We start from the raw sequence: 144,179 nt of genomic DNA on the forward strand, positions 1-144,179 counted from the left end.
GCTAATATTGATTCTAGGACGTGTACATCTTCAAATACCAGTTAGCAGAGAGAATATAAATATGGATTTTTTTCGACTGAGGAGACAGCAAGAGCGATGGAAGCAAAGAGGGGAGGGGTAACGGAGAAAATAGAAGTGATGCATGACAGAGGATAACTGCTCGGAAGCTAGAAATAGCATCTTTATGAAAACACATCATGTAATTGATTGAAAAACCACACTTAAAAGAGAGGCGAGAGGAATTCAAATAACTGCCTATGCTGATAGCAGGTAAAAGTAATATTGCTGTCTGTATCTGGGAAGCCCAGATTAATTTACTGAATTTACCACTCTGATGCTTTGGCTTTGATCCCCCCTCCCCTTAGTTCCTTTGCCACCTTTGGTCTCCTTTTTGTTGTCAACTGCCATAAACAGGAAGCAGAATTAATATGTACACACGTGTCCACTTGGGGGGTGAGAAGTAATGAAAATGGAAAGAGAAGTTAGGAGATAGGTGGAGCAGTAAGGAAGAAGAGGCAGATGCAGTGGATGGCGGTAATGCACCTTGACGTTGGTGCCACCCACCAAGGAACTGAAAAAAAGAAAAGAAGAAGAATATGTACACATACACTTACACACACACACATACGGTGGAGATTATGCAGTGTTTGGACTGGGAGAAGGGACATAATGTAAAGCATCTATTTAGATCATTCGATATCTAGCAGGTATTTTAAGTTTCCTGTAGATGAACGGAAGAAAAAAATGCTGATCACCAGCAGATCCCCAATTTCCCCATGACAATTTTATTTCTCCGAAAAAAGAGATGTCAAACATCAATAACTGAATTTCAGTACTACTTGAGTATAAAGCTCCATAGATTTTTCTAGGAGCCAATATTAAGAAATTCTGATACCGATATGTCAGTCTACATGTTGAATTAAGAATAAAAGATGATTTTTATTCATGATATAAACAGATAATCTTTCCTGCTTGTTTATTCTATAAAATAAAACTTTTCATACCAGTGCATACTGGAAAACATAAACACAGATAGCAATCTGTGGAAGGCTCATGTCAGCCAAATAATTCATCTGCTGGGCTCTAGTTGAGTTTCTATATGAGACAGTATTTTCTTGCCACCATGGTTTGTGAAGCCATATTTGTGGAAATTGTCCATATTCTAGATGCTAACACTGCATGTTAAAACATTTTTCAAGAAGGATCAACAGGACAGCAAACGGAATAGACGGTCATGCAAAGGAAAACATATCCAACCTGCAGGCAGTCTTTTTATAGTTTGTGCTAATTTGTCGTGTGCATACCACATGCCAAGCTCTGCACAGAATAACAAATAGCCCTTTCAAAAGTGCTTTCGGGCACTATATCTTCTTGACACAATGCTAAACTGTAGATGTCAAAATTATGGTAATGATATTCCAGAAAATGTTCACTTTTATTCTGGTCTCTGTCACCCACACGTGTTCCACGTATTGAAAGATGTAAAATACATGCTTGTGTACTTTGCTATCTGTGACACACACACACACACACACACACACACACACACACACACACAAAGTTTAAATGTAACCTTTGAACATTCACTCAACTTATGCAAATGTTTCAACCTTTAAAAAGTTAAAGCTATCTGCAGCATCAGCTCCGATGCTCTTTTTGCCCCCTTTTCTCTTCCCTCCAAAAATATTCATGAGAATAATTCTCCTAAGAACTGAAGCATCATCACTACAAAACAGGATTTTTTTCCTTGGGATTCTACGCTCATTATGGACCAAATAAATCCCTGAGAGACTGCAGAAGGACACAGTGTGAGGGGTAATGTAAATTAAACAAGAGGCTCAGCCTTCTCTGTTTTTCCTGTTACAACCCCAAAAAAGACTTCTTCATTGATTTCTATTCAAAAATCTGTCTGTTTGTATCCTTCATCAACAAAATACTGATAAACTAGTTTACACAAATGCTGCAAAAAACAAACACAGCATGTAAAATAAAGAATAAGCACAAAGTGCGGTAAAATACAGCTTAAAAGTTCTCTGGCTAATTTGTGTGACCAAAACTGAATGAAGAAAAAGTTGTTAAATTTCTGTTTCCCCCACTGTTCTTTTGGTTTATTGGGTTGATTTTCAGCAGGATTATGCAAAATCTACTGAATAGACTTCCACAAAATTTGGTGGAGGGATGGGACATGGACCAAGAAAGGATTACATTTTACCGTGGATCCAAACAAAGGGCCAGATTCATGAATATTTGATCACTTTCTTAAACATTGCATTTTTGGACATTTTAAACGATGTTCCAGTGGATAACACACGGATCCGACTGTTGGACTCCCATTTTAATGAAGTTTGCATACTGCTGTTTATATTAACCAACTCTTCTGACTGCTTATTTTATATCTTAATCACAACATTGGGCAGTAATTGTGAAAAATTAAGTCTAAAACTATACAAAGAATTATTCTTCCAAAAATACACAGATTATCATACAGGCTATTCTGATCAGTGTAAGACTGTAGTTATTTCAAGTAAGCAGTAGTTTATGCTGTACTTCCAGATGGTAGTGTTCAAACAGCATCTGTGCACTGAGGTAGTTTAGCTTTGTTCTTGTGCTTCTCAACCCTACTATGCACCTGCTCGTAGAGTGGGAACTCTGGGCTACAACACTCTCACTCCACTGGTCTCTGTTGAAGCACTAAATAAATGTGTGGGGGAAAACATGTAGAAGCATTGTAGACCATTCAAAGTTTCAGGTGCAGCACCCAAGGTCTCAGACAGTGAAGTTATTGTCAACAGGGATAAAGGACATGAAAATCAAACATGGTTGGCTATGTTTTCCTAAGGAAGACATAATATTCAATGTTGTTTAAGATTAAGGTCTACATTTAATGGAACACTTTCTCCTGCCACTGTCCAAGGATGAAACCAGAACATAACCAAGGACAATGGGGTATATCTATATTACATCTCAGTAAGGCGCTGGAGTTAATACTTTTCTGTTGTCCACAACTTCCAAGTTTGAAGCTTGACAGCTGGAACAAATAGTCCTTTAAAAGTAAAGCTTGATGTATTCAGTCAACAGTTACCATTGACCTCTATCTACATATTTTACTCCTGGACAATCAAACCCACAATCTAATACGTTTTAACAGGCACACTGAAATGGCCACAGTTAATGGACATCCATTTTAGAATAGCAGGCTTTGGCATTCTTGGATATCTGCATGAACTTCCACACGCCACCAAGATGTGAAATGACCCTTCTCTCTGGAACAAATTCCATTTCTGCCTGCAGTCTAAATCCTGGTGTCAGGATGCTTTCATGAGTGTAAACCATTATTTACTTGATTGTGATAAAGAATTATGTGAAGCAAACATGCATTAAGCCAAAAAAAACCCTCAAATTATTAATAGTTGATGGATAAGACAGTTATACGGCATTCTCCTTTTCCCCCTTCATCAAACTCTATCTCTGTCATGTGGTTGGCCACATTAAAAACAAATCTGAAATGCAGTGTGTGACAATATTTTCAATGCATAGTAAAGGCTTACTTCTGGAGAAACTGGTGACAGCTGTATTTATTCCTACTTAATGTGGCTTTCACAGTGATCGGACAAAACATTTATCAAGATATTTATTTATCTTAGATTTAAAAAGAAATAACAGGAAATAGGTAATCATAGGTCCACAAGAAAAAACATCAGCATACCCAAATGAACTCTGTCTTTTGAAGTGTCGATATGGGTCCACACCACAGTGTTAATTTAACTCTTTTTGGAGAGTTAGAGCCATAACACTAATTTAGTATAATTATTGACTCTTTTTGGACTCTTTTTTTCCCAATCCAACCAGAGTTCGTTTTTCTCAACACTTGTATAGTTTTAAATACTGTAGGAGTAAAGATACTTCTTCCCAATTACTGAAATAAAGAGGCCACGTTCGGGTAAAACACATTTATTTTTGAAACATGCACCACACTGACGTTTTAAAACATCATTTAAAACATATAATATAAGGAACAATATATGCACGTATACATATATATGTATTTTTGGACTCCATACACTCCATCCTGACGCCATATTCCTCCTTTCCCAGCATCTTCTGTGAAGAAAGATGAGTGAGGGTAGCCTCCTGTACGATTTAATTGAAGTAAATGCTGGAGATAAACCTGCAGCTCCGCCGCCAAAAGACAACCGACACACAGCTGATCTGCGGCGCAACACAATGCTAACAGACAGTAGGTTCCTCATGTACTTACCGAACAGTGGGAAGTTCAATCCAAATCACTTTGTACGAGTCGTGGATGCTCTCTGACTCTGCTTCACTCTGTGTTTCTGAGTGTCCGATGATGTTGCCGGGGTTAATTTACTGGAATTCACTCCTGGGGTGTCACACAGCAAGTTCAGAGTTAATACAGTTACACTTAGAGACTTGATTTACAGACACAGAGTTATATATAAGAGTTTTGACTCTGTCCAGATTATAATTAACTCCACTTTTGCTCAAATTTGACCAACACAGAAAATATAACTTAAATCTTGAGTAAAACCTTCTTTGAGTTGAAAGAAGAAAGACAATGTGTAAGTTTGATATGTAACTATTATATTTGTGTTATTAAAAACAGATTAGCATTGTATTTGTGTTTGATTATAGCTGTAATAACATGCTGAGCCAGAATTCTCCTAATGGCTTCAGACCTGCCTGAAATAATATGCCTGTCAGTCAGTCATTTGCACTTCCATGTGCTGCTTAAAGTACTGCAACGCACTTATTATGCAAGTACGTGTGTCTGTGTGCACCTTTGTGTGTTCACTACACGCTGTCGAGCCAAATGCATATTTAATAGCTACAGTGAAACACACACAAGACTAACAAATGCCACTCTTGCAACTTCAGAGTCACATCTATTGATTGATGACAGTAGTAGTACAAATGATCCTCAACTTTAACATAAAAATGTCGAGTATTTTCTGTAGTTGGTTCTGTCTGTGTCTATGGACAGTATAAATTCCCAGTATAATGAAATGAATTCAACAACTAGAATGGCACTCAGTCCGAGTACATACCTCTGCCAAGGCCCAGCAGTCACCTTGTGACACCACATATAAATTCACTGGATCCAGATGTTTATTTGGATCTGCACCAAATTACACACACCCATTGATATCACCCACCTGAACCTGATCCGAGAGAGACTAATACAAATGTTGAAAAACACCCTTACTCTCAAAGTGTCAGAGAAACTGACAAGTAAATTCTGGATCCATCCCGTGATCTGGATCTACAGCAAATTGAACGGGTTCTGTCCTGACCCATACCACATGTTTTCCTGGTAATCCATCCAGTAGTTTTTGCGTAACCCTGCTAACTAACAGCCAGCCAGATAAACGAAGATGAAAACATAATCTCCTTGGTGGAGGCAAATATCAAGATCCGCAGACTTAGGACACTACACTTATTGCTCTATGGTCTTAAATGTGTATATTCATGGGGGTGGTTAGGAGACCGCAGGTAACCCTTGTAAACACTTAATGTTTGATGTAAAAATAATGTAAAAATGATGTGTGTGTCTTTGGCACCTTTCTCTTGTTCTTCTCTGTTCAGTCGACTGTGGAGAAGCTGCAGGGAAAAGTCTCGTGACACAGAGCTCAAGCCTTCCTCCTGCAGGATGGACAAGGATTCCAGTGGCAACTCCAGCAACTTACTGTCGGCCAGCAACACCACGCACTCCCCTGATTCTGTCGGTAGTTTAGCTGCATGTACACACATACACAGAAAAGCCAATGTATTTTCACATGTTGTGTATCTGTATATTGTGTAGCTATCATGTTCGCTCAAGCTATCATCTGTGTTAGTGAGCATTTAGAACATTAAAGCATATGGACAACATCAACATTGGCTTTAGACAGGATGAGCTGTGGCCTGCTTGAATAGAAACCTGCTGATGAGCAGCCAGAGTCACAGCGGATGTTGGAATAGTGGTTCATGTAATTCACTAAAAAGATAACGACTAAGACACTGACACATGCAAGCCCACGCCCACCATGCTCTTCCCTTACCTGAGCTCCTCTTTTCGTCTTTATCTTTGGATTGGTTCGTTTCAAGACATGAAGGCACTGATGCATCCTGGAGCCTGAGGCAGATAAGGACAGGTGAGGGTCAGTAGGACTATAATGCCTAATGTCTGACAAGAACACAAGATACAGCCAGATTGTGTAAGATGTGACTATGTGCAAGAAATGTAGACATCCAGCACTCGCTGTGTAAGCTTGCTGCATGTGGTTGTTGTGAATGTAGAGAGCAGGACACATTAATAAAACCAGTTTCACATGAACACGCACAGATGTTTGTCACAGTGGACATTTGTACCTGATAAAAAACAAGTGTAACTGTAGTCATTCATAATGGCTCTGCCCTATTTAGGTCTACCAGTAAAAGAGATAGAGTTATAGTTTATAATTACATTATATACAGTATTAAGATTTTATGAATATGTCTTAAGTATAATTCATCTGCAGTTGTCACTTTAGCAGAGTATTTCCTGATTGGTGTGATCTTATTGTTATGTAGTTGGTGTTGTCTACATGGAGACAGCTCACATTCAAAGTAAACGTTTCAGTTTAGGTTTTACCAAGGCTTTTTCTGTCCAACAGGCGGCAGAACAACATAAAATAGCTTACTGAATCCAGTGTTTGTGCCCACTGGCAATTTACTCACAATATGTTTTGGAAAGAGAGACAGTTATTAATCAGTTATTATATTCATGATTTGGGCTACCTGTTAATTTATTCAGTTAAGTTGCTCTAAAACTGACAAAACCTTTACCTTGAGGGTGAGCTGTCCCTGTTTCCCTCTCTCAATTTCCTGGTTCATTTTTCATTCGATAAGTTGGATAAATGGACAAGTTGTCTGCGTTGCACGGAATTGCATTATACGTCTGCAATCATTCGGTACAACAGACTATGAAATGGATGAATTATACTTCATCATGAGATTCAGACTAGTTAATTTGTTCATTATCTTAAGTTTCACCACTCAGAAAATGAAAGAAACCTTATTGAGTCTTTGCAGTGGACAAAAGGGGAATGTGAGTACTTCACCTTAAACAAGAATCAAACTGTGCGAGCAGTGGTTTCAAATAATCCTCCATATCTTGTAAAACTTTGCAGAAGTGAGGTGCCAACTTTTCGTCACTAGCAGTTTTCTATTAAAGGGGAAAAAACAGATGGAAAAATACTTTTCAATCACTGTCATGTATTAATAATTGTTTCTGGCCACTCATTACATTCACACACACATTTCTTTTGGCTACACAATGTCTGGATGTAATCGGCTGCTGACCTTTGTCTCCAGAGTAAGAAGAAACGTTGATTGAGTTGATAATGATTGCAGTGGAAAGAGCTTATCTATCAGGCTTACAGTAGATAATGTGTAAAAAAATAAATTACAGAAAAATAGCATGGATCTCAAAAAGACGTACCAGAGGAATGAGGTGATGCTTCTCAGAGGCCTCCCATCTGCCCTCAGCAGCGTGCCAACAGGCTTCCTTCAGGAGGGCATGTGTCGTCTCCTGACCTGAGGGCCGAACCTGCTCCCTCAGTGCCAGCAGAGCCTGTGGGCTGACTGAAACCTTTGCCACTCTAGAACACGCCAGGTTACCTTTAACATAGAACCGACACACATTAGACATGTATACATACAGACACATACAAGTCCTGTGATTAATGCCTGCCTCTTCAGCCGTCTCATCCTGTTCTTTTTTATATCGTATGAATTTGTCCTCATTATCAGGCAATGAGTCTAGATATGACCAAATGCGTATTTTCCACTATTTCTACAACTGCTTATGTCAGATTATTCCCAGGAAAGGTCATGTGAGCAGGTGATACAATATGCTAAAACCCTGTGATGACTTGTGGCAGCTGTTGTTCTGTGCCAGGCCGGTCGCACAGAGGTTTTTCTACATTTCACTGCTTTTTTCCCCCTCTCTTCACCTCTTCATGAAACCTGAATATTTTATCTGCCTCGCAGATAAATGTTACATGGGAATACTTAATTCATTTGGCTCCATTTATATTCGAACAACAATGCAGCAGTGTGTGTTTGTGTGTGAGATGAAGACCATATTTCCTGGAGTAATGAGACAAATTAGATGCAGTAAAAAAATACATAAAAGCAGTAAATGTCATGTTTGAAATGGCACACACATCTTATGTAACTAGGAGGCCTGACTGCACTTTTAATGGAAACAAAAAATGAACAAGCACCAAACCTGTAAAGTGTGTCTTCTTTCCTTTTTGATTTTCTGGAGCTTTGGTCATCTCATAGAAAGCCCCATAAAGTTCGGACCTAAAATTGAAACACAGCAACATAAAGAATTTAAAACCTTATGTGTGTACTCTGTGGATACAGATAGAAAACATCTAAGTTACTGAGTAACTTGAGAAGTATAACAAACACAAATACTGCTATTTCAATTATTGGCCCTCTAGTGGCAGGCAAACCACACAGCATTCCTCTTACTTCAGGTATGAGGGAAAGTAGACTGAACATAATGTGTGACTTGTGTGATCTTCGGTCATTTACTCATGTACCATGAAACTCTCAGAGACAGAGGCAGAACGTATGGACGGTAGTGAGAACAAACATAAATCTAAATGAGAAATTACCAATCTTCAGAGAGCTGAAGCAGCAGGATTTTCAGGTCGGATGGGAGCTCTGCGAGGATGTTTAGGTGGTCGGGATTAATGGTCAGATGTCCGAAGGCCTGCGAACCAGAAGGTCATTTCAAGATCAGTCACAACTTTAAGGAAAGCATAAAAATGGTCCCTGATTTTTGATGTCAGAATGGAAAAAAGCCTGTTGCACAAGAAAGGTGCTGCCAGAGATACAGCACATAAAGAGGAACAGATGGATTTAAACATTTAAAAAAAAAAAGGTAAGCAATTATAATGCATTAAAAAAAAGTCAGTCAAAATATCTCAAAAGCATCACACATAAAATAATGACTTTTTAGTCAAGATGATATTTTCACATCATGATGATCAATCATCTCATCTTTTCAGCTTAATACTGAAGACCTCAATGCAAATTTATAGCTAGAGAATGATAATTACAATCCTCATCATAAAAGATATCAGTTACATTTCCAAAGTCAGAATAATTGACCTACAATAATATTTGACATTTAAATGACATGAAACTCCTTCAGTTAATCTTCAATCTGAGTTAAACTCACCAGCACCAATGGCTCTTAGAAAAGCCCATAACAGTGCCAATATCATGCTGACTATCAAGGGAATTTACCAAGGTGGGTATGACAGCATCCATAAATCATGAGTTGGGAGGTTTGTGACCCTGTACCTTGGAGAGGCTGTTAAGGGAGTCCTCTGCTCCCTTCAGCATGCTGCTGGGCCTCTCCTCCTGAGAGCCGAGCAGGTTCCTGCGGAGGTTGAGCAGAGCTGAGAGCTGGGACACGCTAGTGTCAGTGCAGGCAGAATTCAGGACTTCAGCTATCACAGCAACCGCGGAGCAGCTCTTGGAAAAAGAAAAGAGAAGACGGATGAAGGAGATTGCATTAGAATGTAATAGATGGAAATAAAATGATCTTAAAGAATGCCATTATGTAAGCTGAGATGATTTGTGGGTATGAATGGACTGTGAAGCGCATAGAGCCACCTGTGCTATGCATGCAGGAAGCACCATATGCGGAACTTTCTGGGCATAACAGTGATAAGACTGACGGTGAAACATGTCTTAAACTTAAAGACGCACAAACTTTATGATCTAATCTATAATACCTGAAACAGGGCAAGATATTGACCCGTCACTGCAGGTTCAGATTGGCCGTGACACTCCAACATGTTGAGAGAGGCATCAGCCAGGATGGAAGATGGCAGGTTATGTTGGAGACACAGGCTGATGGCTTCAGTGAGTGCTTTAGTGGCCTGTGCCAACAGCTGCTGGGCTTTTTGCCTTCTCCGCTGCTCAAGTACGAGACAAACACACAAACACATGCAGACAGATTAGACAGTATGACATGGTAAGTAAATCCACATGATCACTCATACTGCACAGTGGTTGGGGCTTAACACAACTGTGGAGCTTTGTCCAAGTAAGACTGACGTCAGAAGATATCCTCTTAATGTGTATAACTTGGACAGCTGAAGCCTCATATTAGCATCATTTAATCTTTACAAAGCATTTTTTGCACATAATGAGGACTGTCAGCTCTGATCATTTCCACTGGAATTAACTGAGGAGAAGAATACCTTTACAGCCTGTATAGACAAGAGGAAAGACTCTAGTGAGCAGTTATTCTGGAAATGTATGTATGGGCATGTGAGTATTGTTTTAAAATGGGAACCTTAAAATTTAAATTCAGGAAATAATAACTTTTTATGATCTTGCCTTTAGTGTTTTTGTATTAAATTGGATGTAAAAGTCAGAACACATGTGGAGCATTCTTAATAGTTATTGTTTTTCTTTAACAGTGTTAACTATGACGCATTAGCGTCAACTAGATTGTTGCAATTATTCATTGTTCTTACCTCTTGCTGAGCTTCTATTTAGTTTAATCAGACTGAAAGGACACTTAAACTTTGTGTTGGCGTGTTTTGTTTAACCCCAAACAGGAATTCATGCCAAACTTTTCCAGCCTTCGCTCACAGCATCAGTGTGCTGTTCTGCCAGTTGTTCATTATTAAATGCTTTGCTTTTATACTTGATATTTCAGTTTAACATACACGTAAAAGTTTTCACATTTATAATTTAGGTCTTTAGATAACACAACAAACTTCAGCGCTATTTAAATGGATTTGTCTGGCAACAATCTGCTGATTCCCCCAATGACAGATTAAAACCGTCTGTGAAGGCATTCATCTCATTTTGATATGATTCAAATGGCATCGAGATATCAATAAAAACTTTGTCTTGTTACATTTAATCTCAACACAGACAGCCCAGACACAACTCAATTTCATATCCTTAATAACTCAATCTAAAAAGATGACACTAACAATAAAACATTGTTACTGTTCGATTCTGAGGTGGACATTGGATCTCTCTACATTGACTTTGACGATGAGAACAACGAGAACACCCAGGGATCTACCTCTGGGGGATTTGAGAGGTGAGATGAACCACAAGATAAAGAGCTCAGATTAGACATGACTAAGGAGTGATGGGGTCACTTGTCAGGAGGTATTCACCTGCTGCTCAGCACTTTTGGCAGAGATCTTCCTTTGCTCCCTTCTGCTTGATTCTCTGTCTTTCTCTTTCTCTGAATACTCCTCCTCGACAGAAATGGTTTTCGGGTCAGACCAGGCCTCCTCCTGCACAAAGTTATTTCAAGATCACAGAACAATGATCACGATTAGTATAAAATCCTCTCATGATCACAAACCATGAAGACTTAGTCTCTTAAATTAAATAAGCAGACATCCATCTCTCTAATCACTGTAAGCCTCTCACACTATGTGATCTTTGGTATACATGTGTGTGTTTGGATCCATATTCCCCAAAAATTCACTGACCTCCATGACCATAATTAAAAGAGAATGAATTGAAGACTTAAGTGATTTCCTCTCTTGTGTTGGTTTTGTGAGGCAGCATGTGTCGCAGTGGTTAGCACTGTCACTATGAGTGTGTTGTACAAGGAAGTAAATCATCAACTGCTGTTTCGTTTAAATAATGATTGACTGGTAAAGCCTCTCTGTTAATCAGCATTCTTTAAAGAATAAATTGGTAACAGTCACACTCTAGGAACTGGCCTCAACGTTTCACTATTAGTGAAAGACATGCAGATTGGGGTTAGGTTAACTGGAGACTCTACATTGTCGATAGGTGTGGGTGTTTGACTCTGTATGTTGAACCTGGGATACGCTGTAAAGGTTGTACCCCTTCTCTTGCCCCTTGGCAGCTGGGATTGGCTCCAGCGCCCCCCTGTGGCCCTCAAAGACTAAGCGGTGTAGATAACGGATTGGATGTCTCTTAAGTGTCTGGTTTCAATTGCTTACTTGTAGAGCCCTCTATGCATCAAACATACTGTATTTCAGTCAGACAATTTACCGCAGGGATTACATTAACATGATTACATTGATATACAATACTACGTTTATAGAACGGGCAATGATGAGCAAATGTCTTTAACCCCCTCTGTAACACCGACTCAGAGCAGCAGCGGCTTTGACAAGCAAAGGGAGATCTAGAAAATCTTTGCAGCTTTAATAGACCGCCAACTTGGGAGGGTGTGTATGACAGAGGATTTAGCAGAGTGAGGCTTATGATAAGAGCAGGGCAGCTCGAGTTGACTGTCTCAACTAGCTCGCAAGCATCATATACACAAACATTATGTTTGAATTTGTACATTAACATGTGTTGCCTACATGCTTGTGTTTGTCCCAGAGAGCACACAGATAAAGAGGGTCCTCCTGCACAGCCAGCAGTCTCAGGTACTTTCCCATCAGACTCAGGTAGCGAGCTCTGGTCTTTGCGTTGTCCGAGGAGTGAGAGCTGACTGCAGCCAGCTGGCCCAGAGCCACCTGCCCCAGAGAGTTGCCCGCATTCACCCATTGCTGCACAACAAAGAGAGAATTAAGGTGAAATTAGGAGTAGATCACAAGCCAGTACTCTAATTTTAAGTGCAAGTCCCTGTGATATGAGGCAGAGGACGACAGAGAAAGATGAAGAAAGGGAGAAAGCAAGAAAGAATGTACAAAAAATGCAAGCGAAAGACAAAGAATGAGGATAAACAATAGAATCTGACATATATCAACGTTATATAATTTATGGGACTGCATTTGTCATGTTCACAGCTCTGCAAGCCCATCTGACCCTAAACTATTAATATTAAATGAGCAATTTCAAATATAGAGTCCTGGCTGATGCAGCTGCAAACATCTCATTTGGTTTTCCAAACATGTGTTGACTGACAAAAAGCACAATAGGAGAAGAGGATATTGTTACATAGAGGAACTGTCAAGTGACTGATGTCTGTGTGGTCTAACTGATGCGTGTTATTATTTGGGAAATCAAATCTTTATTTCTGTATAAGGAGAAACACATGCTGTATTAAATGCCGAATGAGATGATATACAGAAACTCCAATACTCTGTTATTCAGCTCAGCAGCAGAGAATTACAGCAGCGTAGAGTGATTGTACACTGGCCCATGTACCTTGGCAACTTTTCAAACATCTTATATCTGCCTCTCCTAAATCTTACATAAATATTCTGAATGAAAACAAGAGGCTGTCACGTTAAAACCAGCGGTACAACGCCTGCATGCACTATGAACAGCTCAGGACGACTATGGTCTTATTTGTCAGGAAACTCTCTTCTTAATAACTCAGTTTTCTCCCAACACTATTTATTATTAAGACTTTGTTTTTTAATTTACAGGGGGAGAAACCTCAGCTAAAACTTAGGAGTGAAGTTACACTTAAAGCAAACTAAAGGCCCACTGCTCTTATCTGACCTATTCCTATTTTTTGTTGTTCAGATTTAATGACATTGACTGCAGCTATAAGAATTAATTTCATTCATATGTGTTGATACAGTCAATCGTTGCACTTAATTAGCAAAATTAGGAATATGTCATCTAATACATTGTCCGAACTGTAGTTGATTGTTAAGGAGTTCTATTGCACATATATATAAATATTACTTGTGAGTAGAATAAATTGTAGTATTGTTGCTATTGGTGTTTATGGGATTTGCTTATAATAAAAAGATATAATAAGGCTTATTTTAAGCAAGATGCTGTTCATATTGAATATGCCAGGTGAGTTTATACTTAAATAGATTTAGGATTTCTCATTAGGCCAAATTGTGAGCCTTACCTGTTCTACAGACCCCGGCTCAGATGTCAAGCGTGTGTACTCCTCCAGTGCTATCTCAGCAGACGTCTTCCTCTCACGAGACAGAGCTTGGCATTTCTTCTCAGCACAGTGCTCCTCCAGCACGGCCAGACAAAACTCTGCCAGGACCAGCCGCAGGTGCAGCAGCCTCTGCATAGCTGCCAGCCGAATTCCATGAGTCTGGGACAGAGAATAACAAAAATGCACAAAAGTATGAGCACACGCAGGTATTAGATCATTAAGTATATTGTTACATAGATGTACATTAGAATTATACATGTCACTATATATGAGCTATGGAACAAACTAATGTAAGTTAGTAATGAAGAAAACTCCACAGCAGTTTTCCTATGAGCTGCAAACACCTTCCTTTTAATATTAAGTTCCTATTAAAGGGTATGTGCTCTCAAGTTGCATGTTAGGGCACAGGAGTGGGCTGGGATGATGAATTCACAGACAAATAGTGACTTAAGTAAAAGGTCTGATCAGATGATGTGAATTAACCACTAATTTAGACCATATAGAATTGAATGATGAACAAAAGGTAGCCTGGCTCATAAAGATGAATTAATGAGCATGACTTCAGTGACTAGAGATGTGATCTCTCGTTCACAGGTTGCAGGTTGGATGTCAGGATTTACTAAGGCACCAGCACCATCTGCTGTGAGCTCACTGCTACGATCCAGCCTCCGACAGCGGAGGCAAAACATCCACAGGTGATTCAATCAAAAACTCCAATTGAAAGAGTTGTTCCATCAATCTTTCCCTCATGATTCCATCAACATGAAATCTAAAGCTGCAGTCAGTCCATCTCTGACACAGAAGCGCTCAGATAACCTCGTCTGTATGAGCGCTTGTATAGCGCCTAGATAAAATATGATTCTGACACCCATCTGCTCGTGACAAGTTGCAGTAATGGAGGTTTTATCTGTTTGTCTGAGGCCATTTTCAAACTGCAGATATAAACAGTGACATACACCCATACAGATAGATATGTAGCCACATTATCACAAAGCCGAAAACAGAATATGAAATGACACACGAATATGACACACAAAAGGACTCAATTACCTCAAATAGCTGCTTAATTGTGATTGAGTCAATACTGAGACAAGACTCAAGGAAAGGTTAGAAATCAAATATGGAATTAAAAAGATAAAGATGTCTTATTACAGATAAGATAACCAAAGCTTCTCTCTCTCTTATATTTTTCCGTATACAAAACATTTCAAAGCAAAACCCTTTTCCCCCTCAATACTAAAAAACCATGGTGAGATACTTAACCAAATAGGATTAGGAGACAAAACCATGCTATCTTTAACTGGGCAACAATTTTGGCCAAAATATAACAGGGAGAAACAAGTGTTTTTCCACAATTGAAGCAAATTAAGTGGCTGTTAAGAGCTTGAGAGTGTAGATCACAGACATCTTCTCAGATCATGTGTGAGATAAAATGCCCCCGATGGTTTTTGAGGACGCATCATCACAATAAAAGATGGATTTGTTAAAGGGACCACATAGATGCACGTTTACCTCTTCCTGTGGGGGGAGCAGGCTCTGAGCATTCAGCACCACATGTTCCTGCACTGTGACAGCTAGCTCCATTTGAGAGAGACCATCGAGCAGGAGGCGCTGTTTCTCCTCTTTATCTGTTGTATGGTCAGCTAAAATTCTGTTGCGGTACAATGTGTTATGAAGGTTGACGAAGACAGAGAACACAAAGTATGATTGTGTGAGAGAGACAGGAATCAGTCAAACACAGCACTAAGGCCAAAACTTGGATTTTAAAGAATTTAACTGTGAAAGCAAATCAAAAGGGATCTCAGTACACTAAAAACTGATCTTACAAATGGCCTAGTGTTTTATTTGCAGAAGATTCCAGGGCGCTACTGGTGACAAAAAGCATTACTAGTGGGCATTTTGTGGACTGCCGCACTTGCCCCATAAGATTATACTGTAGCCACTGCCACTGTGTTGCAACTGCTGGCAGAGGATCTTTTCCAAAAGTTTTTTTAACTACCATTCATTTACACACCTACATTTATAAATAAAGGGCCCAGGTTGAAAAATACAGGTCTGGAGTAACTCGACTGTCTTTACCTCACACCATGTGCGTACTCTGCATGTGCCTCTGCAGCCTGTTTTCTATAGTTGAGTTTAGTGAAACTCCTGGCACTCTCTCTGAGTGTATCACAGGCAGTCATGAGCATCTGGACAGCCTTGCTGCAGGGCGTCTCCCCAGGCTCACCACCAAAAGCACGTATACATTCCATGGCACCTCTGGAGCACAAAACATTACATTAGATCAAGATTATAATGTAGATTATTTGAGTTTGATTGGCAATTCTAGATGCTTTTAAAGATAGTTACATGCTGTATGATGTGAAGAGGAGGTTCCCCTTTGTGCAAAGTGGGGTTTATTAAAATGATGGATAATAGATCTTTATAGAAATGGTGTCTCTAAGCGTCAGTTTAGTCACTTTGTTTTTGCCATTTGTTTGTGTGGAGAAATCTAAAGCTGGTGTCAAATATTTGCTCTAAATAATTTTTACTAAAACTGTATAGTGCAGCTTAAATGTTCTTAAACATCTTAATAAAACACAACACAGCACTGAAGAAGAAAAGACACACAGGTTACCTCATCTCTAATGAAGTGATTAAGAATGTGAGCGCTGACACTCTGTTAACCTGCTGATCCAAGACCTGCTTCAGAGCTCCACAGCTTTGATTTATTATCTGATCAACCTGTGGATGAAATAGAGGCACAATGAGATGGGGATTCATTTAAAAAACCGGGTAACTGCAATGTAGGTGTGTTAGAAGGTGGTGATTTTATACCTTGGTTTGTGCATCCTGGTGTTTCTGCCCTACTACAGCTCTAATCTTGTTGAGGGTGAGTTGGTACCAGAACTCTTCATCCCCACCGAGGACTTGGGCTTTGTCCAGCAGGATCAGAGCTTGGGCATGGTTCTGCTCTTCACAAGCCAAAGAGGCCAGACTGAGCAAACTTCTTGCCATTGCTTTCTGATCCCCAAACTCCTAAACAGAGAATTTGAAATGCATAATAATAGCTAGAGCATCTGTATCAACAGTATATTGTAACAGTTCAATAACTAGCGTGTCATCATTGCAGATGTAATATTGTTTCAGACTTTCATGAAATTCAGTGTGAGCAAGATTAATTGGTCAGATTCTGTTTTACTGTCAGACCCTGGCACTGTGGTCTTATTCTATTTCAACTCACGCTTGCCATTGAGTGAGCCCCTGCCAGGAGCTGTCGGGCTGGTTGATAGAGCCCCATGTTGAGAAGAACCTCAGCTTTGTCCAGCCAAATGTCCTGAGCACACATGTTCATTCTCTGCTGCCCAGGACTGATGTTTTCATCCATCGTAGCTTTCTGAAAAATTGTTGTTGCATTAGATACACACAAGATATACACACACAAAATCCAGCATAAAGCTGTTAACACAAATGCAAACCAACAGCATGTGTTAAAAAGAGTAGAACAGAACGAATATCTTTCTTATGTTCTTTGATAAAATCTCGTAGTGTTGCAGTGTTAAAGTTTATGAGATGAGAGCTGTCGACTATGAAAATTCACACCGTTAAGTGATATCACTCATTCCAGGTTTATGAGACAAGTGATTAGACCATCATTAAAAAATGTATTAATCTGCCATCACTCATTATAAAAGTATAACTTAAGAGCATGCAGTAAATTTCCTTAGACAATATAAACTTCAGTTAGTCAAGTGTGGGCACTTGCCAATCATCTTAAGAAGTAATAAACTTAACTAGAGTTAATTAAATGTTGTAAATCCTTGTAAATGTGCAGCATTTGGTGCGAAATAAAAAGCTACATTTATTTTAAGAGCGTACACTGACCTGATAATGAGCTTTGAAATGGACTTTCCTCTCTTTTGAGACAGCAATCATTTTGTGGCACCTGAAAATAAAGAATATGATATAACATGATAATGGGTTATTAAAGAAAACTGTGCAGACATTAAATCTTTATAACAGAGTTGACTTACTCTATCTGCTCTTTTTCCTGGATTCTGCACAACTCTGGGAGCTTCTCCCAATATGGTGAATGTGTCTCAAAACCCAGCTGGCAACACATCCTCAGAATTCTGATTAAGGGAATAAATAACACCAGGAAGTTAACAAAGTCACTATGCAACAGGATTTCTGAACTTTAGTCAAATCATTGTCTCACAGTGCAACATAATTTAAATAAAATGCATTGGAAACAGTCTGACATATAAAGAATATATTTAGTTTTGCACTTTATACAGATTTTAAGACAGAGATAAGGAATGGACTACAGAAGTCTGGTAAGTTCACCCTCATTTTCAAACTTGTAGTCTTCAGCCCCTATCGACACTGACTCAAATAGCAAAGCAGTAAAACAGTATTTGAACAAATCCCTCACCAAAACCTGTAAACAGTTGTTTAATATTGACAGAGTTCCTGTTACATGTGTATCATTTGTTCACCTGAGTCGGTAAGCATCGGAAAGGCTCCTCTTATCCAGAAGGTCATGAGCTATGATCTCAGATAGATGCAGTATGGGCAGCGTCATGTGATCGAGTGAGAGTGAGTGAAGCTCTTTTTCCAGCAGGTTGAGATAAAACAAGCTTTGAGTCTGCAGACAATCAAACATAAGGAACATATATTGTTAATAGTCTGATCCTAATGGAGATATCCCCCCCCCACAAAAAAAGAACATATGTCAGTGTTCCATATTTTCAGTAAAAGGCCCATAATTGCTAAATGAAATCCACTCCCTGTACTTTCGTTCAATTTTCGAAAAGTATAGACACAAATATTAAATTAAAATATTCAATGAAGAATATTGGGGTTTCAAGCGTTTCCAGCATCTTAATGTGATCACCAAACATCAATTCCTGGGATTGACATTTATACCATGGCGATTTCTTGGTATGTTGAAAACAAGATGATATCACAGACAGAACCTTTGAAAGTAGATGGTTATGTCATACAGATATGTTAGGTTGAGGAAGTGCTCGCCTGCTTTGTGATGCAGTGTGCATTGATACAGTGCGGGCTACTGTTGGTTCTGAATATCTGCCTAGCCTGGTCCAGACAGATGTAGCGAGCCCAGTCCTTTGGCGAGGAAGGAAGTGCCTGATCCAGGACGACAGGTTTAGGTTTTTCTTCTGCAGGGGTATTCTGGTAAGACAGTGACACATAGAATTGCTTTAGATTTACTATTGTACAGTCAGCATTTAAAATCAAGCATATTTAATTTAGTTTAGTAAATACTTGTAATGCATCAAATATATTTTATTAAATAATACCCATAATTTCACATTTACAATGTTCTGTCATGTAGTATCAAGCACCCTGTGGGAATCTAAAACTGCATAACAGTGATTGTTATGGTCTGTCACAATTTCAGGACCTTCCTGATTGCCTAGCCCCTCCCACCTCATCGAAGAATTGGCCTCACCAGTTTGGAGCCTATATAACCTGTGTGGTTTCAAAATGGCCGTCTCTCTCTCCCCAGCTTTGCTTGATTAGGTCTGTGCATGTGTTAAGACCTTTGTTTATATTGTAGTTAATCTTCAGCAGCTTCTTAATTTTCCTCACACCCAACATTCACACTACACAAATGTTAACAGGTTCATTATGTCTCTGTTTTCTTGTGTTGAGTTATTGTTATAAGATAGATAGATGCTTTGTTGATCCTGAGGGAAATTTAGGATCAATACAAATATGATGACTAAGTTTATTTAAATGTTTACTTTGTGGACCTAACTTCTTTTTTTTGCCTATGCTCCTGAACAAGCTGGGCAAGTAATCTTCATGAATGTCATTTATAAAAAATGTAATATGATTTTTATCATAAAGACAGAGAGGGTAAACAATGGCTTACAACTAGAATCAACTAGCTGCATTATTCATCAAAAGTTACGACCTACTTTTGTATGTCACTTGCTCTGTGTGTAAAGTGTAAATCATCTGGATCTGAGCTGCGTGACCTACTTCTTTTACATCTGTCTTGCTCTTGCCCTTGTCTTTGCCCTTTTTGGATCCAATAGAGGGAGAAGGCTGGTGTGGCTGACTCTTTGCCATATCACTGGAAATCTCAGAAACCACAGCCATGGAAACCTGCAGTAAAATAAATGCAATGCACATTCAATACTCAACTCAAATAAAGCCTGCATTTCGAGACAGCTTCGCCCACATTGTCATATTTGATTGATAGGAGACTATACCTTCCATATCTGAAGCACAAAGGTGTAGGCTCTGAGCAGGTTAAGCTGGTGCTCAGGTGATGTCCTGTCTGTCATGACAGCAAGCAGAGTGTGTGCTTTCACCAAACCGTCCAGCCGTCGTACTTCCTTCAGATTGGACAGATTTTGCGTGAATGGGCCCTCAGCTTCAAACAGAGGCTCATGTTCCACTTTACTCAGAGCCTTTGTTTTGGACTTGTTGTCTAGAGGAAGGATGTACACATAACATTCAGAGCGACAAATGATTTAACAGGCAACAAGACTAATACAGACAACATGGATTGTTAAAAATACTTAGCAACTAGAAAGAAAGCCATTAAAACACAAACAGTATCTCTGTAATTCATTTTTATTTTTTGTTTAACGTGGATGTTAAATGTGTCTCGTAGAGGATTTTAATGAGCTCGTAGCACAAGACTGAAAACAGAGTGCTGTGCTATTTGTCCACTCTTTGTCTTGTTGACACAGGGAACAGTTTGAAATAAAAGAAACAACAATCACTGATATTCCCTTTTGACAAATACAGTGTAAACAAATCAAGGATTCTCTAAATTAAAGAGCAACCACAAAAAAGCTGAACCCATGTGGAGGAGGACACCTGAGTTTCTGTGTTTCAGGCCCACATGCATGCCTTGAGGGGAATCTCTTTCTTATAGTGCACATAATATCGTATACTTAACAAATCTAACTTCATGTTAAGCCATTCATGATACAGTGAACAAGATGAATCCTACCTGCTCCTTCTGCCTGTTCGGGTTCCAGGTGTAGCAGGATATCTATGGCCCACTCAACCTGGTGTTGGGCATTGGCTTTGGGAAAGTTGTGACAGTACAGCCACTCTCCAAACTCGAGTAAAAGGTTGACCTTCTGCCACTGAGTCTCTGAGCTCTGCATCAGAAACACAAAAATCTGTCAAAGTAGTTTTTAAGGTTTACCTTGTATGTAGTATTTTCGATAACTATTAGTTAGGGGCTCTGTATCCTGAAGCTTGGGGTGCTCTGAATCATGTCTCAGATGCCACCAAACCTAAACCTAACTTCTAATATTATAAAGCTCAAACCAAACATGACTTAGCCCCAGTTGAGGAGTTAACAAGGATTAGTATTTTCACTCTCATGCAATCATTTTGTTGTAATGACATTGTGGCTCCACAAGATGGTGCTTGAGCCTCATGTTCAGTCTTGTGTGTCCTTAAAGTGAAAAGGGCTTCACATAATCTGTCATAATCCATAAAATGATGGATTTAATTACCACAACTCTACTCCGATGACAGATTCCAACATGATCTATCTGCATTCATCTGCTGATGAAGCAGCTTTTGGCAGTGATATAAAAATGGTGGTAGAAAAGAGGCATTACCAGCAGACAAGCGATGGATTTCTGGTAGCAGGTCAGCTGCTGGGTTATATTGCCAGCACACAGTGCCACCTGATGCCACATAAATGAATGGCACTGCTCTCCTTCATCTTGAAGCTTCTGCATGTCCACCACAACACTTTTCCCAAGTCGTGCTTTCACCAGTATGCAACTTTTCAGCAGAGGTCTGGTAAGACACAAGAGGACATCATGATTTCCTTTTGTATTTCTGTCTTTCTACCTTTTACAGATCTTGTCATAGCTTTTCCTCTTGCTCACAGTCTCTGTTTGGTGTGAGGCATGTCTCTTTTAGCTTTGTCCAGCAGCTGCAGAGCACTTTTCCAGTCACGTTTATCAGCATGGATGTGGAGCAACAAACCGTAAATGGCTGCTCTCAGGGTTAGGTCCTCTTCATCTACTCATAGAGACACATATACAGAAAAATACAAATTAAAAGACTGAATTGTAATGTGAGCAATTTTACCATTATTTATGTATCAATGTAAATTGTAGAAATCCAATGATCAAATCTTAGGGCTTAAAGTTCCCAAGATAAAGGAGTGCTCAATATTTTTTTACTGTCCGTAATTTACAGTAGAAATAAAGACCAAACCCACTAAAGTGATTTAAAAGGAATTCAAACCAAACAGGAAGCCATTTCTAAAGGGTAAAGGTTCTTTTCTGTTCTTTCATAGCTCACCTATTCCTTCATGTTTAGATCTCCCAGGAGGCCGTGTTGTCAAGGTGAGCATGCCTTTCATTACGACCTGTTTCTGAAATGGAAGAGGGAAAAGATTTAAACTTGAGTGTCTCGCAGAGGGATAGAAAAGTGGTGGTGGTTGAAAAATGGTCGTACTCCAAGCTCACTGATCTACAAGACAAATTGCTTTCTGACCTTGCCCTGTATATGACCCTGCCCCCTGTAACTCCCCATCCACATCCAGAGCCTGCAACATTACTGCCTTCAATTATCTGGCTTAGGAAGTTCTTTCTAGTCTTTACACCCTTTTACACCCACACAGAAACAATTCACATCAAGTCTGTTAATACAAGACACCGCTGCATGTGATAGATTAGGTTTCTCCCCTGCTTACCGTGGATCACTGCACTGCTGGAGAAAAATGTCAAGTTAGAAGCATCATTCTGAAATCTCTCATAAGCTGCCTTTAATTATGGATTTCAAACTTATTTTTCAGCTGAACAACTGTTTATCCCCCTGGCTGTCTAAAGGCAGCGATGAGATATTTTTTCACTCTCTAGAGCACCTACAGTCTACCTCCTCTAGTACCCTCCAGAAGAATTTTAATCGATTTCATCATCAGCAAAAGATAACAGAGCATGTTTAATAACCCTGCCATATATATATTTTACTTTATGTGATAGCAACCAAACCGTGAAATATTAAAAATTGGAATAGGAAAAAAAGACATGTTCTGTCTGTCGATCAATTCTTTTTTTGCTCGCTCAAAAGTAGTTCATTTTGCTGCTAGTACTTTAGGCTGAATCTTTGTCCTGACAGTAGTTGGCATGGCTAAAAATCGTTTTTGGAAAGACTTGATACTGGGGCTCAAAAAAGGGCTGTGAAAGATTCTGTGTTTCTGTGGTTTCCTTTGTTTTACTGCGATCCTCTTATGTGTTAGGCTGCAACACTAACAATACTAAGTTGTTCAACGTCACAAAAATGCAAAACGGTATTTGTATACTCTCCTACAGTTGAGCCAGGTGCTTAAATGACAAATGCAGTGAAGGAAAAAATACCTAAACGGTGGATTATAACTCCCAAAACCTGTTGTGAAAATTGCTGTAATCCCAGTTTTAAATTAGGAAAATAATAATATATACATTTAAATATTATACAATCAAACATATCATTTCAGGTTTTGATGCTCTATCGGGAGGGACATTTCTGCCAGATCTCTTGGCTGACTACAACAGGATGTCATTGGTTTTGTCCCCTTATGACATACATGGAACTATGTCCTTTTCCATGGGATTATTTTTTTGATTAAGACCTGGGAGAATACAAACTATTTTTAAAGGATTTTTTTTCATCTGCTCACAGATGACAACAGCACAGGATTTATATGGATGAATGTGCCAGTAAAATTGTGGATATAAGAGATAATACTTTTGCATGTTTGGTGGAGGTATGGACCAGAGCATTCAGGATCTCCTCCAAGGGATCCTGGAGTTGCTGTCTTTCTTCAGGAGTCTGTGACAGGGGGACGCAAGAGTTCCAGTAATGTTTGGCGACTGTGACACACAATGTTGGATTCTCAGCCTTCTCTGCAAAGCTGTGGACAAGAGAAATGGCAGAAACAGATACAAAACTGCAATAAGAACAGATTATGTTTTTAAGGAATACATAAATGAACTAGAAAGTGCACCTGACACTGGAAAGAAGCCCCTTCATGGCGTCTCTGTAAGTGCGTAGATCTCCATTGGACTCATGGACTAAACTCAGACCCCTCAAACAGGCTGCAGTGCTCAGCATCTCATTCACTGAAGTCAGGTCATAACTATGGGTAAAATAATATTAATTAGCTGTCATTTACCTGTCAAGTTGATTAATGAATCAACCAAAATGTTAAACTGACATAGAGAAACATGAGACTTTGCTACTTCATTCAAACTTTGCAGTTTAAATTTTTATCAACTGCAGTACTCTTAAATATGCACAAGATGTCACCTGCCCCTCAGAGAGCTTTGGAAGCAAAATGTCAACTGCTTTTCACACACATCCATTTCAAATGCAGTCTCTCTCGTCCTTTCTTTTCACAAATTAGACAAAAAAGACTGATCTACCAAGGTACTTCTAAAACTGTCAGGTTGTTTTAAATGATCTGTACTCATCCAAACACACTTACAGAGCACAGGGCATAGTGTTGATGCCCTTTGCTGCGGCTTCCTCCAGCCGCAGAGCGCTCTTGGTGCAGCACAACACCAAGCTGTGGTCCTTGGCATAGTGACAGACGGCAGCCAGCTGGCACCACACCTGCAACTCAACCACTGCGTCCGTCCAGCTGCATTCTGACGCCATGCTCACCAGCTGGAGGTGAGGAGACAGGAGAAAGGGGAGGGGAGGAAAAATTTAGATGGTGAGGGAAAAGGAAGGAGGATGGGAGGGAGCACAAAAAGATGAGGAGATTGAGTGTGGGAAAAGAGAGGAGGAAATGGTGAGAGGAAAAAGATATGATGAGAGAGAGGGTGGGAAAAGATATGAAAAGAAGGATGGTGGGGGGAGAGAGGTGGGGATAGGGAGGGAGGGAAAAGTGAGAAAAATCAGGGGGAAGTTAAGTAATACATTCAGGGATGAGCGAACACAGGAAGTATGAATGAAGAGGAGAAAGGCAAGAGGTGATGAAACAAATGTGAAAAGATGAAGAAAGGATTGGCAAGGGAAAAGACAGAAGTGGAAGTAAATAGAGAAAAGAAAGCACAGGGGTAGGAGAGTAAGAAAAAAAGTGAAGGCAAGCAATGGGAAAACAAACAATGGGCAGGGAGGAAGGGAGTAGAGGAAAGAGTAGGGGGCAGAAGAACATGGCAGCAAAGAAGTGAAGAAAGAAACATTTGAAAAGGAAAAGGAAGGGATAAGACAGAAAGTAAAGTTTAGGGAGCGATGAAAAAAGGAGAAGTTAAAAGCAATGGACGGAGCGAATGAAAATGAGGAGAAAGAGAGGAGGGGGGGTCAAAGGGAGATGGATGGATGAGACAGAGTGAAAGATATAGGTGTGAAAAAGTGCCAAAGGGCCTTGAATGTCAGAGTGAGTAATTCTCAGCAAGAAGAAAATAAATCACATCACATATCATATCAAGGAAACGTCTGTCATCCCTTATCCGACCAAAACAAGCGATTCGAGGGAGCTATGGTTATATTTGAAGGTATTGACACATAATGAGATGCGGATGGGCTCGGAAAAGCTCATGGGTCATCTCGGCATCTGTGGCTACCATCTGGTCCACAGCTACAGTAGGAATACAGGAGTGGAGGAGTACATACTGTTTGGAGACTGGGAACGGAGAACTCCATATGCCCTGGGTTCCTATTGCACTGGAGCATCTCCACTCCGACCAGCACGCGCGTCATCGCCGACACTCCTTCATTCACACACTGCAAATGGGGGAGAGAACAATGAATACTGAGTATTTCAGTGCAGTAAATGGCTGAATATACGAATACAATACCTTAAGTTAAATTATAAAAAAGACATATACATGTATTACTATTTGCTTATAAATTATAAATAAACCTCTAGACTGATTATCAAATCGTGTGTCTCAAATATTGCAGGGCTAGCCTCGTTGATAATGTATGACTTCCCATTGTGTAGAAAATGAGTTGATGATTTATTGATTGCAGCTCGAGATAGACCCCATTCATATCAGCACGCTGCATTTCCTAATCTGCATGGCAAGAAACAAACCTCATTGGGTTGCGACTCAAAGCTCATCAGGCAAAAGGGACTAATGTAGGGCAGGAAACTCTTAGGTGACAAATGGTGATAGGATTAAGCCAACTAATCAAATGGTGTGTTTAACTGACAAACGGTATATATGCTTCCTCTCACTCTGAAGCAGTACAGTCAGGAGACATGATAGTGTAAGTAACACCTACAGCATAAAAAAGATTAATAAAAATGTCAGGCACCATAAGCCTACAATATCATAAGCACATTATACAAGAACTGTGAATAGACCACAACACAGGATGCATTATGACATGATGATGTTGTGACACTGAGCTGCACAGTTGTCGCAGCAAGCATCCCCCTACATCTCTCATTCTTTTAACTGCAATATAAAGATTCCCAAGTAGGCACTTTCATCGTAGATACAGAACACACAAGATGTCCGCCTCTTTAAGTGAAACAAGTTAATGCTTATAAACGTTTTGAAGAAGCTTTGGAGTATTTTGTAATATTGTAATTATTTTGTTGTCTTATTTGAAACCGATTTTGTTTCACTTTTTCATCAGTTTCACAGCAAATACAGCGATGCAATAATTTCAAGTGAGTACAGATATCAAACACTTCACCCACCCCTTCATCAGCATAGTGAACTTTAATTTTTGGGTAAACTATCCCTTTAAACTCAAAACATTCTTCTCTTCTTCCCAGTGGCAAAGGTTAGATTTAAAATAAAATACAATTCAAAAGTGAACATTCAGTGCCTCTGTGGTGTTGACTTATTAACGGAGTGAAAACGTGTATATGAAGGGAAACACCACACTGGTCTCCTCCTGAGAGGGTAGAGAAAACAGCTGTGTTATAGGAGTGTGAATGTAAGTTGGGAGAATTGTGGGAGGAGCACCATTGTTCAACTTTGTTACTGTCATAATTGACAATGTGAGGTTTCATCATTGTGTATGGCAACTCAGTGGAGCTTGCAAAAGTCAATCACAGTGGTGCCTCGCTTCAACACCTCGCTCACTGAGACCACGGATTTCATCTGTCACTGCTGTTGTACCAAGGATGGATATGTCAGTGAATTCTCAGGGAGAATATTGGACATAAGATAAATACTAATATACAGTAGATTTATGTCTTGTGTTAAAAACTGGAGAATAGTTTTAATTTCAATTCATTAACCAGTTCTCCAAAAGGATGTTTTGTTTTGAGGAAGTGCAGCAAAGCAATTAAAAACAACTTAAGTAAAAATTGTCCAAAGAGTACTTGGGGACCAGTAAACCACTACACACTACTATCATATATATACCTTGCTACATTACTTTTCAAATTTCGAATCGCCTAATGCATAGTGTGCCAGGGTAGTGACTTCCGTGCAATATCTTTCAAATGCTGATAAGGACCCTAAACAGTTTGAAGTTGGAGGCTGACGCAGAGAACGGTACCTGATCTTTGTCATCAACCTTTATACTAATCTGCTGTTGCAGCAACCACTTGATCTGCACCCATGTGGCCACCACCTGTTTCCTTGCTGCAATGGGAACCGTCTCTCCTGGGATGTTGCAGGTGGATATGTCAAGGGCGTAGTCACACAGCTAGAAGGAAGAGTAGAAAACAGCAATCAGATAGAAGTACTTGGCAGCTTGAGGGGTTGTAGAAGTATAACATGCCATTAACATTTCAGGTATGTCATGATTATTATCCATAATATTAAATCATATTTTTAAAAGTTTCTGTCCATTACTATACATTATGATACAAGTCTGTAAGACTGACTGCACATGCTACTTTCTCTTGCCCGAGGCCCTCTGCCAGCCTGTCTGTCGCAGACACGACAGACTTACACACAGAAGATTCATATTAAGTAAGACTTCAAGTCAGACACTGTATATGTGACCCTGCTGTATTGTAGACTAGTTATAAAAAATGTATCGGAGAGGCTCATATTTTATCTTCCCTTCAAAAAGGAAACAGATACGATGAAATTTAGTTAATAATTCACTGATAAAGTGCCTTTCATCTTAAGTAAGAGCTGATATTAATGGTGCAGCCTTTGAATGGAAGAGGAGACAGGAAGTAAGCTTTTAATTGGCAACTGCAGCAAAGAGAAGAGAGATATCAGACTCAAGAGAGTAGCATGTGAGTGTATATATATTCATAAATAAATATACATGAATGAGTAATGTGGATATAAGGATGTACCCTTCAACTTTTCACCTAGGATGCTTCAACGTGTGTCATGATATCATATTATTCCATTTTTTTCTATGAAACAGTACAACTGATAAATCCTGTTTCTTGATTGCAAAAGATAATATTTAGAAGCTTAATGTGGTTCAATAAGTTTCCAACTTTTAAAGAGCTGACAAGGTGGAAACTGTTTCATGCATGTTTCAGTGTGTCTGTATGAAGGATGGAAATGTGAGGATCTGATCTGATGTTAGGATTCTCCTTTAAGAGATCTTACACACACACACACACACACTTCTTTCAACTCCTATCTCTGCATGAGCTTTGTGGTTGGGATTTCAGACACTGTTCTCACAATGGGAAGATCAGACAGTGAAAGAAAGGAGCAATCAGTCTGGGAGTGAGGGTCAATCACGCCTGCATCAACGATTTACAACCAAACATGTTTTGATTACTTGGTAAAGTACATGTATTCCCCAGAAAAGCTGGTGACTGAGTTGCCATGATTGCATGTTATATGACCCTTGGAATTTTCTAAACCCCGGAGGAAGGTTTATAACGCTGACCTCATCAGCGCTTCTTGGAGACTGATTATTTCTTATCCTCTTGAGAAGTTTCGTAAAAAATCAGTGATTGCACAATCGTCCCTCAAGTCTTATCACATTAAGAGCTGTAGTCCCCAGTTAAGAGGTGTATTAATTTGTTCTGCAGATTAGTGATAATGGGTTTACCGTATGTACATTTCTTGTGACATTGGACATTTTATTCAATCTTGGTTCTGATTTTATTAAAATCAACATGTCCCTGTTGTACCCTGTTGTACCTCTTGCCTAAAATCAGCTGGGATTGTCTCCAACTCCCCTGCAACCCTTAAAAGGATAAGCGGGCTAGATAATGGATGGATGTATGGATTAATTTCATTTGAATGTATGGTGTCAGAGAATTGTATGCAAACATATGGTGATATAAGAAGGTTTTATGCACATGTTAATGACACAGGCACAAAGGCAGTGGTTCACATATGCAATTGCCAAAGTATGATCCACAATAATGTAACCAAATCTTCCACAACTGAAAGTCCCGACTCTTTATAAATATTTTTATGGGATTGTATGTATATCATGTATATTTTGTATCTTGCAAATGTGTATGACCCAGACATCACCTGCCACGTTCTCCATGTGTGAATCTCATAAAATGTCCAGCTATAGTTGGAACCCACAGCTTTATTGTCCCTAATTTGATCCCAGAATGCAACTTACATTATCCACCCCAAATGAGCAAAGTAGGTTTGTTTTAATATACGTCAACCGAGATTAGATCAAATCAGATCAAATTTTCCAGACATTTTCTTGGAATCATGTCTGGTGCTGATCACGCTCTTACATACACACAGTGACATACCTCCAATGCCTTGTGGACATCCTGCAGGGCAGCAGGATCTGAAAGAACCCCAGGAACAGAAGCTGCCTTCTCCATGCCCTTCTCAGCTTTGTTCTTGCCCTTGTCACCTGGCAAGGTTGGCACGACACTGTCTGGTCCACACAGAGGCTGGATCAAGCCCCGGGCCACAGCATTACACAGAAGCACAACCAGGGAACGATTCCTGAGATGCACAACACAGAGAAGGCTGAAAACTTACACTTTCTGGAAAAACAATACAAGGTTTCGCTTGATAGTAGTAAAGTATAAACCCTTCCAACAAATGTGGATATCTGTGTTTCCTCATATTGTCTCATATTCTGTGAATTAGGCACTGTGCCTAAATGATTTCCTAAAGACTAGTGCACATATTGCTGCTATTGCTGAAAGGGTAATGATTTTCACCTGAACTGAATGACGTAATATACAAAGTTCTTCACTGTGGGTTGAGAAAATGAGAAGCAGCCACACACCCAAATTATTCAGTCTTACAGAATGACAGTAATTTAGAGACCCAGCCTACCCAAGCAACTCCATCTTTTGGAGCATCTCCACCAGATTCTGGAAGGAGGGAAGCAGGTGCTGGTACTCTCCAGAGGCCAGCAAGTGTCTGCTGTAGTTCCACAGGTAAACGGCCGCATTAGCAACCACCCACGATTCCCCGATGGCCGATCCGATCTCTGCTGCCCGTAAGAAGTTAAAGGTGGCGTCGGTGGACAGAGCCTGGATCCAGTCTCTGGGTGAGAGAGGTAGAGAAGAACAATAGAGAGTGAGAGGGGGAGAGAAAGCTGTGTTTGTTTAGAAGAGACGAAGATGCAGCAGCAAAGTGGCCACATGGTATTGTCTGTATTGAACTTAAGATGAAAAAGTAATTGAATTAAAAAAAAATTATACTTACTATATTTCATAAGATTTTTTACATCAGTAATTGCATTTGCTAAAGTGGCACTCTGACAGATTCCTCTGCATGATGGAAATGGAAAACTGCAACCTCACCTTAACAGTGTCAGGCAGGTTATATTCAATGAGGCATTCGGGAGCAATTTGTTTGAGCTCCTGAGGGCAAATTTAAAGCCTGCCGCTGGCACAATGCGATGTGCTGGAGGTGCAGTTCATTTCAGATAAAGCACACTAGTGTGTGCCGCACTGCTGAATGTCATATGTCAGTTCTGACTGCAATCCAGGGAAATGAGTCACACATGTAAAGCATTGTTTAAAATGCATGAAGTAGGTTTTTTTGGTGCTGATAAAGAATATCCACATTTGAATCCTATAATAAATATGTGTGATAACCACCATGACTTATGATATGGAGAAGAAACAGTACAATACATGTAGTGTCTGATCTTGGAGTTCCATCTACAACATCTTGGTCTTTATCTTTAAAGATAATCACATCATTGATGATGTTCGAATGCTTGTTTTTTACCATATAAGTAGATGGTTTCAGATCTGCTCTGTATAATTATGATTTTAAGGCATGAAGACACAAGAGATTGTGTCATTACCATAACTGCCTATGATCATTTCTATTTACTTACGCACATGTACTCATTTTAGAAGCATAATTGTCTCCATACTCTGGCTCAATCCTCAGTTCTAAGGTAAGTTATAGTTAAGGCAGCAAGGAAAACCCTGCCTTAGACTTTTTACTACCTCATTAAAGGAGCAAATAGCACATATAAAATTATATTATACAGCCCCAAACACCCACAGCTGACAATGTAGAGGCATTAACTAGAAATTGAAAATAAACAAAATGTTTAAAAGTGGATAACTGAAAGTTAGTCCTTGTTCTGTCAGATTTCTGCATTCTTTCATCATTTTAAACAAAACAAAAAATAAATATATAACTGTTAAATACTGTCAAGTACAATGTGAAAGTATTTGATTTCCACTTTTGAGATAAAATACAAAACAATGCATTAAATGTTTGATATTCAAAGAATGCAGCAACATACAGCCCATTAACAAAATATTTACAAGAACAGACATATCATCTTTTATGGTTTATGATGTAAAAACGTGTGTTTGTTGGTGTGCATATTGTGTTTCACCTGTAAATAACCCAGTCTGGGTCCTCTTCAGACACATAAACCCCTCTTTCCTTTGGGGGAACAGCTGGGCTGTTGAGCTGCACACCCTCAGTTAACAGCTTTTGGACGGTGGCCTGGTAACACACAGTCATTCATAATTAAAGGTGCCTTTCTGTTTGACAACTTCATAAGGAGAAGAGAAGACCTCCCACTATGAGAACGACAGCTACTGTGGAGCTGCTGAAGATCAACGGTAGCAGATCAAAGCAAAAAGAAACAACTGGTGAGCATTTTAGTCACTTTGGCAGACAACTCAGGAACGACAAGAGGAACCTTTCTTCTTTTCAGACTGAGACATATAGGTATCGCACAGTCTTGTTAAAACCCTTACAATGAATGTTTACTGTAAGCAGTGTTTGTTTCTAATCTCATATTTCAGTAAGTAAAACTCGAAATTAATATTCCTATGATTGCGAATGGTTCAGACAGTTCGTTGTTATCATGTGCATCTCACTAGAAAAAACACAAGAAATAAAAAGCTGGTAAAGCAGAACATGTGCATGTTCACCTTAAAACATGTTGGGTTTAAAACTGCACAATCTGGAAATGTATGGACAACCAGCTTCACCTCCTGAAGCGTTTGAGACTACACTTATAACTGTTATTTAGATGCACTGATATAATGCATCCAACATTTAGCAATGACAATCATATCATCATCACTTTTAGACATGTTGAAAAATTGTTTTTCAAAAAACTTTCAAAGTATGCAGAACATCAATGAGTGCACAGTGGCTGGATAAGGTGCATGATCTCCTGTTATTGTGAAAGTGTCACTCTATGTATGTAGTAATACATCCATATATACAGTGTATACTTACACTGAAAAATAAATTTTAACTGAATATATCAGATTTATTTTTTGTTATATGGTCTGCTAATCCTGCACTGGATTAAATTGTTTTCACATGAAACAGTGCACCAGTGTAATTGCATCTTGTTGACAACAGTGGCTGTTTGGTTTTTGCTCTGCTGTGTGTCAGTGCTCTGCTCTGCTCTGCTCAGTAATTGCCAATGCAAATGATACATCCTAGCTTCACATTAAGAGTCCCATTGGAGTAACAGTTAGGCACGGCCACATTGAGCTACAGGCTGCTGTGCCCTTACTCTCTTAGTAAACACACACCTCAGCACTGATGAAGCAGATTTCAGCTAAAAGCCGCAAGTAGTCCTTCTCAGAGTTTTGGCTTTCACTGCAACCGTGACCAGATTCTGCACAGCTCTCCTCCTCCGAGCATCTGCAGTCTGGAGAGAAATGATAAAAGTCTGTGACAGTAAAAGAAATTCTCTCCCCCTGAATTTATCACTGGTACAACCATTACTACTTTCCAACCACCTATGTGACTTTTCACTAACTATGCTTACAACCAAAGTGTACCTCATGTAAATCAGATATCATATTACTTTGGATCTGAATTCCACATAAACAACGAGCTAAGATAATTTTATAATAATAATAATCCTACCAATAATCAAAAAGCAGTTAAACGAGCTGTTATATTTAAAAACTGTAATTTCTCTTTAAATCATTCCAATATAAAACACTCATTCACTCGTAGGAATATTTCTGGTACATTACCATCCGTCTTAGGATCATTTTTTATCTTACTGTCAGCCTTGGAATTCTTCCATCTCCCATCATCATAAAGCAAACAGAATCGACAAGCAGCTCGGCAGACATCCCAAATGTCCTCTTTCCTGGCTGTCTTCACCAGTGTTGCCCACAGCTTCATCCTTGAACAGCCAAGAAAAAAAAAAAAAACAGAGAAGAAATTATAGATGATTGCTTATTAAAATACAAGGTCGCTGCAAGAGCACAGCAGCATGCAGCATTACAGCATATGATCTCAGCTAGTTTGTTTGTGGCGACATGAATAATAAACTTTTCCTTTGGGGAATTGTAAAGATGTGATGACTCCGTTCTCTCCCAACCACTGAGCCTGCCATTTCTGATGTGCACACTTTTTAACTGTAAAGTAATAGGTCTTTGGCAAAGTCTGCCTTTTTTGATGCCTTCAACGTCTCAACAGACAATGCAGCTCCATACACCCTCAAAACATGCACAGTCCTACATCAGTGCAGGCCTTCAGAACAACAATCTTGGAGAACGGCCGCCCAAGCCTCTTCTCTCCTTACCAGAACAGCTTCCAAGTGAGGGACCAGTTCCATTCTCATGGCCAGCTATGAGAAAAGCATGGTTCTGGACAGGTTGTAGACATTGACTCAATGGTGAAATCTGTCTTTCACCACAGTGAAAATGACAAAAAGCACCTTCTCTTGAGGACCAAGCCTTCTAAAAGATCATGGAAAGATAATTCTACCAGGATGATTCGAGCAGCTCGGTAGCTCCACTTCCCTTCCGCTCACCAAGATGTCGCCTTCCCAATAAAAAAGGACAAGCATTCTCACGCCTAAACTCACTGTGTCACACACTAAGGAAACGCCCGAAATGAAAAAACACATGGATATCATGCAGGGGTTGTTCGATAAGGGTCATGCAGAGCCAGCTCCACCTTTAAAAGAGGGCGAGGAATGTTGGTATCTTCCCTTCTTTGGCGTATACCATGCTCAGAAGCCAGGCAAGATAAGAGTGGCATTCGACTCGAGCGCCAAATTCCAAGGGGTGTCTTTGAACGACATGCTGCTCACAGGCCCAAACATGAATAACAGCTTAGTTGGGGGACTTGTCTGCTTCAGGGAAGAGTCAGTGGCAGTGACATGCAGACATTCAACAAATGTTTCATTGCTTCCTGGTGTGACGGGACCACAGGAACTTCCTCCGCAGGACCCTGTTGAGGGAACTTACCAAGGGAATCTGTGAATGGGACGAACCACTTCCAGAAGTACAACTCAGAGAATGGCAGGAGTGGAGGGACTCTCTAAAGCACCTGGAACACATCAGAATCCCAACACCGTACACTACCTTCTCTCTTGCAGACACACAGCATAAGGAGGTCTGCATCTCCTGTGATGCTTCAACACAAGCCATAGCTGCTGTGGCTTATCTAAAAGCTACTGATAGTGAAGGCAAGGCAGAGGTTGCCTTTGTGATTGGGAAGGCCAAGCTTGAGCCAAAACCTGAACCAACCATCCCAAGGCTCAAGTTGTGTGCAGCGGTCCCTGCGGTTGGAATTGCAAGAATGATCAGAGAAGAAATGGACATTCAGTTCAGCAACATACGGTTCTTCTCTGACAGCAGAGTCGTCCTCGGCTACTTACACAATGAGTGGAGGAGATTCCATGTGTATGTGAGCAACCGAGATAGCTTATATTTAAACACACACACACATACCTCTCTATGCTGCCAGTGTCACCAGCTTGTCTGGCCAGGTATCCATCCACCTTCTGTAAACATGCAGAGTGATGCTGAGCCTTAGCAGAAAGCTGAGCCGCTGGTCCTGATGCAAGACTGCTGACAGGAACTAGAGAATAGATGAAGAAGTCACATTTCATTAATACTATTGGAGAAACTTCATTTTCATAGAAAATGTATCAATTCAGGTTTAAGGCTATCGTGCAACAGAATGACTATTTTTGTAATGCATAACTTCTCATTCCGAAATGATTGTTTATAATTTATAGAGCATGGTTGTAAAAAATGCACACTCTTATGCATAGTGAGAATGAATCTTGGGGAAGTTACGTAATGCACCCTTATGATGAACATGCATATGGAAATACAACTGAATAGATGCAATGGAACATTCCTACCTCTTTCAAACAAGAGTATTGACTACAGTGCAAGTTGAATAGACATTTAGGATAATAAAAAACAAACCCATATCCCATATTATTTTTCAGATCCATCTACAGAGTCTGAGATCAAACATTCTCCCCAAGCTCGGGAGCCCTCCTGCTCCATGATCCACTGCACACAGTGGATTGGAGCTTCAGAGACATCACACACAACCTTGCAACAAAGTGTAATTCCAACACAGAGAAACTTTACGTCCAGTCTTTGAGACCAAGGAACACATTTGCATATGGGACGGTGTACACCAATATAGCTTTGTAACATTCATTCAGTTTTCACTCATAATCTGCATGTAATCTGCTCTCCTGAGACACCAGCTCATGACTCAGTGCAGACGGCTGCCTTCCAGGTACATTATGTGAATGAAGGTCACCTATAAGCCAAAGAACACCTACGATACAATTTGAATATTCATTAATTTATAGTATCTCCTGATCTGCAGCCTTATGTGTCGTTTTTTACTGCTGCTGTGCAAAAGCTTCATGTGCAAGAGCTAACAAATTTTCACTATTGCTGTGCCTTTGGGGTCAGTTATTCACTTCAGAGACATTTGAGTTGAGGATGCCAGTTCTTTTGTAAGAGATTTTTTCATTGTTCCCTTAAGTATTGATGCATAAAGGAGAAATGTACACCTTATTGCAGGCAGAATTTATCTCACATCAGGTATCTGGGGTATATTCTTCCAGAAAAGTAAGAGAGAAGAGAAGTGCATGCAAATAAGAGATGAGTTAACAGAATTTCATTGTGTCTTTGTGAAATTTTAAAGTAAACGGGAGAAATCTTTACTTTTTGAGAAGTTCTCTCCGCCCAGCACAATGTGGAAATCATCATTGCCCAAAAGGAAACCAACAGCAACCAGAATGGGACGAATGTTTGTCTTATCTTGGGGTTGCTTGTACCTGGCCTGAGAAAGAAAGCGAAAGGACAGGATGTCAAAATCAATTTGTCACCCAGTTAACTTACACTCCTCTGCTGTACTCACTACTACAGCCCCAAGAACTGCAGGAGAACACAAGTTATAATCATCATTTTATGAGGCATAATATTCACACTTATATATGTCTCATTGAAATCAGCTATAGCATTTATAGTTGATTTCAACATCCACAAATCATGCAACAGTAGATTCCTCTTCTCCTTTGATTGTCCCTGTGATTTCAAATGCAGCTTGTTAAAATTTTACAATATCAAACTGTTTGAAGCAAAACGGTAAACCTGCTGCAGAAGCTTAGCGGCTTTATCCTCGGTCTGGGAGGGTGTTTGGTCGAGTGTCCCTGTGTGGTGCAAAGCCGACGACAGGCGTTGACTTTGGGTCCCGTTATCCAGCATAATGGTTTTCTGAAGGTGAGTCAAAGAGGCCTCAAGGCGTCCCTCCTCCTCTTCTATCACAGCAAGCTCTGAGTGGACTTGGCAGCGCATCTCCAGCAATGAACTGTGAAAGTAAAACAAAGATTCACTTTGACAATAGAGTAATATATCATGAAAGTAGGAAGATGTGAATTCTAAATTCATCTACTTATGTGGTTTTGAAAAATAACTAAATGTCATCATAAGAGCATTTATCGAGATCTAAATCATATAGACATTTAAATAAATATATGGTTTGTACACAAAGCATGAAAGTAATAACTGTAAAAACATGTATACAATATATGCAGGTGCTGCACCTTACAATATTTGCACTACTTTTGTATTTTTATATTCTATTTCATATTAAATTTTTATTGTCTGTCTAAAGGGGGGGCTGGAACTCAAGCATTTCATTGCCAGTAACTGCTTAATGTAATTGTTGTGCATATGACAATAAAAGCCTTGGACCTTAAAAACCCTTGAACCTTATGAAGATTTAACAATGTTGGAACAGTTCAAGAGCTCATTGCCTGCTCATTTGGCTACTTATGCCAATCAGACAAAGGTGAAGACAACATCAGCAGCTGCAGTGATGGTTGATGAGTGTGTATTAACACATGCTAGTGGCTCAGTAGTTGGCCATATCCACAGAGATAGACAGCAGAGGGAATCTTTCAGGTTTAGGTCTGATAAGTCTCTAGGTTGCACCTATTAGCCCACTCGTCCAGCTGTGAGGCATGTTCCAGGGACAGATGGAAGGTTTGATCCAGCCAGGATATGTCATGCCTGGAGACTAGTCCATCTAAAGATGTTGAGATGTGGGCACCCTTTGTCTCAGATTGGTTTGTGTCTCTAGATGGTAAGGATAAGAAACCTGTAAAGATTTTGCGGGACACTGGGTCTAATGAGAGTTTCATTGTGAGACATTACAATCCACACTGCTAGAGGTGGAACATCTTCTGTGCTGGGTGTTGGTCTGGTTCCCCTGTGGGTTCCCTCTCATCAATTGCACTTTTTCTCTGTTTTTATTTGTGGAGAAGTTGAAATGGCTGTCCATCCCCAGCTGCCAGTTAATGGTATAGATATTATTCTAGGGAATTACTTGGCTGGTTCAAGGGTTTGGAAACATTTTCCACCTCTTGTATGTGAATTCACCTTTGCATGTATCTAAGGAGCCAGATGAGTGTGCTAAGCAGCTCCCTAAAGTGTTTTCTTCCAGTGCAGTAACAAGAGCGAGGAGTAAGGCTAAGTTAGAACAGTCTGAAGTGTCTGAGCAGATCTCATTTTCCCAGGTAGAAGACCAGTCTGAGGGAAAGCAACAGTTAAAATTGTTCCCTATTCCATTGCCATCACTGTCTAGAGAAGGATGTATGAAAGAGCAAGTGGCAGATCTCACACTGAAACCCTTGTTTGAATTTATCTGTCCAGAGATTGAGCTCAAGACTGCTCCTAGTGGCTATTTTTTGAATAAATGGATTACTGTTAAGGAAGTGGGCTAGGATAGTTAATGGTGTGGAGGTACACAGTGTTGTTCAGGTTGTAGTGCCTTCTAAGTTTAGAGACCTTGTGTTGAGCACATCATATGATGGTGTGGCAGGCCATCTTGGGGTAAAGGAAACCTATGACAAAGTGCTGCGTCATTTCTTTTGGCCTCAACTTAAAAGAGATGTATTAAGGTATTGTAAAACTTGCAACACTTGTCAGTTGACTGGAAAGCCCAATCAACAGATTAATCCAGCTCCATTGTATCCAATACCAGTGGCTGAGAAGCCATTTGAATATTTGTTGCTTGATTGTGTTGGTCCTCTTCAAACTGGGAACAAGTACGTATTGACAATCATATGTAACAGTACTCGCTATCCTGCGGCTTTCCCGTTGCGCTTCATTAAGACTAAGCCTGTACTGAAAGCACTGACTTCTTTTATTACTACCTTTGGTGTAAAAGGCTATTGGCAGGTACCATTAACAGCAATAGCCAAAGATATTTCATCTTTTGTCACACCATGCGGGTTGTTCTTCTCTTCTGTCATGGCTGAGGAACACTCCAGCTACATTTCAGCGCCTTGTGAATAAGGATTTAGCTGGTATGACAGGGTGTGCAGCTTATTGGGATGATGCAGTGGTGTTCAGTGACACATGGACAGCCCATGTTCAGTGTCTTGAGTGCAGTGTTTGACCGGTTGGCAGATGCAAAGTTAACAATCAGTTTAGCAAAGTGTGAGTTTGCCAAAACGACTAACTTATCTGGGGAAGGTTGTAAGACAGGTTAAAGTTTGTCCTTTGCAGGCAAAGGTGGACGTCTTTGATAAATATCCAATGCTCTCATGCAGAAAGAAATGAATGTGGTTCCTAGGGTTAGTGGGGGATTACCGCAGTTTTTGCCACAACTTTTCAACAGTGGTTGCTCCACTGACTAACCTATTGGGTAAAAAGACTCCCTTTGTCTGGTCTCCCTACTGTCAGGCTGTGTTTGACAAGATGAGGTAAATGATTTGTTCTGCTCCTGATCCTGATTTTTAACAACCTTTTAAGATACAGGTGGATGCAAGCGAAATTGGTGCTAGGGCTGTCCTTTTGCAGGACAGGAAAGGGGGCACTGAACATCATGTCTGTTACTCTTCAAGTTTAATCATAACCAGTTAAACTATTCAGTTTTAAGAAGGAGACACTTGAATTGATGTGGCCCGATCAACGCCAGGGACTATTTCTACAGATCATAACCCCTTAACATTCATGTCAAGTATGCAGAATGGTAATCAGAGACTTAGGCTTTGCTTGCTGTTTCTTCAACCATATACACTTGATGTTCGCCATATTAAAGGTCAGGAAAATGTAATGGCAGACGCACTCTCTAGAGCACCATGTTGATGTCTGCGAAGACCCTATTAGTGGGGGTCTTTGTTTTATGGGGGGATGTGATGGCCTCTCAAATGAGCTGGGCATAACATACCTCCTCCATCATTAGTCCTATATATGTATGATAACATGTTTTTTCTTATATGTACATTATCTGTATAGCAACTCTGTTTCATTATCAGAAGTCTGAGGAAGAGCTTGTGATCTAAACGTCACTGGCAAATAAACAACACAACAGGAGCTTTATGTCTGCAGATCTTTTCTTTTTCAAACACTGTAAGATTAAGCCGTGACAATGAAGTAACATGAATTTGAAGAAGGGAACCTTTGTGTGTCTTCCAGTACTCGGGCGATATTGAGCAGTGGTGTTCTGATGTGTTTCCTGAGATTGTGCTGCAGGAGGGGCAGGCAAAATCTCCACAGGGTCGTGCAAACCACCTGCACAGCCTGAGCGTAGCCCTCTCTCACTGCACTCTGCAGCAACTGATCCAGCCTGTCTATCTCCTTCAGCCAGGCCTGTGGAGTAAGAACAACAGATAAGAACCAGCATCAGTGATAACACAACACTTCGATGTACTGGGAACTTCTATGTACTGGGCAGGTAAACTGGAGTTGGACTGGATAGTGTCAATTTGTAAATGTGACAGTTTTCATACCAAAATCTTTTATGGTATAAAATTTGATAATCCTGATCTTACATCCCTCCCCAAAAATCAAAAACATAAACTAACATTAGCATCTAGTAAGGTGATATTACGACAATTGAAATTCTGGAACTGATTGATAAAGTGCATCTTGTTTCTATGAGCAGGGACGCTTATCCAAGTATTTTTGAATTGACTGCCTTTAAATAATTAGATTACAGAAATATTATTGGACAATTAATCAAGCCTCTGCCATTGGGTTCACTGCCTGCATTATAACGTGGGGTGGAAACACATGGCTGATAATTCATGTATGATCAAGCACCTCCATGTTGGCTTTGGAATAGTCATTTATCTTCGCCTTTTTCTTTAGGAGGTTGATTTCACTGTTGATACATTCCATTATTACGCGTTGGCCAACACTCTGAAAGAGACAAACACATATGATTTCAGACGTCAGCATGAGGGCAGTACATGAAAAGAAAAACATGCTAGAAACTATTAATTCAGAATTTATGCCAAAACATCTTGCACATGCAAATTTGCCAATTATATTATCATTTCACCTTATTTCCCGAAGAGAAAAAGGGCAAAATCTTTGCAGAGGAAAATCTAAAAAATGCAGCAACCGCTTTAGGTCTTAGGCATGAGCTCAGCTAATTAATCCAATCTATTGTCAGGCGCCTACTTAAGAGGGATGTCAAAGTCCATGCATAAATTTGCAAGTGTTTATAGTATGTACAGTTATAGCAGTGAGCAATGCTACTGCCGGAGGTTTGAAGAGAATATCGGACACTCACAGCCTCTCTCGCCGACTTCAGCTCTTTCAAACAGTCGGCAGCTACTTTCTGATGCTTCACTTGCAAGGCCAGCAGAGCCAACTCCAGGAGGTAGGCAACTCTGCAAATCCCAGATAAAACATAATTTATACAATTCACAACACTTCAGTCCAGTAATCTGAGTCGGGTACTGCCCTTGTGATTTCCATATGTGGGTTTATGGTGTTGGGAGGTTTAGGAACAGAACAAGGGAAAGCTTGTTGGGTAGGTAATTTGATCAAGACACTTTGGGTCACAGACCTGTCAGCTGGTTGGATGGGGATTGCTCTCTGAAGAGCACTGAGGTTCTTGGGCGCAGAGGATGCTTTCGTACAATCCGCCAGGAGACGGAAAATGTCCTCAAGCTCGACAGAATCCTCGTTCGTCAGCTCGTCATCATTTATTTCTTTCAATCTGCTACAAACAAACAGCAAACATATGAGAGCATGCACGATTATGTATTTTCAAGTACCCACTAATAAGCTAAAACCTAACAGTGCAAAAATAACCTATATGATGCTGACGATGGCCGAGTCTGGCTGAGTCACGCTGTCAATGTTAATAGCTAAGCTGAGAAGGCATAAAGAGCTCTGACATGTTGTGTACATGCCTGGAGAAATATGGGGGCTGGGTTTGTTTTTAAGTAGCCATGGTGCAATTCTATTCATGTACACAGGTAGCTTAAAAAAAGTCTGTCCACTATGGGATGCCACAGGGGCTGAGAGCCAGTGGATCACTGGACTATTGACCCAGGCTTAATGTTTCAAAGCTCCCCAGTTAGCTGAAGGTATTAAAGCTTCACGATCAGAAAACACATCAATTTACCTCTGTTAAGTACAAAAGCTAGCTTTAGTACTTAACAGAGGGAAATTGATGTATATATATATATATATATATATATATGGATCCTGTCCTTGATCATTCAAGTCATTAGAGATTCATGTTATGGGTCAACTTGTATATATTATTAACTGGAAGAAGTAAAGAAAGTAAACATACAGTCAATCAATGTAGCACATGCTTTCAAACACAGTCTTGGCTCCTCAACTGTTAGAAAAGCAAACATCATTAAATCAGATCAAGAGCTCCTTTTATGAACAACTCAGGCTACAGTAATACTTGAATATCTTAGCTAGAGATGGAAGCACCTTTCATCATGACAACTAAAAGTAAAAAAATATATTTCTCAAGTATAATCCTGCAGAGCCAAAATCAAGAAAGTGGACTTACTTTTTAAATTCTTGTAATTTGTAAATGACTGCTAAGTTGATATCCTTCCTGCTCATCTCACTGATGACATCACCCTCTGTCAGTTTGTGTTGAACCTTGGAAAAGAATAGTAAGAGTAGATGCCACACTTAATTTATCACTCGAAAATGTTTAACTAAAATGTCTATTGTGTCTGAGATGAAACTTAATTAACTGCATGAAAATTCGTCCAAAGATTCATTTCTAGACTAGACTCTAGAAAAAGGGTAGATTTTAGAAATACTCTTAGGGAGAAGGTTAAAACACTGATTTCAGATACATTGAAATATTAAGTGCTCTTTTTCTGGGATAACACATTTTGTCTATGATTTATGAGATAGAAATATCACACCAAAAGTTAATTAACTGCATAAAAGGTTTATGTCACAGATGGGAATACTAAACTCTCTTTCTTGTTACTCACTGGCTCATAAAATGAACTTTGTAACTTTGTTGACAAGAAATTATGTTTACCATTAACATAAAGAGTCTTGGATAAAGATGTGGGGCTTGAGACTTGATCAATTCTTCTGTAGTTTTGGCAAGATCTGCAGCCTCCTCTACTTTCCCTGAGTCGACCAGACATTTAATCAGGTGCCTGAATAGAAACAGAGAGAAAAAGAAAAAAGAAACCTCCTAAAAGTCAGTCAAAACTGAAGAAGCCTCTTGGATGAGTGGTGAAACACAAACAAATCCAAAAGACTTGTGACAGTTGATTGTTAAAGACAATAAAAATATCTGCTGCATGTGGAAATATGGTGCCGCAAGTTTGATTATAGTCTCCACAGGTAACCTCACTTACCAGATGATTATTTTTGAGAAATCCAGCTTTTATAACTGTATGTACACCTCACTACTGTACATCCAGCATTGATTCAAATGTTTTTGTAGAAACTGAAAGGTATTTCTAATATTTTGGTAGCAAAGACAATGCACTGCATTATTGTAACAGCATGGTGAGATTTGAAAGGAAGTCATAATGTGGTGAGTCCCTCCCTTTCTTATTGTGCTCAGTTATACATTTAGGTCACGCAGATGTGCTGTCTCAAATCCAATTAATACCCCCTGCTGGCTGTAATACTGACATGATACTCTACATGACTGGTCGATAGAGTCTCTGAACAACAATAATAATAATATTTACTTTGTTTGCACTTTTCTTAGAACAAGTAACAAAGTGCTTTACAACAAACAATATGAAACAATCAGAGTAAAAAAATAAAATAAAGATACACATAAATACACACAAAAGTCATAGACATCTTGCAATAAAAAAAGAAAACATTTAGAGATGTATCTTAAGAAGAGGTATAAAACAATTCTGCTAGTCTAATCACAGATTGTTTCAGCGTGTAGGCATCACCACGGCACAGGCTCTAACACCTTTGATTTTCAGGCTAGATTTTGGAATGGCTAGCAACGCCTTACCAGAGGATCTCAGACTGGCTGGCTCATAGGACTGTGTTAAAAGCTGAGTGGCAGCATTCTGGACTAACTGTAGACGGGGGATTGATTTCTGTGTAAGACCACTGTAGGGAAAAGGCATGTGTGGGTGATTCCTGCCGACCTCTCCATTCTGTCAATGAGTATGTGGTGGCCTACAGTATTGAAAGCAGTGCTGAGATCCAAAAGAACAAGGATGGAGGATTTACCAGCATCTTCAACAGAAGGTAATTGCAGACTTTCAGAAGAGGGGTTTCTGTACTGTGGAGGGACGGAAAACCAGATTGGAATGTTTCAAATTAGTTATTGTCTGTCAGGTGTGCCACTACAAACAGCGAACAAAGATAAGACTAACATTTGGCCAGGAGCTTTCAGAGCAGATTATGATTAGACACTAAATTTAAATGAGGAAAAAGGCAGCCCATTAACTGTAGAGCCATAAAGCTGTGGTTATAAATTAACTGCTGCTTAATTAACCCCATGTCATGTCTGAATCCAGCATGACGTTAGACAGAATCAGGACTGGACTTATACATGAGAGGGAAATAAGAGAGCATTGTGGGGTCACTTGCATCATGAGTTCAGCCCTCCAGCTGCAGTCTTGGTCCGCCACCTCCTCCAGACTTTGCACCACCTGCCTAAGCGAGGGAACCAGGTGGTGGCACCGCCCTGGCTGCAGGAGAGGGTACACTGTCTGGAAATACAGCACTGAAGCATTGAACACCATGAAGTGGAATCTGCAAGACATGAAGCACATGAAGAAGGAATAAACACACAGAAAACTGAATTATTTAGATGATGCACATGCAAGCCATTTCATCCATTAAACTCAATTCAGAGCAAGTGTCAGAGCTGTGTGGAGCCACCCTGTGAATTGCAAATGTGTGTGGATTAACTATCATCCAATGAGCCACAGGAGAGCCCCCCGTATTAGCCCTTCTATGTAAAATAAGATATATTTATGAATTCAAGGCCCTATTTAAGAGAAAATTGTGCGAACAGACTGTTTGAGTGCTGCTAATTTATTCACCAGAGAATGTGTTGTGCTCTAGTCTGGGATGTATTAGATATGTATTCCCTCTGGTGGTAATTTGGATTGCTCATTCAGCCCTTTTATTGACAGCTTATGAGTTCATTAGCAACGAGATTCACAGCTGATTGCTCGCAAAGGCTAAGCCAGTATCTCTCTTGCAATTTCTATTATTACGTCAATATTAATCGCTACTTTTAACCTGCTCAAAGATACTTCCTGTGAGCTGTTAAGATTAAAAGGAATGTAGGCTAAATCATCACCACTTCTGAATGAAAGGTCAGAGCGAAGCATGAAGAATCATGTCTTATGTCAGCATGACCCAGAATGTTTCTGTGCAGCTACTGAACCTTCAGAGCTAAAAACATTTCACTTTTCTGTACTTTTTTCTGGTGCAATTGGCGAACAATATCAGAGATGCTGCATAGGGCATATATTGGTCAACCTCGTGACACTGTTAGAACAAAGCATACAAGCATACTTCTGAGAGATTACGTACCTTGGTTCGTGCTTTGAAATTTCAATTGCTTTAAGAAAATATGCCACAGCCTCCTCAAAGTCTTCCTAAAATAGAAAGAAATGCAGAGGGGAAGGGAGCAGTGTCACAGCATACAAACATAAATATCACAAAAACTTGCAAGTGCAACAACTGTGAAAATACAAAGGAAAACATGCCTTAAAGGCTGAAACCACAAGAGTCTGTTTACAAAGCTAAGATGTCTGCATCATTTCTAGTTCATATAAGTACAATGTATCTCTACAACAATTGTGTATATGTGTACACCTTATTGACACAGACACACAAAGACACTCAACCCCCTTGAGGTGATGTGTCCAATTTACTGTGCTCACCAAGCTCCCAGTGGTCGGCGGAGACTTCAGCTGGCCCTGGCAGAGGTAAGCTCGACACAGAAATTGATTAGCAGGCGGATTCTCTTCAAAGTACATCTTTAGACACGCTGTGCTTATCTCCAAACAACCCAGCTGAAAACACAGAGCAAGGGACACACAGAGACCAAACCAAATAAATATTTTAACCTCATGTCACCAGCATCTCTATGTTTGATGCATCCTTAAAACTATTTAAGGATGTAAAATGCATGTTTATGTTATGCATGACAAACTGAATTAAATGCAGGCTGCTGTCCCAGATTATGTCAGTGCTGTGTTATATAATGTCTCCTGCTCACAGTCTTATAAATTTACACAGCATCATTTTCATTCAGGAATTGCAGCGCTGCCATGGGAAGTAATCCTGTAACAGAAATTTTAACAGTAAACTGCAAGATTTTCGTTGTGTTGTGATCATTTTTTTTCTCCTACTCATAAAACAAGTCAAACAGAACAGTTCTGAACTTTGGATCATGTGTTAGGATGGTGGAGGCGTCTTTAAGCAACAGGAATATTCATGCTTCTCAAGAACACTGAAGAATAAGAGATGATTTGATGATTCGCCACCAAAACACAAGTTTGTTGTATACTGCGTTCAGATCCTGAGTTCGCAAGTGCTCAGGCCCGCACTGTGCTGCTTTGTAGCCCTACTTCAAATATTTTTCCCTTGCCCTAGGACACTTTCATTATTATTCCCTACTGGGAGAGTAGTTAAGACATAGCAAATTAAAGTGACTGCATGAAAACAGTGACATAATGACATCTGTCATCAAGCTCTCTGTAGAAGGGTTCTGCAGAGGTTTCATTTCCATGATTTTCTACAACAGTAACTGTATTGTCGAAAAAAACCTATAAATAAAGTAGTTTTATTTTGACAAACCCGATAAATTGTCTCCGCATGCCAGTAATGTCAAACATAATTCAGCACGTCACCTCAGTAGCAGCCATTTACTGAGACAAGCATTTTTCCACAATTTTCACAGTCAGATGCAAATCATCTTTTATTCTTGCGGGCTGCTTGAAGCATCATGTCTTGTGTGACATCTCAGCAGGTGTGAAATCCTCACAACATGAAAACACTCCTCACAGCAATTGGAGGGAAGGATTGTAGCCACACTCATAGCATATTAGTCATACAGAAAGTTTTAGCTTTAGAGTTTGTATTGTATTGTAATTTTATGGTTTGTATATTGCTATTTAATTATCTTTTGGGTGTGTATTAGCCATTACTGTTTCTACCACATACTTTTACATCTCACTCATTTAGTAGTTTGCATTTGTATGTTGTGTGAAATGAACAAATCTAAACTAAGCTGAACTGTACAAAACTCATGACATTGTGCCATTTAGATGTTATGCTGATATGCTAATAGTCATGACATTATCATCCATTTATTCATACAATATAGGTGTTCAGATGATTATGATTGATTTGATGAAAGCAACGTGTTTAAGGACAGACGTTATTAAGGAGGCTGCAATCACATTTCACATTCTTTGAGTGACTCAACCAACTGCAGGATAAGGTGATAGCAAAATATACCTCTCTACCTGACCCCCCTAGACCAGTTTGTACCAGCCAAGATCATAGATCAGTGTAAAAATGAGTTCCAGGTCGATGGTAAAGTTTATTATTTACCAAAAGTCTGTTTTAGCAAAATAAAATGTATAAATGTATTCTTTAAAAGTGTATAAAGACAATTGGCAATAACAAGAGCAAGAGTTGGATCTTAAACTTACTACACATATGTATATTGGAACAATAGTTAGAATCTCATAAGGCTGTGCATGACATTACTAGAACACTGTGACTTTAAATTTCCTAATTAAAAAAAAAAGATTGCTTGTATTTCTGAATATCTTTTTAAAGGAAACCACTGTCTCTTAAAATCCAGGCTGAAGTCATGAACTTTGTGGGGGGACCAAAATCTCACAACTCATTATTTAACACACAATATGATTTGTCATAAATTTTGTAATTTAAAACAGTGTTTCAACGGCGGTTACTTTTTTGCTTGTTGAGGTGCCCTTGAGCAAGGCACCGAACCCCCCAATTGCTCGCTTTCATGGCTGCCCACTGTTCCATGTGGGGTCACTGTGTGGATTGTGTTCCGTGTGTGCTCCGTTCACACGGATGGGTTAAATACAGAGGTCACATTTCCCCATGTTTGCATGTTGCATGTTGTGTGTGGGGCCATACAGAGGAATCTTAATAACAGTTTTATTATTATTACGCATCGGGCAGTTTACGATTCAGTTTATTGGGGGTGGGGGGCAATTTGCCCATGTTATGACACTACCCTGCTTAATATTAATAATAATAATATATCTACAACAGTGTCCTCAGCCACACACATTGCTGTGCTGATTCAGAACATATAAATCGTGGATACGGCCCTGCTGATCGTGAGGAACATCACCGCTGCCTGAATGTCTCACCTGTAGAGAAACCTCCGCACAAACCACGCACAACTCCGGGGCGATGCGTGGAGAGTGTCCGCTGGCTCCAGCTGCTGTCGCGTCCCTGATAAGACGGTAGGCCGACTGCAGAGCTCCAGAGTCTGTAAACACCACACACACAGTGAGCATGGCTTCCACCGCTCCGTACATCTGTCTCTACTCCTGAATCACGAACCTTGCTGCTCCTCTGCCTGGCTGAGATACTGTCGAATATCCAGCTCCATGTCTGTGAAGGTTCATTAGCTCGTCCGTGTGTCTCCGTACCTGTCAGCTAACGTTAGCAGGCAGGTTAGCTAAAGTTAGCGCTGTATACTCCCACTAAAACTGTACGTGTTTGAAACAACAAGTCAACACTCTGTCAAACGAGCACAACAACTATACGACAGTTCGTTAGGTTTGGTGTTGATGCATCAGTTTGTTGAATGAAGTAATGAGCTAAGAAAGAACTGACAGAAATGTTGTACTTAACTATTACACCATCCGCGTGTACTGTTAGGAAGCGTTACTAGGCAACCGGAGAACGGGCATGGACTACGGTAACTGTGAGGGACAAAGGGTCAACACTGTGACACTTTATTCATATAAATAAATACAGTCTAATGACACAATATCCACATTAAATAACACGAACCCTGACCACTTCATATATATATATATATATATATACACATATTATACTATATATACATATACAATATCTACATTTCACAACACAGTGCCTGATATTTAAATCTGAAACATCACATTGAAGATTACATATAAATGTAAAAATCTAATTCAATTTCGTTGACATTAATGTTTTTGTTGGAGCTACATTTTACATATATATTCATATTATTTTGAAAAGTTGTGAACTTAGATCTGAAGATTGAGTCGATTGTTTATTAGACCTCTGAAATATCGGACATGGTAAAGTAAACCATTCAAGTATATACAAACAACTGATGTCAAGAGATATAAAGCTAATTCAGTTTCATGTTATTGAAAAAACTGATGGTTGATCATAGCTGACTTACACAGTGTCAGAAAGAAAGCTGTGACCAGCATTACCACAGGCCAAGCAACCCGCTCATTCCAAAACAAGCAAGTTTAGAATGGACGCTGCACAAGCAAACAAATGACAGAGGACAGCTCTCTCTCTCTCTCTCTTTCTTTCTCTCTCTCCTTCTATCATACTCACACACACACGTACAAAATGCACCTCTCCATGCTTCTGGTCCCGGCGCTTCTTAACTTCAAAGTGCATCATTAGGAATCGGGCCAGTCAGTGTGCAAATATAATTTACTTGGTCAAACTAAAATGCGGATGCTGATGTGACAGGGGACAAAGTTGTCAAGCAAAGCAAACTGCAGAGGCTCTCTCTGCATAATGGAGTCAGTGGTTCCTAGATTGAGGTTTAATTGACAGGATACCTGCCAGTATTTCAAAGCATTATAGATAGCTCTTCACTGGCCCTCGAGCACATTTGTTAAGCAGTTCATTGTGGGATTTGTCTAAAAATACACATAAAGAGAATATTCACCCTTTGGAAGGCTTTAAATGTGGAATATATTTATTTATTTCCTGCAAGAGATTTTTTTTTCTCTCTGTCACTTGACCTACTTAATGGTTTGAGTTGTTGCTTTTATTTGTTGTTTAGAATTCCTGTCATATCATGCAGTACTTTGAAATATAGATGTGAATAAAAGATAAAAGAGGTAATTTAGAGAAAACTCTGCACTGGGCCTGGTGTGATTTGGTCCAGGGGTAGCTACTCATACAAATTCATGTTGAAGGAGTGTAAAATAAGCTCTTTGTGTCATACCTGCAGTGACACACTCTCACAACACACCCTCATTCAGTCAGTGAATATCTAACAAGACTCTGACCAAACATGCAATCTACTCTCTTAAACTAAAGCCCTGAATAAGTTGTATGTTTTCCTGTCAGTGATATAATCAATTCATAGCAAATTAGGCTGTGGCTGGCTTCACAGATCCTGTAGCCAGGCAATCTGGCCGACACAGATGGTGCTGTATGATGATGAATAGGCTCTTAAGATGCTGTGTTTGTTCAGCCAGTGCGTTACAACAATGCACCTGTCCTGCTCTATAGCTTACAGGAATCTTTAGTGACGTGTTACAATCCTCTGCCTAATTCTAATTGATGCATTGCTGTAATCTCAGTAAATTTCAATTAAAGACAAAAAAAACAAAGCTTCATTATGTGATGTCAAATGCGAAACCTCATTCGCAGTGGTAATGTTGAGATAAATGAGCTAATAAAAGGTTGTCCAATATCCCAGGTTAAAAAACTACCGAGTATATAATTTAATTCACTACAACTGGAGTTGCAAAAATGCCTCATATTCACAAAGAAAATACTTAACTACAGGATTACATGAATACCAAGTCTAGACAGTTTTCTTAGTTTATTTTAAATAACCGAAGATTGAGTTTAAGTACACTAAAATGAATAGACCTTAAGCTCCAGTTTGGACTCAGTAGCCGATTTTAGTTCCATTCAGCTTCTGTTTACAAACCGACACAAATACTATTTTGCTGAAATGCTGCAAGTCACAGTCTCTTATAAAAAGTAGAAAGGAAATTCAATTGCCATGAAGCGATGGCCCATATGTGCGAGTTATCTTGGCCTGTGTGCACAGACTCTGGCCACGTCTAATGAGAATACAAGCACATGACACCGTCTTGTAATCAGCACCGATGCACACAAAGGTGGAGAACAAAGATAAACAGTGTACCACCAGTAGTGAAATCACATTAAACATGAACCCAGCATTTTACTGAAGATTAATGGAAACAAAAGCCCTGAAGACACACTCATGTCGAGAGGCTCATTGTGAACATTATTTCTAATGATTATGATGTGTCAGAACTGATTTATTAGCTTGCGTTTTCTTAATTCATGGGCTTTAAAGTTACAATGAGGCTATTTTCTACGGATAATAATGATGAGAGGATAATCCTCAAACAATACAGATTATATTTACAGCAGCTAGTAGTTACTACACTCTCTACTCTAAACATTTCTGCCCAGTGTTTAGTGAAAAACGATATCCTATTTATGCATTTAAGTTATGATCGACTGGATTTCCCTTTCATTAAAAAATAAGCATTTACATATCAAAAAGTCTATAAAAGTATTTGTTTGCATCAAGCTCTGCACATGCACATTTCACCTCTCATCCATAATCCATCAAAGTCAATGTGTTGAGCAGACTTCTTTGCTTCATCTCCCCCCTGACGGGATAACTCTCTCGGACATGATCCCCACAATACCAGCATATCCTTAAGACGTGAAATCGGCAGGATCAAATCAATTATTCATCAATTCTCAAATTGATATCAATAATTCAATATTTTGCACATGTGAATTCCACATACTGAAGAATGGCAGCAGCCAAACAGTGATCACATCAGCTCAGATTTATCTCTGCACAAACATGCAATTCTCATCACTATATGGAAACATATAGAATTACTAAATGTTTTGCTTTTGTGTTCAGAGCCAAAACACTTCATTTATGATTAAAGACATTTTCTTCATGTATATGTTTATAGGAAAATGTACAATAAACATAACTGAGAAATAGCCTTTCATTAAGATTTAGACTACTTTGAACTGAGAACTTCTGTGTTAACTAACATTGCATTAATTTGATGTGAGGCACTTAAATTGGCTAAACAATGTGTACTGCTTCTAGTGCTGTGGTTTAAATTGGTTATAATTAACTCCAATCAAGTGAGTATTGCTTTTCTGCTAATCTCACATAATAAGATCTTTAAACAGAAATTTTAAATCAAATTTCCACTTATGTGAGTTGTATATCGCTATAAGTCTTCTTTGCACCTCTGTGACATCTGCAACAATAATAATAATAATTGTTTTATTTACTGCTTTTCCACACAAAGCATAAAGTGCAGCCCAACAGAAAACAAATGGTTGAAATACATAAATAATAACACTAATAATGATAATGATGAATAGAGATAAAAGACCAATAATAGCCTGGCTCCCAAGTGAATTCAGGAATATGCCTTCTGAGAAAAGAATGTTTTTAGCTGAGAATTAAAAGAAGACACAGACAGACAGCCTATATTTCCTCAGGCAATTCATTCCAGAGCCTTGGGGCCCTGATGACAAATGCTCTTTCCTCCTTACTTTTCAGCCTAGATGCAGGAAGTGACAGCAGAACCTTGCTAAAGGAAAAGTCTGACACAGCTCCTCCTGGACTGGATCTGCTGCCTGATGGGACCTGGCGATGTTAGACTCAAAGCACTGCTTCAAAACCCTTCATCGGACACCTGAGCCCAGAGGCGAGCAGCGCTGTAACCAAGGAAGGGAGCAGGAGGAGAGACCATGGCCTCTGCACAGACTGTTTAAACAGGTAGTTAGAACCGGCAGCAGCACCAGAGCTTCCATCATCTTCAGCTGCAGGTTAATACTCGTAAACAAATTCAGGAAGAACACAACACTGGCCTGCAATGAATCCGCACAACACGTATAAGCAGGAGTCAATCTGTGCAGACTTTTGAGCAGATGTTGGCGTCCAAAATTCACTGTGTTTTTGCTGAGAAAGCTCATGTTGAGCTGGGTTAAATTACTTTCTGAAGAGCTAAAGCCCCCTCTTTAAAAACAGACATACACTAACAACAGTCATTGATTGGTTAAGAAGCCCCAGGCTAAATTTTTAAAGCCCATCCCAAGAGTCCATTTCAAATCCTTTCACACAGTTAACAATTTATTAATGTGAAATTAACTGGCTGTCCAAACAAAAATATGTCAGACTATAATGTTCTCATCCTGACTGATTTCATTCACACTTCAGTATATATTAATATTAATTTCCTTTAAGGAATGAGGTTTTCTATTAGATGGGGTAATTAGTGTCGTGAGTCATGCTGTAGACCATTTGCATGCATTTGTTACACCTCATAGCAATTTTGGCGCAGATCACCCCCCTTCCTACATAACAATGAGTCATTATGAGCAATAAATCATTTCCAGGTTCTTCGCTTGGACATTTGATTCCCTCAAGATTTGTGTAATCCGATTTTGTAACAGTGAGTGGGTTAACGCAGCATCTCCTCCAAATGTGTACCCAGCAGTTTATCTGCAGCGTACTCATCGAGTGTCCTACTTTGTGCACAATACTCATACACACGTTGAGGAAGACTCGGTTTCCTGATCTGCCGGTTTAAAACAGTTTCACATTCGAAAAAATAATCTGGCGTGTCAGAGCTGGACCGTCAGACGAACAGTTTCTTATCTACGTGAGCATGTGTTCGAATGCCTAATTAGGGTATTGACTCACGGCTCACGCTCTCATTGGAGATGACGAGTGTCACTGATTTGTTTAAACATTACCAATGTGGGGATTGGATTTGATGGCACCCCGGATGCATGCTTAGCATTAACTGACACGATGCCCAATCCTTCCTAGCATGTATTTGCTGATTTGGTTGTACTCCAGAGATTAGTCATTTATATCAAGTCAAACCAAAGCACCACAGCAAGCTGTATTGCTTCATATATTTGACATCTACGCTGTAAATCATGCGTTCATGGAGATTTATAAACTGAATGCATGTTCTCTATAGGTGCTCTGAGCATTACAAAACAAGGCAATGGACGTGAATACATGCTTCTATCTCAGTTTTAATTTATGTTGATGCCTATTTGACTACTGTGTTTTACATTTCATAAACTCTGCACAAGAAACTAAAGTGGTGTACTGAGCTTGTCGCTTATCTTATGCTTTATGGTGTAATTATCTTGTACTCATGCAAACATAAAAACTCTGGCAAGGTCTTTGCTCACACACTTATATCATCACTAGACAGTTTTAGTGTTTAATTTTACTGCAGTTGCTGAACAGAGTGATTAAAAAGCCCCAATGTATCCGATAGAGATTGAGGAGCCATTGAGAAGTGATTGATAAGTTGCACAGTCAACCGCAGGGAAGATGAACTATGCTGTTTATTCACCACATGAGTTTGAGCCACAGCAAATATTTGACTCTGGAGTGCAGTTTTGATCAGTTTGCCATTCAGTCTACATTGGTCCAGAGTGATGAAGCTACATTGGATAGCTATTGGAGGATTGCCATCAAAGTCAAGTCGAGTTTATTTATATAGCACATTTGAAAGCAACCGCAACAGACAAGTGTTGTACAATAAAAGAAGACACAATACAAAATACAAGAAAAAAATAAAATGATGTGAAAATGATTTCAGGAGAACAGTCTTACCCCTAAGCCTCAACCAAGGCATAGCCAGGAGCAATTGATAAGTCGATCTGTGAGAGTTCGGGGGGAAATTGAGCAAAGTAGCTCAGATAGTGTATGTATTTAGGGGCCAGATCATTTAGTGCTTTAAAAAAGAATAAATAAAAACAAATAGATAAACTTTAAACTCAATCCTATATCTAACAGGAAGCCACTCAGGGATGCAAGTGTAGGTGAGATGCTGTCTCTCTTCCTGGTTCTATTTTTCAGTCAATTGCACCAGGGATGAATGGCTCAAACCCAAATAAAGAACATTAAAGTCATCCAGCCACAATGACATTTGATATATGGCATTTGAGAAAATCCTAATTGCACTACAATACTTTTTATTGGGTTTTAGAAGACAGCATATGTATACATTACAGTGGCCACATGCATTTAGAGGCAACCTTTGAAATGTCCCCATAGAGACTGAAGACTGATGTACTGGCAGTGTATTATTGTGTGTGATGGAAAAAAAGCAGCATATAGTAGTGATGTACGAAGATGTGTGAATGTGGCTTGTACTATAAAAGCGACTATGAGTGGTCAATAAGAAAACAATGCATTATAAATACAGTCCACTTACCACATTAGGTGTAGTTTCACTACACAGTACTTGGAGGGAAAGTTAAGCAGTGAGATGGATGCAGTCAATATTTTGGATTCAGTGTTATCCATGGCAACACAATACACCATTTCATCTTTAAACTTTTGCCCCTCTAATGGTTAAAACCTAAGAATAGCAGAGCTGCCTTCCCATTTTTCATCAATCCAACACTTCTCCTCCAACAACTTTTCTGATGCAGTGATCGTCAGAGCCTCACAGAGCTGCAGCAAGCCTAGAGACTCTGAGTCTTGTTTCCATTTTGATTGCTGGAAGGATAAGCCGGGCCGACTGATCTTGTTAAGAGGTTCCATCATCACCTTCTCAAAGCCATCCTCTCAGCACAGAGACAGGGTGTCGGTTGTGATTAGCTACACTTTGGTTCCCTGCTGACGGGCATCAATAAACCACTTAAAAGACATGCTGGCTGCACTTTTACCTCCCATCTCGCAACGCCTGACAATGCCGCAGCACAGCCTGACCCGAACATAAACCGCATCTTATATTTACTGGCATAACTGCACCCTGACTAACGTCACCCGTGGGATTATAATTCATGCTCATTGTTGTTCCGTATAAATATTATGTAGAGTGTGCATTTACTGCTCATAGAAAATAGCCTATTCTTATCCCAACTGACTATTTCTCCAGACTGTCGCCTCTCTACAGACCATTGCCTTCCTGATGGTAACATAAATGGTCCAGTGGCTGGGTTTGGTTATTGGAATATTTGAATTTCATTGTGATAATTGAGACACAAGGTATAAGGACCCTTAGCTGTTAAACTCGACTATCATTAGTCAAAAGTAGAAGACTGTTTGGATTTGGTTGAGCTCCGTCCATAGGTGAGAATATACAATGCAGACACATGAGAAAGAGAGCATTGCTGATACAAGGGTACACAGGGAATGTACTGTAACTCAATTCTGAGATCAAGTGAAACCACCCTGCTAGTGACAGATGCACAACCAAGATAATGAAAGTTACGTCTAAAGCACCTTGAACGTGACTGACTGTAACATGCTCACAGGTGAAGTGTTTATTTGCGTCTTCATTCCTGTTAGCATGATCGCTGTCCTGGTTTAGTTTGTTCCTCTCGTTCCTTGATCATCCACACCTTGTTGCAAATCACTCATCAGCCTCTGGAGCTACTGTGATACTGTCAAGTGGTGCGATGTAACAAAGTACATTTACTTCATCATTGTATTGCTTAATTTGAACTATTACTCCCCCTACATATATCAGCAAGTGTATGAATTAAATACACTATTAAGTATATGTAAAAGTAAATATTTACTCATTTTACTGAAGTAGAAACTTAATGTTGTACCTTTACATATTGTGGTACCTTGATACATTTTTGTCTATTTTTTTGTATTTTGACTTCTGGTATTATTTGGCAGTTTTGGCCCAATTATTTGTGTATCACCGTCAAACTATTCAGTGCAGACTTGAGCCCTGTCAACTGAATCTGCTCACTTGACTGATTGTGATTACCATCTTCAGCACAACATACATTCGATGTGTGTTTATACAACTTTGAAAATATGAAGCACGTAGTCAGTAGTGCCGCATGATGGTGAAGGTGTGACTTGACTTTTAGGATTTTATTATTGTTTCTGTATGATTTGATGCACCATATTCCAAGCAGATGTTTTCATATCACCTTTACATATTCATCCATTATGATGGCTTCCCAAGGGCTGTAGATGTAAATTCCTCACAGATGGAGATGTCAAACACATTCCCTGGTCTTTTTTATTGTAGAATTAATTATAAGCAATGACAACAAAAATATGTCTGCTCTCTATGTGTCAGGGATATGACAAATTCCATGAATTTCTGACTTGACATTACGAACTGTGACTAAATCTGACACTTTCCTTTCAAAGAAATAAAAATAATCTTTTTTCATGAATATTTCAGGAGGAACTTGTCAGTCACAGAATTGTAACCTGGCTAATGAGAGCACATATTTCAATCATGCTGTTGTATATAAAGATCTGTATGAATCTGTGAATGTGTGTGTGTGTGTGTGTGTGTGTCTTGCTTCTCGGGGGGCTGCTGTGCTTCTCCAGCCCGGTGCACATCCTGCCGGGGTGCTAAGGGGGAGCAGCCTGTGTCTGGAGGCGCTGGATCAAAAGCATAAGGACCCTCAGTGATATTCAATATTTCTGCAACATCACCAAACTCAGGTACCATGGTAACCAGTCACAGCAGCCACCACCCGCTCCCCTGCCTTTTATTACATTTTATCCAATTTTCTTCTACTTCGCTTCTGCGATTCTTTAAAAACAGATTTTGCTCTTTGGAAACACATCAACACGTGGCAGTAAGCAACTGACCATCAAGCGGCTTCACGCTTGTAATTTTACAGTGCATAGATTTGCGACAGAGCTGTTGTCGTGCGACGCTGATGACAAAGTTCACATCGCGGTCATGTTATGAAAGCAATTTCTGAAAGAGCAGCTCCTTCCCTTCCTCCCACCCCCTCACCCTTCACTCTGCCTCTTTTCTTCTCTTTGATGATAAGAAAAGCAACATTTGATTGACAGGAATTCCTGTCATGCAAACGTTTTATTGTTTCAGAAGAAAACTTTAAGAGAATCTAAAGTAAATTGAACAAGTCATTACAACATTTGCATATTTTAAGGGGAAATTTATTGTTGCATGGATTATGTAATACCACCTGGTGCTCCGTCTTTTCCCGGTTGCTCCTTCTGCCCAACAGACTGGCTTTAGCCTCAGGATGTGTCAAAATAAGGCTTCCCGCTGGCCCTATCTACATGGATTATTCAAAATAAGGCCACTCAAAATTTAATAATAGGACTGTTGGTCCTAATAAACTTAATCCTCTCCTGTGTTATTGTTTTTTCAAAAGTTTGGTTTATTATTAGTGTGGTCTGTCCATTCCATCAGTTATTTTATGTAAAATGAATGCTGGAGTGTAAGTGCTCTCTCTGAGCAAAGCCACAAATCACTGAATATATTTTAAAAATTGTTCCTTATTCAAGAATATTGTGTACTTTAAAAAAGTTTAGAAAATAAACATTCCTTATTCCATTATGCCTGTCAAACATTTCATTTTTGGACAGAATGTGTGTAGTTTACAATGATGAGAAAGTGGCTTTTAATCTCTTTTGTTGGATAAAATTCCAACATTTCAACTGGCTTAATTTGCAGCAAATCACAACATTGGCCAATCATTGGCCAACCAAATTGGCTTACCTACCTGGAATGTGAATAGAACATTTCTACCATTTACTTGCTGTGAATTGTAAAATCCTGACTGTGTGTATTTTAGATCATTGTCAAGTGTTTTTGTGTCTGATGAAGGCCTTGATCTGTTACTGTCACTCAAACTAAAATACTTGAGGCACCTAAGGAAAATGTCTGAGGCAAATTGTCAGCATCTGAAGTCTTTAAACATGTGAATATGCAGAATCTGTAGACAAGGGACACGATTTGGGATTGGAAGCATTTGAGCAGGCTCTGGTTGCCTGGTGGTAAACAGTCTGTGTGGACAGCAAAAGAGGTGAAATAGTGCGTGCATCAGCTATCAGCTTTTTAATTTGCATTCACATGCACATATCTGTAGCTGTTAGAGTGGGCTGAAAAGTCACCTGGACCTCGAACATCAACAAAAAGAATGTGTGGAGGATGTTTGACCCGTGTGGACGATAAACTGTGGACGGCAATTTGAAGATAGAGTCATGGCCCAGATATCTGCTGTTCACATGGGTAGCTTCAAAATATTTGCCGTTATTCGTCAGCAGATGATAACTGATGGGCTACAATATTGGTCTGCTATCCTGACTGGCTCATGATCCTTAAATAATTTTTATTTGGAAATAAAGTGCGATTCAGTTGCCTGAACACCCTCCCAACCCCATTGGAGCAGGTTGGAGCCGCTAACACACTGCTATAGCAGGAATGGATTGGGCCCACAAATGATGCCATTGCCCATTGCAGATGGTTGACAGTCACCCTCCTTTAATTATTACCAGCCAAAACAAGGATGTGGTGACAGCACCAGGTTATAATGAGAAACTGCCTGTGAATGTCTTCCACTCTGCATTCCTAATGCTAATGATTATAAGTTTTAAATAAACCTGCCCACCACGCCAGCCCATCAAATTGCCAAATCAGTACACATCACTGAACTCTAATCTCAGACTAGTTTGCACCCAGTGGTAAATCACAACAGTAGAAGTGCTACTTGTTTTTGTCATTTATCCAAAGCTATGAACTATGAAATGATTCTGGCCTTGATGATTATGCTTGGTTTGGTTACTGCTGAGTTTGGTGTGTTAGTAAGATTCTAACTTTTGCAGCAATTGCCTTAGAGCAGATAAACCCACCTGATCAACTTCAACATGTGGAGAAATCCAAAGCTTTGCACAAGGTCTGACTGTGTTACCTTGTGTTTACAGTAAATATTAAGACCTTTAAGGATGACAGCAAGGGATCTAAGAGAACAACGGCGTGGGAGGAGATGGAGGGAGGCGTGATACCCCTCTGTCATCACATGCCCTTTAGGATGGTCCCTGCTATTATTCCGGTTCAAATGGCTTTTCTTTCACCAGGCGGAATAGTGCAGATTAGGGCATTTCTTTCCCAATTCACAGCCCAACTGTGAGAAACACTTTACGTAAGGATACAGATGGGCTTTTACGCTCCTGAAAACCTCTCCCTTTTGAGCCAAGACTTCAAGTTCAGCCTAATGCAGGCTATCCCCATCTTTCTCCCCCTCACTCTCTCATACTGTCTCTCTCTCGTGTCCACATGACTCCATAACTGTGTTGCCTAATTGACTCTTTTGAGAAGCCTGCAGGGTGCGAGTGTTCTGAGCCATGCATGCTCCTATAAAAAGCCTACTCCCACTTATCCTCCCTCCTCCTCCGACACACTGACCTTGCTACCCAAGTGCTGACTGCCATTTCATCCGGTGACCCACGGCAGTTTTTATGTCTGAAGGTCATGCTGTCAACTCTGCTACTTCTTCATTCAGTGTTTCCTCGGATCAGAGTTGCTCTGGCCAAGCTGCCACCATGCTGTCATGTTGCCAGAGAAGACCAGTGACCCATGACCTGGGCGTCCAGTAGTTTCTTCTCAGTCTTTAGTCCGATCACACACAGGCTTGAAGGCAATATAAAATCTCACACAGAATAAAAAGACGTACAAAAGACAGACTCAAATGGTGGCTGGCGTCTGGGAGAATGAGTTATTTCTGCATCACATATTGTGATAAAGATGACGTTGTGACAGAATATTACAAAACCAACCCTGACAAACGAGAGCAACATTGCTTTGCCAGTTCAGACTGATTCAGCTTTTTCTTTTAAGGAAATTGTTCAGATCCTCTTCCGAATGTGAAACTTGCACCGAAGTTGAAACCCCCCAGATCCTGAGGGCTTAGATCCCAGCTTGATGTGTATGATGTTGTGTAAGGATACTGCAGACACCTCCTGTGAACAGACAGCTTGACTACTGTTTACAGCAGATGCAAAGACATCAACACTGAAAACACTGCTGGCTCTAGCCTATTAAACTTACATTGTGTACTTCTTTTTTAATGTTGTGCTAGGTGCCATCACAGATGTTCTCCGATTCAACTACTGACAGGGGGTGGATGCTCAGATTACTAACATAACAGGAATGCATCTCAGATTCAGTTTTTAAAAGGGCACTTTATTTTGTCTTTGCATCTGCTTATTCAATATCTTTTCCAATAAACGTGCATCGTGTTTGTCCTTGCATTTGTGATGTAGATGAATTATATCACCACATTACACCACTTTATATGTAGCAGTAACATGATGCTCCTGTCACCTAGTATTTACATCCGTGAATGTAAAAGCCTTGAAGTCATACAAGGTGTACAGCACAGATGGCTGAGTTATTGTGGAGGCTACTGATATCCATGTGGAGTTTAACATCACAAACACATCATACACGTAATACTGGAAAAGCTAGCAAGATCAGCCTATACTTTGAAAAACATGCAACAGATACATCACATCCCCTCCCAGCAGCCCTTTTGTCAAAGCTACATCCCTAAAACAAATGAATGTGCGCTGACTACAAGAAAACTTTTGGGGGACTTACTTGCTAACTTCTGTCTCTCCAGCTGAAGGGTTGGGTCATGTGTGTGCAGGCAGGCAAGTCGGTTGGTGACTGAAACGTACTCCAGCCAATAATTTCATTCAGTGGTGTTTATGACAGTCCAGAAGGGCTACAGTCACTGGCTGTATTCCTTTTTTTTCAGATGACTTTATTAATTGGAGGCTATCAGGACGTGAAGAGGATTTCAAAAAATAAGATAAAACCTCTTTCAGAAACAACCCTACTTTTAACAAGAGTTAAATCTGTACAAAAATTCAACATATCTTCAAGCAAAAGGCAACTGAATCTGTGTCCCTACACAAGGAGGCAGGATCTGGAAAGATAAGATATCCACATGGTTATATTGAGACCTTGATGAGGTGCAAGCACTAATATTTCACTGTAATGAGTTTGCTTCATGACAGTTTCTTCTTTTCCAGATTTCAACTTTATCAGCTGACAAATTGCGCTCACTTCAGCCAGTTGTACTTTGCCACAGCCTGTATGAGCCAGTCATGTCCTTGCATTAAGACTTTAAAATCTTTTCCTCTCTCCACTGCTGCCAACTTCTTTTTTCATTGTCATATCACTGGAGCCATCTCCACTGCTCGATGTCCATCTATTTTGATATCTAATCACAACCAATGTCTAGACGCCATTGAAATATCCATCCATCATCTATATTGCTTATCTTTTGTGGGTCGTGGGGTTGCTGGAGCCGTTCCCATGCGGGGAGATGAGAGCAACATCCTGTGCAGGTCACCAACGACAAACAAATATTCTCATTCACACCTATTGGCAATGTTATGCCCTGTCCCAATGCCCTACGCCTACATATGAAGTGCCCTTCACTCTCCAAACGGAGCCACAAGGGGTCTACAAAATCTTCCCTTATAGGAATTGGGACACAAACTCATTATGTCATCAGCAGCCAACCAATGTTATTACAATGACAAACAATATCAACTGACGTTATTATAGTAATAACCGTTATCAACCAACATTATAATAGTGACACATCTGACACTGCAAGTCAGACGGGACAGACTGATCTATTGATCAATACACAGTTGTGTTTACAACAGTTATTTTGAATGTAACGTTAGTCATGTCTATAGAAACTTCTGCCCCAAACTGAAAATCGTCATCTTCCCTTTACCACTCTCTCCGCTGCTCCACTGTGTGTGTGTGTGTGTGTGTGTCTGCTCTTGGTGAAGAGAGAGAGAGAGCGAGAGAGAAGCTAACGGGACCTGGGATGAAGATCTGTCACTTTTTCAAATGTCCAGCCAAAACACATGTCTAACATTATAGGTTTTAAATGGTAAACGGTGGTTGCTTGTTTATCAGTTAGTAAGATTAACAACATGCCTGTGTGAAGTTTGATGAGCTCAATCTGGTTTATTTTGGTAAAGTTTGAAGTTATCCAGTTGTTATTAGCCGCATTGATCTGAATCTGCTAACTATTACATTTTAAACTTTAAACTCCAATAATGCAAATTTTTTTCCATTAACTTGGCCATTTTGAATGCACTCTGTGTATGTTGTGTTATAATTACAAATATACTAATGTAAAAGAAGGATTTAACTTTTGTCTCTTAATATATTGTGCAAGCAAAAATCTTAATTATTCAAGTAACTAGCAACTATAGCTAGATAGAAAATGATAGTGGAGTAAAAAGTACAATATTGCCTCAGATCTAATGGAGTAGATAGTATAACATGAAATTGTAACACTCGAGTAATGTCTTCCTTTGAATTTGTATACAGTAAATGTACTAGATTAAATTCCATCACTGTTTACCCCACACCAGTACAAATAAACAATAACAGTATTAGAAATAAAATGCAAATTTATCGGACTATATGATGTCAGTTGTTTGTCTATATATAGTATGGGGGACTGAAGTTCATCCACCTTTTCAATAACGGCATGAGAGAGCTGCCCAAAAACTAAAGTTTATAATTATAGTTTTATGAGCATTTTAGCCGCATCAGTCGCCATCTTGCCATTTGCTTTAGTCGTTCGTAAAGCATTTGTGAATTTCCGTCCAACCCTTTGTATTTAGGGGGTTCTGAACACACTACTGTTGAAAGGGTGTTTGAATGCCACTCCCCCGACATTACCACCTCCAGGGCCAAGTGGTGGGCCTAAGGGGTGAATTAGGACAGGGCCTCAGAGTCTCCAATTAACCTAAGCTGCATGTCCTTGGGCTGTGGGAGGAACTCCACACACAAACTCAGAATCTTCAATTTGTCTTGTCATGTGTTTTTCTATCTTTTGCAAAGCCGTGTTACATCTTTTGTATGGAATGTGCTATATAAGGTTTATTATGAGGCCTATATTTCTAAGTTAGTATCAAGGGGATATTCATGTACAGTTATATGGTCACCCCCATAAAATGATGTTACATAATGTAGCTCTTGAAATGCAATAAGTTCCCATGGTGACAAGATTTTGATGGGGATGACTTAATAAGGAGCACAGCCACAGCTCCACTACCCATCTGTTTTCACAGTATGTTCCAAACAGTGACACATTTGCTAAGACGTGGCTAAATATGCAGCTTCTGTATCTTCCAGCTAATGAAGTATTGCTTGAAATGCAGAAGCCCAATGAAGGTAACATTCATTACATTTCATCACTATTGATTCTAGCTCAAAAACAGCAGCCTTGCTTCATTCACAGCTGGAGTATAAACATGCATTTATTTGTTATTCTGTCCTGACTCGATTCTGAAAAAGACAATGTCACATGTGAAATGAAGCATCCTTTAGCCAGGCTTGACTAACACGACCTCCCCCAGCCTCCCATCTTCATGACAGCTGCCATAACGCACTGGCAATCTCAGTGTTGGTCCCAAAGTGCTCCGCTTCTTTGAGTCATTCATGATGAAGCGGGACAACGATGTGTGACACAAACCTCAAGACACCAGTGTTGCATCAGCCCTGAGTTTGCCACCAGGAGCTAAGAGACATTTCAGCATCAACTCACAGCATCAAGAAAATTAACAAAATTACATTTACAAACTGCACAAAATTCCTGGATTTTTAAATATTGTACAAGTTTGTTGGTGATTAAAAAATGCCGAAGCCATAGAAACGGTTGCTGTGTATTGTTATGACACATTCACATTTGGAGCACGCTGGCGAGTGCAGCGAGAAGCCGCAGCAAATATTCCCACCAGCCTGTGTTTTTGTAAACATAGCAGAAAATATTCGCCACGCACCCCGAGCAAATTAGAATTTCTCGCTCTTATCCCCTCCACTCTCTCCACCCACCCTCTCCAGCAGATGCATCCTGAAATGATCAGTGAATCTCAGCTCCTGCTGGGGCCCGTTACACTCACATTTATTTACACACACATGCTCACACTGCCTCTTTGCTATCTCACAAATTTCCCACAGAAACACACACACACACATTACCTCTCAGGAATGTTGTGGTTGTATTCTCTTTTACAAGGGAGAGAGCTATAGGGGATAGGTGATATTAATGTATTCTGGTACTGGACAGGTGGAAGGTAGAACTCTCTCCTGTCTTTTTTCTCATGGATATGCAGTGTAGGTGTATTTTTACAGATGGTATTTAGCAATAAAATGGTTTGTGGTGTAGTTTTTGTATAAATTTACAGCTGCAATGTACATTTTCTCTAAAGGAGGCCATATATAGCATCTCTTCGTACTTCAGATAAATTAACCCTTATCAGATTAGGGCTCATGATTTGTCCTCAAACGGCTGTCATTCATTCTACTGCAGTCTGACAACTACATCGGCGAAGCACAACTTCAAAAGTAACCGTCTATTTTTTTATTTTTATTTGAATTGGTCAAAGTTTCTGTTTAATCTTATTTTCAGCAGCCCTCAGTTGAGTTTCATATCAGCGCTGCAACACTCTGCTCTCTGTATTCTGTCAATCATCAAAAACACACAGGAGGGAATGGAAAAAAAACAATTCCTCCAGAACATATAACATTTTCACACTCTGTCTCTGTTCTAATTGAAACATCTATCTTTGGTGGGATTGCATGCAATTTCAAGGTAGGCTTGACAATGTAAAGGCTCACAGAGCAGGGAAGACAGACATGCTACAGTCGAAGCCAGAAATATATAATAATAAATATTTGATTCTTCAGGCTCCGTTCTTCAGCACATTCATTTTGGATTAAAATGAGTGAAAATTCAATTAAATGTAAGTCAAACTAATAGTCTGACTTTAATTTGATTAGCCTCATACCAATAAAGATGTGTGTGATATAGCCTTCAAACACATAGTGGGTTTTAAAGTAATTTAAAAGTAATTAAAGAGATACACATTAAAGTCAAAGCCATTTATTTCATATCCTTTGGAAATATACTTTGTGCCCATGTCTGTCCGAAGTTCTCATCCCACAGACACTTTGTAACTTGAGCTGTGTATCATTCAGGGGCTGCATCCTTCTGAGGCTGTGGTCTACCTGGCTCACAGAGAAGGTGGTCTTGGTGGACATGTACACCGTGAAGAAAGAACCAAATTGAGAATGTCAGGTCTACAAAGACTGGGATCGGTGTCACCAGCTTGTCCCACCCTTATTGCTGTTGCCTAGTAACAGAGCTGAAGTTGGATACGACAAGAAAGTTTTAATGCCTCTTGGTTTTAACATGTCTACCGTTGTTTAGTTTAGCTGAAGTATGATACTCAAGCATTGGATGTCTTGTCACTTTCGCGTTGCCATCACCTCTTGGAAAACCAGTTCGTCCCCTAAGCGAAATTAATCCTGGGATAGGTTGGGCCAGGAAGAATCCATTTGCTGGAGCCTTCACTTCTTGGGGATGGATAAACAAATTGGTTGGCCGCATTTAAAAGTCATGGGACAGCCAAGTCGTGCCCCTGTAATGCAATTGGTCTTCAAATCCAGCCTTCTGAGAATGCAGCCCTTGAATTGAGATACAGCATTAGTGATGTATTCACTGCATCATCATTCAACTGTTGTTTATTGTAGTGCCTGTCTGCCAGTTCTATTAGCCATACCTGCCAGAGCCATAACAGCACCACTGCCATGTTTGACAGATGGGGTGGTGGCTATGGGTCATGAGCCCAACCCCCCCCCCCACACACACATATTCCTCTTTTCATCATTCTGACAGAATTAATTTTTGTTTCATCAGTCTACAGAACCTTTTCCCAGATCTCTACTAGTTTCATTTTGTAATAACTGCAGCCTGGTCTTTCTGTGTTTAAGGTTTATCAGGGATTTGCATCTTGTGGCAAATTCTCTAAGGTTCAGATTATTTACAAAGACACATGTGCACCTATATTTTGGAGAACATAATGAGAATGTCATCCACATCTGTCTGGGTGCTTTGTATGTCTTTGTGTCAACTTTTTGCAGGCAACGTGTGATGGATAGAATCATTTTCAGTATCAGATCATATCAAGCAGTGGAACAACATTTTATGGGCTTGTTGTCTGTATTGTTCACATTCTGACATTTGAGTATTTTCATGCATTATAAGGGTTCAGAGTCAGTTGCAGCTGATATACTATTTTGTGTTTTATGTGTAAAAAGCCATTCTAAGACTAACAGCACATTGAGTGTTCCAGCTGAGGGAGCATAGCGTTGGTGAGCAATGTAGGGGACACAGCGCTTTCTCCCAAGTAACAATATACGTGAGCAGAGAGATCATGTCTGTGCATTTTTCATACAACTACTCCCCTCAGGTAAAAGTCCAGCATGATAAGTATCAATGTTAACCAATGTGTTAGCTTCATGTACATCGTTGCTTGGGGGACGATCTGTGAAAAAGATTGTTCGAGTGTTGAGAAGTAATTAAGTGTTGACTTGATGACAGGTGAACTAGTCACATTAGCCCTGAGCTATGCTAACCAGGCTGCGGTTGTTGAGGAAGTGTTACCTTGTGGCCTAATGAACGAACTGTTACAGTGTGAAGGCTGTTTCATTTTTATGTCACTGAAATGTTTGCAGTCAGCGAAAGTACTGCTTTATCCTCTGTTACAAATGTCTAATGTGAGAATTGCAGAGTTTATTGTGAAAGTTGAGGTACGTTTATATCAACAAGTAAGTCGCAATACACGTGAGGACAGGAAGATCGTATTTGTGCATTTTTCATAAAACTGCTCCTCTTTTTGGGGCTTCTACAAACACACAGCTGTTTGTCCTAATGTTGCATCTCTCTGTGGTTATTTTCCAACATTTCAAATCTCTTTGTTCATTTGATTGACTTTCCTACAGAAATGTCAGCAGTCACTTCCGTCGCGGGGTTTGCTGGAAAGAGATAAATGTGAAGATCAATACCACTCATATTTGTGTGAGAAACATCCCAGCAGGTGGCTGAATTAGCTTAGCTTAGCACGAATAATGGAAACACAGGGGAATGGCTCTCTCCAGGAAATAAAATTCATCTTACAAAATGAAAAGTACAAGGTGTGGTTTTATAAAGGTTTATGTGATACAGCATAGTCTATATGAAGACAGTATTTACATATAGTTGCATATAATTCCTTACAGTTCCAGGACAATTTTCTGCAGTGCCAATTATAATATTGAAGTATAAGAATCTGAAAAATGATTTGATGATCATTGTTTGTTTAGTTTTTTACCTGAGAGACAGCACTGTCAATCAAGTTTGATCAACCTGCACCCACGCAGCCCTGACGAAGCAAATGTGTTTCCTACACTATTATCTATTTATTATTCTTACTTGGTTTTTCCTTCCGACTTCAACTTGTCACATTGAGGAAATAAAACTGCATTTAAAACAAAATTCACAACATCCTCAGCCAAGCTGCAGTTTGTCTCCAGACTCTCACCCATTATCATTAAACATTTGAGAGCGAGTGCTGTTTACTTTGCTGTTATAGATTGTGTGACCTCTGCCATTGTCTGGATCCCACTGTGATTACTAGGCATACGTTGAAAAGTGTTGGTTTGGCTCTGCAGTGTTTGTGGGGCCTCAGACACAATGAGTGGGTGGTTGTATTTGCACTGACAGAACTTGGTGCGTGGGTGACGGGGGAAGGCAGGGTGACTATTTCTAAGTGTCCGCTGGCGCCGTGCCTTCCTCCTCTCCTCTCCTCGGGCTGCGTTGTGTATTCCTCCTGGTGACAGAGACCACAGTCCCACTTGCCAAATGGCCAGGACTGCTTGTGTAATGCTGGAGGCGATGTGTGCTCATGGTTATGCTCTTGTGTTACACAGACACACACACTGGACTGATACCCTTGTACTCAGCCCATGGTATCATTAAGATAGGATTCAGCTGAAATATTGCCTGTTCATTTAAATCTGGATCTGTTATGTAAAAATTGTCACTTTCACAGGTGTTGAGTATCAGTTTAGGCCTTAGTCCAAAAAGTACTGGCGTCAGCCTCTAAACACGTACTCCTCAACCCACCAGACTGTCTCAGAAGACTGACATAAAGTTAGAGGAGGGCCAAAAGAGTGTGAGGTAAAATATCAGCTGGAACAGAGACTTCATGCCTTGTTAACTCAGAGACTTAAGGAGCCAAATGCTTTGTTGTGGTGGAGGTATAAGCTGTTTTTTTTTTTCCAGAGATAAAACTTGCACAAGTTGTTAAGCAGCTTTTCCTCCTGTTTCACACTAAAATTTGAAACTCCACTCAGACCTCATCATTATTTTATTATTTTTTATTTATGACATTTTTCCTCATTATCTGACAGTTAGTGGAGAGACAGGAGAGAAAGGAGAGAGAGAGAGGGGGATGTGCAGAAAAGAGACCCCAGCCAGTTTTAGATTCTTGACTGCTGTGTTGAGGATCAGCCTTGATATACATTCTATGGTATGTGCTTTACCAGGTGAGCCACCAGTCCATCCCCAGACCTCTTGTTGTCCTTGAGACCTTTTGGGGCTAGTGACAAAAATAGAGTTTATATGTAGAGAAAGAGAGAAGAGAGAAGGACAGGATGCTACAGAGATAGACAGAAAAGCTATTTATGCAGTCCTCGCAAGAACCCTTGAGTATCTTGAGCTGCACAACAGGAGCAGTATGGAGGCATTTTTGGTTGAACTATCCCTTTGACATAAACCTTAACCTAACCTCAATGCCTTCACCTTAGAATTTAATGATTCACAGGATGGGGACTTATGTTTTGTCCCCCTAAGAAAGAAAGTTTACATAATGTGACTGTGTAAACAGATTTAGGTCTGCACAACATGAGTAATACGCAGACCATACACATGCACATAATTTCCTTATGGCTGATTCATGTAGCAATTGTAAACAACATTCTGACGTGAATAAGAAAATATACTATATGGTGACTGATGGCTGCTGTCAGAAAACATTTGTATGTATAATGCTGGTGCACATGCAGTAAAATCTCATGAAAAGGATCTCAGTGAGATTGTATTTGGATATCAGCCTTTTGGACCAAGTCCCAGTCAAGTCTCAGGTCTTTAGAGGACCAGTCATGTCTGTATCATAACCCTGTACTTTACATAATGGGCACAATGTTTGAATTCATTTGACATACAGCTTTACTATTAGAATAACCCTGTCAAAAGAAATTACATATTTTAAAGGTACAGTGTGAAGAATTTTGTGATATCTAGTGTTGAAGTTGTAAAGAAAACTACAATTCATACAATTTAGATGAAATGAATTAGTGAAAACATCATGAGGATTATTCTACGTGAAATATCGGCCAATAGTTCCCTTTCACCTAAATCTTACACACTGGACCTTTAAGTCTCATGTTGGATTATAAGATAAAAATCCTATTATGTGCACTTTATGGGGAAATATAAGCTATATAGGATACAACAGCAAACAGACATGTGGTTACATAGATGATGATGATGAGGATGATGGAGACCATGAGGACCCAGAATTCTTCCTTCAGCAGCTTGAGGAGAACAAAACAGAGATACTAAGAGAGAAAACAAATGACTCATACTGCTAAAATATTTTAAAAGAGAAAAATAATAATGGAACTTTAAATGGTAAACCTCTAGCCATCAACACAAAATATTCTACTTCCATGTACAGTTATTTGTTTGTTCATTTTTTCAAACATCTACAATCATCAGTAGATGAAGGTGTCTGAGGTCCAAAAGACATTTTGATAAATTTTTGCCTCAATTCACTCAAAACTGTTTATTTTAAAATCTGCATTCAGCAATTAACCCCCTAATATAATTTGAATTTCCCTACAGGGGATAAAGTATTTCTGATTCTGTGTAGGAAATTAACAAATTAACAGCTACTGGTTGTTGTGAAATTAAAGCATTCTAAAAGCCACTACTTTCTAATACACTTATATAATACATTGATTAAAACTCACATTTTCTGTTAAGCCGTTACTCTGTCCAGTATCTGACATAAAGACAACATTTTATAATCCCCAGGTTATGTATTCATCGCTGCTTTTCTATCTCCTAGCAGGATTACGAAAAAAGAACCGAAGCGATTTTCTTGAAACCTGATGGAAGGGTGGGGTATGGGCCAAAGAGGAACTTGTTTACTTTGAGATTAGGTGGGCAGAATCCAAGACTTTCCTTTCACTTTATTTAACATTGTGAGATAGGACATTTTCCAACATTTTTGTGATATTCTCAAGAAATAATTCAGAGATCTTTTTGAAAAATCAGGCATATATGGAGAGCTATGCTATGAACAGGTTACATTTTTGGTGCGAATCTGGATTATGATCTGGATGAATCTGATCTTAATTCATGTATATCTAATACGACGATTAATTAACTAATCAGCCTGCATGGCAGAGTTATGCGCTCTCCAAGTGCCATTGTAATTATGTTATGTGGACTGCACTGTACTGTACCACACCTTTAACATTGGGTCTTTATGAAAAGAAATGCTCTTTTATTTCATTTAGAGACTCATACACAGAAACCACTTTCCCATCAAATTAAATTTGGTTCTGGGTGTTACACAGTAAAACGATGTTTCCGCCAGTTTTGAGCAGAACCATTGTAATCAACAGTGTTCTCATATGCTTTCTTTATCACCTTTTTCATCTTCTCTGTCCAATTGGCGGAATACTACACACCTACTGATATTGACAGTTGCTATTTTCTTGTGCTCTAAACTAATTTATTTTTCGGTTGACCTACTCCAAACCCTTTGAATTTAGGTCCAGGAACTGGAGCGGAACCGTATTCATGATCTTAGAAAAGGGTTAAGAGAGCCAAGCTGGTTAGTTGTTTTCAAGGGCTCTGACTCCATTAATCATGCCTGAGCAAGTGTTTAGTAGCAGATTGTTTTGAGTGTTGACAGTTTTTCTGCTCCCATGAATGTTCATGATCCGAGAAGTAATCCGTCATTGTCTTTGTGTCTGACGTGCTCATGTTGCTAATGGTTCTCGTGCCAGTAATTCAAAGTAGATACAAGATTTCAGAGACTAAAAATTATTCCGAACTCACGTCTTAATTCCTTTAACTTAAACTCTTCCTTTATGTTAGTTCTCTGTCCACATCTTTCCATTTGAATCAACAGCTTTAAGTAATTTAGTTAGTTTACGACATGTATTAATCATCAGTCAGAAAAGAATATTGAATTCCACACCGTCTTCGTACGAATGCCCAAACTTTGCTCTGTTATTTTCAGATTTCTTGTGTTTCTTGACCCACTTAAAAAAAGGATGCAAGTGGGAGACATAATATAATTGGGTGCACAAAAGTAGGTCACCCATTGAGCTTTGAAGAGTCACTACATGGTGTTTTGGAGCTGTGGGAACCAGCTTCTCATCATCGAGATCTTTCTAGATTTCCTCCCACACTCGTTTTGAAAGCTGAATCTGTTCCTGGTGTCAAATAAATATCCCAATCACAAAAATCTCCCTGGAAATGGACTCCCAGGAAAGACGAAGGCATGGTACTTGTGAGGAAATAGCTAACTGTTGTCCATGAGTGTTGATAATTTGCCTGCATTTCTTGCTTGGAGAAGAAAAAGAAAAATTATGCAATGCTGCAGTAGTCTAAACTAGATCTGTCCTCTCCTCCCACAGGAAGGATTTGTCTAATAACAGCTGCAGCTAAATGAGACTCAGAGACATTTGACTTTGTACTATTTGTTGTCTCCACTTGATATTCCCTTTTTCGGTCTAATGACTAATCCTTTGTAATCACTACCATAATATCTGCAGTTGCAGTTCACAGTATTGTCCATTGCTTGCGTCAAACCACACAAGTGAACCTAATTTTATCAAATCCTGTAGCAGAGACTGACCCTCATTTGTATTCTTTCTATATATAGCCCAGCACAAAACAAATCAGCTGCTGCATCCTGTGGTACATTTGTATTTATTTATTTATTTTACTGAGAGATTATACAGTTTGCCTCTCTGGCACTTGACAAGACTTTGTAGTCCACCACACATTTCTGGATATATGGCACGCCTGCTAATCTGACATGGTGTACTCCCCTGTCATCTGAACGCTGGCAGAATCCTGATTTCAGAAAGATAGCGTCCCAATGTGAGGGAAACAGATGGTGAAAGAGAGAAACAATACATATGAGGAGAGAGGAGGGAAAAAAATGGAATGAATCCCCCAGACAGATGGCGCATGCATGATAGATGAGCAGTGCAAGTAATGAATTTTGTACTGGGTGCAGGCTTAGACAGAAGTCGCCCATTGCATTGAAGTGATAATATAATATATGTAACTCCACTTACAAGTGCTCATAAACTTTGTGTACAGTATGTTTTACATGATAGACTTCAACACGTACAGACAAGAGTCTATTTTGAAGGGCCATGCTTGAGGACATGTTTGTGATGACAATGGATCACTGCAGATACTTACTGTATGAGCAAGAAGGTCTGAAAGCATGTGCATTCACTGGCTGGTTACGTCTGGCTATGGGTTAAGTGCTTGAACTCCACTTGAAGCCTTGTGGTTATGGCTATTGCCTTTTCTTTGGCCGTCCTGCTATGACTATGGCTATGCTATGTTATAGCCATTGCATGACTTTAGCTGTGTCTGGTCGATGCAGAGATGGTTTGGTCTTCGGAGGTTTTGCACAATTTGCGTCACCAGCTTGTCCTGCCCGTACTGCTGTCACCTAATAATAATAATAATAATTATTATTATAACTTATTATTTAGTATTTCAAGAGACCCAATGATGCTTTACATGTGTCATTAGGGACAAAAAGAAAAAAACAAAATCCACACAAAACAGGACAGAAATAAACTGAGCACTAATGGCAGGGTGGAGCGATAACTGAAGCCAAACGCCTCGGTGAACAGGTGGTGTTTGAGGAGTTTTTTTAAGATGTCCTAGCAACAGAGCTGCAGTTGGACACAGTGAGAAACCTTTAATCCCCTTTTTTTTTAGGTGTACTTTTAGCTGTTTGGTTGAGATGATACATTAGAAGTGTGAGCATCAATGTTTAGGACTTGCCGATTGCCACTCATTGGAAAACAGTTCATCACTGATGTGCAATGAATCCCAGGACAGGTTTTCCTGAGAAGGATCCACCTGATGGAGCCTTGGTTGCAGAGGGACAAAAAGACGCATTTGAAATGGTCTGGTCGCGCCTGTGTGACGCAATTGGTCTTCAAAAGCATTCTCCAAAGGGGGCAGCCCCTGAACTGGGGCACAGCTTGTGGCTACAGCAATAGCTGTGGCGATCCCTATATTGCTGTAGAGAGCAAGGTAATATAATATAATAGTTTGCCAGGAAAACAAAGTCCTATACACATTATAATTTATGTTTGACAGCCACTACAGTACAGAACAGTGTCAGTTCACTATAACTGAAACATCTACATATTATTAGAGCCCTGTCACAGTCCTAATAATCTTAAACAGCTACATAATTATGGTCCACCATAGCCATAATTACAGCAACACCAAGTAATCACAGTCATACAGCCTTAGCCAAGACCTTTCAGCAGCACCAGCAGCCAGTGTTAACACAGTGTGAACTTCTGCTACTTATATTAACTTGAGCTGCACGTACCAAGCAGAGGGCATATTCTTGATAATGGGCATCTTGTGAGGACCAGGAGGTGAAAACATACAGTATGTCTTTTTTTATGCCTGAAGTACTGTCCCGGTCACACTGAATACAGTACAGTAAGAGGTTTAGTAACATGGTTTTCCTTGATGCTAGTTTGCTCTGCTCTCCCAGATAATGATGTTATGCGTGGAGGACAGGGTGTTATTTAAACTGCAACACATAGCACAGGTCACAGGAAGGCCGCGCACTGCTTCTCCCCCCCCCCCTGCAATTCATATGCTTACAGATCTTTTTGCCTATTGCATGCTTTCCAGTTCATTAATTGTAAGTAAAGAAAGTAATGTGTACAGCACACAGAACACATCTTTATCTCAGAAGCCTCCTACATTCTATATTTGCCACAAGTAAAAATGCAGTTTGAAATTTGCATCATGCTTTTTATGCTCCACACACTGCAGTAATGATCTGCAATGTTTGTACTGAAGACAAGCTATAAGGTCTAAACATCTCATGATTGTGTTTTTAACTTGCACAAATTTAATGAAGGAGTAGCTAATTTATGTATATATACAGTATATTATAAAACATAAATCTTGCCCCATGTAAGGCAATCTTGTGTTTCCTCGACTGCATCTTAGCTGTTCCTGGGATTGCGCTCTTCTGGATCTGGAGATCTCAGATGTTGTTCCTGGAATCTGCTGGCGGTACACACTCAGTTTGGGGGTTACAGCCCAGAGTGCTCTGATTCTGACTGGCACTATTGTTGCCTTCTCTTTTCACATCTTCTCCAGCTCCACTTTCTTGGTATTTTTAAAGCTTCTCGTGTACCTGTGTCTCGACGTTGCTGTCACTATCACAGCTGCCTTCTTCTGCTGTTTGTCGACCACCATGATTCCGGTTGGTTAACCATCGCCATTTTATCTGAATGGCTCTGGAAGTCCCACAGGATCTTAGCTAGGTTTTCTCTTTCCACCTTGGGTCGTCCAGCTCATACTTGGCGCAGATGTTCCTGTACACTGTGCCAGCCAATTGGTCTTGGTCTTCCATGTAAACTGCACCTGCCTGCATCTTTCCCCTTGGTGTTTTGTGCTGGACTATCTCAGGGGCATCTTTGGACAGGCCATAAGTTAAAAAAAATGAATTCACACATTGTGTTTTCTATCACTCAATGGCACAGTAAAAATAACCTTGTGGGTCAATTAACCTTGTTAGAGTGGGCTTCCCAGTTCTAGTTTGTGAGTTAGGCAGACTTCTTCATGCTGAGAGGATCTTACAGTCGTAAATAGGAGATGGAGCCGGGTATAGGATGACCTCAGGTCTCACCACTGGAAGCCCAATCCAGGGGGAGCAGGCTTGCGAGGGAATTTATCCACCTAAAGAAGGCAAGAAAGGTCAGCATTAGATGGAAGTTGTGCAATTTAGTCTTCATGAAAAATAGTTTCTGTATTTGTGTGATATAGATTGTTACAATTTAATTCTATTTGTCATTTCCTTAGCAATTTGTTGCAGTTTTTTTATTTTATCTATATTTATATACTGAAATTGTTATCATTTGTACCTCACTTTTGGTATTTATTTTTGTATATAAGTTTGTTATGGTTGTTAAGAGATAAAAAATAATTCGACTGTAACCTTCCTCTTCTCTCCTCATAATAAATTGTGAAGCAAAGAGCAATTCAATATTTCTATCACATTTTCCACACAGTTTTCCACTGCTTGAGGCTTTATTGGTGTACTTTTGATTACATCATCTTGTTGTTCTGCAGTGGTTACTCAGCTGGAGAACTACACTCATTTTCTTAAAACAGGGTTTCTCCTACTGTTCACATAACACCAGCGGATGGAAATGTACATTCATTTTCTTTTATCAGCTTTCTGCAATTAGTTCTTAAATTGCATTAAGTTTGAATTGATTCTGAGCATGTGATTCATATTAGCCTGCGTGAGCATGACTGGAAACTTATTGCTGATAAAGAAAACACTGGGATATGTTATTGTGGGTGGTTTGTTTCCTTATGAAGTCAATTGAGGGTATGGAGGCAGCAGATGTTTGCTTATAAGCTGTATAATAACTGTGTGGGCACGGTGCATTTGAGCAACTTCAATAATTACATTTTTCATGTAGCCTGCTTAGGGGTAAAGAATAATACTGCATATTTATATGATTATGCTCTACAAATAATGTGGAGTCAGGCATGAGCTGCATTGTCAAGAACCGGAAGAGATGATTCACTTAGAGTTTAAGTCATTTAATCAGCATCACATTCTTAATCCCTCTCTAGTATATCTTAGGAAAAAGTGCTGAAAACAAGATCAAATTTGTCTCATTAAGTTGAGAATATAATTTGAGTTGTTTCTTCCTCTGTCCCGAGGCAGCCTCTCAGATATTAGCAATCACAAAATGAGAGAGACAGAAAATCTTTTCTTTCTATCTTACCCTTTCTTTCTTTCTTTCTTTGCTTGTTTTTAAAGGAGACAGTGCCATGACCTGCTATATAAATTCCCTCTTGATTAAATGTCATCATTTAACAGTGTAATTGGAATTAGTGCTGAGTTGAATTCATCATGTTTTTAATTAGAGCTGTCATTCAAAAAGTATAGGTGCTGGAGTCATTGGGTAAGTCCAGTGTGATAAAACTGTCCCAGGTTCATTTATCTTCCTGTGGCACTTTGTCTTTGTTGGGTTCACTTGAGAAGGTCAGTGCATTATTTGAACACAGTGTGTACGCAGCTCAGCTTCTATCTGCATATAAACCCACGCTGAACTGCTCCGAGTTCCAAAGCTCTGTAACAAAAAGCTTTATATTTTCACCAACCATGAATCAATATAGTGTCTTTATAATTGGTTGGTGGTGTTATGCTGGATTCTCATTTCCTGATAAAACAATCAACATCCTCTTACAGTGTGAGGAGTCGTAGAGAGGGCATTGTTGCTTGTTGTACAAGCTCTGTAATTACCTCCGAAGGCACAAAAATAGTCTACGCCCAACAAAGACTCTCATTCCAACAATGTGTGAGTTATTAATCTTACTTCACCGACATAAAGACGATTGCTTTTCTGTAAATGAATCCATGTGAGTTGCTCATATACCTTCTTGGCATTGAGTGTCCAAATTAAGAGACACACATCACAGAGAGCATGCTACTGCGCTTCGAGGACACTTTAATTGTTCAAGTTTGCTTTGAGCATATTTTTATCACAAACTATTTCAGGTAACTTTGAATATTTTTAGCCTCTTTGAAAAACGACTTCAAATGCATGGTGCCAGAAGACTGAGACTTCTCCTGGTGCACTTTGGAAAAGGAGGAAATTCAAGCTGTGAGTCATGAGGTGATCAGCTATTTATTTACTGTGTGTTAGTTAAATCTCAATGAGTCACTATTCAAATGCAGCATGCGAGTGTCCATGTCTTATCTGTAGATGCAAGTGCACATACAGCGTGTTTGAGATGCATTGCTGGGGTGCATTTACTAAATTTGGCGCATGTGTATGCATTGTCTATGCAACTGCCTCACACATGGTTTTATTAGCTCATATGTACCTATCTGAGTGTACTGTATCATACATTTATATATGTGTCTAGACTTTCCTGCTGTGTCGTGCTGTGTTGACAGCACACTGACAGAGACAGTGTGATGGATTGTCCCTCATTGTGACACTTCATGCAAAGCCTTGTCCTAATTACAGCCGTAAAAAAAAATGTGGAGCAGAAAGTCCCCTAACGCAGTCGAGACTGTGAGCAGGCATCTAAATAATTCTGGTGTAGCTGCAACAATTATCCATCATCATCCATCACCCATCAGTCACTGCCTGACAGCTTGTCCCTTACGTGCATGTTCTTGAATTCCTATTTGCGTCAATAGTATTGCTTTCTTGCTGTATTAGTTGAGCTGTCAGCAAATTTTCTTAGCGTCCTCCATGAAATATTCATAGCAAGTGTATCAACAGATAATTCAATATATTTGAGAATATTTGTTCTAATTATATTCATTAGCTAGCAGGGTGCTATGACATACATATTCTAATTTGTTTGATCTCTCACTGGGTGTTTTGCTCCTTTGCTGCATCGTATAACTTTGTGAAGCGCTATTTGATAAGTGCTGCCGTTGTTGTTTGTGCTGTCGTCCCTCAAATTTTTACTGTCCACACAGACGATCAGACCTCATAGTTTCAGCTACAGTTGTTTGGGCAGCTGCAAGTGGCATCCAATGGAGTTCGATCTCTAATGTGAGAACTTCTTTCCTGACCCATCCTCATCCCTCCACCAAGTTTCATGGTAATCCGATTAGTATAGGTTGATTTTGTAATCCTGATAAATAACGAACAAACAAAATTAAAAAAAACAACATTATAATAGTGACATCTGACAACTGCAGGACAGATGAACGTTACTTGTACTCTCACTCTGATTGTTTACGTGCTTGTTTTGACGGTGTGAATAGTGATTTTCCTGAAACACTTGTCACAGTGATTCAATTACAATTTCATTTCCTACTGGATTAAAATTAGATATTCTGTTGGATTTAAACATTTTTTAATGGTTATTTAGCAAGATGTCCTACAATTATGAGCATTTTACCTGCAGATTTGCTTCTTCCGGTCATAAAGTGTTCAGGAATATCTGTCTATCCCTTCATTTTGAGGGGGCTACTGCAGTTTGAAGGGCTAGATGGCCACCACCACTACATCACATAGGGAAATGGGACAACACCTGTGTGATCCATCCAGGAAACATTGTCAAGATATTTCAGTCAAAATCACAAATGCCAACTTCATTGTGCTGCTTCAAACAAGTCAGACAATCTTCAAAATCAGTGAACTTTATTGTTTGGTGACAATGTACAATGTTTTAAGGCAATCCATGAAAAATGTTGAGATATTTGTGTGTGGACCAAAGTGCTGGACTGACAGACTGACTTGTCAACATTCACGTTGATAGTCTCAAGATGCTGGCATGGTCGGAAGAAGGATTTATACAACGATATCCTGTAAACTTACACACATTTGTTTTATTGTCCTTAAATCCCCTTCAATATATCAACAACACCTTTCAAGATTTACTTCAGCATATCTTAACACATTAGGTCAGAAGATGACAGTGTGTGTGTTTGTGTGGCAGTTCTGTGTAAGTCGCTGCTGATTCCTAATTCATGAGGCAAAATCTCCTCCCAAGGTGAGGAGAGGAAAAGACAGAGTGTTCTGCACAGGTGTGATACCTGCACACTGGCCTGTACATGGCCCCAGGCAGAATAAATCAGCTCTTGTTGGGCAAAAAACAGAAAAACCACATCACTATATAATCCTTTGAATAATTTGAAGTTGTGCAACTTTTGTTCTATATATTTCTTTATACCAGACTGCATTATTGTGGACAGACACAAACACACACACGTTTGCACAGCTATAGCACACACACACTCTCACACATTGTCAAAGGTCACTTTTAAGGGATTTTACATAAACTTCCATCCATTTCCTGGAGGCCGACCCCAACCATAACCACTACTTTCCTAACTGTAACCGTAACATAACACTAAATTTAACCATTGACCATTCAGCTTTTGCCCAATCAGGGACTCACTCTCTAATTGGACAAGCAGTCCCTTTGTGACTGATTTTTGTCCCCAAAGGTAGAAGATGACAGAAGACATACACACACTAACTCTAACACTGTTCTTTCCCAGACAAACTGTGCAGCAGCTCCTTGTTAGTGTGACCTGCTGAGACCTTTCCATGTTCCCCTCCCAAAACACAGTATTTAGTGCATTGCCGGTGTTGTGTGGCTGACCCTTCAGCTACAACTGCCGGCTAAACATGTCTCATGGTACCAGACCCTTTATTTGCTGCAATCTCCCAGAGAACTGAGGCAGCAGCAAACAACTATGTGCTGGATACATGTCAGAGTGTTGTTGCTTCCTTGGAGATCGTTGATGCACCAAACTTTTCTTTGCTATCTAACAATGATAGAAAAACACAAATGAACAGAAACTCTCTGAACGTGTCGATTCAATTCAACTCTAACTTTTCAGAACACTAGGACCAGTTATTCCCCCTTTAGGTACCAAACATGCCTCTTGAGGTATTTTCTCTGGTTTTAAATATACATCGTCTTTACAGATATAGAACATAGTAACATGGGTTGTTTTTATTGTTGTATGCAACTTATACATTTTATGAGAACCTAACCTTCAGTCCAGCCTGGGATATGAGGTTAATTCAAACCTTTCTCTAAATAATGTAAGCAGGTCTTGTCTTTTTGAAACTTGTTTTTACTACCTAAAATATTCAGAGGGAGAGTGTGTGTGTAAAGAGATGAATGGGCACAGAGTTCTCTACCTAGTAAAGGCTAGTGTACAATTAAGGATGAGCGAGCCAATTTTCAACCATCATAGAGGCGTTCCTGGTTAGAGGCCAGTTGGAGGCATTTTTCTTCCCAAATAATCCTGAAGTGTGAGGGGTTTACACAATAATGCTTCCAATTGTGCTGGACCCTCCCCGATCTCTTATCAGAAATATCCAACATGTTTGATATTTTTAGATTTTGGGAGAGTTTCTGCAATCGCTAACTGTTTCCTATAAAAGTCTTATGTTCTGGCCGGGTCATCTAGTGTTTGAGTTTTGATAAAAGAGAACATTTTTAATATTAAAAATCTGTCATTATGTCTGTGGTCTCCCATGTTTTTAAAATCATTGTGTTGAAAGTCTAGTGTGCTCCAGGTACATTCCACAAACATCTTTCATTCTGCGCATGTGGAAAGAATATCTCTTGAACTTGTGTATTCCTCGTCAGAGGTGTTAAACAGTTCAGCTCTGTCACATGAATACTACCAAAATGTGCACAAATGTAAACGCTCGCCCAAACAATAGTGACGGTGCAGCTTAGTGAAACTGTTCTCTGGAACATCTCTTTGTAAGGCCAGAGCTCTGGGGTGTGTTGTTTCAAAGCATCTTCATATCCCACTTATCAGTATCCCTGCAGACATGGACCCACTGAATATCCAGAATGTTGCCATGGAAACAAAACATGCCCTACAAGGACCGGCAGTAATTGACCATTTGCCTCAGTACATTGGTTTATTTGTCAAGCAAAACAGGCACATTAGCAGTGCACTCGCTAAAACATTAATTTTCCTGTGAGCAGTGTGTGAGCTAATTGAGGATAATTATAGAATGTGTGGAAAAGTATGTCAACGCGTGTTGAAAATCCCAGAACAAAACATTATTCTTTCATATTCTCATGACCCAATACAGCTGAATGCGTAAAGATAATATATCAAATAAATATATAACGATGTATATTGCAAAGCAAGAGCCAATAAGGAAATTACTCAGGCTTAATAGAATATAAATCTTATTTTGTCCAGTAAGGGTGGTTTTAATTAGTTATTTGATGGCCTAAAAAACAAGGGGAAAAAATCGGATTGACAGTTGAGACTGGCTCTTGATTGGTTGAGCATGTGCATTGGTGGGATGTTGATACTGCATATTATCTGGCTCCAAACTATATCACTAGCGCAAGATGGCAGTATCCTTATATACAGCAGAAGATTCAAACCTTTCATCAAAAGGATTTTCTTCTGATATCGCCTCAAATCTCATGTAAAGTGCATATAAAGCGATATGTTATTACCTAGAGTAAGAGTGAAACTTTAGTGTTGCTATAAAGCAAACCTCTTGATGTACAAGTGCGTTGATATAAGACAAATGCCTTTTAAACAGCCCTTGTGATTCCCAGTGTTCCCAGTCGATACTGTGATTGGTTTTGGTCTGGTGCTCACACAAGGCTGATGTTGTTAACATCAAATTATCTTTTATTTAATTGTATATACAATTATAACAAAACTTGAGTTGACATGTAGTTAAATTATCTGTTTTTGCGCTTTTCTTGTCTTGTCTCAACCACTCACGGGCTTTGATCAAGTTCTATCAATAGCAACACAGACATTAGGCAAATCTTGTTTAATCTGATTAAAGTAAATTACTACTTCAATGTCAACATTATCAAGGTCATTTAAAACTGAAGAGATTTACCAGACTGCCTGAGGGAGGAAATTTGTCCTGAGTGTGCCTTTGAGGCTGCAGCCGCACTCTTTCTCTTCTGAAGTGATGAAGAATTAAATAGAGTTTGCTTAAAGTCTAAAACATGTGTGATGTTAATAGATTTGTGGTGTGTGTGAGTTTTGTGAACTGTTAAGGTTTCTTTTTCTCCATGTGTTGAAGTACTCCAGTATGAGTTATACATGGGCAGGGTCAGGGCCGTATTATATTGTTACTAACCCTGCTCTTTATGTTGTCACCCCTGTCTGTTGGTTTGTCTGTTAGTAAACAGGATAACATTAAATTATTGGATGAATTACCACCAAACTTGGCAGATGCGATATCAGATGCGGTTTGGAAAGGAACCCATACAATTTTGTTGCAGAACCAGATCCAGGATTTTTGTCTACTTTTTTTGACATTGTGAGATACGGCTTTTTTCTTTTCTTTTTTATGTTTTCAACAATTGGGTTTAATCCATGGATCTTGATGTGAAAAATCAGGCATATTTATGGGACTGATATCTATGAGTTTATGCAATTTGGCGTGGAGTATTTTTTTAGTAATTTATTAGAAGATACTCATCTCATTATGAAGCTACACCGTTAAGGTTGTGGAACTTGGTAATGCTTAGGACAGATTGTAGATTGTTGTATTTAAAGATGGATGACATGGTAGTTCCCTAAAATTGAAGCCAAGACATCTTAATTGCCCTCTTGTGGCTGGCTACAGTATTGGTCACAAACACCACCTTCTCCATAGTAGTGGATGGGACATGAACCAAACTAAAAAGTCAAAGTAAATCATTTTTTTAAGATGGTTTCTGTCATTTTAGGTAGTTCTTATTTGATATTTTTTGCCATCTGCAACGTACTGCTCATCCCTTCCAAGAGAAAGCATGTTGCAGGATGAAGCAAACCAAATGCAGCGGAGTTGATGCGGATAAAGTAGTTATTATAGCATAAGGTTTAAGCTGAGCATGAGAAAAATGAAACATGGGCAAAGCACAGCCTGAGCTGAAGATCATGCTCAGCCATTTTCAATGCATTCTTAACCAATGTCAACACCAGAGCCCAGAGAGGAGAATAATCCTCTGATGGGATCGCATCAAACAGAATTACATTTGCTCCGTCATGTCCACAGAGATGAAATCTCTAACCTTGAGGGATAACGGAGCTGCTATCACTCAGCCAACTGAGGACACACTAGTTGAGAGCCCTGCATCATTTGTATCTGTGCATCTTGTGGCGAAACTAAATTTTCTGTAGTTTTTGAGCAAAGAAAACAAGCTAAAGGTGTGAGTATTCTAGTGGAGTCCCACACATTGTGATGTAATGTCATCACCACGGGTTGTACTGTAGATCTGAGAGTTCTTGTCTTTTACAGGTTTTTGTTCAAAAATATTGTTGTTATGAGTTGATGGATTTTATATTTGTGGCACTTGTAGAGAAAATCTAGTCTGTCAAACACAAGCTATATAATATGAAGACTATGTTAAAATATATATATACAAAAATTACATGAAACTTGGATATAAAAAATAGTCATTAGCCAGATTTGAATAGCACCAACAAAGTCGCAAAGTGCCTCACAAAAGGATAACATACAATAAACAATAAAGCAATATTATTACATCAATTATTTTATTAAAATTCACACATGGATGAAAGTTTTTAAGAACATTTTCAGAAGGGATTTAAAAGCAGTAACAGATGTAGCATGTCTAATCGGCTAGAGAGTCATTTAGAGTTCGGGGGCTCTTACTGTAAAAGCATGATGGTCTTTAGTCACCAATCCGGCTCTGGCGAAAAATAAAAGAGAGTCCTCTGTGTAGATGGATCTATTTATAGGAAATATTTATATTTGTCGATGCCTGGAATCTCTCTCTGTCCAATAAGAATTGCCAGTATTTCCTGGTTATGTGTGGCCGTTAATGTGATCAAAAAAGATTAAGATGCATGAGCGAGGGATCAAATAGTTAAAGTTTCTTAGAAAAGTCAAAGACAAAGGATGTCAAAGGAAACAATTATCCTTGGTGGGCTTCTACCTGCTTCATCAATTTAAATTGGTTGGTATTGAGTAACTTTTACAGAATTTCTTTTACTTACCTCCCTGTTAAAAACTTCCTTTCCTTCGAGTCATGAGCAAGTAAAACACCAGGCCCTACTCTTAATGATCCAAGATCCCTTCCAGCTATTCAAAATAAATTGCATGCGTAGGGATATTATTATTTATCAGAATATTGACACCATTGTTAGCTCAGTAATTACGTCCTCAGCTAATAACACGCCGCTGCAACATGCATGGTTTGATTTATTTATTAACTCAGCACAGCTATTTTGTGACACATGATTCCGTCTTGTAGGCAACGTTACTCCACTCATCACGGCACCAGTTTCAGGGAACACTCGACACAAAAACAATTTAATATAAATAAGCCAGAAAATGAAAGGATGGAAACCTCAGGTGGAATGACGAGACGTGGAATGGTCTCTCTCCCTTTGACAACTATTCTTGTGAAGTTAAAGCAAGGACGCCACTAACAGTTTACCCCAGATACCACAGTCCCCTCTGGCTACAGCATCTGTCTAATGAGCGAGCACAGTGACTCCTGTGAAGCCAGACATAACGCAGCTTTGATATCGTGAGGTTTCCAAGTCTTCAAGAAGCTGCTATGTAACAAGGTTGAAAAAGACATCACAGAGGCTATGTCTTAAAATCTAACTCCTCCAATCTGTACACAGATGCTTTACTTTTATTGCACTTACACAAATCTGGGTATTTGCACAGAGAACATCTTCACTGCATGCTTTAAGATTGGACTTTTTGTCTAGTGGCCAAGATACACACGAAGCAGTGGGCATAAAATGAATTGGACACAGTTAAAATTTAATGTGGGAGGAATTTTACTCACTTGCAGTTTGAGGCTCCAACCTGATCCAGATGCTCGTGTACCCAGGTCTGATCAACCTGCGGTGGGCCTACATATGCTTACCTGGTTTTTAATATGTAATTGTAATGCAATGTAATTTACTATTACTATTTATTTAACACATCTAATGAACAGTTGATCATATTTATTATATATGTATCTGTTTTCACACTGAGAGAAGTTGAGGGACTTGATGTGGACTGTTACCACCTTGAATATTACAGATGAGGTAGAAAGACATTTTATATTTTTGTACACTGTTTATTTCTTTCAGTACATCAGTTTTGGCTGAAACCTGTGGTGCTTCCACCTGCTGAAACAGAATAAACTGTACCAGTCTTGGCTGCTTAACACAGTTGATATTGCATGTGTCAAAAGTATTGTAATTAGTATTGTATTGTAAAGTATCTGTAAAAGGTATTTACAGACTGACTTGTTCTGTTATATAAATTACCTTAGGTGTATAGCTGAAACTCTTATTTGTGAAACAATAAAAAAAAAAACTATTCATTTTTATGAAATATTAGTATTATTATCATCATTAGTTGTAAAGGTCCAGTGTGTAAGATTTAGGTGAAAGGAATCTTTTGGCAGAAATTGGATATAAACAAATCATAGTTATGTTTTCACTGGTGTGTTTCATCTAAATTGTTGTTTTCTTCCCCTTTATATTTAAATACTTTATATTTACATAGGGAGAGGGTCCTCCCTGTGGAACACCTGAAACTGTAACATCAAGCTTTTCAATTTCAAATGTAATTGATTCACCTGCATTAGCATAGATGTTATTTGGATGTTATAGGTTTGTCACTTCGGTAACTGCAAAACATAGCATTGGTTTGTTTAAGATCTCAACAATGTTATTACAATGGCATCCCCAATAAAAACCTTTTGTCTTTCGCCATGACTACTGACAATCTAACAGCTTCTTGAAGGGCTGTCCCAATCCGTAGGGGAAGATTTCAACCACTAACCCCTTGTGAGTCCATTTCAAGGGGGAGGATAACCCAAGAAAACAAGCGAGAAGAGGTGAAATGGGATTGGGCCTTACACTTGAGTACCCTCAGTCTGTTTCTCGCTGCAACAGCAACAACAACCCACTCATTAGACTTGTTCCCCTTTAATAAATCATATTGTCAGGATTGGCCCATTCCTTTAGATATGCTGCCATAGTGCAAGATATATAATACCAGTTGCAATCATTATTATAAAATTGATGAATTATGGTTAATGTGAATAATACAATTTTATAACCTAATGACTTGAGGTTCAATACTGTTTTCAAATGTTTCAGAAATAGTTGATAAATCTTTATATTTTATTAAATGTATCCCTGTGATTATTTATCTTATTTTAATCTCAAGGCCTCCATACAGCTCCAGTCTGTGCTATTCTCACTAGAATGTCCATGGCTCTAAATTATTTCCAAACCTGCGATCAAAAATTACACTATTTTATTTACATCAACACAAACACTGTTGCAATACAGATCTAGATCTTTTTCATCTTTCCAAGTTAAAGGCATTAGATTCCATGGTTGATAAAGCCCACGCTCTTGTGCTAGTGCAATAAATTGTGGATGAGTGAGGCTTTTCACTGAGATCCATCACATAGATGGAGAGAGCAAGGTCACCTTAAAACTGATCGAAACCTCTTTTTTTTAATGGATAGAACAGTTTTCATGCCAAGATCATGAAAATGCTGCACACAGAAATACCATGCTATTATCCCAGAAAGCCCCATGGGCACTGGGGTAAAATGTTAAATCACTGGACCAGATGGAGACAACTGAACCACTCTGACTGTCAAAGACAAAATTGACTGCCAAGCTTGCATAAATAAAACATTGTAATACTTTCATCAGATGTACATATAGTTGCTTGTAACTCATTGAATATGAGTCATATGTCAAACAACCGACCCTTTGTGACCTTAAGAGATAACTGGACACATGAATGAGCACTTTGGTTCCTGGATGAACCTTTAATCTGGTCTCCTGGTGATCCAGGGCTAAGTGATGGAACATGGAGAACACATCACACTCATATCATACATAAAACATTGACATGGCCATGTAACCCTGGGTGAAATGTCCCAGTGAAAGCAACAGCAGCGAAAGTAGCAGCAGCAGATGAATGAGGGTACAGGTAGACGACGTAAAATATCCCCGCAAGATTTAAATCGGACAGGGAGAGATTGAGAGGGATATTCATCACAAATGGGCTTGTCATTGGAGGAGGAGGTTTAGAGCTGGATGGCCTTCGAGTTCTTATCAATCCCCCCACTCTCACATGCACAAAGAATTACAGGGGGAGGAGCCCCTGTAGGAACTTCAAGGATATTCAGATGACAAGGTCAGCAAGACATGACAAGTGGCACTAATCTTTGCACAGTGGGATAAGAGGCTAAACAGCACAAGCAGCTTTAATGCAGGAAGAAGAAAGTCACATTTGAACATAATTGGAGGTCATTGTCCACACTTTCTTAAATTACGTTTTATTCATGTTGCATTGTATGCTATGTGTATTATGTTGGCTCGTGACCTCTTTTAAGTGTTTAGAGTGTGTGTGTGGTTAAATTATGAAATGATGCACACAAAACTCCAGAAAAAGTCACATGAGATTTATTGCAGAAATTAGTTTTGGCTTTTTCCCCACATTACTCAATTTGTTGACCCCTAACATTTATCCTGTGACCTTTTGAAGGCCCCAGACCCTCATGTTGGGAACCACTTTCTTATATTATCATTGCGCAGTTTTTTCCCTTTACCAATGTCTGCATTATTTTCATCATTTGCATTTAATGTAATTTAAAATGGAGAGAGGAGACACTGATTATGTTAACATGGACACCACATGAAGACTATTAACTTATTCAGAAAAATAAACACATTAATATTGATCATGGTGTTTACATGAGTTCTTAATAGAATATTCCATTCATATTCCTGTTTACATGTTACAGAGCTAGATGCTGCATTATACAATTTTGGGTGTTTTATTTTAAATATAGCAAAGTATGCAACTCCTTTTTATTTTTCCATCTTGTTTACACCGAGGGCATGTGTCATCTAGCTCATGGTAATGGGCGTTATTTGATTAAGACATATACATGTCTACATAATGCAACTAGGGTCAGACTACTCAATTTGATTATTCTTTATTCTGAGTATGAGCTTCGGGTTAAGTTAATTAAACAATGCTGTTTACATGACAGGGTCTTATTTAGACTATTGTGTGTATCAGGTTAATATCAGAATAGTGGTGTCCATGCTAACATATGGCATGTCGCATGAGTGCAAGGCTGAATTCAAACCAAAGACGTCACATTCACACACTATGAGTTTCATGAGTCTTTTCATTTCATCAGGTTTTCTCTTTTCCTTTCGTAGGTATTGTCACTGCCCTCTCCAATCAGCCAATCACATGCTTCCTGCACCTTACGCAAGCAAGTTCAATTGCGGCTTCCGTAAATGACCCTTAGATTTTTGAGCAATACCTGCCACATTCTGGATTTTAACAGATCTTTGAAAATCTCATTTAACTTGTACATTTTATCGATATAAAATAGATTTGCTCCATTGAATGGCTCTGCCTCTTTAACATGCACAGTGTGGAGAGTATGAAGCTCCATTCTTTTTTTCTTTCCTCTACCACACTGGGGTTAGGGTCAGCTACAGAGCAGCCTACCCTGAGGTGGAAGCTAATACATCCACGTGTGGAAGAGATTCATTGTGCTGCTTAGACATGGTTCAGCTGAATGGCTGTTGGCCAACAGAAGGCCTTTAACTGCCCTCTCCCGCTTGAATGGATCATGTCTCTGTTTCTAGCTGTCTCCTGCCCTACCATACAGTGTGGGGGGGCAACAGTTATGGCACACATGTTTGCTGAGATCGGATCAGCTGCTGCCTGACTGACTGCCCTTCACTGCCCTCCAGGCGTTTTGGATGCAAGTGTTGCGGTATGCCCACGCAGAGGGAAGAGGTGAGGCCCCAGGAAGGTTGTCGACCTGCATCCATCAGACACCAACACCTTGGCACAAGGTCCTCCATCCTAACTTGCGGGCAGGCCCTTAGTCTCCTGTCCTGTATTTTTTTAGAGTCGCCTGTTCCCTCGAGAAGCTGAATAGAAAGTGTGACACTTTCAAGTGCTGCTGTCAAACATTAAACCTGCACTGAGAGGATCATTGTCACTTGACTTTATTTAACAAGTAATATATGATGACTTTATCCCACTATGGTACGTTCGATGTGAAAAATGAGCTTTGAAACAAATTAATCCTGCTTGAGGTAACTGTTTCATGAGAAGGAGACGATAAAAGACACACAAAAAAAATGGCATCGTAACACACAGCAGACACCATCATGATAGATATTCTGGGCATTCATCTTTTGAGAGTCTAAAGCAGCTGCGAGACCGCGGCGTGCGTCATTGCGCAGCGACGCATGCAGCCCACAGTGGATAATGGGAATCTGCTGACAACCAGTTGTTTGTCCGGTCATGTGTGCGCGCGGACCGGCGGGTACTCTCTTTTGAAGATAAACCTGGATGGAAGTCTCGATCACAGCAGCAGCGGTCTGACGGAGAACTCGTAACGGCACCGGACTCTGTCTTTCCCGGGATGCGCCGACGTATGTGACAGGCTCTCGGCGATCTGCGGTTCCAGGTAAAAGTTCGCGTTTAAACTTTATCACTGTGGGGGATTTTTTTTGCTTTTTAGAAAACGTTGTGGCAGATGTTGTTGTTTGCTGCGCCTGGAATGAGGACGCACGTTATGTTTCCGTGCGCTTTTTTCACCATGCGCCTCTGAATGGAGCGTGTTATCTAATGCAAGCTGGATGTTGCAACTTTGAAGTGTGGACTCATATTTTATTTTTTATTAAAGTCCGACAATCGGTGCAAGTCTTGATACAGTAATCAACCATTTCTGGCATCCCTTACGTGCATGGACTGTGCGTTCGTGCGTGTGTGCGCATCTCCTAAATTCTGCTGCTTTGAATTAATTGCGCCTGTGGAGGCTGCTGGAGCACCGGTGCGCGGATGATGTCCTTTCTTCATGTGCACGGGGTTAAGGAGGTTAACAAGTTTTTGCTTAATCATGCAAACTGCTTAAATCGTTGATAGATTTCCCCGTCAGGACCATTTTCTTTAGACATTTTAAAACGTAGGAGCGTTGATGCCTCCAAACTGAGGTCAAGCTAATAAAGCAAGCTGCAACCTTTAATTGAGCACAGAGGCGGTTTTTACTGTGATGGTTCTCAAAGTGACAAGAAGGTGAAGGTCAGGCATGAATTTAATAGTGACCCTCAGGGTGATGTGCAGCTCATAGGAAGTGGCTGTTAGTGGGATGTTTTAATTTTAACCACTACAGTCTGTGGACATTTACAAGCTGGTCTAACACTGTGTGTTTCATGGGCTACTTCTTATCAGAGGTTATGCCTCCTTTTATATGTGTTATGTAACTATACTTCTGTTGAGATAAATGAAATGTTTCAGCCCTAACATCCAGAATATTGGCATTAACTTTCATTTCCCTCACTTTCTTGATAGAAATCTGTAAATACTTAATTATGGTCATTTGTACAGGCAAGAAAAACAAAGTAAAAACAGTTGTTAGAACATAAACATTTAGAATTATCCTTTAGTAAACTCACAACTGTGCTTTTCAAGGCAACTTTAAGTGTAGAGCCAGCATAGATTTGTCAAAAAATCCTCAACCACCTGCACAACAAATATTGTATGTATATTATACAGTGCCAGTGTAGTTTAGTCTACGTACTATAGTGAGGAAATATGTTCTCTTAAAGTTCCTACCAGATCCTAGGTGCTCTATTCAGACGAATGATGCAACTACTCCTGTTGAATTGAAATGTATCATTTCATCTATGATTTTATGGGCATAGCAGTGATTAATCCTATAGCTAAAGAGGTAGTAATGTCCATTTCCTCTGAAAAATAGAGAGAAGCACTTTGGGAGCTTGAAAGAGGACTTTTCAATTAAGGGGTTTAATTGTGCTTTAGTGAGTTCCCCAATATTTCCAAATCCCTTATTTGTCTTTGTCTTTCCCTTGTGTCACTGTTGGTTCTCTTTCTATTTTAATTATGTATTATCGCATATGACACTTAGGAAAGTTTGCATGCTGTGTTTGGAAATTATGCCCCCCCCCCCAATATACTTTGACATTGCCTTTTTGTTCACACGTCTGCTTGTGTTATTTGAAAAAGCAAGAAAAATAAATGTTAAATTGTAAGAATCCGGAAAACTTTGAACGGACCCCCTGGCAGTGCCAAAGGGTTTGTGGACACCCATTTGAGAACCATTGGCCTTTATGATTGACATTCAATATCTTGCCCAAAGACACTTTGACAGGCAGTCTGGAGATGCCACGGGATCAAAATATACCCACCTTCTGCTTAGTGGGCGACCCGCTCTCCCCCCTGAGTCACAGCTGCCCCCGTCAAGTCAACAGACAAAAGCTCCCAGCAATGCTGCGGTTCTGCTGTGATTTAAAAACGGTAATTAAAATCACGCTAATGCTCGGCGAAGCCTTATGGTGTGTTTGCCCGAGTCCGCCTCTAATTTCTCAAACTATATTTACCTCAGTGATAATGCCTGTAATCAGTGGAATAAGCACAGATTGTTAGGCTTGCTTAATTTGTGCAGATTTCTTTTTTTTTGTTGTTCACTCGTTGTGTATAAACTGCCAGCTGCTTTTCAGATGCAGCTCCCACAGTGCAGGCCAGCCCTCACAAGAAGGCACAGGGAGGGAGGATGAGATTTACATAAGTAGAGTTGAGTAGAGATAATTGAAAGCCTCTATGTTATCATCAAAACACCAGAGCTGTGAGTGGTATTTTATTTCTCGCTCAAATGGACAACATGAAAAAAAAAGAAGCTACAGTCTTGAAGAGGAGATTGAAGTACTGGAGTGGGTGTGTTATTGGACGTGTGGTGCTATTGTCTTGGTTTTCAGTTCAGCTCTGTCCGTATTGATTTCCCCCCCCTCCGCTTTCTGTGCTCTGGCAAGGTAAATGGAAGCGTTGCCCTGTGTCAGTGCAACAGGAGGCTGTAATTAATCTCAGCGGTTTGTGTCAGATTTTCTAGAGCGTACCTTTTATACCAGGTGCAGAACTTACGACCCCATGCAATGATATTTTTTTTATCTTTAGTTAAAAACAACAATATATCAGGTTTGTGCGCAGACCAGGTGTGTCCTAGCAACAGCTGTGTGCATTTCTGGCTCGTTTCTAGTGGGACCTTGCTTTGACTAATGGGACCTTGCCTTGACACAGTGTCATGTGTCATCAGTAATATAATCTGATGGCTCAAGCCCTCCTGGTATTGTCTCCTCTCGAGCCATCACAATGTCCAGATGCATCTTCAGATCAACTGGTTTCCTTCAGGCTTTACGTTTCAAGGATTAGATGTGATAGAAATGTGGACAAAGCCTAGAGGTCTGGTGCTATTGGACCATGGAAGCTTTCAAGAAGTCACATACGTTATGTCTCATGGGATATTTAGGACAGGAGTCCAATGCATTAAAATGCCTCAAATTGAATCCATACTCGTCCACTGACTTCAATGTGCAAGATACAAATTATAAACAAGATACAGACCAAGTGGTATATAATACATATCTTATAGCCTGCAGTGAAAAATATAAGGCACTATATTCCACATTCTGCCCTAACATCCAGCAAATCATTGCCATAAACTTTAATCCTTCTGCCCTTCTGGATAGAAATGTGTAAAGATGAGCTGTGGTCACTATAAAAAAGAAGAAATACTTAAAACTTTTGTTAGAGCATAAACATCATCATCAGTAAACTCACTCTTGATCTTCTTCAAGGCCTTTTCTAATGTAGAGCCTGTATAAATTGCCAGTCTGTCAAAATCCTTAATCACCCTGCCAATTTGATGACTATCACTATTGAAACCTTTTTTCCCTTGACAACAAAATCTATATAATACAGTGCCCATGTATTTAATATACATACTATAGTGAGGAAGTATGTGCTCTGAAAGATAGTATCAGAGAACATACTGTCGGTGCTCTATCAAGACTAATTATATCACTACTCCTCTAAATCAAACATCTTATTTCATCCATGATTTTATAGGTATAACAGTAATTAATCCCGGCTAAAGAGGTAGTGTTAATTTCCTCTGAGAATAATAGAGAGAAGCACTTAACAATTAATGGGTTTATTAATGCTTCAGTGAGTTCTCCAATATTTTCAAATCCCTTATTTTTTGTAGCTTTCCTTAATTATGTCACTGTTGTTGCTTCTTGTATTTTATGTGATCCTAGTGTTATAAAAAAATGTGTGTGTGTGTGTATTTATGTTTGTTTTACTTTGTTATCATTACTCTATTTCCCTCTTACCTAACACGGCACGCTTTACCATAGTGGGACTATCTTATCTTATCTTTTACCCACAATCAAGTCACAGTCTATATTTATGACTTATTCATCTCTTCTGACTTCTCTTCACCCTGTGATCACTGGGAGCCAGTGCATCTTTCCCAAAGTATGTTTGAGCAGCTAAATTTCTAGCTCGTCCCAATGATAATGCAGAGTGATGGACACTAGAGACCTGTCTGGGATGATGAGAAATAGAAGTCACTCACAGGCTCAATTGAAGCTTCTAAACCCGCAGATGAAATAAGGGGGTGGGGGGAGGACTTCGCTTAGATGAAATCCGTAGGGTCCTTAATGTTTCTTAGAGACGTCGCCACAGTGCGCTTGAAAGAGAAAGTGAGGGTGTCTGTCGGGTGGTGAGCTGAGGAGTACACAGAGTTAAATCACTGTTATATAATAGAAAATGTTTTTTGACTTTGGCAAAAACCTTTACAACCCTGCAACGACAGCATCACTAAGAGACTTTGATAACAAAGACGAATCTGTTGAGACACAGTGAAATGACCCATCACTCTTACATTCATAATTCTCTTTTCTCCACTCTATTTCAGTTCTAGTGTATTTGCGGACTCTAAAGTAAAGTAAAACTAAAAGGACCTGGGCTGCAGACCGAGCACGAATGCTTTACTTACCATTCACATTTATTCTTGATTATATCATTCCTATAAACGCAGATAAGCACTTTTGTCTTTGCATGTTCTCTCCTTTTTCTTCTTCTGTCCTCTCAGTACATAGTTGTAATGTATTGTTTGTACAATAGATTGTATATAAAGATGGTATTTGTTTCGCAAAATAGTGCAAAAATATCCCATGAAATCATTTGGAAGCAGAGTCTGAGCAGTAGGGCCTGCTACTTCAAGGTCCTGCCGATACACATGGTTGACCAACCACCACTCATTCTTATCATTGCATTTCCCACGATTTTATAGCATAAAATAACAAATTAAAACCCAACTTTACTGGAAAAATGGAGAACTTGGAGAATGTGATAAGAACTACCGAAAGTGCAGTAACCATCCCTGGGGGAAAATATGTTTAATTTACATTTGTCTATGTCCTATTCACTAACATGGAAGAGAAAGGGCTTATGATCTATACTGCAACAAGCCACAAGGGGGCGATCAGGATTGGTTGGCTTCACTTTTTGGGGGCTATTATAAAGTCTATGGTCTCTACACCATGACGCTTTATAAGTGCCCAGGTCACTTAGATTATAAGGACGTGACAGCAGACAGTATCTTGTCAGTTACGTTTTCATTCTCTCTGTATATTCCTCTTTATTTCACCATACCAGATGTGTAAAACTACAACTATCATAAAGTCCTGTCTCACAAACTGTTGAAAAAAACAAATCAATCTGGCTGAGCTAAAGCTGTCTGATGATCCAGGCTCTTGACGGGAGCTGACGGTTTATGGTCTAATGCAGTTAAAATCACTAGACGAGACAGGATGATGATCTGCTCCTTTAAGCGGAACACCTGCCGAAGCAGAGGCAGAGCTGGTCCCTCGGTGAAACACATGCAGCCACAGCTGATGAAGCCTGCACAGCCGGCTAATTATGAACCAAGCAGAGTATAATGCTCAAAGACAGTAACATGGAGATGTGTTGGGATGCACTGACAGTGGATTGGTATGTGATAATGACCCTAACCACATATTCTTCTATTACTGACAATACATCTTCATCTCTTCTCTGTCAGACGTTGTCTTTTGTTTAAATACTTTACACTTTGATACACATTTCCATTTACACTGTCTTTTGTCATGCATGTTTTACATCTTATTTTGCTGACATGCTCTGTTAGAAACATTATCTATTGTACTACTGTCCGTCCTGGGAGAGGGATCCCTAACTTGTGGCTTTCTTTTTTTTGCCCCTAGTAAACATTATTTATGTTTTCTTTGGGTAGTTTTTCCTCTCTCTATTCAAATCTTAAGGGCAGAGGATCTTGCCCTGATCAAGCCCTACAGGAAAACTGTGATTTGTAAAAATGAGCTTTACAAATAAAATTTCAATCGATTGACCCGATTGAGGTACCCTCAGTCAATGCATTAAAGGTTCAGTGTGTAAGATTTAGGTGAAAGGGATCAATTGGCAATTGGCAGTAATTGAATGGAGAATAATCCTCATGATATTTTCACTAGTTTGTTTCATCTAAATTGTATGAATTGCAGTTTTCTTGACCCCAGAAAAGGTCATTTATATTTAAATACTTTATATTTACATCGAGGGGACCCTCTCTACGGAGGTCGCCATGTTTTTTACATTAGTCCAGACTGGACACACTAAACACCTTTTGAGTTTTTATGACAATTAAAGGCTACCACAGGTTCTTTTCATGTTTGGAAGGAGAGGGTGAGGTGAGGGGTGTTCAGCTGCAACATGCAATTTCATCACTAAATATCACACAATTCTACACACTGTACCTTTAAGTCAGTATCTGTAAAGAAAACTTTCAGTTTTTCCATAGTGAAACCCCATGTCGAAGAGGACTAAAGCATGTAGCCCAGCACTCCAGACTCTCAAAACCCTCTTCATGCAGAATTTTGACTCCTGCCATCATGAGGTTACCCCGGGAGGGTTAATCAAAGAGACATTTGAGATAATTTGTCCCCTCAACTGTTGGACTCTTAAACAAGCTGTAGGCCTTAGTGATATTTTTGCTCTTTTCTTTATATCAATGATGACTGCATGTTCATTTTATGTATTTATGTATTTCATGTACTCTTGTGCTGTGTGTGGGTTGTGTGTTGGATGTGTGACTACTGTTTGCAAACCAACCTGCCACTCTGGGACTATGAAGAATACCTTCACCTTAACCCAGCATCGTAGTTGTACTTCTTGTAGTATAGTGAGTGTAAGTGTACAATATATTTGCTATAAACTTCTATGTAATGCAAAACAACATGGTTAGAGAATGTCCAGAGCATTTACCCTTGATAGATGTGTTAACTGGCCCTTTTCTCAGTAAAACCAATTGTGTGTCAGAGCAAGAAGGAACAGGATTACCTATAAGACTAATGGTGTTCCTGTTAGCTACTGTACAGTGAGACAGCATGTACTGCAGCTGAGACCTGCCTTAATGAGAAGCAGCTATAATTAATGTTATTAATTATACCTGAGCATTTTCAGGTCTCACCTGTCAATGTCTGCAGTGAAAAAAAGGTTAATTACAGTTATGGAGCGCTACTGCTGCTGCTGCTGCTGCTGCTGCTGCTATTACTTCTCAGGAGTAAACTTAGTGTTTATTTTGTTGGCACAGTAATGCAGAACTTGTGAGCAAGGAAGACATTTTGTTCACAGCTGTGGTTTGGGTGTTCGCCTAATTTGTAAGCCTGAAAAACATTTTTTTTAGCATTGATAGCTAGATAAATCACTAGCTAAGAGGCGAATGTCGCTTGTCAAATATATTCTGCTTCATTTTTATTTATGGAATGCTAACATATCCTTAATAGTTCATAGCTTGTATCAGATTATAGACTGTATTTAGGGATGTACTTCTTCCCAGAAATGAAGCCAAAATATACTGGCAAACAAGTAAGAGGAGTAAGAGGTTGTGCAGTAGTGATCAGGGGATGGAACTGTGGTCATGAGGTCCCACCGAAACACAATTTGACTAATCGTAAATCAGTCTTGGCTGTCAGTCATGATGGAAACATCATGATTGACAGCCTGTTTTTATGTCATTAAATAACTGATTAAAACCAAAAAGACGACCAGACAAATGAGCACTTGAACATATACCATTGTGATAAAAACTAGAGGAAGATCTATAGTGATAAAAAAAAAAAAAACATCTTAAAGTTACTATAGGTGTTCTTGGTTTGGTTTATGTCCCATCCACGACCATGGAGGAGGCCAGATTTATGACCCATACTGCTGCCAGCCACAAGGTGGCAATCGAGAAACTTTGGCTTCACTTTTAATGAACAGTTATGCTGTCCATTTTTATATAAAAGCTATATACCAGATGTGTGCATATAAATGCATTGATATCTCTGTTGCAGCAGCCTTGGTGCTCACCTGTGAACTTAATGCAGGAAAGTTTCAATCTTATTCTGTACGTGGTTTTATGAAGAACTAGTTAAATTACTTAAAAATGTTGCCATTCAGTACGTCATGGCTCTGAGGAAAAGAAAAAGGGAGTGACCAGGAGCAGGGCTGAATTCGGATACTAGCTTGGTGGTCACAAAGGTTGACATTCTTTTGTGACTCATCCATGATGCCTGTAATAAGTACTTTGAAGAGCAATATTGGAGAGAAAAGCCGGAGAATTAGATGAAGTGACTCACATCTGCCTGATATATCTTTTTTATATTTGCCGATGCCCTTTTCAAGTCGGCTTAAAATCAAATTGTCAGTAGTTAGAGTCACTGTTGAGGGACAGGGTTCACTTTGGAGGACTAAAACCATTCCTCTCATGTTGGAGTTTTCTTCATCAGGATGGTCACTGAGCTCGGGCGCATGCCAGGAGAGACTTAAGAAACATGGGCTGAAGAGTGAACATGTATAACCTAGTTGCATAACCTGGGGCATAAAATTATGATCTCATATCCTAAAATAACATAACAAATATGTGGTACTTTGAAAACCTGGGTTAAAATAGTAAACACTCATTTCCCTGTGTTTCTGTGTGTCTGCAGTAAAGCCACAAAGGCTTATCTGAGAGCTGTGTGTAATTTATTTACTGCTGATCAAAACCTTATCCACAGACAGTGACAGATGAAGCCAAAAAATATTATTTACTGTCTGATCCTCTCACTAAAGACTTTTTTCTGTTAATTCCTCTATTTTTTCTTCTTAGTGAGTCTGTTTGATTTGAAGCCAGGTTTATAGTGTTTTGGCAAAACATAAATCAGCATCAGTCCAAAACTAATGCTACCATTTTGCTTTATAACATTGAGCTTAAATCACTCTAAAGTGGTGCTCTCTGGTGTACACGTGTGGAGCTCATTCATTCAGTCTTCTGTAACTGACGGGTCAGTGAAGAGGGACGCAGTTGTTTTCTTGGCAATAACACTGCGGAAATCTTAGCAGCAGCTCTGGATTTAAAATTCATTTTAAATTTCATATCATGGTAATGTCCCTGTTTCAGGGCGAAATGTACTGGCTCGCCTATTAAATGCTTGTCCAGCAGTTTACTTGTAGCTAGGGTTGCAAAATTTCGGGAATTTTCAAAGTTGGAAACTTTCTATGGGAATTAACGGGAATAAATCTGAAATGTACAAAATTGGAAGTTGGCCCTCAACAGGGAACTTAAATATAGTTGGGGAAATTATATTGTAGCATAATCTTAGCCAAAACAACCATATTTACTTCAGGTACACTCAATCACATGCACACAGCACACTGCTTACTGCAGGGCTATTGAGGCCACACCCCCTACATGCACTGTGCACTCCTCCATCACATGCACATCTGATTTCAACACTATTGAAGCCACACATTTGAGCCCGAGGACTATCTGAAGTCAAGTAAGTTTTGATAATGTTATGGGGTAAATATATTCGATCTATAATAGTATTGATGTTTAACTTGGAAATATTAAATAAAAATAGGTGCTAAATGTAAGCTACTTTTCATTTCATTGACCATTTAAGAGGCTACTCAACATTCATGTTTGTGTTGTTTGTTAAAGAATTGTTCATACAAGAAATAAAACTAAAGTTCGACTCAAATAAATCTGTTGAAATGTCATGTTTTTTAATTGTATTATTTTGCATGGATGTCTGCTTATGACAAAACAAAAATACTTACATTTATATTTGGATATGATCCAGTTTGTTTAAACTACCCCCAATTTACAGTTAATTCCCATAAATTCCCATAATTCTCATGGAAAGTTTCCAATTTGGAATATTTCCAAAATTCCCTACCTTAACTTCCCATGGAAAGTTTCCCGAAATTTACCGGAAATTTTCCGCTCCTTTGCAACCCTACTTGTAGCGTATGCCTCACTGACCCATGTGTAGGCAAACCAACTGTCCAGGCAGGTTAAGGATTACTTTTCAGCCAAATTTACATATGTCTTGGACCAGGGGGCTTGTGAACCATAGTGCGTTGGGCGTCCCCTTCGGCCACGCCAGGCTCCGAGCTCAGCCAACTCAGATGCTGTTGTATAGTTTTAGTTCATGCATAGTGAATAAGTGTTGCGAAAAAAAATCCATGCCGTGGGTCAGTGACTTTCTCCAGAGTCATCTTAGACGGAGGTTTGTTGGGTGTCCACCTGTCTGCTGCAGCGCACTCCGTGGTCTCTCAGAATTGTGTGTCACCGCTAGGTGTGTTGAGTCGGGAGTGAAGGGAGTAAACCCTATGACCTCTGACTTCACCTAAACCCAAATTAAATAAATAAATAAAACAACCTCCTTATGGATTTCAACAGGTCCCCATTACTCATTAAGCAGTTTTTTATTTATTTATTTGATTAGGACAATGCACATTTATCAACATATCAGCAAAAAGCATCAATATAAATATGCTGGAGTTAGCACAATTGCTAAATTTCATCCGTTGTCCTAAAGCAGGTATCATAAAAAAAACATACAGACAATACAAATGGATTAACATGTAGAAATCTTACACAAAGAAATAAGTTCTGATTCCTCACATGAGCAATACATGTTTATAAATATTAGCACAAGGGATAGGGAAAAATAGTCTTGTATAAATTAACTGTACAGTAAAACTAAAGGACCATAAGAGTGTTATTAAGAGATAGCCAGAAAGAGGGATAACTACAGGAACAACACAGTATGACCCATATAGTGCTCATGTATTCCAGCTTTTTACTGTTTGATATCTTTTAAATTTTTATTATACGAGTCTGTGAAATACAGCTTTTTCAATAATTGTTTTGTCTGCAACTAAAATATTTGGGAACTGTACCACATATAAGTAGTTTTCTTTCTGAAAAAAATGGACCCTGATGTCAGAGCACGTGTTTTTATGAATTTTCTTTTACATTAACTGTGTTACTCATGACTCATGATGCATGACAGCTGAATGAGCAGGACATCAGCAGTGAGTGTAAACTTTACATATTGCTGCAGTTGTGTCAGCATCACTCATGTCATCCTTTGCTGCTTGTTTGTGACAACATTGGCAGCAGTAACACCAACAGTGAGTGGGGCCCTACTGCATCTTTCCAATGCTTTCCCCAAATATAATCAAAGTCGATCAGTATGTAGACAATTCCTCATAGTAGTGTACAATGTACTCTGCTTAATACAGGCCATGGCTACAAATATGTCACTGGTTCACAGTTGTAGCATTGAAACATGTAAACATTGTCAGAAATATAAAATCCCCCTTGTCAGGGACCGTTCAAAAAGGCACAAGGACTAGGTGTAAAATAGGATATTTTCTTCTTAAATATTGGAAATGTTGTCAACTAAGCAATACAGAACACAAGTTTAATTCAACCAAACACAACCAAACTGAGCTGCTCAGGGAGCTGATAAAGACATGGACTAGTCCTGGACAAACACAAAGGGAGACTGTACTAACTACTTACATTAATTAACTAACAATTTAAGATATGCAAAGATAAATAACCTATCCAAAGAAACCTGTCTAAGAAGAAATGTTAGTGTTAAGCATATGATAAAAAACAGTTATTAAATTTATTAAATTATTAAATTTGAGAAATCTTAAGTCAAAGTCCCCCCCCTTTGTCAGTCTCTGATGGCCTCTTCCACTTCCTGTAGGAAGTCTTCAAAAGGCCATCTTTTCCAGGCTTCAGGTCTTTTACCAGGGGAGCTCAGTGAGACAAACAAAAAGGTAAGTGTTAGCAACAACTCAAAAGACCATGTGACAGAATGTCACGTGAAGAATTGTCAATTGTGTGAAAACAAATTAGAAAACAAACTATCACACTGAATAAAGAGTGTTACAATTGAACAAACAGGACTTTGTGTTTTGTTTTTTTGTAAATGTTTGGGTGTGAAATATGATCAAATCCAAATAAACACTAACCCTGGTGGGCAGTTGCTGATGTGGCTGCCACACCCCCACTGTCTCTCTGTATGTGGAACACATATCTTGCAAAACGTTCAACTAATCTTCCTCCCACTTGGCGTTTGTATTGTTAATGGCCCAGGGAAGTGCAAGGCCAGGTTTGGTGAGATTTAGATTTGCAATACCCTCAATATAAGGTAATACAAATTGAACAAACAGGCGACCAGAGCTCTGTAATACCAGACTGAGGCAGACAATGGTGAACTGAACGATGACGGGTGTGGCTTTCTGTCAAGGCAACAACATTCACTGAATCCAATCCCCTGCTGTTTGGCAATTTGTCTTAAAAGGAAAACATGTTTGTTTTGTGTGTGTGTGTATGTATATATATATATATATATATATATAAATATATCTATTGTAAAACAGCAGTCTAGTTAGACTACTATACGTTCAGTACAGGCCTGGTGGTATTATATATTTCTTTAGCTCAGCTTACCTTCCGCAGTGATGGGGTCTCTGTGGTTAAGTCATTCTGGTCTCTGAAGGTTTTCTGTCTGCTTTCATCTGAAGAGAGGCAGAGGGTGAGAGTGCAGCATGATATAGGAAACGAGGTCTCTCTGCTACTGCAACATGCTTTATTACTCTTCGTTCAAGTCTGGAGATCTGTGCCAGACTAACAGTTAGGCTTAAGTCCTTAACAAGAGGTCATTATGCTGCTAAAAGCCTCTCTGTCAGAGGTGTCAGTACTTGAACTGACTACTGGAAATATGTCTAGATTGTCCTTGATTACCAAGTAGCACGGAGAAACCATCGTTACCTGAGTGATAGATACTTCAGTGCAAAGAAATGTGGGACTGGAGACTTTAAAGATTAAACAATAGGAAAGTGGTCACAGACCATCTATATTACCTGCCAGCAGAAGAACGAATATTTAGAAGTCACGTTCTGCACATGCACAATGTTGCCTCCTTGTTCCAATTGCTTAAAGAGTTTTGCTTTCAAGGGGAATAGAATATTTTCTGAATCTTCTCCAAAGCTGGATCCATCTAATTGCATGTTATTGTCCTCTGTGCTCTTATTCCAGATAAACTCCTCTTAGTGTCTCCACTCCTTCAGCAGCCATGGCTGTCTCTGCATCAGGATGGGCCGTGTTCACCGTTCTCCTCATTAGCAGGTAAGAGCGCTAACAGGAGGAGAAATACAACCGCTGGGGTCTGGAGTCACACAGCTCTCTTAACCGGCAGGAAGCATAATCAAGCCATGTCAGATTTTAATGTGTAACAACACCACTGCTCTGTATGCAGTGTGCTGAAGAGGAGATAGAAAGGTTCTCAGTGGTACCATTTTCTTGTGAGCCATCAATACTCAGTAACAACTTCCCATGCATCACACACGAAGCGCTGAAATTCCATTGCCATGATCATGGCAGTGCTAAGCAGAAGCAATGAGGCAGGATCCAGCACCACATGCATCCGTCATTGCATACAATTGGTGTTAAAATCCCAGCAGAGGCCACATGGAGAGAATGATAGAATGTTTTGGTGCACAATTGTCTGTTGCCGTAAAGAGAAGCCTCTCCTCTTCTTGCAGTTCATTTTCCAAGCGCAGAATGCACTTTGCACATATTAGATAAGGCAAACACTCACTGAGTCCTGCTATAAGATATTCTCTGTATAGTGCAAACCTGTCTTTGCACAATCAGCTGTGGAATTAATGTGCTGGAGCTGGTTGCCTGCTGTACTTATGTATTGCCAAATGCATCTGCTTTCAGTGGAGATGCCATATGCCAGAGTTTGTCCGTTCAAGTATGAAATTAGTTAATTTCATGAATCTGGGAGCTTCCAAAGAACCATGTTGATTACCTCTGCATTGATCATTGTTGTGATTGAGTTGCCTATGTCATTGCAGCTATTGCGCTCTGGATATCAAATCACTGATTCATGTCAACCAAGGCTGGAGAAGCAACAATACCAATCTGTTATAAATCAGAAATGTGGATTTATTGTTGTAGAATGATTTTAAAGTGTCAGTTTAGCAGCCTTTAGTTCCTGCTCTGTTTTTAAGGAATACTGAATACAATTCTGCTGCCTATAAACATGTTGTCCTCCCTATAGCTCGACAGGAAACAGACCACTACATTTTTGAGTGAATTACATGATTTTTATTAGTAGCTTCTGAAAAGTAAATACCCAGGAAGAAATTAAAAGTAGACATTTTGGGTCCAAATTATCTTCAGTCTCATGAGCTTGGGGAGGTTAGCATGTGTCAACGTAATATTAATATACCAATTTGACAAGGATTGCTATCTGCACTGATGAATGTCTAATATTTGCATGAAAAGGTATTTTTGTGTGCTGCAAAAAAATATACAGGACAACTATCATTTATCGCTGCTCATTAATAGCTGGTGCATCAGTCTGCTGCCAGTGATGGGTTTTATGTGGGTCTGTTTGGGTCATTCTGGATTGGGCCTAATTTTCCTCTGTTTGCCTGTCTGGGAAAATGAGCCCCATCATACCTAGTCTGTGTCCATCTCCTTAGTCCAGACTGAAATCACTCAAAAGCTTGTATTGCCCTGAAATTTAGTAGAGATTTTCTTGAATGAATGGAATAACTTCGATCCCCTGCGTTTCCTCACATTATCTATACATTGAAGATTCCCTTGCTGTGCCTGCACTTCAAATTGCAAGTGAGAGCATCAGAGGATATGATTTCTGTGTGTCACAACTGTCTTCTGGAATTTATTTTCTCTACAACCACTCATCCAATCATATTCAAACTCCAAATGAGTACTGAGTACTAAGCACCCAATGCCCTTTCTTCAGTGGTTGAGTGGTTTACAAGAACATATACAGATGGAGGTTCCTTAATTTTATAGTAAAGAACTCCTGACATCGGGAATCTCACAGATTGTTGAGATGCCAAACATAATGCACCATTTATTTAGAATTACTCTCGCCGTGCACATTTGTGTAAACATCAGTAACGCCACAGAAAGTTGCTTTGAGAGTTTTTAGTTTAGTTTTTGAGTAGAAACCATTAACCCTGTTTTTGTGTAACTAGCACTGTTCTGAATGGCACATTTTTAACGTACAAAAAGCTACTTATATCATTTGGTTAAGATCCATCAGCAGGTTAAAAGTCTTCAGTTCATGCTGACAAAACATAAAGTAATCCTGATATTCAGCAATGGACATTCAGTGATTGGAAATGGTAACAATCTGCACAGTTTGCAATTGGCATATGACCTCCATGCCATTGTATATGAAGAACCGGGAATGTTACCACGCTCTGATGCTCACCAGCAAACCCTCTTTGTATAAGGTGCTAAGCTCAGAAGCTTTGATGGCTTTATTCTGATTAGGAAAGACTGCTTGGCCTTAACCTGCTGAATAAAATGTCTGAAAAGCAGTTTCTCCAACATACATGGCAAAATTGTTGACCCAGCTTTTTGAACCCATGACCTCTGCAGTGCTGAAACTGCTAAGACCCTCACCTCTGAGCAAACAAGTACCTTGTTAGAGGTCACAAGTTGCTATAATGTCACACATTCAATCTCGCAGAAAGAGCTCACAGGGACATTAATGTCTGTTTGAATTCTAGAAAGATTAATGTCCTGCTTCATCTTGAGGATACAGTATACCACCAATGTAGATGAATTCCATGATTACAGCTTGAGTGTGCATCCAGGCTGAGATTGATCATGTTCCTGTGGTTGATAGCATTCAAGGATTTTCCTGCACGAGTCAAAAGAACAAAGCAAGAGACTGAAGAGGAGGCTGATGATCGTAGCTGAGCTGGTTGTTAAAGAAAAAGCAGTTGCTTGAAAAAAAGAAAAAGACTAACCTGAATCTGTGCTGTGTGAGGCAGTGCCTTAAGTTGTATTAAAGTATTGAATCTGCGGGTCTTAAATGAGCATTTTTATGGCTCCATAAATGATATCTACCTGCTTTTTCCACAAATGTCTGTCTTTCTGTCTTTTAATTGAACACACATCTTGTGAAATTGTTCGATTTATCGGCTTCACAATTGGATTGTATATTGCAAAATGCTGGAGGAAGTGCACTACCTAGTTTGGGTTTATTTGCATAAGCGATACTATCACTTTTAATAAAAAAGGATTAAACAGAAGACCAGCGTTCTGAAGAAATCACTAGGGTGTGCCTTCGGTCTGAGGAATGAGCTGAACGTGTGTTTTTCTAAGTCCTCACATAAACTCCAACAGTGGTCTGCATCTGGGAGCCTGCAGCCAGTCATATCTGGCCCACCATTTTATTTCTGATTTGTTTAATCTCACTGTATCATACTCACATAGACATTCATAGGTGTCACATGCTGATCATTTCAACAACATTTATAGAACCACTTCCATATCCCTGGCAAAGACATATAAATACTGACCATTAACATTTTCTTGGATGGGGAAACTTCTCCTTACTCCCGTAAATAAGTTGAAAGCCAGTTCGCATGCTAACTAGAGTAAACGTTAGAGTTAGCAAAAGACACTATTTAATCCATTCTTTATTTTTATTGTTAATCTGTTTGTAGAATGGTTTAAAGTTACTGGGCTATAATCCACAATAAAGTTTAAATACCTTTGATTCCATATAGCCCTCAATTATTTTAAGACCAATTTTATTTTGTTAAAATAGCTGTAGAGTAGAAGGGCATATTTATTTGTCATTTACTTTGAAGTAACTGTTATGTAGAAACCCACAATTATAAACACCGGCTGCAGCATCAAAGCAGTCAGACTTGATTTCTCATTTAATCTCTCAATAGGTGCTTAGTGGTATAAAGTAGCACACTATAACACTGTATATAGGCAGCAGTGGTTTCACAGCACTGGCTACAGAAAGCATGAATACAATTTTACAGAAGCCTATTACGGACAGATTAAAGGCTTATGTTATGCGTTCCTTGCTTTTACTGGAAAGACATGACTTACTCCTGTTTACAAATCCATCATGTTAGCTGTCTTTATTGATTGTCCCAGGAGAGATTAGTGTACCCCTATGATCAGATAATTAAATGATTGGATTGTTTCAAACCTGAGGTACGTGAAATGGTTTAAGAGAAAATTGTGCTGTGTACTTTGTTTTTTGATTGTTGAAAATAGCTTAATTAGATAGTTAATTATATGCATTTATATTTATGTAATTATAAATCAGAATCAGACACAGTCTCTGCATGTAGTTTGATGGTTTGTTCAAATGTGATTTTTCCATGGGAGGATGATATTAGACTTCAACAAGTGCTTTGACACATTGATTTAGAAGAATGATCCTCAATTTTACTGTTTCTGACAAGTTAATGCTTGAAGCTGCTCTGTGATGTCAGGTCACCAAAATATAACACCACTGACGTTTCAGAGCTGATGCCTCTGCCCATTTAAAGCAACAAAAAACTCACAAGGCCAGATTTTAGCTTTTATACAAAGTGGTTTATAACTGCAACCAGAGATGTTGCACTTACTGCAATGGTAACCATGGAAACACATGACAACCTGTGTTACTAAATCCATTAATTTGTTAGTGATATAATAAAAAGCTTCCAAATTTTTGTGACTAAGTGTTGGGAAATAAAATAGGTGTACTGTTACTGACAGCTGCCGTAACATCCTATTTAACCAACTGCATTTTCACATGGTCAAAGTTTACAGTTCTGCATTTAGCGCCACTGAAGTGATAGTACATTCATTGATACATCTCAAATCATCTAACAGGAAGGTCAAGGAAGATGTCTTTAAAATAGCAACAATAGCACTTACTTCCGCTAAGGCTAACTGGGTACATAAATCATGTACACAGAAAGTTTTTAGGTAATTTATAGCTGTATTAGTAATAGGATGAAAAATATGCAGTACTGTATTGTTTCTGAAGAAATTTACACAAGTTTTGAACTACGCCAGATCAGATGTTTAAAACAGTGGAAATAAATACCTTGATCCTACCCTTATGCTAGACTCACATTAATGCATTCACATTGGATGAATGAATAAATGAACTGTTCCCTTGGATCGTGTTGCTTGCGCTGCGGTAGAGGTATAGTCAACTTTTCATTCAGCAGAGGAGGCAACAGCCAATCAAATTAGGGATAAACATATCACAATACAGCAAAATAGGTGGCATATGCAGTTGGTGTTGATCTGGTTGTGGATTTTATTGTACTCTCAAGTATGAAACCATGATTGTTGTCAACGTGATGATCGCGGCAATACAAGGCATCGTGCATGCCCACCATCAAGGGTTAATGCAGCACATGCATGTGAGACCAGCAAGAAAAATTCCAACACTGGAATTGTTCTTCCTTAGTTCATATCCTGCTCTTCTGTCAAGAGCCAATAAAATCAGTGTAGTCGTTTTTTTCATAATCCTGCTAACAGACAAAAAGCAATGAAACCATTACCTCCTCTGTGGAGGCTATGAATGAGAATGTGATCATAGCGCTTATAGTAAGACATGAAAACCCTCTGTCACACCTGTATTCAAGAAGGGTTACAATCGTAGCTGCTGTGAGAGGTGGCAAGTTGCAATATTTACTCCAATTTTGCTCTCCATGTCAAGTTCATCTTATCAATTAAACTTTTCTCCCCTGTCCAAAACAACTAGCAGCAAGAAAAAAACTCTCAGACTTTTTTATGCTACCTGTATATGGCATATAGTATCCGTAAAATGTCCAATAAAGTTTTGTGTCTCTCACATTGACATTTTGAGTCTCAACATTAACTGTTATTAAATCAAAGTTCAATATCATACCATACCATGGGGTGTTATGTTATTGAGACAGAATACATAATAGGGTACCTCTGGTTTGAACAAAAGTTCAAACAATTAAAATTCACCTATTAAAATACATTGTCTATTGAACTTCTGAATCAACCATTCTAACCATAGCTACCCTATTGTTTATTGTGTTTTGTCTTGACTTTATGACAAATATTAATGTCACATAACATTTATGAGAACTGTCTCGTAAGCTTTGAGGTTAAGACAGGTTCATTCTGGATCCCAATGTAAGCTTTTTCCTTTCAAACCTACAACACACCTCTTGCTGTTTACCTCATTGTGACGTGATCATTTGAAGAAACATGCCTGGGGAGGACAACAACGTGGTTCCAGGAAGCTTGCTTACTTCTGGGTCCTCCATCTACCTGGTGCAGTCTATTCTTGGACAGGGCACTTTTGGAAAAGTTGTTATGTGCAGGAGACTGAACGACATGAAGACTGTGTCCATCAAAATGATCCAAAAGCTGGGCTGTTATCAAACGATGGCAAATCGAGAGGTAAGAAAGAAATCTGAATGCTTATCCCAGTTTGAATTATGCCATCTGCCATCCATATCCACACATATGTACTAGCTTGTTTAAGTTTGTTTAATGTGTCAAGCTCATATACAATCTTTCTGTGACCTGCTATGTATCTCCAGGTGGCTACTCTGAAGAAACTGAGATTGCTGGAACTGAACAAATGCAACGTTGTTCAGTGGTACGAGTACTTCGTTGACAGAGGACACATTTGCCTGGAGTTTGAGCACCTGGACAAAAGTCTTTTGGATTTCATGAAGGAACAATCTATGAAATCTTTCCCTCTGAAAGAGATTAGACCAATTGTACAGCAGGTTTATCCACCTGTTTCTGTGCTTATTGGCCACTTTCTTTCTGTGAGCATCATCTCTGTTGAGGAATTTTCTTATATATCCTCACACATTACTGTATATGTCACTATAAACTGTATCATTACAAGTAGAGGAAGATATATGGGGATGCTGTGGGAGACATCTTCAGACTTGCGGATGACAATTGCTGATGTTACTCTGTTAGCGTTTGAATATTGTCGCACCTTCTGGTCTCCTTGATGCATCAAGTCTCCATTAAAATCTTCTGCATAAGACATTAGCTGCTGCGTGAGTTCTCCTTTCACCAGCCTTCAGAAAACTTCCATAACAATCTCATACCCAATTGGGAACCAACAGAAAAACTTACCATCACTGATTTGATGTGTGAATTTATTTTGTTTACTGTTTTGACTGTCTTTCATAAGGGACTAAGAACTAGAATTTGGTTTCTCTTTGTGACAGGGATTAACATTCTTCTTTGACAAATGATTGATATTAAATTTTTGTGAGAAGCAGATTTCCCTCCCTGCGTGTAAGAAGATAGCGGTGCATGCAGACGCACTTTACTCAAAAAATGTGACTGTGCTAAACTCAAACACAGATGGAAACTCACTCAACAAAATTATTACTTGTCAACTTAAAACTTAAGTTCCCCGATTATATATGATGCAAACAGTGCAAATTGTTCAGGGAGGTAGATGAGGCAATGTAGCATTATTTACTCTATAACCCTTCTTGACCGAGCCTGCACGTCTATGGATATTCACTCAGAAACTTTGGTCCCAAGGAAATTAAAATGGCATCATTCGTTAACAGAACTCAAAAATGTATTGTTAGGTTTACTTGATTGCTAGTTTTGATTGCTGTACCCATAATACGTGTGAGTTTGTAGTACTATTCAGGTTTGTAGTGTGTCTTTCGATGAGTGGCTCAGTATCCAATGATAACAAAGATTTAAGCCTCTGCTGTATGTACAGTCTCTGTTCACAGGCTTCTCCAAAGCTCCAAGGTCCGTTTCACATTACAAGACTACAAAGCTGAAGCCATGGATAAAACTCTTATTACCACGATAACACTTTGTAGTGTCATTTTAATTAATACTAAGCAGAGATCTTATTTTGGCCTTCCTTTGAGCTGCTAAAATCTCAGAGCTTATGTGAGAGAAGATTTAATAAAGGAGCACATGCTTGCCTTAAGAGGGATGTTACTGTAGCTGATAGCTTATCCCATCGGACAGGGACTCTGTACACTCAAGATCTTAGACGTTTACTTTGTCTCTCCCTCGCCAGTGAAACTGCTCTCTCAAGGTTAACAAGCCACTTGCAAACTGATTGTCTTGCATCTCATTGACTCACACAGCACAGCTTTGCATACTTAATTTCTGGATCATCCAAAGATAACGCTCAAGACGATCACTGTAATTGAATCATCCTCTGAGGGCGCTGAGAGTTCAAGCTGAGAGAGTTTTCAAAACTACCAGTTGGTAATTTCCATTACAGTTACTTTTTCCTCTCAACGTTTAAGATGGTGTCACATGAAAACCTCAATCAATAAGTCGAACTTTGATAAAGAATCATTACATAATTGAAACAATGTCATATTCAGTACTGAACAGGTGAAGAAAGATAACGGAAAACAGTTTACCAAGCAGCCTCACTACAATTTGCAAGAATTGACTGACTGTTACCAGCCAACTAAAAATTCCTACAAGGAAATTTTTATTTTCAGAGATTTTGGCGCCTCTGTTGACAAAAGCGACCATGTTTCCACCGGCTCCTGTTGTAAAAACCTTGGTCTGGTCTGCATCTGCATTTATTTTGGAAGTAATACATATAGCGATGAGGTAATAATTTGCAATTCACCGATCAATTGAACATAAGACATAACTGTTTAAGAAAAATAAGAAATGCAATTCAGAATACAGAAAGATTACAGAATTCTCTGAATCTGTTGATTGACAAAGTTTGACTCTTGATGTAGCTCGTGCTTTATCACATTGATTTGGACTCCTTGGATAATACCAGATCATACAGTCGAAACAACTTTGTGTTGATACAAGTTTTGATAAATGCAATTGCCCTTTAGCAGGAAAACCAAATAGACAGATGGGATACAAGTGATAATAATGATTCAGACTATACAGCTCATTTACCAAAATAAAGTGTTGCATGTGCCTGGTGTGCTCTTTCAGTGTTTGGAGTGAAGAATGACTCCTGCAACATATTGTCACTGAACATGTTTCAGCTCCCAGGAAAATTTCCTACCTTCAAAGTTACTTCCTCACAAAATGAATGCTGCACAGTCACCTGAGGTTGTGTGTGGGTGCTTTGTGGTTACATAATGCAGTGTGTAACAGTGATATATTTTTCTTAATGTTTTCATCGAAATTCAAAACATAATCAAACACAGTTATGCATTTCCAAAAATCCTGCCCAAGAAGTTAATCAGCAGAATAAAAAGTGTTGGGTTGTTTGTTGGATAATCAAACCCCATCTCTTCTAAAACTGCTGAGGCCAATCACAACCATTCATCTGAAATGGGGCGGGTTTGACATGATATCTGTGAAGGGAGTGCCGCTGAAGCATTTGTGTTTACGTCCAAGATGGCTGCTGCTGTTGAATCCACAATTGTGACAGAATTGAAGCTTGGGTTGGTATTCCTAGAAAAGCATAGGCTACACTTTTCAGTGACTCTCAACAACCATTAATAGCGCCCCCTGGTAACTGAAAATGAACTGATCGAGGCTGGAGAATAAACTGACAGCCAGAAAAATGGTGGTTTGGCAAAGTATAAAATCTAATTAGACTCTTATTTTACCTGCCCCGCTGATATCACATATCTCCTTAATGTTGCAGCTCCTCAAAATTTCAAAGAACTCTCAGTGGTGCCTGGAATCACCTGTGGATCTGATTCAATGTGCTGTCGTATAAATGTGACAAAACATCTGCTGACTTAATCTCACGTTCTCCTTCTGCAGCAAGATTCCGTTTTTTAAAGCCTGTAATATAAAAGCTGGGGACGGTGGTGGAGGAGGTGTTGTTAACCTTGACGACTGTGAGGATAATTAAAACTCTGCTTGTGGTTGATTTTTAAATTCCGGCTCAACAATAGTAATTTAAACCATGTTTCACATTGATAAGTTTGGAAATTTACCCTCATTATCCCAAAGTTCAGTCTGCAGTGCAGCGCTCGTGTATTGTGCATCCTAATTTTGGCACAGTTGTTCTTATTAGCAGTCAGTTTTTTTTTTGTTTACCCGCATCCAAACATATTCTGAGACTTGTATAAATCAACATTGACTTACTGTTTTTTTCTTTATAAGTTTGGAGAACCTCAATATTCCAGGTCACACTATTGTCAGCACAAAAACATAGTTGTTTACTGCACGATGACTCTGAAGTCTGAATGAATTTGCATGACTCTTCCTTCACTGATGTGTGATAGAGGAATATATTAACGTGCTTGTTACACTGTTTGATCTGGTGTCAAATAGAAAACACAGCTAATTATCCCGCTGATAAAAATGTTCTGGATGGTTACATTTTCTTCATAACGTTTTTCTCTCTTCTCAATAATAGCATTATACTGTAATGGACTGATAAAGTGCTTAAATATTTACTAACCATAAAGGCATAACATTTATCTTTGAGGATTTCCCATAATGACAAGTATGTACAATGGAGTCTTGGTAAGATGAGTCCATAGTTGTTGTCGCTTCAGTGTATTCTTTCATTTAGATTCTTGACGTGATGAAGTTTCAAATTCTGCACACAGTTCAGTCGGAGTTAAAAGAATGACTCTTAGATGACAAACTGAAAATCTTCAATGACAAACCTCGGATTGAAATCGATTTTAACCAGTTCTTACATTTCATATTGATTCAGTTGGCTTTTAAATCTCAAATCAATGCATCAAGATGTATCTGTGTTTCTTTTTACTATCCTGAGTTATTATTGGGCAGCCCTTCCTCCATGTTTGAAACAAAGTAAAACTGCTTCTTTAATTTCCACGTACTGTAGCTTCCTTGACACTATTTGTTTTTGAGTTCTGTAGAATAAGATTAGAAGATACTAACGCCCATCAATTCAACATATGTGACACAAGAATAGTTCAAATTTGTGTCTTGGTGCAGAGCAGCTGAAGGCTCTGGCCCCCATAGAGCTGGAATTGAATGTATGGACAGAGAGAGGAGCAGTCGAGAAAGAGCACAGCATACATTTGTATGTATTCTCAGTTGGACTGGAAGCAGGTGAAAATGGATGAGGGGTTTGGAAAATCATAATTTATTTGTTGCACCAGTGAGAATGGTGAACAATGCAGACCGGATTCTACATATTGATACACATACAGTACATATTGCACATACCTACCTGCACCAAGTTTGTTAACTACTGTTTAGGACATGCAATATTAAACAGTATAAGTGAAAATGTTGATCATCAGTAACAGGACCAACAAAGTTACATCTGCTGAGCTTCGTTGATATCCGTACCAACTAATTCCTGGCAGTCCATCCCATAGTGATGGGACATTTCATTTTATACCAGAGAGGTGGACATTGCTATCCCAAGAGCCATCCCTCTAGCATCATAAATAAAGTAAGAAGTTGTGCGACAGCCACTGACACCAATACAATCATACAGCATATCCAGACCTTCCTTATTTTTGGACATACAAAAGATGTGGAAACCCATCAGGTCAATGTGAAGCTGTCTCTTATTAAAACAGATCAAATTCAGCCCTCATTTGTTGGCATGATTAAACTTACATGCATACAGTAGTCTGAGGCTCCTGAAAGTCTGAATCACTTAAAACCTGTTCCACAGAGGCATTTGCATCAGTGTTGTACAGTCGATGGAAATTACATTATCCTGCAGCAGCGAACATCATTTTCTTAAGCATTGAGGAAAGGAGTCAGGGACTGAGTCCACTCAGGAGGCTGTGCACACATTCAGCCAATTACTCATGGCTGACTCTCAGACCAATATCTCGCTATAATTGCATAAAAGAGAGGTGAGCGAGAGTTTGGATCCATAAACCTCAGAGTGAAAGCCGGCCATCAGCGCTCCCCACTGCCTCTGGATTTGTCTCACAGCAGGTTCACAAAAGCTGTGTTTAATCACTCTGGAAAAACTCCCCTGAAGAATAACAACATTGTGTTGAATTGCACTTGTCAAATTCTGCACTGTTTATTGCTCAGAAAGCCACATGTGTCTTTTCTCTTTTGTAAAGAGGCAGTTTTCCAGTGCAATGATTTACCCCTGTATTAACACGCACAAAAACTACACTGTTACACTTGTGGAGAGCAGTGGAAGCTTTTACTGTGCATTGGCAGCACAATTAACTCACACACATGCTGCAAGGCTCACATGAAAACCCAGTTCATTTACTGCATGATCCAGGATACGGCTTAATTTGTGATTGTGCCGGTGCTGTGATTGATTGAACTCTGCGCAGATATTAGAGGGCATGACAAGTTGATAGTGCAAAGTGAGCTATACTTCAGTTTAATTGGCTGGGGGTGATGGATAGAGCAATTCATTGACAAATCTCGCTTTGCCCCTTCAATAATCTGCAGAGGTTTCTAGGCCTGCATGTTTTAGTAATGAAAATGAGGTCAGAATATTATAATGCAATGAGTGCAGTGCTAGATATCTATATCAGAAATGATTAGGAAATGCAATTTTAATTGAACACAAGCAGACCTTTTGGTATTGTTAAGGAAACAGTATGGTATTAAAATGAATGATATGCAAAACATATTATAGAAATTTTACATCGTCTGGTTAATTACAACTCACTTTCCAAGATGATTTTACTTTACGCGTTTTGTTCTCAGGGTTTGAGGCTACTGAAGTCGCTAAAACCATATAAACGTGAACACATAATACTTGCAAATTTTCCAGAAGTAGAGTCACACATTTTTCATGTCACAAGTCACAAGTCACATTTTTGTCAAAGATTCCAACTTCAGTGAGCTTAGAAAAGACACTAAATGTTCTGCGTTTGGCAGGAGGGAGTGCTTCTATTCTCCTATGTGGAGGGGCTTAGGGAGCTGCCTGGGATAGCATGAAAGGGAGAAACAGCTGCTTTCATCCACAAAAGCCTGCAACAGGAACTATGGAGTACTTTTTCCTTTTTTTTCTTTTTTATCACGCCGCCTGGTTGCTTTCCTCTACATCTCGAAGCCTGGAGTGGCTGAGGGGTCTGAGGAGGCCTCGCAAGTCCCTGATGAGGCAGAGATTAATCTCAGTGTATGAGAGCAGCAGCGACTTTCTCCAAATCCCATTTCACAGTGGCAAGAAATGAATATTCTCCGCAACAAGGAGAAAAGAAGACGTTTAATTCAACTTGACAGGCGAAGCATCCAACGTTTTTTCGCACACCTTGAGGATCGGGCGACAATGCAGAATGTTTTACCTGCTCTCCCCGGCAGCCTGCCACGATACAATGAATGGCTCATATGTGTTTGAGCCTACTGTACCAAAGAGGACACTGCTCCATGCAGTGAGTTACTGTAATTTCAGCCCTGTATGGAGAGAAAATGGACCTATTTCTATGGGTTTCCATTTGATCTTGGGCTGTAAATAAAAATGTAAATGTCATTAGTCCTCCTCATTTAAATATGAAATAGCCACTTAATTCTCTTTCCTTGAAGGTCAGCTGAGGATCTGCCGTATTCCCTATAACTAATCTTCTTACGGCCATGACCTCATTTAATCAGGTCCCTTCTACTATTTAACATATCAAGCTTGATTAAATGCATTATAATATTGAATTGATTAATTGTGTAAGGAAGGAAACTACATTTCTCTGTGACTCAGCAACTTAAGTGATAGTTTGGGGGGATGTAGGACAAAAAAATGATTTGATCAAAATCCCACAATGCTCAGCTGATTTGTACGTGCTCCTGAACCTGAAATATACAGTCAAATTGCTCCCTGTGCGTACACAGAGCACATGTTATATTCCTCTGTGAGGCCGGAGTGTCATCACAATGACTGCAGGGATTTCTGCAGCAGAGACGAGGCCTGCTGAGGGAGTTTGGAGCACGAGGGTTGACACAAATCAATGAGAAGAGAGAGAAGTGTGTTGGAGTGGAGCGTAGTGCTGAGTGGGAGGAAGACTGGGAGGGGGGGGGGTCCGCAGAGAGTGTTACTCAGCTCTCTGCAGGGGTTATGTTCAACTGAATTAATCTGTTGTGAAATGTGCGAATGCTGCCTGGACTGATGCCTTGTGTGCATTGGAGATTGGTAAGAAGAGTAAAGGGGTTGGAGGGTGTGTGTGGAGGATATCTGTGGGGATGCGATGTAATGAAACAGAATCTGAAAAGGCAAATTCCCCCACAGGGTTTGAATCCCTCATTGCCTGTCACCTCCTGATTAGTCTGTCTGAACCTGTTCCTCCACCCACGTATCTAACATCAAAACACAAGAACATATTAGCATAGCCTATAGGTCACAGAATGTATATAGACATAGAGGCCACCCACTGTTCAGGGAGGTTGCTCATTGCTGTGTTGGATTACAGCTGGCCAGATGTTCTGTATGTGCTGTGTTGTGCTCAGGTATACAGTAAAGATCAGTTACCAGGGAACATGGGTAATTACTAAATGATGAAAGTTTCAAAATAGCTGAGTAAAAATAAATCAAATTATGAGTTCCATTCTTCTCTTTTGGGAACATCCAATGAAATGTATTGTTGCTGAGTTTTATGTTATACTGGATGTACTGGATATAACACTGTATAGCCACAAAGTGATTCGGTTTTAATCGCAACTATTATATATAAAACAAGATATAACATAAAATATTTCATTTACATTTTGTTGCATTTGAAGTCATGCACCATTAATGAATGTCATCCAAACATCCACTATTTATCATTAATGGTAAAGTCCACTCAATAATATTATATATTTCTTTCTTTTTGAATGTGTGTTAAAGAATAAATATCAGTCTATGTTTGGTCACATTGGTGCACTTTGGTGCTATGTGAGTTAGTCTAGCTGAGCATGAAGTAGCAGCAAGCTTGGCTCTTTTCACAGATAAAAAGCAGATTCACTCCTGATGCCCTCCACTTTGTTTCACGGAGAGGGTCACGTAGACATTTTGTGCTGAAACTAATATCATGTTAGTTTCATATAGGTTATTTTGTCACCTTTAGATGTATTGATAGGCTTATTGAACTTGGTAAGCTGCTCCCTCCGGACTCCGGTCTTTATGCTGAGCTAAGCTAATCACTTCAGCTTCTTGTACAGGCAGACATGAGAGTGATTTTTCTCATCTATCGCTCAAAAAGCAATTGAAGATATTTCTCCAAATGTTCAACTGTTATGTACCTCAACACCTGATTAGTGTCCGTCTGGCACAACTTGTTGGGGGTTCAATACTGGAATAAAATTTTTGACTTCTTCCTCACTCATTAGTTGATGATAATTGAGTCTTCAATGTACAACACCATTTGTTTTTGCCGATTCCTCACCATCGACACGTAGCTAGAGATCATATGATGGTTGTGTTATTAAGGCTAATTAGCATCAATATGGTGCATTGTGAATGAACTGTTGATACTGTGAGCAATAGATTGGAAGAGAGATGTGACACTGGGAGCAAAACAAAAAATCAAAGTATGCGACTGAGACAAGAGATAAGAGGAGCAGAATAAACAAATCAAAGAGCTCATTACAGAGAACAGCAGAAGATTGTGATCATGGAAAATGGGGACAGACGGATCTTTGCTTCCTGCTGGCACTTGCTTTTGCACCACATTCACAGAGCTTATAGGCAATTATTTGTGACTGGCCAATTAGCACATTAGAATGTGTTGTTTAGATGCACAGTGTCGTGTGTCTGTGCTGATGATGTTGCTGCAACAAGTGCCATGACGGATCAGGCCCCCAGAAATATTCTGAGCCATGCAACGGATGTCGACAGCCAACTGTTGAGCGAGTAGTTGAAGCGGTAATCTGCTGGATGTGTTTGTAGTGACTGTGTGAGTGTCCGTTGGTGCGGTGTTGTACTGTACTTCTCAAAAAGCATTAGTGCTGCCCTTTTAGATTTCCATTTAGACCACAAGCTTATGTTTTGTGAGGATTTTGATGAACAAATTTGAAATTTTCCATGGTGGAAGCTCTTACAGTAATAATAATCTGTTTTATTTATATAGCACTTATCTAAACAAGGTAACAAAGTGATTCATAAATGCATGGCAAAAAATGTATGAACTAAAATAAAAGGTATGTAATTCACTTAAATTTAAGGGCCAAATTATAACATATTAAGGTTGAGACCTTAAAATCGATAGAGAAACCCAACAGTTCCCTCTTATTCATGCTAGCTCATTCACACCAATTGCTAACTTGCGAATTACTGAGACGTTTGCTATAAACTTTTAATTCAGCAAATCCGAAACACTGGGTACCAGAAACTTTGTGTTGAAAACTAAGCGTCCATCTTTTTAAACAAGGCTTGTCAGAATCGGTATATTGCGGTGGAGCTTATCCCAGCATGCAATGGGTCAGAGGCAGGGGTACTTGTCCATCCATCCATCATTGGGCCAAGACTTTTAGTAAGGAAAACACTTTGACACCCACAGGGAGTTCAGGTCTAACCTGAATTTGTTAAGTTGGAGTGTGGAGGCTCAGCTGGTGGGTTCACATGATAAGATGTGAGTTGACAGCACTATAGTGACATTTTATGCTAAACCACCATCTTTTTATCTACTCTTAATGTTTTTACTAAGAGTATGCATTCTGTTGGACAGTGCCAGAAATTAATACTTTTCAACACCTGGAAATATACATTTGCCCCCGCAGTTAATATACATACATTTTTTAAAAATACAATTGTGTTGAAGCCAAACAGTAGCTTAAGACTTAGTATGGCAGAGGTTCTCTTCAGCTCAGTCGTGGGCATTCAGTGTGTCATGCTGTTATTGTTGATAGGCAGCATGGTGGGCAGGTGTGTCAGGTCTGTCAGGGAGCATACTTGGAAAATGTGCCCTCCGCACACCATGCTCTCATCTGGAGAGAGAGATTCTACAGTACATAAACATGAGTGATGTGTGTTTGTGTGTGTGTGCATGCAAGTATGTATGCGTGTGTGTGTTTAGTTTGAGCTTGTGTTTGTGGTTATCACTGCAACAATAGCACCTTGTCCTCATTATGATGCTACCATGCACGTAAATAAACATATGTATTTACATTAGTATCTTTTGTGATTTTTGGATGTATGTTTTTTTTTCCATTGTCAGGGCTCAGTGCATAGCAACTATTCTGCATGCTGGGGAACCGAGGTCTCATCCTCGTCTGCAGGGGAAGGTTTAGACAGCCAAAAGTTAGAGTGTCTGGGGATTTGGGGAGATGGATGGAGTGAGAGGAGATGGAGGCTCTTTTTCTGGTCATTGTCAGACTGTAAAACATCTGTGAACATCATAGACAAATAGGTCTGTGGCTTTCCTTAAGTGCCATGTTATAGGAAATCAATTCCATGATGTATGGCACCTGCAGTTTTGTTTTGTTTTATGTCTGCCTTGAATTGAAGTATTTTTCTTCATCACATTCCCCTCTTAAATATCTTTTGTTTGTATTTATCTTGTTGCTTGTACCACCTTGTATCACCTGCCTTAAAATGAGGAATCTGAGCATATTGAGAAGTTATGCTTTAGTTTAGGATTTACAAATAACACAATTCTTAATATTTTGTCACATTAGTGCCTCATTGTCATAAGTTTCACTTTGACAAGATTGTGAAGGAAACTGTCTTTTCCGAAGAGAAAACCACACGGACATGCAGAAAATTACTTCTTTTTTAGAGGAGGAAATGTTTGTTAGTCGTTGATGGCAAGAATGTTAGTAACATTTGTGTGAAATCAAGAAATATGGTCATCAAGATTTTGGATCCAGAGGTAAAACTCCTGCTTAAACTATGACGAGACTATATTAAAAAAAAAAAAGTTTTCTTAAATATGGCCCCATATACTCCAAATCCTCATCAAACAACAGATGTTTATTTTGATGCCTTGCAGAAACACACACGCATATCCCTCATAGTCACACATTTGAATGGTCTCGCAGGGCGACCTAGATTGATAATGCAGCCCGCCAGAGGCAGGGTGCTGTCACTCCCATCACTAACATGGCTTTCCCATCCAAGGCCACTGCCTGCTCAAAAACACGCTGCCCTGTGAGGGAGACTTTATGTAGCATAGCAACAGAGTTACTCAGTGTATAAGCTGATTTGACACCGTCAGGTGAAACAAGTTTTAAGATTTATTTTCTCTGCTTGTCTTTGTCTGGTCCGGAGATTCAGCTCTCAGGCCATGTGGTGCATTCACCAGTGGAACTGCCTGTTCTCTCATGAGGAGGAGATGGAAAGAAATATGATTATTGCAAGGGCACACGGGGACAGTCATTGAGAAGTGATTTAATGAAGATCTTCATAATTGTCTGTATTATTCAAATCACACTTCCTCATTTTTCAAATAAGTTTAGTTTGATTCGTTATTTGATGCAATTGAAAATGGGGTGAAATCTCATTGACAGCTGAGACAGACTCATGACTGGTCAAGTGTGTGTTTACAGACGGGACCTCACAAACACACAGCTCCATCCCCTGATCACTGCTGCACAGACTCTGGCTGCAAATGTGCAAGACGGCTATTTTAGCTTCATTTGTGGATAGTGGGAGGAAGTAGAAACGTCTCATCCATCTTCATATTCAGTCTTTGATGAAGACTCACAGAGCTGCCATCCGGACCCCGCCTTTGTCTCTTGTTTCATGACATGATGTGCATATGGGTGTGTCTCCCTACAGCAAACAAAGCTATAATGGGTTACATGTAGATTTTATCATCAATAAATCATCATGTTCATCATCATGTTTCTATATTTAACATATAAGAACAGGGTCATCATACAGTGGCCCTGAGAGCTCAACACTACGGCAAGTTAAAAAAGCAAGGAGCATATGCTATAGACAAAATGTGAGCAAATTCAGAAAGCATCAAACTAGAAATTAGCTGTAAATACACACAAGGCAACCACATAACACACTGCAAATACACAACACAACCACATAATGTCCTGAAATTCAGACAATACAACCACATCATGTGCTGAAAATACACAAATACCATCAAATAACAGACTGCAAATACACAGTATAATACACTGCAAATACAAACAACACAGTCAAATAATGTTTTACAAATTCCCATAACTCAGCCAAATAAGATGCTGCAAATACACACAACACAACCTAAGAAACAAAAATACTGTAAAATGCACAGGACGCGGCAAAGTGTCTGCAAGTGTTCGCAGCACATTGGGTGTTAATTTGATGAAGACGTTTTCAGAATCTGCTTGTGTTTTGTCTATTTGCGCGTGTTGCAAATAAGTTGGAGTGCATTGAGCTCTCTGGGCCACTGTATCATCACCAAAAGAAACCGTCTCCCACAACAGAAATCTACTGGATCACTGCCGAGCATGAGGAGAAATTGCTTTTTGACACTCGACAGAAAGAGGATGTTGTTTTTCCTGCTCCAGTGCAGCATGTATCATTTTGACAGAGAGCTACAGGGTTTCTGGAAGACACCGGCGTGAACACTGGCAAGAGTTCAAAATGAATTTGCAATAACATACTGATGTTTGGAAACGGCTTCATCCCAACAATAAACGATATGGAAATTTGATGATAGCGTACGATAATAAAAGCAGCTCATCTCGTTTTCTTATTCTTCCTCTCTTTAACATTTGACTACAGCAGCGTACAAGTGACAGAGGGGAGTCTGAAATCCTGCCAATGTATGGAGATGAATGTTTTCTGCCTCTGCACATGGCTTGATCTGTCTTGCTTCAGCCCCTCTTACATCATAGCACGTGCCGCGGGGCTTTCTCTCTGCAGAGCAGGCGTTCTGTATTTAGAGCCTGATTTATACACAAACACACTTACCACTGGGGAAGGCGAAATGAGTATTCCTTTTCCCTACTGCAATTGCCAGCAATATAATCATCTTCCCACACTTCCGTGTGCCTTTAAGGATAGCATTCAGAAAGTACGAGGGGGATAACGTCATGAAAGCAAATGGTAGTTTAAAAGATAAACGAAAAGGATGAATGGTATAAAATATTCTGCATCCAGTCAATTCAAGGTAATCCAATATTTAAAAGGAGAAATGCAAAGCATGCCTTTTTCTTCTTCTTGCTCTTCGGTTGCAAGTTGCAATTAGAATCGTCTGCCATTTCTTTGGCTCAGTGAGGATTGACAGATTTGCGGTAGAGATCGACCCGCGGGGAGGAATTCACCAGGTAAACGCACAGCTGGAGAAAAAATAATTCTCATTTCTGCTCTTCTTTGCTCTTTCTCCCTCTGTCTTTGTTCTCAGGTTGTTAGAGAGCTCATTGATCAACGCAGAAGTGAAGGAAGGAGAGATTCTGCCTCCTACCATTCAAAAGCTGATGAAAGGATACAACAAGTACCTAAGGCCTTTCTTTGACAGTAAGGAGACTGCAGACACATCCAGCAATGGAAATGACAGAACACTCTGGGGAAATTTGAATGTGACCGAGAAGGGGTTCATATTACATTTTGTGCTTGCGTGTCCCTGCTGAGTAATCTGGGCTGACATGCATACATTTGAATTTACTGCACGTGTGTTACAAGATCCGAAGAAGTCAAATGTATCTTTTGTAATATTGTCACAAGGAAATACTGTGTATGCAAATCAACATTGATTTAAAGGTACAGTGTGTAGAGTTTTGTGACATCTAGTGTTGGAATTTCATGTTGCAGCTGAACAACCCTCACCTCTCCCTCTCCCTCCAAACATGAAGAAGATCCTGTGGTAGCTTCAGTTGTCATAAAAACTCAAAAGGTGTTTAGTTCGAACAGTCTGGACTAATGTAAAAAACATGGCAGCCTCCGTAGAGAGGGTCCCCTCAATGTAAATATAAAGTATTTGAATATAAAGGGCCTTTTTTGGGATAAAGAAAACTACAATTCATACAATTTAGATGAAATGAACTAGTGAAAACATCATGAGGATTATTCTACATTCAATGTCTGCCAATAGTTCCCTTTCACCTAAATCTCACACACAGCTTTAAGGCCAGTACATAAATATAAATACTTTTCTTTTTTGTAATTTAAATCCATTTTTCACCAGCTAACTCATTCACCTGCGAATAAAGACCCAAGTCTATCTTAGTATTCATGCTCACAGGAGCAATGTTATATCATCCCCTGTAAATCCCTTGCTACTGTTATTGGTCCAGGCTGCAGAAATCCATCACAATGTGATTATGGTTTGTTTACTTGTCGTTTGATCTGTAATAACAGCCCGGACTTTACCAAGACAAATGCTATTCAGCGTTATCACTAGTCCGGCTGCCAAGGAACACAGCACGTATACTGATACAAACACATATTCATATACACATGTATTTACATCGCTATCTGTGAACACTTTCATGGATTTTATTCAATCTCTAACCCATAAGTACTAGATTCATCTAAAACTTGAGACACCATTATTTTTGTGACATCTTTGGCCTCACATACATTTGAGGTAAAACAATTCTCAACATTTTGGTGCACGACAATGTCACAATGTTTTTTTGTCAATGTCACCATTCTGCCAGACATCCTCCAGCACAGCTAGGTCTTCTCAGTCTGACTAGACCTTGTGACACAGCATGCCCCCTCACTCCAGACTTAATATTTATGTCTAAATTTCAAGTAACCTTAAAGTAATAGGTCAACATGCCGGGTAATCCACTTATTTGCTTTGTTGCTAAGAGTTAAATGAGAAGATACAATCTGTGAACGTCTGTGAGCTACGGCCAGCAGGCAGTTATTTTAGCATTAAGTCTGGAAACTAGAGGGGAACAGCGAGGTTAACTCTGTCCGGTAGACAGTAAAAAGCCCCCCCCCCGTTTCCAGTCTTGCAAATGTTAGCTTCATATTTACTGTGCTGACATTTAACTTCTCCAAGACTGTTCTTTAAAGACTGGAAAGGGAAGGGAAACATCTAGGCTAGTTCTGTCCAGACTGCTTCACAAAGTCATCAAAATTGTTATTGTTTTGATTGAGGACCCCTAGTGGCCCAAGTTACTTATTGTAAGTTTAAATGTAAACTCCAGTACAAGTATGAACCAATTGTTATCTTTTAAAGATTTGGTTTGAATTGCGTAACCTTTTGTGGAGGTGGCCTGTGAAAACACACAAACACCTTCAAACAACTACTCCACATGTCTGCAGGAGGAAAACAGACGTGTACAGTATCTGCAGTATGACAGCAGGCTCATTGCTCTCTCTTGCACAGAAATGAAGATGGAATAAGTGCGAGAGAAAAGAGAATGGGGAGATGAAACAGAAGAGAAGTCAGAAGTTACTCCTCTTTGATGGTGAATCAGGGAGAACTAATTCCCTCATGGAGGTTCACACTTGACAGACTGCAGCTGTGTGGGGGTCTTTAGAATTTTAAATATCCTGTCCTTCCATAACCTTTCATTCTACAACACTGTATCCCATGCCTTCTCACTATACCCTACTCTGTTACATTTCTTAAACCGCAGTCATATACAGTTTGCATTAACACATTAGGAAAATGTGTGGATAGTGTTCTGTATAAAGAGCAAATGCCAAATACTGCAGTTAATCACTGGTTTCTTCTTTGTTTCTAGATGGTCCAGTCACAGTGGGCATGAGCTTGGATATTGCCAGCATTGATACTATCTCAGAGATCAACATGGTGAGACATACCTACAGTACTGTCACTCCAGGCCTAACTATGTTGTGCTGAGATGCTCTTATTCATTTCAGATGTGGATTTAACTAGAGCTGTTTGAAGATATAAACCTTTAATTCAAAATGTTTTCGTCATTGTTTGCTGTTAAATAAACATATACAAAATCCATTCATTAGAATCATGTCTAATGTAATAAATTATTACTCAGTAATCAAAAAATAATGACCAACTAATTTGTCCACTGCTGAAATTCAATTGCATCCAAACAGTGTATAAAATAAATCTTAATATTAAATCTCTGAGGTACAGTATCTCATTTAAGACAATCAATTAATGAGTCTCATTCAGTCTTGATGTTAACAATGAAAACTTATTTTATCATTGATTCGCAATTATTTTTAAGGAAAACCTCTGACATCTTTTTCAGTTGTAGTTTTGTTTGATTGCTAAAGATATTGACAGATAATCAATTGTGATTTTTCCACTGGCATGTAGTAAGGCTATTATTGAAATGTAATTACTGACTGGAGATTGACTAGGTTCTCAAACTCTGAAGGTCTTAAACATAATTAACTACAGAACAGAAATCCAATTTATCAGTGTAATGTGTGATGTTTCTGTTGTAACTGTTGGCAAGTACAGTTCAACAACATCCCCATAACAAATAAAACTTCCCAAGCAAGTTAAACAAAGATCATCTTTACTCAAGTTTTCCTCAAATCAAACCATGTCACTGACCAAACAGTAGCAATGACACGTATATGTAAGTACACAATGACACTGTCACAAAATACTTATGAGCTTAATAAAGACAGATGTTATGGCAGGGCTATTGTGTTGAATTAGATTTTATAAGTGTTCCTAATTAAGTGCCCCCCTGAGTGTATTCGTCTTCAAGAAGGCTGAGTCTTTATCCAGTAGGAGCTCGCCACATAGATGGGCAGTCAAAAAGCTGCTGCACTTTTAACTGAGAAACTTTTAATTGAGAAACAGTTTTGTTGTCTACTTTTAGTAGACAACAAAACCAGACTGAAAATTTGTATTATAGATGCAATTTACTATCACAAAAACAATAATACATTTTAAAGATATAACCTCAAAGAATAACTTTTGTGCCCTGTCCCAATTCCTCTCCCTTGACACGAACCTTAATCATTACACTCAGACTGTTTACATCTTTTTGTGTGTGAATAGCAATTTTTCTTGATATTCTTGTCACAGTGATTCAATGTTCATTGTGAAAGGCAAACTCTGGAGAAAGACTGCCTCCAATTAGGCGGATGTTCTCTCGAGATAATGTCTGAAAACGACTTGAGAAAATACACATAGGCCTCTGAGATTGGATCTCTTTACAGTAACATTGAAGCGGAGATGACAGCCACACTTAATAGCTAATTTTGTCCCTTAGAAACTGGACTATTGGTGTTGATTGACACCAGTCAGGTCTTGTGTAACCTCACTCAAACAGTGGACTCTGGCTTTCCTCCGGGACTGACATGGTTATTTCCTGTCATGCTGAATATGCTCGGTCAGAAAATTACACTCATAGCTTGTTGTCAGACAATAGGAGAAAGTGATTAAGTGGCTACACGTGATGTAACATCAGGACTATACAGAGTGACTTACAAAAAAATATCTTCAGTGTACTTAAAACCAGAACAGACTTGCTGACTTTACAATGCTGGAGATTATTTTGTCGCTTTAGGCACAGAAGGGCTGAGGGACCTGACGCCATCAACACCTAACAGTACAAAGAGAAGCCGAGAGCTGACTAATGAAATACATGTGCGAAAGAAGAAGCTTTGTTTGCAAAAACCTCACGTGTCCGTCAGCATATTATTGACATGCTTGTTAAAGCAGTGTAGTAGCTCTATTGTGACCTTTGGGTCTGAATCCTGCAGGACTACACCGCCACCATCTTCCTCCGCCAGCGCTGGACAGACGAGCGCTTGGTATTCGATGGTAACAAGAGCCTCAGTCTGGACGGCCGGCTCGTGGAGCTCCTTTGGGTCCCTGACACCTTTATCGTGGACTCCAAAAAGTCCTTCCTCCATGACATCACAGTCGAGAACAGACTGATCCGCATCTTCCCCAATGGAACAGTTCTGTACGCGCTAAGGTAGGATGGAGAATGAGACAGTTTGTTTATTGGTTGTTGTTGTGTTTCTCTTTTTTTCTGCTCCGACAGACAATGACAAGTAGGCCAGGGAATGGAGAATAAATTGGCTATGGGAGGAAGCGTGGGTTGAGTTTGAGATAATGTGATTGCAAAACAGGGAGTTGTGTCAATTCTATTGCTTGACTATTGGATTGTATGAGTACAGGGGAATGTCATCTGTCAATACAAGGAGCTGTGGTCTATCAAAGGTCCCTGCAACTGAAGGACCCCTCCTACAGATATTGCACTGTGTGCAAGGGCTTAACATGTGACAAGCTTTTGTCAGATGATAGATGAAACATTGGTTTGATTAGATAGGCCAAGCAGAATGGTTCGTGAAAGAAAGGCTATAGATGATCCAGCAATTTGATCACCTCTCTAAAAGCTGGTGATGATGGGATTTAAATGTTTTTATGCCACATTCTTTAACCTCAGCTCAAATATGCATTGTATAAGAGCTGCCCTTGATGATTTCACTTCCCTCGCTCGGTCCTGTAAATCAGTGTTAATCAACTTCTTTTCATGCTGTACAGTCATAGTCAAGCATGACCTGGTTACACAATGAAAGGGGAAAAGTGTCACATGGAAGAGGTCCTAACTGTTCTAATGGCAAATCTGTAACTATCATGGGGGAAAATGTGCAGTACGTGGGTGTCATGTTATAAATTGAGTAGGGTATCCAGGCTCAGTTCAGCATGGCTTCACAGTAAGTCATGTCTCTGTACAATAAAAATTGTCAGGAAGGCACTGTACTGCTCAGAGGGGGTCTGGCATGTGAGGAAGCTTGTCAGAGAATTGCTATTTATGTTTTTATTTTTAAGTGCCCAACATTATCATGTAGACTGTGACTCCAGTTGTTGATTGTAGGGTTTTGCTTGTTGATTTGTACTTGGATCTTAGTGAGGACCATTTTTAGCATAGACCTTACAGAGTGAAGATATTTCGGCTGGTCCTCATATTTTGAAGGTAAAAATGTGCTTTAATACTTAGGGTCAGGCGTAGTTGTGATGTAGATTAGGGTTAGGGGCTAAGGGTCGCATTATGCCAATGAGTGTCCTCACACAGAAATTGAAGTGTTTGTGTGTCTGTGTGTAATATGAAGCCTCCATACTGTCAACTGTACTGTTTCTGGGCTTGACAGATGAAATGAGGAGGATGGTTGCACTTCACAGTCAGAGAGCATGACTAGTGAGAGTCAGGAGAGAGAAGGCCACCTCTGGGACTTGGGGCTGTGAAACAGGACAGAGTAAAGTGAGAAATGTGAGGTGTTGGAGGGAAGGGACAGCTGTGGTAAATGTTTCAGTGCTGTGCCACGGGGGAACATGAGAAAGCACTGAGGTGGTCGGAGCCAGTGTTTGGGCAGTTAAGAGAGGAGATTTAATATGAATTACTGTATGTTACTTTTATGGTTGAAAGGGCTGAAGCTGAAATGTAATTTAAAAATGAAAATGAAACCAGTCATCCAAATTTTGCAGACTAAAGGCTTGTGTTAAATTGCTGTAGCAGCTGGGATAGATGTCCTGGTGAACAGGAGTCCTCCATTTTTAGGTCAAACTGGTGCATACAAATGAAATAAAACATTTCATATCATGACAGATTCAGTGTCTCTAAATGACATATGAATCAACATCATGGCTGCTTTGTAAAGGACTAATAAGAAACTTCCTTGAAAATTCTCTCACTACAAATTATTTGTAAAAAGTAAACAAAGTTTGTAGACGGTAAAAGTAAGTATATTAAACTTTGTCACAGAAGAGCCACATATATACAACAACTTTCTCTTTTATTTTCTATATATTTAGTATGATTTGCTTGTTACATATGTTTATTATTAATGAATTTCAAACAGATCAGATAGCATATATTTTACAGGGACATTTGAACATTTGATTGCATCCATGCTACTTGCTTCATGTCATGAACTTTTTGACTTTGCAATCAGGGACAGGCCTTGTGTCTTTTATCAACTCTTCATCAGGCATTTCCAAAACATATAAGTAAATAGAAAATCCCTCGGCTGGTCTCTTTAAATAGACACAAACTGGAAACATAAATCAAACAGTGTCAAAGCACGATTATGCAGCACACTTAATGTTAATTCTAAGGGAATTACATTGCATCATATTAACATTTTGATCTACTTAAGGCCAAAACATTATGCAGGAGGAGGCATAATAGTCCACATTTACAACGTGGCATCAATGTAAAGTGAAGACTATCTCCATTACAAGTGATCTCAATGTGACTTAGAAGCTTAATTCATGCATAATTTAAACCAAGCCATCTGATTCCTTAGAACAGCACAACGACAACCAGACAGCTGGAAATAATTCACAAATCTCTCATTGTTTGTTTGGATGAATGGTGGGTAAGTTGCAACCACCAATCACCGTTGGTTTCCTCGTTCGTGTTTATGTTCTTTTAATAAACAACAATATTCCTTCCATTCATTTTTTTAGGATTACGACCACTGTGGCTTGCAACATGGATCTGACCAAGTATCCGATGGACAAGCAGACCTGCACGTTACAACTGGAGAGCTGTAAGGACACCTCATACTTGAATATCAGAAGTCTGCAGCTTGAAGCTGTGGCAGAGAGTCAGTGGGTGGGCGTATTTTCAAATGAATCTGATCAAACCAAAGGATCAAACACATCACTTTCTCTCATCTTCTAAACTGTGTGTGTGAGTGCATGTGTGCGTTGATGCATGCATACATTTGTGGATGTGTGTGTGTGCGTGTTTGTGCACGATTGATACTTAGGTCACGCAGCAGACAGAAATTGCAAGGGCAGTTCAGGTCATGAAGAATTTTACATCGTAATTTCTCTTTACTAGGATGTATGCAAATCTTAAATGACTTGATTGTTGTCATGGAAACAGAGATGTAGCTGTACTGTACATTAACCTTTGCAAATGATCAACCCCTGAAATGGACAAATAAAGTTACAGACTCCAAAACGAAATCATCCACCTGCTACCACCTCAAAATCTTACACATTGAATCCTGCCTTTTTAATCTATACAATAAAACATAAAAACATTTACTCAAAGATTTTCTTTGAACATGTCATAACATTTTTATTCTTGAATACATTAAACAAACCTATTTTTGTGATGATTTGGTTTGAATGATGCAAACTGCTGTTTTTTTTTTTTTGCCTCACAAGGCTTCTGAATGCTCAGGCGTGAGATTATCACTGATCTCTTCTAACTATGCAAAACATCAAGGCTATTTCCTGAAATGTTAAATTATTAATGTTTGTCCTTGACTTATCCAAATGTGCTCATTATAGCAGCCCTTTTCCCCTAAATAAATTACAATATTAATAAATAATTACAACTTTATTCATAGAGCACCTTTCAAAAGAGGTTACAAAGTGCCACACAGATGACAAATAAAAACACGAAGACAAAACATCAAAGACAAAAGCAAATTAATACAATATGATTAAAAATCAAAGACAGACAATTATGTAATACAAAATCTAACGACAAATATAATACATCATCATTTAAAAGTAATTGCAAAATAAATAAATAAAAGGAGCAAAAGTAATAGCAAAACAAATAACTAAAATCAAGCCGTGGCGTAAAAGTATGTTTTAAGGGGTGATTTCTCAGGTCAACTAATCCAGAGGGTTGGGCCCTTGGGCACCATGTTGTAGCGTCAGCCTTTCCCCAATACCAAGCCCACCCCATCTAACAAATCCCTTAAACTCCTCTTAAATCATCCTAAGAATCATCCTCTGCCAGGAGCCTTAAAAATCCTTCTCAGGTTAGCAATTAGGAGATTTTTTGAAATAGGTGTCAGTTTAACTTGATCTTATCTTCAGTTGTTTCACCGAAGTATGTTTATAATTAAAGCAAATCATTAAGATTGAATTATGATGGATGTTTTTGGCTGTTAAAGTGATAGAAGGAAGAGAAGGTCCCCTCGCCCCCAGCCTCCCTCGTTCAACTGCCATCTTTTCATTCCCACTCACGTTTTGCTCCATGTAAGTAAATGGCAGCCAGTCAGGCTGAGCTCAGTATGATCCCTGCCAGCAGCCTTCCAGGACCCAGGTGCCAAATAAAACATTTAACTGCTGCTCCGGTCCCTGTAGCAGACAAAAAGACATCTGGAGGTTAAAGTTAGGTAACTGAGAAGATGATGGAATCCTTTTCTCTGTTGCTTCAATAATTCCAGGCTGAATATCTGCGTCTCTCTCTCTCGCTACGTCTGTCTTTCAATCTCTGACTCCCTCTTGCTCCGTCTCTTTATGAAGATGTTTATTCTAGGATTTGCTTATTTTAATGCCGTGCCAAAAGGAGCGAGATTTAAAGACCATGTTGTTGTGTGGCAATGCGGCACATCAATAAGATACAATTCAATACCATACAATACCATATGACATGATAGGACAGACTGAGTAAATCCCAAAGGAAATCCTCGGGCCAGCTTGCTTCAGAATTACAATACACAATAGATTACAGTAGAATAAATCAATAGAGTATTAAGTCTAAAAAATATTAAGTGAAAATAAAATAAAAATATAATGTATAAGGGGAATTTTAAATATAAAGTGTAAATGCTATAAATGCAGTGCCTAACAGAAATAATACAATGAATATGTTCTAGGTAAGACAGGGAAACTAATACTAAACTAAAGTGCCAGTAAGTAGTAATGATATTAGTAAGTAATATTGCACATAATACTGAACATAATATGAAGAAAAATTGTAATATTGCAGATGAGCGATACTATTGTACAAGAATAAACAGTAATACTGCACATATTGTTTGTTTTCCCCCATAGTTTTCTCTCTAATTTTCTCCATTGGGGTTGATATTTATAAAGAAAATCAAAACGAGATGATTTTCAGCTTTAATTTAACAATGAATGGCCCTGTTAACTTTTTTTCTTTGTGAGTGTACGGTTTACAAGGGTCCACAGGGCACTGGAAGGTTGATCATACCCCCATGGAACTCTTTCCATGCTATTGCACTTCATGTCACTACTCATTTGTGTCTCTAATTTGTAAATATAATGTCAGGGCTTAAGGTCAGGAAAAATAATGAGTTCTTCTAGTAAGAGAAGGAGAGAAAAGGGTGAATTTACAGGACCTCTCAGCATCAAACTCACCACTGCCCTTTATTAGAGGCTCTCACTCCCAGCATCCTTCATGCGTCATCCTGGTCAATAATACATGACTCTATGTGGATTCAAATAGGGAGTGTGATGGCAAATTAATGAGCGTTTAGATTACAGCAGATTAAAGAGGTGTGATAAATCCTAAACCAACACCACTTCTCACTTTTCTTAATCTCTTGCTCCCTCTGCAGATATATTAAGAGAATACACCAAGGAGGTTAAGCTTTGCTAATCACATCTTTACATGCTTAACACATTTTATGATTAAACCCCTCCTCCTCTTATTTATTAATACTATTATAGCTACATTGTTCTAATCAAAGGCATATTTGACTGTTAATTTTGCATGCAGTCTTATTTCTAGTTTCAGTTGGGTGATACTGTATATGTATGCTCTCTGGGGCCTGGTGCAAAATGTATGATTAGTCTGTTCTGGTAAGAGGGAAGAGTTAAGCTCTTTGTCGTTTTTATTTTTTATTTTTACTACCCACTTTGAAGAATTGAATGAACACAACAAATGCATTTCCATTAGCAGCTCCTGTTGGATCTCTCTGTCAAACTGTGTTACGGTGAACAATGGGGAAATCCAGTGCGACTGCAACTACAAACATGAAACATTAACACTGTATTCTGAAGGTGCATACTACCAAATTCATGTGTTGTTTTAATGGCAGATATTCTGTATCAGCATCACCACACTGTGTGCACACATACCCATTTGCTTCTCTAATGAAATACGATGTCTTCATCTAGCTCCTCAAAGGAGATTTTTTTTCCCCATTCCCTTTGGTTCTTGCCAAACATCTCTCTTGTGCTGATGTTTAGCATTAGAGGGAATTTACCACCCACTACGGGCTGCAATCCCAAACAACCCAACCATGAGAGAATAACACTCGCACATAGCAAGTGTGCTTTTGCAATTAACATTCCCAGCTGCTCGCACCATTGCTACTTTGGGGTTTAATCTGAAAAAAAGAAAAAGAAAACTCATGTAGTGATATTTAAATGTTTTTTATCAGCATCATCATTATTATTGTAAACATTGTATATTTGATTAAATAAGGTAGTTTCTAGGTGATTTCTAATGTGCTGGTAAAAGGCAACCAGCTCAAGGGTACATTTCAATGTTTGTTGGTCATTTCAAGGTAATAATGATCGAGCTTCCCAATGCACTCAACCACTAAGTATTTTGGAATTAAAATAAATAATAAGCCATGAATTGTATCCATTGTATAACATAGTTTAATGGTTTTAGTATTAGCAAATGTTGGTGTTCAAGTGGAGTTGTTTTTCTGGCCTTCTAAATGTAAGCTATGGCTGACGTGACACCATCCTTTTGGACATGTGTGTCTCTTTAGCTGCGTATGTCATTTAACCTTAAAATATTTGTACTATTTCATTATATTTTCAGATGCTGATCAGTCAGGAAGCAGTGAAATTTTCTGTATTATAAACCTGGATAACAGTAGTACAACATTATTGTGTTCATTTCAATTTCAAAACAAATTTATTTGTCCCTAGGGGGCAATTCTATTAGCATTTGAGCATCCCACCCTGTGTGTGCTAACCGCTGTGTGGAAATGATGGTGATGTGCAGGTTCATGGGTTTAACACTTTTTGTTGAAAATGACTGCTGCAGCTACGAATAAGGTTAATGAGGATAGTGACTGTGAACTGAAACAATCAAGTTGTCGGCTGTAAAACCAAAACACTGAGTTGAAAGACACTTAATGACTGACAGATTAAAAAGCTGCATAGAGATGAAATGAACTGAAGAATTCTCTGATAATTCTCTAGAACTAACGCATATATTGAATAATGAGATGATCTTACAAAAACAATACGATTCATCTTTTTATTTTTCTTACAGGGGGTTATAACATTAATGATGTCATGTTCTACTGGACGAGAGGAAATGCGTCTGTCAGTGGTTTGGACACGCTGCAGCTGGCTCAGTACACAGTAGAGGATTACTACACATCCGTCTCAGAAGCCATCTATGAAACCGGTAACAAAAACATTCAAAATCTCTGCATGTTACTCCCACGCTTAAGTTTAGACTTCAATGTGGTATTGTTAAACTATTGAGCCCCCTGTGGGTAGAACTTCTCATTCATGCCATGTTTGCTATTATCCTTCTTCTCAAAGGCCAGTACCCCAAGTTGGTCTTCCACTTTGAGCTAAAGAGGAGCATTCTGTACTTCATCCTGGAGACCTACGTCCCCTCCAGCCTGCTGGTGGTCCTCTCATGGGTTTCATTTTGGATCTCTCTGTCCTCCGTTCCAGCAAGGATTTGTATCGGTAAAGGGCAAAATTATTTTTTTTCACTCAAATGTTAAAATGAACTTGCTAAATGTCATTTACTTTCGCATTGCATCGAAGCTTATCTACAGAACATATTGGGTGTCACTGCAGATGCACTGTTTTTATAAGACAAACAATCTGAACATTTGCTCTTTTTCATCAGCGTTTGTTTACTATTACAAAGATAGTAGAGGCGTTATCTCCTCTCCTCTGAGCATAAATATGAGTTTGAACTGATTTTTATAGGGATACAGTTTGAAGAGAGCATGTGAAACTGGAGTTATCTCATCCAAACATCCAAACTACAGAAATCAACAATAGGTTTTCAAAACACAGTGACTGCACACTAAGGTCACCAACAGGAAACCAGTCCAGACTGGTTATGAAAACAGGATGGGCACCACAGTGCTGAGTATCTCTAGTTGCAAGGAAAAGCCAGGTGATACCATCTTATTGTGTGCAGTCGACTGTGTGCTCCCCTTTAGGCATAATTGCAAATAGCAGAATGTATTGCAGGTACCTTCTGTCTTCTTGATTCACAAGCATCGATCTACTTATTCCAGAAATCTCAAGCTGTCTGTCTTTCTGTAGAACGCATATCTCAAGAATCATTAATTGTATTGACTTCACATTTAGTGTGTGTATTGTTGATGGCCCAAAGAAGTGCGGTGCCAAATGTGCTGTGTTTTAGACACTTCAGTAATAATACTGATGTGATAAACAGGAAGGGTAGTGTGCTTTAATAGTCATTGTGTGGACCAAGTTGAAACTTTCTTCTTCTGTGTCTTCGGACAATTACAGAAGTGGTCGGGAGCTTAACCTGGCCCATCAGATTTTTGATCATTGATGATTTGAATATTTTGATTTGAAAATATTTGACAGACACAGACATTCACAGGTGTGGGTGCTGATCTCCTTCATGGCAACAACATTCATAGAATCACTTCCTCTTTTGCAAGTTGTCTTCAAAGTAAAAGCACAACATTTGTTTTGTTGCTGCAATGCTTCATACGGAGCTGAATTGCAGAGCTTTTATTTGAGAAGTTGTGAACTTGGGCATGGAGATTGTGTCAGTTGTGTAACACACCTCTAGGAAGAAAAGAAAGAAAGAAAACTACAACCAGCATCACCACAGACCAAGCACACAGCCCAAACCAAACAGCCGGGTTCAGAACTGACACTGCACTAGTTCTTATAAAGAAGGATTTTGGGCAATTGTCCACAGATACAGTGGTTGAACAGATAACCTGTAGTTTACCAATATATCTGCGTGTGTTCAAGGAGTGACCACAGTGCTGACCATGACCACTCTGATGATGGGAGCCCGGACGTCACTGCCCAATGCCAACTGCTTCATCAAGGCCATCGATGTTTACTTGGGAATCTGCTTCAGCTTTATCTTTGGCGCGCTCATTGAGTATGCCGTTGCCCACTTCTGCACCCTCTCACACATGGACCCACACATGCTCATGGTGAGAGCCTCCTGACAGTACTTTCTTTGTTGGTCATGTTTGTGGTCATTGCTGTTGTTGTGGTCAGAGTCATTGTCCTCATGATGGTGGTCATTATCATTGTCGTCACTATCATCATCATCATCACCATGTCATCATGAGCACTTTGGGGTAAGTTGAAAAGTGCTGCACGCTTTTAAATTTAAAAGCCTCATGTCTTTGTTTCCACTTAAAACTAAGTCTACTTTTCCTCACCCTCCAACAGTACCGCCACCAAATGCATGACTTCGATGATGAAATGAACGGCATCGTCACCACCATCTCCACGCATGCCAGCAGAGCTAAGAGACGCAAGGAGCCTGCCGCGACAGCCTCCTCAGCTCCTTCCTCCACAGAACTCACTGTCAGACCCTCCAGCCCCTCGGGCAGCGAGCCAAAGCCTGAGGCGTCGCCACCGGAGCCCGTCAACTGGTGCCTCACTGCTCTGGCCACCCTTCGTAAAGTGCTCCGCTCCATAAACTGCTGTCATGTGGAGAACCCCCACCACATAGACAACTACTCGAGAGTCACTTTCCCCCTGTCTTTCGTCATGGTCAACTTGCTCTACTGGACATATTATCTGTACTTCTAGCATTTGCTCGAGTGCAGCATGTGTCCAAGAGAGCGTCAGACAGAGAGCGTATGTAGACATGAAGTGTTCTTTACTCTAGTTTCATTAAGATGAGTGTGTATTATTTGGCAAATGAGCATTCTCATATGGGGTTGTTTTATGGACAAAATAATGCTTCTGATTGAAGCTACATTTTTATAATAACGTACTCAAAATTACTATTTGGTTTAAATTTCTTACACGTGGATTCATTAACAACAGGGGACCTATCTGGTAATGACTGGCAAGATTTCATCAATTCTGATACACCTTGAGATTTCAAAAAATTGCATGGCCAGTCTGCATCCCTCCTGTGATAGTACACTTATTGTGCAGGTTGTTACCATCTGGGACAGAGAGAAAGGAGCAGTAATTCAAAGCTCTGTGACCAAATTTGCTAGCATTGTCGAGTGAGAACAAATGCCTGTCTCATTTTTACTGTTTATTGTGTGATGGATGGGATGTTACTTAACTTAATTTTCCATTTCTGCCACCAGGTACAGCATTCAAAGTGGAAAAGGAAAAATAATGGGTTGCAGAAGTGATGTAAAAAATGTTGTTATCTTAAATGTAGGGGCCTTTGATCCCTTTACTTATGTTCTAGAAACTTTGCCACTATGATTAATATTATGGAACTTGTCATCACACAAATCTGCTCAGCTCTTTCACAAGGAATGCAACTTGCACACCTTACTGTGGGACTCCAAAATGATAAACATTTATACATCATGAAATTAGAGGGATCTATGATTACATTTGTTATTAATTAGAGTGTAAAGGTGACCGCCCACTTTTAGAACAACTGTAGTTCCAGAAGTAAATTTCCCATTTATTTTCTCCATTTGAGTTTTAAGCCTGGAACCAGGTCGACCTGCTACGAGATAAATGACCATAAAATGAGCATTAAACATTTAAATCGGCGCCAAAGGTTTGCTGAAAAAAGCAAAGGTAGAAGACTGTACATAATTATTTTAGGTCTCATAAAACTACTGATGGTGTCCAAAGACTTCCAGTGCGCTTTTTCTTGAATTTAACCTCACAGTGATTGACAGCACATTGGACACTTTTCCTCATCTCCAAAAAAAATGCAGCATGTTAGAAAGATTAATCGTGGTTGCCCTGTGGCAAAAATAATGTCACATGGAACCATCTGATCATAAGTGACTAGTTGATTTTTGCAGTAAATACTTCCAAGGAAACAGCGAGCTCTACCAATCAGACATGTCACGATTACCCCTGAAGATTGTGACGAGTGTTGTAATTCTCCTTGACATCATACATAAAACATGTATATCCTAAAACACAGTTGATGTTATACAAACTAAGTATTTGTACAGGAGTCTGCATACTTTTTTTTGGTCAAACTCACAGCTAATATTAATCTCAGAAATGAACAGGATGTTTTCTACCAGAGCCACTTCTCTATTTCAGTGATGTTAAGACATTGGAGTTGTCACCAGTGCAGAACATTGAACAACTAGCTCGAGCTCGTTAGCTCGAGCACCATTAATGCAAAATGTATTCTTAAACTAGACTTTGAGGTTCCACGGCAGCTAGGCAGGTGCAATAGATGCATTTTATAGTGGAATACAGTGTATGAGTTTCTCTCTCTTGAGGTGCGAGTCGTGTTTCTCACTGTGCTTTTGTAACACATAAAGCAGTAGCCAGACCTAGACGTGTTAGACATTGTAGAGTGATTTGAATATGAATGAAATGGCCAAACTATTTCAGCAGTGTGTCGTCATCTGTGCATTATCGAAATGGTAAAATGTCTGGTTACGCTACAACTGAGTGGCATATAACTCTTTCCCTCAGTATTTGGATGTGAATGTCTGTGAGTGAGTACATGAGTGAGTTGTGATCACGATCAAGTGACACCATTGTTTGGCCAGCCGTGTTATTGGAGTTTACCAATTGGCTGCTTACAAGCACCTAAATAACATAACATATCTAGTAAGTTTTTGCAATTGCTACATAGCGTTAACATAACAGCTGTGTTGTCTCCAACAGTGAAAGCAATACCAATTTTAACTCTTGGTTTTGTTTCTGTTTCTGTCACTTGTAATAGTTGTTTCTACTGATGTTAGCATGCTAATTAGCGAGCCCCATCTGGCCCGTCTTGTCTCTTTCTGATAGTGAGTCAAAGTGCAGGCCAGCCGGTGCAGGCCTACGATATCTTGTCCTGTAAACACAACATTGGGTGAAGCTCTTTACAAGTATATATCATAAACTACTCGCCACATTCAGTGGAGGACAAAGCTTATATATCCATTTTTAACGTTCAGGTGATTGAGTATGTTTGTTGCTAGTGACTTGAGCCAAAGAACCAAAGATTCCAGTTTAATCTCACCAATCCTCTTGGTTTCCCTTCAGTTCTTCAACGAGGACATTTTGATTGCATTACCGATAGCATGCAGTCAACGAGCACATGAAGATGACAATATATTTTCAGATGGACAACAGGGTTCAGTTGAAAAACAGAGATGCATGTTTATTTATTGCTGTATTCAATATTGCTGTGACATAATCTCACTAATTTAAATGGAAACTGAACTGAACAGTCCATTTAGGCATAAAGCAAATCTTCATTTTCAAGTATTTTGATCATGATTCAAGTTGCTATCTAATTATGCTCCATTGCCTTTTAAATTCTTCTAGTCATATTTTAGCTGCATTGATTTTAATGTTTGAATCTGTTTTCAAATACGCCATCATTTACCAAACGTTTTGACTGTTCTCTTCGCCTGCCGATATTAGAAAAGTAGAATTTTGTTTCTGTTCTTCCTGCATGATTATTGAGTGTAACTTTTGTTTCTTCTGCTTTATTTGCTTTTCATTTGGTTCAACATGATAAGGAAAAATCATAAAAAGCTTAGCCGAGGCTATAGAAAAGAAAAACGTGTACTTTGATTGCTAATGATGCCACTTTGATTTGGGGTCTCATCTGGGTCCAAGAGTGCAGGATGTTCAAACATCTGTTCTTATTTTCAGTTATTTGAACTTTATTCTTTGAAAGGATGTGTGTTTTTTGACGGTTCTTCATTTGCCACCGACTGAGCTGTGTCTGCTCTGATGGTGTCGGTGAGCACTGACCTGCTGAAAATGCAAATGTGATAAAACACTGACTGTCAGGTTTTTTACAATATTGTACCACCATTGTAGTTTTGATAGTTAATCTGCTCAGTAAATATTACAAGACACGAATGCCGTTATGGAGCCAAAGAATCACAAGTTCCAATTCCCCCTACGGCTCCACAGTCACAACTACATTATGAGGGCTGGTTTGCTCTAAGTGGACAGCATTTTGGATGGCTATTAATAACCCAAGGATTGTGCGAACATTACAGAAATAAAGCTATGAAATGGAACATTATGGGCAACATTGCCTGGACATATTTGAAGCAACTTTGCAGCAACTTTGAGCAAACAGATAATAGCAGGAAATGATGGACTGCCCTTTTCTTTTCCTGTTGTGTAAAGTAATGCCTCAAGGTGACGTTGGCTACCAACCTCACAGTTCCTTGGACTTCATCTTTATGTGAAATGTATTTATATACTGTAATACCATGTTAATATAGGCATCAGTTTGCTCAACCTGTTGTAAATAAATAGTAACACTTTGCATGTTTATGTGGTGTATGAATATGAATGGTAGCAATAAAAGAGGTTTAACGTGTGTGTTGTCCACATTGAACTTACTGGTGATGTGGCATTAGCTTATAAAGGTGAAATCATAATTCAGCAAAGCAGTAGAAAAATGTGTTAAATGTTCAAATGTTGAATTGCAGGTGCAGCAGATTAGACTAGCCAGCCTGCAGACATGCATGTATGTGCGTGTGGCAGATGTCAGGGCAGCAGTGTCGCAGTGGGAGTGATGGAGAATGTGAGTCTTAATTCCCTGCAGCACAATCTGAGTCAGTAGAATGTTGAGTCAGGAGATTATCTCAGATCATCCTATAGCCCGCAAACACACACACACACACACACTCAAGCATGTTTTATGGTTAAAATGTAATTTTCTGTCATTTCCTTCAGAGATGCACCACCTTGCAATATTTTAAACCACTTAATTACCAAGAATTATGTAGTATTTATAGTATTTATATTTGGTTGGTTGAAAAAAAAATCCTTTTACCACTGATTCCAGCTCTGTATTAGGACGAACTATTTCTACTTTGTGTTTATAGACTGATATTAAGTGTTGATACTGAATACAGCGTGCATATCCTGTTGATAGACAGACTGTGTACACTGCATTCTGTAGGCTATACATTTATAAACAACAATTGTGTATAATATCCACATCACTAACTCAGCTTGCATAATATATAATGATTTAATAAATAAGATCCTCACAAGAACTGAGTATCTATGAGACATAGATACACTTACCTCAGCAGTTGCAGTACAGTATAACATAAACTGAATCAATCTTTGTAAATTCAAAAACCCCTGATCATCTGTGACGTGTGGTCCGTTTGACCTTCCTCCCTGACCTTCTCAACAAAACTCTGGTACAAATACGTAATGCTTGTTTTCTTTATCATAAAATGGAGTGTCCAGCAGTCAGTCAGGCTTTAATGGTTTGATTTCAGACTCTCTCTGTGTGGTGCTGAAGTGACCTTTCAGTTTTATTGATAAGGGCTTGATCCATGAACCCTCAACTCCTAAACCACCTTCTTTACCACAGCACCACAAGAATCGAAACGTACTCTCAGATCAAAGGCTGAGCTACTTGGTAAAAACCTTTTCGTTCCCACGTCATCCTGTGAACTATGCAGCCCTGTGAAAGCCTACATGTAATAGTAACACTACTTTAGGCCAGTGTCAGACAAAATACAGTCGTTATCACTTTGTCTCTATCTACACAGTGAGAATATCTGAATGTGCTGTGCTCCAGAAGTTTTGGAGCATATCAAGGTTTCAATATGTCCGGGTTTCTGATGAGTTCAGGGCAAAACAGAACTACATCATCCTTACATTTTCAAATAACACGAAAAACCATAAAAGTTCTTATAAATGAAAAATAAATAATAATGTGCTATTTGTTGGAAGATTATTACATTAGAAATGTTTCATGTACTTTGTGTACATGTATTGTTTGAATTGTAAATAAAATATGATATCAAATCCAATGGCAAAGAAGTCACTATCTAACAATCTGTTTTTGCACAGGAAGAGTTAGCAAAGAAATACATATATATTGTATAATGTACAATACTGTGATGGGACTCGTGTTGCCTGCGACTCAGCTGGTCTGCAGCATTGAATTTTTTTTTTCTCAGCTGTATGTGTAAAGCCAATATCTCCTCAGCACATGTTCCTTTGTTCCTTACATGAGAAATGACAGCGTGTCATAAGTGTGACTACCTACGGGCTGTGGCTGCAAAGTTCACATCCCATCCCATGAAATATCAGTTACGTCAATAACCTGATGAAATGAGTCATATTGCGGAGCCTGTTGCTCGCCCCGCAGGACGTCGAGCCTGAACCTGGTTCAAAGGAGGCGCAGAGGAGAAAGTCATCACGGCATCGAAACAGATCTCAGAGTGTCAAATTCAAGAGAACTGTATGTCAGCGTGAGCGAGGAAAGAAAAGTCTCACAGGAATGTGGATTGATATGAGCAATCATTTTCCCTCACAGTCCATGGAATATCAATAGTGGTCTAATCAAATGGACAGTAGCAGGAGGAAGGGGCCATGAGTAATTACAATTTTACCCAGCAGATAAATGTCTTTAGAAAATGAGATTACTGTCGCAGAATTGATAAGACCTTTCCAAAGCATGATTGCAGTGTGTTTGTGTGTGTGTGTGTTTGAGGATGTGGGTGAAGGATTCTAGAACTAGTTCTATACAGCCACCCATAATAACACCTGTGCTTTTTGTCTTGAGGCCTTGTCATGCTGCCCACTTGCTTCTTTTGTGTCTCCGCACATCAAACATATTCAAAGCTGCACACATCTGCTTTTAGTGTCGCAGAGTAAGCACTGTGACATGTCCGCAGCCAGCTAATTCTGTAAACATGTCACACTGCAAATTGAAATCAGTAAACCATTTAACCTTGCGATACCGTGGCATGTTCCTCCTGACACAGCAGCAACGTGTGCTGTGCTCCGTGTCGCCACGAGATGGCAGTGTGGAATCACAATTCACTGTCAAGTCCACTGCAGTGGAAAAGGAGGCGCACTGTGCAGCAGAGCATGAGGAGATTCACTCACATGTTGATGCAATGGAAAGGATGAGGTGTGATCAACATGTATTGACAATCCTATCGCAATATTTCGAAAGAGTGTTTCTTTTTCAGCTGCTGTTTGACTGCAGTGTTTCCTGTCCGGACAGAGCTGCAGCTCACAGCCACTGGGAGATACATGTGGGGGGAAAAAAATCATGCTCATAAAAAATGAGGTCAGCTTGAGTGAAGGAAAAGTAAATCACAAAGCTGAAACTGTTACATAAGCTTTAATAAGAAACTAAATGAATTGGTGAGACTAATACATTGAACACTTGGTTGATTTTGCTGTTTTATCTTAAAATATATATATAGTTTATTGAAATTTTGTGAGGCCTGATTATATTTATTGGGATTATGATGCTTTACAATTTTAATTACTGGTGGTTTTGTACTTGCCATATAAATTAAATTACTGCAGTTTCACTCGCAAATGAAACTTGCTATATTTAAGGAATGGGATTGGGTGGCTGACCTATGGCCACTCCCTATTTAAGTTGGCGTCTCATTGTCACTAAATGTTTACCTGATTCTCGCACCAAAACACTGCATAATACATTTCCTATTGCAAGTTAGACAGTGTGTGGGAGCTCCTTCACAAGATTTGATCTACTCTTCCCTCTCCTAGGTACCTGTTCCATGAAGTGTTATTTAGTTTTTGATATTTTAAAATCTATCATACTGCTTATTACAAAACAAAAATTGTTCTTTTGTTGAATTTATTAAGAAATATTGATTTTGCCCTCATTGTGCCTGTACACCCACCAAGCACTAATAGGAACGCAGGTGCTCCCGCTTATTCCATCAATTATCCAATCAGTCCAATCCTGCAGATATAGATCAGCAGCTTCAGTTAACATCAGAATAGGGAAAAAATAGGTTTTCTGTGTCTGTGGTATCATTTTTGGTGTCAGACAGGCTGGTTTGAGTATTTGTGAAACTTGATCTCCTGGGATTTTCAGTCACAGCAGCCTCTTTGAGTTTTTACCCAGAATGGAGCCAACACAAAAACACTGAGCGGTTGCCCTGGAGATGGGAACGCCTTGTTGATGAGAGAGGTCAGGGGAGAAGAGACACTCTTTACAGCAGAAGAAAACATCCCAGAATGCACAACCATGTCCAACCTGAGGGTGGATGGTCTACAAGAGCAGGAGGCCAATTCCTCTCAGCCAAGAACAATAATCTGAGGCTGCAGACTCAGCAAAGCTAGACAGTGCGAGACTAGAAATGTCTTCATCCAAGTATCTGTATTGCACTGCATATTATTTCAGATGGCAGGGTCAGAGGTAGTTGTCAAAAGTATGAATTCATTGACCCAACTTCCTTTGTGTCAACAGTCCAGACTGGTGGTGTTGGTGTAATCATGTGAGGAATGCTCTCTCGTCACATTTTAGGTCCCTTAATACCAATTAGCAATATTAGACAAATAGTCTGAATGTTACAGTCTATCTTAGTACTGTTGCTGATGTTCATCTCTTTAATCTCGTAAATTAACATCTTCTAATGAATATTTCTAGCTTCAG

At 39.4% G+C, this 144,179-nt stretch overlaps 2 protein-coding genes and 1 long non-coding RNA gene across 8 annotated transcripts; 2 read left to right on the forward strand and 1 right to left on the reverse strand.

Annotated features, from left to right (window-relative positions):
- Positions 1-283: 283 nt before the first annotated feature.
- Positions 284-48,595, reverse strand: LOC109630510 (cilia- and flagella-associated protein 46). Of its 5 annotated transcripts, none has more exons than XM_069538962.1 (52): positions 48,261-48,595; positions 48,065-48,186; positions 45,587-45,718; positions 45,234-45,298; positions 44,277-44,441; positions 42,736-42,859; positions 42,244-42,338; positions 41,275-41,430; positions 40,996-41,095; positions 40,521-40,619; positions 39,877-40,067; positions 36,561-36,777; positions 36,132-36,249; positions 34,884-35,013; positions 33,201-33,325; positions 32,718-32,836; positions 31,553-31,665; positions 30,019-30,231; positions 29,478-29,679; positions 27,329-27,478; positions 25,478-25,588; positions 24,345-24,526; positions 23,865-23,996; positions 23,606-23,771; positions 22,178-22,250; positions 21,757-21,892; positions 21,481-21,664; positions 20,856-21,009; positions 20,104-20,324; positions 19,871-19,996; positions 18,893-19,054; positions 18,358-18,506; positions 17,893-17,991; positions 17,744-17,804; positions 17,103-17,255; positions 16,697-16,897; positions 16,497-16,603; positions 15,959-16,138; positions 15,392-15,530; positions 13,841-14,038; positions 12,387-12,575; positions 11,211-11,333; positions 9,801-9,983; positions 9,364-9,537; positions 8,670-8,767; positions 8,273-8,349; positions 7,481-7,659; positions 7,101-7,204; positions 6,060-6,133; positions 5,580-5,759; positions 4,259-4,381; positions 284-401 (listed from the first exon to the last, which is right to left on the reverse strand). In XM_069538962.1, exons 1-51 carry the CDS (start codon positions 48,307-48,309, stop codon positions 4,284-4,286), a joined length of 7,098 nt encoding a protein of 2,365 aa, XP_069395063.1. In that variant the 5' UTR covers positions 48,310-48,595; the 3' UTR covers positions 284-401; positions 4,259-4,283. The 5 variants fall into 5 exon arrangements, with proteins under 5 accessions (XP_069395063.1, XP_069395064.1, XP_069395065.1 ...); XM_069538963.1 differs by lacking the exon at positions 284-401 and adding an exon at positions 3,936-4,101 and having other exon boundaries at positions 41,275-41,427; XM_069538964.1 differs by lacking the exon at positions 284-401 and adding an exon at positions 3,936-4,101 and having other exon boundaries at positions 5,580-5,753.
- LOC138413669 (uncharacterized) lies at positions 48,036-85,311 on the forward strand. The gene is made up of 3 exons (XR_011246083.1): positions 48,036-48,160; positions 52,255-52,473; positions 85,255-85,311. It is a non-coding gene; the product is annotated as an uncharacterized lncRNA (long non-coding RNA).
- A 4,045-nt stretch (positions 85,312-89,356) lies between these two features.
- LOC109634870 (gamma-aminobutyric acid receptor subunit pi) lies at positions 89,357-140,102 on the forward strand. Of its 2 annotated transcripts, none has more exons than XM_020095660.2 (10): positions 89,357-89,645; positions 102,447-102,536; positions 122,366-122,478; positions 124,665-124,732; positions 126,631-126,848; positions 129,347-129,429; positions 133,893-134,030; positions 134,171-134,323; positions 135,608-135,798; positions 136,043-140,102. In XM_020095660.2, exons 2-10 carry the CDS (start codon positions 102,484-102,486, stop codon positions 136,406-136,408), a joined length of 1,383 nt encoding a protein of 460 aa, XP_019951219.1. In that variant the 5' UTR covers positions 89,357-89,645; positions 102,447-102,483; the 3' UTR covers positions 136,409-140,102. The 2 variants fall into 2 exon arrangements, with proteins under 2 accessions (XP_019951219.1, XP_019951210.1); XM_020095651.2 differs by lacking the exon at positions 89,357-89,645 and adding an exon at positions 101,104-101,182.
- The last annotated feature ends 4,077 nt before the right edge of the window (positions 140,103-144,179 follow it).

The sequence above is a fragment of the Paralichthys olivaceus genome, chromosome 14 (genome assembly GCF_024713975.1).
Source record: "Paralichthys olivaceus isolate ysfri-2021 chromosome 14, ASM2471397v2, whole genome shotgun sequence".
Taxonomy (NCBI): Eukaryota; Metazoa; Chordata; class Actinopteri; order Pleuronectiformes; family Paralichthyidae; genus Paralichthys; species Paralichthys olivaceus.

What these genes read in the sequence shown, in the direction of transcription:
- LOC109630510 (XM_069538962.1), bottom strand. Translation starts at nt 48,309, where the DNA reads ATGGAGCTGGATATTCGACAGTATCTCAGCCAGGCAGAGGAGCAGCAA. An exon ending in CAAAAGATGGAGTTGCTTGG is followed by an intron (nt 29,680 to 30,018) that starts GTAGGCTGGGTC and finishes TGTGCATCTCAG; the next exon opens with GAATCGTTCCCTGGTTGTGC. An exon ending in CACACTGCATCACAAAGCAG is followed by an intron (nt 18,507 to 18,892) that starts GCGAGCACTTCC and finishes GATTGTCTGCAG; the next exon opens with ACTCAAAGCTTGTTTTATCT.
- LOC109634870 (XM_020095660.2), top strand. Translation starts at nt 102,484, where the DNA reads ATGGCTGTCTCTGCATCAGGATGGGCCGTGTTCACCGTTCTCCTCATT. An exon ending in CACGTTACAACTGGAGAGCT is followed by an intron (nt 129,430 to 133,892) that starts GTAAGGACACCT and finishes TTTTTCTTACAG; the next exon opens with GGGGTTATAACATTAATGAT. An exon ending in AGAAGCCATCTATGAAACCG is followed by an intron (nt 134,031 to 134,170) that starts GTAACAAAAACA and finishes TTCTTCTCAAAG; the next exon opens with GCCAGTACCCCAAGTTGGTC.